General features: G+C 40.4%; 15 protein-coding genes and 1 long non-coding RNA gene across 32 annotated transcripts in view; 7 read left to right on the top strand and 9 right to left on the bottom strand.

Moving 5' to 3' along the window:
* The first annotated feature begins 7624 nt into the window (after window positions 1-7624).
* On the top strand, window positions 7625-12302 carry nr4a1 (nuclear receptor subfamily 4, group A, member 1). Its single transcript, XM_046397544.1, has 7 exons — window positions 7625-7768; window positions 8609-9407; window positions 9531-9660; window positions 9745-9908; window positions 10009-10211; window positions 10373-10551; window positions 11005-12302. The coding sequence occupies exons 2-7, from the start codon at window positions 8619-8621 to the stop codon at window positions 11259-11261; spliced, it is 1722 nt and encodes a 573-aa protein (XP_046253500.1). The 5' UTR covers window positions 7625-7768; window positions 8609-8618; the 3' UTR covers window positions 11262-12302.
* A 4823-nt stretch (window positions 12303-17125) lies between these two features.
* Window positions 17126-18394, top strand: LOC124063144. The gene is made up of 2 exons (XR_006844062.1): window positions 17126-17191; window positions 18323-18394. It is a non-coding gene; the product is annotated as an uncharacterized LOC124063144 (long non-coding RNA).
* zgc:56699 (uncharacterized protein LOC405758 homolog) lies at window positions 17427-22126 on the bottom strand. Of its 4 annotated transcripts, none has more exons than XM_046396493.1 (7): window positions 19727-19921; window positions 19539-19645; window positions 19078-19204; window positions 18910-18993; window positions 18692-18749; window positions 18525-18596; window positions 17427-17849 (listed from the first exon to the last, which is right to left on the bottom strand). In XM_046396493.1, exons 1-7 carry the CDS (start codon window positions 19809-19811, stop codon window positions 17846-17848), a joined length of 537 nt encoding a protein of 178 aa, XP_046252449.1. In that variant the 5' UTR covers window positions 19812-19921; the 3' UTR covers window positions 17427-17845. The 4 variants fall into 4 exon arrangements, with proteins under 4 accessions (XP_046252449.1, XP_046252450.1, XP_046252451.1 ...); XM_046396494.1 differs by lacking the exon at window positions 17427-17849 and adding an exon at window positions 22052-22126 and having other exon boundaries at window positions 18168-18596; window positions 19727-19817; XM_046396495.1 differs by lacking the exon at window positions 17427-17849 and adding an exon at window positions 20432-20565 and having other exon boundaries at window positions 18168-18596; window positions 19727-19813.
* letmd1 (LETM1 domain containing 1) lies at window positions 20650-26996 on the top strand. The gene is made up of 9 exons (XM_046396491.1): window positions 20650-20854; window positions 21139-21293; window positions 22930-23045; window positions 23675-23757; window positions 23969-24155; window positions 24849-24950; window positions 25066-25218; window positions 25317-25413; window positions 26240-26996. The coding sequence occupies exons 1-9, from the start codon at window positions 20739-20741 to the stop codon at window positions 26314-26316; spliced, it is 1086 nt and encodes a 361-aa protein (XP_046252447.1). The 5' UTR covers window positions 20650-20738; the 3' UTR covers window positions 26317-26996.
* Window positions 26997-27779: 783 nt separating this feature from the next.
* cd63 (CD63 molecule) lies at window positions 27780-35314 on the bottom strand. The gene is made up of 8 exons (XM_046396492.1): window positions 35171-35314; window positions 34295-34380; window positions 30307-30495; window positions 30123-30197; window positions 29927-30025; window positions 29551-29694; window positions 28541-28624; window positions 27780-28203 (listed from the first exon to the last, which is right to left on the bottom strand). The coding sequence occupies exons 2-8, from the start codon at window positions 34358-34360 to the stop codon at window positions 28138-28140; spliced, it is 723 nt and encodes a 240-aa protein (XP_046252448.1). The 5' UTR covers window positions 34361-34380; window positions 35171-35314; the 3' UTR covers window positions 27780-28137.
* Window positions 35315-38660: 3346 nt separating this feature from the next.
* nemp1 (nuclear envelope integral membrane protein 1) lies at window positions 38661-43211 on the top strand. The gene is made up of 9 exons (XM_046397793.1): window positions 38661-38809; window positions 39709-39830; window positions 40073-40289; window positions 40373-40445; window positions 40521-40614; window positions 40716-40830; window positions 41246-41471; window positions 41710-41886; window positions 42408-43211. Exons 1-9 carry the CDS (start codon window positions 38701-38703, stop codon window positions 42559-42561), a joined length of 1287 nt encoding a protein of 428 aa, XP_046253749.1. The 5' UTR covers window positions 38661-38700; the 3' UTR covers window positions 42562-43211.
* A 2493-nt stretch (window positions 43212-45704) lies between these two features.
* On the bottom strand, window positions 45705-50343 carry ormdl2 (ORMDL sphingolipid biosynthesis regulator 2). Of its 2 annotated transcripts, none has more exons than XM_046397554.1 (4): window positions 50200-50343; window positions 48427-48600; window positions 46982-47133; window positions 45705-46510 (listed from the first exon to the last, which is right to left on the bottom strand). In XM_046397554.1, the coding sequence occupies exons 2-4, from the start codon at window positions 48598-48600 to the stop codon at window positions 46375-46377; spliced, it is 462 nt and encodes a 153-aa protein (XP_046253510.1). In that variant the 5' UTR covers window positions 50200-50343; the 3' UTR covers window positions 45705-46374. The 2 variants fall into 2 exon arrangements, with proteins under 2 accessions (XP_046253510.1, XP_046253511.1); XM_046397555.1 differs by having other exon boundaries at window positions 50119-50214.
* Window positions 50344-55919: 5576 nt separating this feature from the next.
* On the top strand, window positions 55920-69316 carry pan2 (poly(A) specific ribonuclease subunit PAN2). Of its 4 annotated transcripts, none has more exons than XM_046398230.1 (26): window positions 55920-56031; window positions 56505-56817; window positions 56926-57095; window positions 57260-57380; window positions 57521-57598; window positions 57672-57942; window positions 58269-58614; window positions 60719-60815; window positions 61000-61119; window positions 61259-61378; window positions 61497-61625; window positions 61725-61924; window positions 62122-62270; window positions 62407-62513; window positions 62632-62730; window positions 62823-62911; window positions 63319-63463; window positions 63620-63757; window positions 63843-63902; window positions 63988-64078; window positions 64169-64326; window positions 64624-64767; window positions 65387-65566; window positions 65688-65781; window positions 66135-66338; window positions 66484-69316. In XM_046398230.1, the coding sequence occupies exons 2-26, from the start codon at window positions 56530-56532 to the stop codon at window positions 66516-66518; spliced, it is 3633 nt and encodes a 1210-aa protein (XP_046254186.1). In that variant the 5' UTR covers window positions 55920-56031; window positions 56505-56529; the 3' UTR covers window positions 66519-69316. The 4 variants fall into 4 exon arrangements, with proteins under 4 accessions (XP_046254186.1, XP_046254187.1, XP_046254185.1 ...); XM_046398231.1 differs by having other exon boundaries at window positions 55976-56122; XM_046398229.1 differs by having other exon boundaries at window positions 55989-56135.
* Window positions 69317-70550: 1234 nt separating this feature from the next.
* spats2 (spermatogenesis associated serine rich 2) lies at window positions 70551-87945 on the bottom strand. 3 transcript variants are annotated; one of them, XM_046398235.1, is made up of 14 exons: window positions 86115-86246; window positions 83713-83783; window positions 83312-83602; window positions 82262-82341; window positions 81050-81158; window positions 80489-80538; window positions 79938-80160; window positions 79124-79303; window positions 78829-78964; window positions 75631-75689; window positions 73595-73704; window positions 73075-73177; window positions 71899-72062; window positions 70551-71796 (listed from the first exon to the last, which is right to left on the bottom strand). In XM_046398235.1, exons 3-14 carry the CDS (start codon window positions 83334-83336, stop codon window positions 71536-71538), a joined length of 1500 nt encoding a protein of 499 aa, XP_046254191.1. In that variant the 5' UTR covers window positions 83337-83602; window positions 83713-83783; window positions 86115-86246; the 3' UTR covers window positions 70551-71535. The 3 variants fall into 3 exon arrangements, with proteins under 3 accessions (XP_046254191.1, XP_046254192.1, XP_046254190.1); XM_046398236.1 differs by lacking the exons at window positions 83713-83783; window positions 86115-86246 and adding an exon at window positions 87814-87945; XM_046398234.1 differs by lacking the exon at window positions 83713-83783 and having other exon boundaries at window positions 86115-86264.
* A 65-nt stretch (window positions 87946-88010) lies between these two features.
* pym1 (PYM homolog 1, exon junction complex associated factor) lies at window positions 88011-90958 on the top strand. Its single transcript, XM_046398239.1, has 3 exons — window positions 88011-88148; window positions 89728-89821; window positions 89949-90958. Exons 1-3 carry the CDS (start codon window positions 88118-88120, stop codon window positions 90448-90450), a joined length of 627 nt encoding a protein of 208 aa, XP_046254195.1. The 5' UTR covers window positions 88011-88117; the 3' UTR covers window positions 90451-90958.
* A 3130-nt stretch (window positions 90959-94088) lies between these two features.
* LOC124064039 (matrix metalloproteinase-19-like) lies at window positions 94089-98502 on the top strand. Of its 3 annotated transcripts, none has more exons than XR_006844206.1 (10): window positions 94089-94359; window positions 95003-95091; window positions 95246-95376; window positions 95486-95698; window positions 95848-96093; window positions 96181-96273; window positions 96474-96638; window positions 96769-96896; window positions 96989-97343; window positions 98403-98502. XR_006844206.1 is itself a non-coding variant. In XM_046398237.1 (9 exons), the coding sequence occupies exons 1-9, from the start codon at window positions 94273-94275 to the stop codon at window positions 97226-97228; spliced, it is 1392 nt and encodes a 463-aa protein (XP_046254193.1). In that variant the 5' UTR covers window positions 94090-94272; the 3' UTR covers window positions 97229-97569. The 3 variants fall into 3 exon arrangements, 1 of the variants encoding a protein (XP_046254193.1); XR_006844207.1 differs by having other exon boundaries at window positions 96989-97317; window positions 98403-98499; XM_046398237.1 differs by lacking the exon at window positions 98403-98502 and having other exon boundaries at window positions 94090-94359; window positions 96989-97569.
* Window positions 98270-103588, bottom strand: LOC124064040 (transmembrane protein 198-like). The gene is made up of 5 exons (XM_046398238.1): window positions 103298-103588; window positions 101649-101962; window positions 99962-100537; window positions 99684-99811; window positions 98270-99488 (listed from the first exon to the last, which is right to left on the bottom strand). The coding sequence occupies exons 2-5, from the start codon at window positions 101800-101802 to the stop codon at window positions 99339-99341; spliced, it is 1008 nt and encodes a 335-aa protein (XP_046254194.1). The 5' UTR covers window positions 101803-101962; window positions 103298-103588; the 3' UTR covers window positions 98270-99338.
* Window positions 103589-112035: 8447 nt separating this feature from the next.
* On the bottom strand, window positions 112036-114891 carry LOC124063403 (thyrotropin-releasing hormone receptor-like). Its single transcript, XM_046397041.1, has 2 exons — window positions 114115-114891; window positions 112036-113255 (listed from the first exon to the last, which is right to left on the bottom strand). Exons 1-2 carry the CDS (start codon window positions 114889-114891, stop codon window positions 112857-112859), a joined length of 1176 nt encoding a protein of 391 aa, XP_046252997.1. The 3' UTR covers window positions 112036-112856.
* A 2598-nt stretch (window positions 114892-117489) lies between these two features.
* Window positions 117490-120065, bottom strand: LOC124063962 (osteoclast stimulatory transmembrane protein; the record flags this gene model as incomplete). The annotated part of the gene is made up of 2 exons (XM_046398131.1): window positions 117490-118900; window positions 119001-120065. Coding segments are annotated over 2 exons (1422 nt in total), but the record flags the coding sequence as incomplete, so codon positions are not given.
* Window positions 120066-122127: 2062 nt separating this feature from the next.
* On the bottom strand, window positions 122128-131225 carry slc13a3 (solute carrier family 13 member 3). The gene is made up of 13 exons (XM_046397716.1): window positions 130944-131225; window positions 129908-130173; window positions 129508-129686; window positions 128687-128756; window positions 127984-128163; window positions 127784-127909; window positions 127513-127605; window positions 127294-127398; window positions 127076-127173; window positions 125537-125649; window positions 124797-124958; window positions 124048-124185; window positions 122128-123957 (listed from the first exon to the last, which is right to left on the bottom strand). Exons 1-13 carry the CDS (start codon window positions 131049-131051, stop codon window positions 123775-123777), a joined length of 1821 nt encoding a protein of 606 aa, XP_046253672.1. The 5' UTR covers window positions 131052-131225; the 3' UTR covers window positions 122128-123774.
* Window positions 131226-134405: 3180 nt separating this feature from the next.
* The window catches only part of LOC124063869, a 4905-nt gene continuing 922 nt past the window's right edge, over window positions 134406-138388 (bottom strand). The window contains exons 4-6 of one of the 6 annotated variants that reach the window (XM_046397955.1): window positions 137676-137755; window positions 136339-136388; window positions 134406-135819 (exon numbers count right to left, since the gene is read on the bottom strand). In XM_046397955.1, the coding sequence (XP_046253911.1) occupies window position 135819; window positions 136339-136388; window positions 137676-137755 (131 nt within the window). In that variant the 3' untranslated portion in view covers window positions 134406-135818. Of the gene's footprint in view, window positions 135820-136133; window positions 136389-136562; window positions 136653-137588; window positions 137756-138388 lie in introns of those variants that run through there. The other 5 variants (XM_046397953.1, XR_006844166.1, XR_006844165.1 and 2 more) reach the window with 5 other exon arrangements.

Here is a 138388-nt window from a genome sequence, read left to right on the forward strand (position 1 = left end):
GACCGTGTCCCTGTGGGAGCCATAAGAAAGCATTTCCCACCCTTGTCCACGCCTCAGCTCAGAGACAGCAGCAATGGTAACAACCAAGATGACATCCTCTGAAAACCAGAAGGAAAGAGACTTAAAATCAAGGCGTGAAGAAAAGCAGATGTTCCTGCTCTTACTTAAACATCTATGTTTCACAGTGGTGGAAAGTGACTAATTAGTAACGTAAATACAGTTTTATGATATTTAAACTTGACCTGCATATTTCAATTTCATGCAAATATTTTTTGATTTGACTCCATTAAATTACAGTTGACAACTATGTTAGTTCTCTACAGAAGCCCTGAGAGGCAAGTGAGAAGTCTCAGATGGAAAAACAAGTTTTGAGTCCAATAAATGTAAGGCTACACTCAGGGGCTGGTTAACTTAGAACAACATTAGCTCAACATTAGTTCCATTGCAATACGTAAAGATGGCCGAAGATCCACTTCCTCCCACTGTACATCTTGCACTGATGACATCATTTGGAGCCAGAGTCTGTGCAGAGTCTGATTTTTTATAGTTATCATTATTATCAGAAAAATAAACACTTGAACATAAATCAATGTGTTAAAAACTACCCAGTAAGGCAGAAACCATCTTTGAGATTAAATAATTTGATGTGTAATTTGAGTTTTTAGTCTGGTAACCTTGCCATCTGCTAACACAGGGCTTAGCTCAGCACAAAGACTTTAAACAGCGAGACAGCTAACCTGGATCTCTCCAGCAGTGACAAAATCCACCTACTTGCACCTCTCAGTAATTTATCATATCTTTGCTTGTATAATCCACACACCTGAAACGTAAAAACGAAAACTCCTCATATTATTTGGTTGTGTGTTGCATTATTCTATTTGTGCGCTGAGCCAGGTGCAGCTCACACACAGCTGTTTCCCTCTGTGTCCTGTCTTTGTGCTAAGCAGCTAGGCTAATTCTACCTGCAGCCTTACACAAAACCATGTGGTGAAGGCATACAGTTGTCTTCGTCTGTGCCCAAGTGACATCGGGAGGTTGTCCCTGGGAATCAACCCAGCGCTGGTTCAGCCCAGTGTGTGTGGCCCAGTGTATGTGGGCAGCCAATAAGGCAGGAATGTGAGTGTAGGAAGGCTCAAAGGGGGACATTCTTGTGACCTACAAATGGATGACAGAAATGATTTTGTCCTCCCGGGTGACAAAGACAAGCATGAAGACAGAGGTCATTATTCAAACCGGGTAGTGATGAAATGTCTCTGAGGACAGCACAGCCGCGCCTTGCGTCATATCACTTAATGTAATCTGGAAGGAAAGTCATTGTTCAACATCGGCAACCACAGAGAGAGTTTGTTATGAGTGTGTGGAGTGACGCCATTAGTTAGGATATGTGAAACTTTTGATTCCAGTCTCTTACCTACCTATAATGGTCTAATAGATTTTAACACATCCACCTACATAACATCAGATGTTTCAGTTCAGCTTTACCATAAATACCGTATTGAAACATGGTCATCCTCTCACAAATGACGTTTAAATTCAGGTTGAAAACTTGAAAACTACTTGAATTTCGTACACTGTGGCCATCGCTCTCTAATTGTGTTTATTTTGTGTTTTAGGCCCATTAAAAGCAACTCAGTATAGCTGAGAAATGCCACAGCTGTTGATAATGCAGCACTGACTTGTAAGCATAGTAAATATGAAATCTGCAGAGATGAGCTTACGCAGCCGTGTCGGGATGCTGCCCCCTAGTGGTGAAGCGGCTCATTAACGCTGGTTTCTATGCACAGTGTCAAAACACCAGTGGTGAATCGTGCTAAGTGGAACGCAGCGGGTTGTTAACTTTGATTTCGTAGACGTAGGAGATTAAACATAAAAGTGATAATTAAGAATAATAAAGCAAAGAAAAATATCACTCCGCCCCACCCCCACCCGTCACCCCACCTTCGCTGACTGGAACTGAATAACTTCATAAATGTCCAGATCCTGTGTAAAGAAATTCATTTAAGGTGTTTTGCTCAGATATTTGTGCCCAGATACGATTTTCAGGCTCAGGTATTTACAGCCTAAACAAATATAAAGTTGTGAAGTGTCAGAGGAGACTCTTACCCACCAACATTGACACCAGAGACTCAATAACCTGTGAATTACCATCAACACATTCTCACAATCCCTCAGCTGAATTTTAGCCCCAACCAAGCTGGTTAATGAGCATGTGATCAAACTGTTAGCAGCTGCTAAATCTGGAGTCTACAGTGACAGCTTTATAAATAGCTGATTTATATTTGAAGATTTCATAGCTGATAACTGATCTGATTCCTTTGGCCAGTTAGGTTTCCCATTGCAGTCAGATTCTGCTGGGGAACATTTCAGCAGCAGCTCTCAACAGAGTAATGATGAGAGAGAGTCGTGATTATATAATATATATAATGAAATGAGCTTAGAGATCTTATATTAGGTAGTAAGGGCAGTGCCCAGTCCAGGCCCTGAGACAGCCTGCTAACACAACGCGTTTCACCACACAGTTTTGTGTTTTTTCTCTTGTTAATCATCCCACAACTCCTCATGTGTAATTTGTGACTTTTTGAGGAGGCCTGAAACCGACTGAACCATCCAACTGTGGTTAAAAATGGCTCCACCTTAACGAGCTACAGCAGTAAAAGTCACTTATGTAAGCTACTGATTTTGTTGAAAATCCTTACACATGTGTTTTTGAGTAGAACTTCAGGTGCAGTACTTTTACTTGTAATGGAGTATTTTTATATAGCTGTTATGAATACTTTTTGCACCACTGGAAACAGCAGCTGACAAACCAAATCTCTTCACAAAGTCCAGTTGTAATCGATTTGGAGCTTTTGATCATATCTCACAGTCTTCCTCTACAGATGAAGCAGAACCACATGGAGAAATTAACTTTGTCATCTCAGTATGTTTTGCATTATTTGCTCCGCAGCTCCAACCTGTCCATCACTCTGTCTGGTCTAGATTTCTTCCACGTATTCAAGGTGTGAGTTCATCTTATCTGCAACATGTGTGCAGTGAAGACTGAAGAGAAGCTTCACTAACCTCCTGAGAGTTGAATCTTTAATGTCACATTTCCATGGTCCACCACCAGATGGAGCATGAACAGTATGTGATAATCCTCCTTCAGCAGAAGCTGAGAACTCTGAGGTGACCACAGACATAAAGGACAAGATTTGCGCCTGTGCTGAAGTGCCTGATAATGAACTGTCTTGCAGTACGCGGTGTTATAATCTTCCATAGCCAATTATAACATAGTGGCTCAGTTATGCTACACAATATATATTATATGCCAGACGTCACCCCATAGCCCAGTCCAATGGACTCAAGCACAACTACATCAATACCACCAACCATCAGTCTCTCCTCATGCCACCTGGTGATAGCTGAATTGCAAGTACCCCTGGTTGGGAACCACTGTCATACACAACAGTGAGTTAAACAAAGAGGATAGTGTAGGCTTTGGAGATGGAGAAGGAGGATTTAATCCATGTGACATACGTGTAAAATATGAGTGATAGAAAACTGCCTCACATGTTTGGTCAAAGAAAAAGGGAAGAGTCATCGGGAGGCCCAGTAACGCTTTCGTCATGGGGACAGCAGCTTCTCCAAATATGACAATTTCTTGGTCTGTAAAGTCTGACGTTTTGGCTTTTTTTTTTTTTTTTTGCAACAAATTCCATATTGTGGTGTTGAAGCGGACACACAGTATTATCCCTGACTGTGCATGCAAATGTTCATTCAATTTTCTGTCTCAAAAAAGAAACTGAATTGATGGGTTTGTTTTTATCTAATGATGTATTGCCTATAAATACGACAATGTGATTGAAGATACGATCATACAGATAATGGGAATTTGGTTAAAACCATCAACAACAAATGAGTGAATGTGTTTTAGAAAGACTGAATCGCATGCCAGAACATATTGTGTTTTCAGTTTTTAAAACTGTAACAGGAGCATCAGAGCCAATCCACTACTTTGATCCAGACTAAAATGTCTGAACAGTAATTGCCATTGTTATCATGGATTTTATTTCCCTCCAAACATTCACAGTCACAAGAGGATTAAGCCTACTGACTTTGGTGAGTCACTGTAGCATCAGGTCAGAGTTTTAATTTGTCCAACACTTCATTTTATAACCAAATACCTGCAAGCCTAATGACATGAACATGCACAACATGAACATGATGTGTCGAAGCACAGAACAGCTGGCACGGCTGCACTCTCTCAGCTGTATGAGACTGACATCCATCCACGCTGCTTGTTTGTTCACTGAGTGAAAATTAGGGTCCTCAGTCTTCATATGTGAAAAAAAAATCTGCCTTTGTGAAACACTTTCAACTTTAACTGTAGTTTCAGTTCTGTAGTCTGTCATATTGTTGTTTTTACCCAATTGCAGATCAGTATTATTATTATGGAAAAGTCCACCTTCAAAATGTACCACTGAATCAAGTCTAAAGCAATGTGGCCTTTACTGTGGTGGCTGTTGCATTGCACTGGGTTACAGCATACAGGTGTTATGTGACCCTTAGTGTGTAAGAACAACTCTACAAACTATAACTATTAGATCAGGTGCACGTATGATTAAATCACACAGGAAGTGTATGGATTCACACACGTCCGCAAACATCACCTCACATCAAGTTGCAGGGATCCAAACAATCCACACCCTGCACACCCCATAAAACCATCAATGTGACTCCTTAGTATGAAGAAGCCACTGGGCACCAAGTCTGAACCTGATCACCCTGAACTGGAGTCCCCAATGTTCTGCCCACTGGGCGAAGCTGATATTTTTGGTGCAGGATGTGAGCTGACGCAGATTTATCTGCAAGTCCTAAAAAAAGACTGTTAGTGGATCGAGTAAAGAGGCAGGTGTTATCAAACTGCCGTCATGTTCTCACTGTGTGTTTTCAGTCAGTGCAAAATGCAGATGTATGCATGTGAGGAGAGGTTAGGTTAACCACCAGCTTTTTTTTTGGGCCATTTTATATTTGAGGTAAGATCATTTCATTGCACTGTTTTGCAGAGTGGTGCACTGATGCCAGTCACATCACCGAGTTTGTCCATACGCTCACCTACTGTGTACAACTGGGTAGTGAATGATACCTCTCAGCAATAGAGTAACCAATCAATGTTATATTCCTAATCAGTGAATGGGGGCTGTAAAGACATGAACTAAGCAGTGGAATCCTCTACATTTTGAGAAAAGATGCAAAGCACAACTGATACCATCATCGCCACCTCATTTACATCTGCATGCAAAGGACCGGGGATCTAAAAGACAACTGACTTCGATAGCTGTAACTTTTTCCAGCTGCAACAGTTGGAGCTTAAGCCAGTGAAACACTCTGTTACCATATTGATCTGTAAATGAGATATTAAGCCGGCGAAATCTCACCAGAAAAGGACACGGACGTGCTTTTGTGACAAGTCTGGACTGAACAACTACAGGATTTCTCCACAATGGCAAACATCTTCTCAAGTCAAAAATAGCCGGACGGAGGAGCAACAGGTGCTGGGTGGAGCTTTGGCCGTGCACATGTGATAATACATAACAAGTACGTGAGGGTGCATGTGATTGGGAACAGATGCACATAAAGGTCCACATTTCTTGCACGTCCCACTTCAACATCCACACTCTAACAGCTTGTAGACAGACAAATTACAACTGATCACAACTTTGTCCTTCCACCAAATAGTCTGAAGTGGCTCTGAATCTGAATCTGGGCCCAAAAAGAAAAGATATAGCTGATGTCACAGAATGCATCGAAAACCAACATCAGATGAACAGTGACATTAGATTTTGTGCAGCAGGAAGGTCCAACCAGTGCTGGCATGATTTCACAGTTGACTGGTCATTCACAGGAAAAAAAAAAAACTCCAAAAAACTTCAGTGGGAGGGTAATCAGTTTCCACCACAGACTGCAGCTGGTGGTTCCCAAACTTGAGCCAAAACTGTGAGCCATCCAAGAATTTAGTCTTGAATCTGCTGGCAACCATTCAATGCTTTCTTACTTTAAACAGACAGCAAGAATGACAAACAGCTGAGGTCTTCATCTTACTGAAATATTCATTGTTATTTTAATCACAATGTCAATTGTGTGTGTGTGTGTGTGTGTGTGTGTGTGTGTGTGTGTGAGAGAGAGTCCTGCTTCCTCTGTTGCACGAGATTGTGAAAAGCTCTTCCTCCCATGAGGCCACCGTGATGTTATGAATGACATTCAGTGGCAGTGAACACATCATTAGTGAGAAAACAAAACTCCAGACGGAGAGAAAATCCAATTCAGTTTAATTCAAAGTACTTTATTTGTTTGACCAATTCACTGCAGGTGAGCCTCCAAACGCACACACACAGTACACACATAAAAGATATTCTAAAAATAAAAACTTTAAAAAGAGTGTAAGTGCATAAAGATTAATGGCAACGACCAGAGGTCAAAAGGGGGAAACACCGAACAACAATGTCCAACACAAAGGCACATATTATGTCAAGAAATTTAAAATGTGCAGGTGGATTTATCAGTCTTTACCAGGTAAGCTGGACAATCGTGGAAGGGCAGAAGCATCCCTGACGACTACGACCTCGTGAAGTAATAGAGGATATGTGTGAAGAGATGATACGATCTCACAGAGTACAAGTCTACAAATAAATGCAAGTGAGTGATCGTCACTCTTGTCTTCCCATCGACTCCAGGAACACACAAGATAAACATCAAAAATTACCCTTGAGATGAACTTGAATTACTGCAATTACTTACAGTGTTCTGTAACAGTGCTTTAGAAAGTTAGTTTAGATATTATAATCAAGAATACAATCACTGAACATGACTAAGCTGTGCAGGTGGTATTGTGTCTAATCCATACATGACCTACATGACCTTCTATGATACATTACTACTGGTGTTTAAACTGATTAAACACAAATTAATATGGGAATACAGGAGAAGGACAAAGATATTTCAACAAAGGGATTGGAGATATTGTGCTTTGTGATACATACAAACCATTTCACACATAGTAAACCTGGAGCCTTCAGGATCCCTGGACTTCTACAGCCCTGGGGGAGATTAACTGCTTTCCTCAGCTTTGCCCACGTAGAAAGCAGATGAAGGTACATTTGTCGCCTGTGAGAAACTCCAAAAACTTTTAGAATTTAGCTACATTTCTCTTCACTCTTAGATTTGATAAAAACGTTTTCCCCTATAAAAAGAAAACAGGCGTCAAAGTGACTGTGACTTCCTGTTTATAAATCAGAAAATCATATTTTTCCACTTTATCAGAGGAACGCACTACTATACAGCAACGAGCCGCCTGTGAAGAGTTTCTTGGTTTAATATCGACTTTGCATATCCTGCTGACCCTTTGTGCGCATCTTCCTGCTCAAAATATCACTTTATACTCAGCTTTCTCGGGTTTAATTTGGTTACATGTGTGTGTGTGTGTGTGTGTGTGTGTGTGTGTTTCAGACAATGCTGCGGTTCTTCGTTGAACGCGCGTCAACGGAATCCCGGAGTGCGTCATTGAACGTCTGGTCTCTCAAACGCGTGCTGTGATTGGTCATAGCCTGGAAATCTCCCCGCCCACCGTCCAGCCTTTAATGGAACTCTTTCTCAGACGTCATGGGTACACTAAGGCTGATATAAGACTTGTGAGCGGAGGGACTGCTCCTCAGGTGGGAAACACTGAACATGACTGATGGTCGCTTGTGGAGTATAGACAGTTTAAAACATCTGTAGACGGACCTATCAGGTAAGAGATTTTCTTTTTAAAAACACATTAGACCTGAAAGCGGAAACAGCTTCTTCTTCATATATATTACAGCTTCGGCGCACCTGGGCATTAAAATGACTTTAAATTAAGGACAAAGCCAGCGTCCCTTATCCATTTATTGAGGAGAAAATAAATAGTTTGCACTCATGTGATGTATTTTGCTATTCGTGCACAGTTTTAACAAAACGAGCAAAGTCGCAGAATAAAGTTTGGAAATCGAAGCGCTCCGGGTCGCCACACTGTTTTCCTTAGTTAACATGTGCCTCTTATGTTGGTACTGTGCCCTCCGTCTGAGAGTCAACCCCATTTGCTGCACCTTCCAGGCATGTGCATCTGCCTATATTTACCACACAGTAATATAAGACGATTTGAGGCTGCTACGATGAAGAGCAGAGCGCTTTCTAGGTTTTCTCATAAAATTAAGGATGCTATTGAATTTCTGTACAGTTCGTCCTTCTTGAGGCATGGCCGGATTACCAACTGCGCAGCTGCTCCAGTGTACCACACCCCCAGGGGTCCCTGAGAGCTTCTTTTTTCACTGTGTAGTTTATGGAAACTGACTTGTTTGCACCACTAATTCACTTAGCAAATGACATTATGAAATAGTTCTGCATTATTACCTTATTTTGAGGCTTGAACCAAACACACATCTAATAATGCTGGGTATGAATACTGTACCCAGTGCGCAGAGAAGAGGAAAATGAAAGCCCAGCCACTCATTTTTAAACTGAGCAGGTTGACCGTGGCGTGAAGGTTTAAGATAAGGATGTGAATAGCGATTTGGTTTGGCTCTAACATTTTTAATCATGTCTTTTTCAGTCTTGCAGCCATGACTTGCATCCACCCCCAACATGGATCTCAGCCCTGTGAGATCGACCTTAGCAGCTCAGAGCTTGAAAACACAGACTTTATCTCCAGGCTGGCTGTCGATATGAGCAGCCCACGGGACCACCTCTCAGCTCCATCCCTGCCAAGCATCAACTCCCTGGTGGGCACTCAGGCGGGCAACTTTGACTCATATTCGTGTCAGTTCACCGCAGCCCCTGCCCACGTCACTCCATCGTCGAGCCAGGAGACCGCCTTCAAGCTGGATGACCTCCAGGTTTACGGCTGCTATCCTGGAGCGTTTGCACTGAGTTATCCTGATGAGGCCACTTCCCCTACTGGGTCAGATTATTTTGGCAGCCCGGCATCGGCCTCATCTCCTTCAACCCCCGGGTTCCAGAGTCAGTCTGCATCCAACTGGGATTCAGCCTTCGGACCATACTCACCCAGTCCAGGATACTGGGCGACAGAGGAGACCTCAGTGCCACATGTGCCCTCTTTCTTCACTTTTGGCTCAGGGTCTGTGGAGGACATGTCTCCTTTGGGTCAGCCACACTTACGAGAACAGGATCTTTTCACTATGACCCACAATCACCCATCGGCACTGAACTTCCCTGCTATGGTGATGAAGCAAGCAAGTAGCCCTGATGGCACTGACCAGCTGGATGGGAGTTTATCGCCCAAGTTAAAAAGTCCCAGTGGAAATGAGGGATGCTGTGCTGTGTGTGGGGACAACGCCTCCTGTCAGCACTATGGGGTTCGCACCTGTGAGGGATGCAAAGGGTTTTTCAAGGTAAAAAGATCTGGCTTGTCAGTGCAGCCAGTTTATCTATTTCTGTGTAAATATGGAAAATGTGTGTCACCTAACTGGATGTTTTGTGCCAGTCTTTGAGATGAGATTCTTTTTATTTCACAGCGCACAGTACAAAAAAATTCCAAGTATGTTTGCCTTGCCAACAAGGACTGTCCCGTGGACAAGAGGAGGCGGAATCGATGCCAGTTCTGCCGTTTCCAGAAGTGTCTGGCTGTAGGCATGGTTAGGGAAGGTGAGCTGAACAGATGAATGGTTGCTGAATAAGGACAGTTATGCTGAACTGAAACTAACAGTTGATTTCACCTTTTTTTCCCAGTTGTGAGAACAGATAGCTTGAAAGGACGAAGAGGTCGCCTGCCGTCCAAGCCTAAAGTCGTCCAGGACTTGACATCCACTGTGTCTCCAGTGAGTATGATCGCTTCACTTGTGAGGGCCCACATTGACTCAAATCCAGGCATCGAGAAGCTGGATTACTCCAAGGTAAGAAACAAAAACAAACCATCTTTTTTCCCTTATTTTGGAATGTTTGATTATCCACTTTGGCATCTGCTTAAACTTCTCTGCTGTCTGCTGATTTCAGTACAACGAAACAGAAGTCAGTGGAAACCAGAAAGAGGATGCGAATGACATCCAACGGTTTTACAACTTACTCACAGCCTCCATGGAGGTCATCAGGAAGTGGGCGAAGAACATCCCAGGTTTCTCTGAGTTCTGCTCAGAAGACCAGGAACTGCTGTTGGAATCTGCGTTTGTTGAACTCTTCATCTTGCGTCTTGCATATCGGTGAGTGTCGCATCCTCCAAAATATTTCTGACAGATTTAGGCGAAAGGAATCATCTGTGACACTACACCGTTGAATTCCATTATGTGTAACATGCAACTTTAATGTAATATTTCTTATGCCTTGGATAAAATCAATAAGCTATGCTTTTTTTCTTTTGAAGGTCCAATCCTGAAACAGACATGCTCATCTTCTGCAATGGGACTGTGCTTCACAAAACGCAGTGTGTCCGAGGCTTTGGGGACTGGATCGACTCCATCTTGGAGTTTTCTCAAGCCCTCCGTCGCATGAAGCTCGACGTCTCCTCCTTCTCCTGTCTCACAGCCCTGGTCATAATCACTGGTAAGAGCTCCAGTCATCCTTTAAGACTATTTAAGGCATCATTTTAGAAAGGCAGTAGTGACGTTTAAATCCACTTTTTTTTGGCCCAACATAAATCAGAATCAGAGTTACTTTTATCCAGCAAGGACAACAGTTTGCAATGCAATGCAGTTACACAACACAGGATTGACACAACAGGTGTATGACAAAGTGTAACACGACCTCATGTACAGTACTGAGAAGATCAAATATATCACTACAGACTAAATCACAATGTCTGCTTACATTTAAAGCCAAGGAACTGTTCCAGTGCAGCCGCATGTGTGTTTCCGTTGTAGCGCTATAATGTTCCTCTTTATTGATTTTCCAAACACAACCCAGAGTTAAGGTCTTAAGGGCAAGATTAAAATCTTGATAAGTAGTTTCAAAGTTTGCAGTCTCTATCATCAGTGTGTGTCTTATTTCCTTCTGTAGACCGACATGGTCTCAAAGAGCAAGGACGTGTGGAGGACTTGCAGAACCAGCTCATCACCTGCCTTAAAGACCACGTTTCTGGCTGTGGCTCCGACTCTTTGCAGCCCAATTATCTATCCAGACTTCTCGGGAAACTGCCTGAGCTCAGAACTTTGTGCACTCAAGGTCTCCAGCGCATCCTTTACCTTAAAATAGAAGATGTTGTTCCGCCTCCGCCGATTGTGGAAAAAATCTTCATGGATACGCTTCCGTTTTGAGTGTGAGATGGGAGATTGACCATCTGTGAGATCTGGAGTTCATACAAAAAGACTGAGCACTTGTACTTCAGGTAGTGTTAAGGGAAACTGAAGAATTATAAGAAGAATTATAATCCTAAGGGATTGTGCTGTTCCAGAGCAGAAGGGCTATTTCTGAATTATAAAAAAAAATTATCAAACTTGCAGATGCAAAATGTATGTGGAGCCATCGCAAAACGTTCTTCCTGGTTTTTGTTTCCGAGGTATTGTGTACTGGAATTAGACAGGTCAGCTCATGGACCAAAATGTGACTGTTTACATACAACAAGGTGCCATGAATGGAAGCATTTCTAGTGGAGGAAAGATGATTGCAGTTACAAATTGATTAGAAAAACGTCTACGAGGTGCACAAATTTTTGTTTTTTTTTGTAACAATCTTTTGTTATGATTTGGATGACCGCAAATTGCACATAAAATATCTGACAATGCATCATATTTCTGTTTCAAAGAGATACTTTCGACACCCTACCCCCCAAATTAACGTGTGGAGAGTCCACACACATCAACATCAAATGCATGAGTCACTCAGATCTCCAGTTTGGTTGATATTTAATGTCACCATATGTATTTTCATGATTAAGGTTAAACTTACAGAAATATTCAGTAGCATCATTCATGTATCATGAATAGACATCGAGCAGCTAATACTGTGTATCATCCAGTACAGTCGTGTCCACTGATCTTGTATGTAAATTATTTTTCATCTGTTTTAAACCTGCTGGTGTTCTTGCCACGTGAACTGTATTCTGCAGTCTGGGGAAAATATGATTTTGTTTTTGGCCTGTTATTTTTACATACCAAGAACTTATATTTTACTGCAGCTATGTTTAAATAAAGTATAAATATGCATATTCTAACTGCCTTACTCTGAACATTTAGAGAAGTAAACTGAGTTACAGTTCCTGAGTTGTACTTCCTGTTGAACTTGAGTTACTATTTTAAATTGTCCTACTTGTATTTGGACAGCAGACTTTTGTTGTAGTAAAAACATAAACACATTAACAATGTTTCTTCCTTTATATAAATTAAATTAGTCTACCGTTCAGTCTTCCTATATGTGGCAGTGTTGTGCCAACAGCCTGTGAGCCTGAATCAAGTGTAACAACTTCTTTTGGCAAAAGATCAGAACATACTGCAGAAAAATTTAGCCCCGTTCACCTCCCTCCCAGTTATGCACTGGTCTCTTTTTAGAAACCAGTGGAATTCCCAGTATGGTCTCAAGTAAACCAGACAACTTCATCATTGTGCAGTGCCACACTCTCACATGCATTTGTGTGAGTCAAAACATGAAGGAACCTTTCACAGCTTGAAGTAACTGTTATGGGAAAACTGCAAGTCAAGTGCATGTAATGAAAGATTATTTTTAGATGATGGGTTGCTACCTAGTAGCAGCACGTGGATGTTCGTGATTCATTACACAGGTGCATCCAAAGAAAATCTGAATTTTTTTTTCAGAAAAGTGAAACTTTCAGTTCTAGGGTCATTATGCATAAAGTGAAATATTTCAAGTCTTCATTTGCTTTACACCATTTTGACTTTGATTATATTACTATTCATGCACAGTAAATATGATACAAGTATCAGAGTTGACTGCAGCCTTCAGAAGACTGTCAAACAAAGCCGATTCAAGGACTTGGGAGGACTTCACAGAGAGTGGACTGAAGCTGGAGTCAGTGCATTCAGAGCCACCATACGCAGATATCTTCAGGAAACGGGCTACAGCTGTCACATCCCCAGCACCACGTCACTCCTGAACCAGAGACAACGTCCGAAGCGTCTTCCCTGGGCTAAGGAGAAAAAGAACTGGACTGTTGCTCAGGGGTCCAAAATTCTCGTTTCAGGTGAAAGTAAATTTTGCATTTCATTTAAAAGTCAGCATCCCAGAGTCTGGAGGAGGAGTGCAGAGGCACAGAATCCAATTTGCTTAAGGTCCAGCATGAAGTTTCCACAGTTGGTGATGATTTGGGGTGCCATGTCATCCGCTAGTGTTTTGTCAACTGTGTTTTATCAAGTCCAAAGTCCATGTGGCTGTCTATCAGGAGATTTCAGAGTACTTCATGCCTCCTTCTGCTGACAAGCTTTATGGAGATGCCAATTTCCTGTTCCAGCAGGACTTAACACCTGCCCACAGTGCCAAAACTACTTCTAAGTGGTTTGCTGAACATCATATCACTGTGCTTGATTGGGCAGGCAACTCGCCGGGCCTGAATCTATGGAGCATTGTCAAGAGAAAGACGAGAAACACCCAAACCAGTAATACCAACAAGCTGAAGACCGCTGTGGACTTGACCTGGGCCTAAACAATACCTCAGCAGTGCCACAGGCTGATGGCCTCCATGCCAAACCACAATGATGCAAAAATTCGTGCTTAAGGAGCCCCAACCAAGTATTGATTGTATAAATGAACCTGCCTTTGAGAACTAGAACATTTATGTGTTATAAACCTTTTTTGATTGTTCATAACATTTCGAGATACTGGATTTTGTTTTTCACGACTGTAAGCCATAATCAAGGAAATTAAAACAAATAAAGGCTAGAAATATTTGACTTTATGTGTAATGAACCTCGAATATATTAAAGTCTCACATTTTAAATGAAATTATGGAAAAGAAAGAACTTGTCCATGATATTCTAATTTTTTTGAGAAGCACCTGTTGTCCAAAATGGGAAAAGATCACAAGTATTTGGCAAAACTGATCTAATCTCTGGGAAGAATTATCAAGACACAAAAAAAGTTACCAAAGTTATAACAATTGTTCTGAGTGGAACACAAAGGTCTAATTTCATGGCAATCCAACCAATAGTTGCTGAGACGTTTCACTCAAAAACAGAAAAGCCAACCCATGGTGGCACTAGAGGAAAAGCCAGGGGTCACCAAAGTCAGTAGGCATCATCCTCTGGAGACCACAATTGTATTTATTTCAGTGAAATGACCAGACATGATATGAAGTATCTGTAGCTCTGCTTTAAAAATACAACGCACTGAATACTGGATGATGTGTAGTATTCAGTACATTGAATTTTGGTGTTTATTTAACTTTGCAAATCCAATATACGTACAAAACATTACGCTCTCTGTCATATGCTGTAACACACACTGTGGTGTAGGACTACATGTGGTTCTACCAAGATGAATTACTGCAGATTAATTGCACTTGGACTGAAGCGGTTCTGATCTGATTTGATCTGATCTGATGTCGTAACACTGAGAATAGACATTGCTCTTGAATCCAGAGGTTACTTGCAGCCAGATTATCTCAAGCATCAACCAAGTGGCTCTTGCTTCTCTCGAGTTGCAGATTCTAAAATTCTCTGTCTGGTTTTGCAAAGTAACTTAATACACAAGCAAGAGGACTTCATAAGCTTGCATAAGTAAAACATATTCAGCAAGAGCATTTAGATGAGGTCATCATCACTCCAAGTACATATGTGATAAGGTGGGTAGGGAGGCTCTCTTATGATCTACCCATCATGCCTCAGTGGAAACCGGAGAAAGCGAGAGCAACTTTCATGTGGCTTGTTTGAGTGGAGTACAAAATGCCAGTGATAATAGAGGATCACAAGCTTCAGACAGAGTTACAGGACCAGAGGCCAGTTCCAGAGCACAGACTGTACACTACACACTGTGCAAGAGTCTTATGTCTGTGAGAATATGAGAATGTCACATTTATAAAACAAGATCAACAGAGAGGCTCCAGTTTCCTTTGCAGACGACAAACCAGGGGTGTGTGCCTGAAACATGCTTGCAGAGTATCCAGCAGCCAGTGTGAGCATGGTGAGAGGCACATCTCACTGAGACCACCAATGTGATTTAAACTCTCTGCTGTCGGCTGTTTAGCAGATGAAGCCAAATCTTGTTGTATCTTGTGTAAAATATCTAAGCAAGCAGCAGGTACGTGAATCATCTTTTCAGGTTAAAATGTAAGGAAGCAACCTCAGTGCCAAAACATGTCAGGATTGAAGAATACAGTTTTATTTTAGTTGGTCTGGTAAGCAGGAGTCTAGATATGGATTTATCAATAGATTCCTATGCAGAAAGGCAGTGTTACTGACCAATAGCTGCAAAAATATTGTTTAAGAGGAAAATGGTTTGGTCGTTCATCTTGAAACACTATACAGATAAAAGTATCGGGACACCTGACCGGACTTTAATGACCAAAAGGCCTGGCTCACAATCTCCGTTCCAGTTCATCCCAAAGGTGTTGGATGGGGTTGAGGTCAGGACTCCGAGTGGGCCAGTCAAGTTCTTCCACACCAAACTCATCCAACCATGTCTGCTTTGCGCTCTGGGTCAGACAGTCATGCTGGAATAGAAAAGGGAAAAAAAATGTCTTGGTATGCTGAAGCATTAAGATTTCCCTTCACTGGAAGTCAGGGGACGAGCCCAAACCCTGAGAAACAACCCCATACCAGTACTTCTGTCTATATAGTGTCTATATATGTCTTATGAAAAGTACTTAAGACTTCTGTGTAATTCAGCAAATCATCTTGGATTCCCAATGGATTCCCACAAGGAAATATCACAGATAAACACCCACAGCTTTTAAGACTCGGAGAACATCTGAAGATCTATTTATAACTCTGGCATAGTGCAGATTTTGTAAAACACTTATGCCAGACTGAATCACATTAAAATGGCAGCATTAGATCCCACTGGCTTCTTGCAGGTATGACACAAATCACATGGAGGTGTGAGTTCTGCATGTTTTTTAATGGACCATATGACATTCAAGCCTAATCAGTGGCAAGTTCAAATCTAATATGACCTTCTCCATGCCATCCAATAAATACTACATATGGGTAGTAACAGATATACGTGTAAGATCAGGCTGTGCTTCCTCGATGGGGTCGTACATGTCACAGGACCTGCACGTACTCTGCTCTGAGGGGTCATATCTCAACCTTATAGATGGTGACAGGCCAATGCAGAGCTCGTCTGGACACTTCCAGTAATAGCCACAACCAAAATAGACAGTCATCACATGAAATCAATAATGCCACTTAGATAATGACAGAGTGTGCTGGCTGGTGGATACACAATGGGATTTACCACTCATCATCAGTCACTCATCACTCTGAGCTCAGTACTACAGCACTCACATTCAACGTTTTCTCCTAAAAACTAACTTCAGCTGTCTATTTTTGTGTTATGCATCAAAAATGTCATATTAAGTATGTCCGATACCCCGAGGAACTACTTTAGTTCTCTAGTACTCTTAGAATGAGATAATCAAGGGAGTTGAGTTAACAGAAGGACTGGGAAGTACTGTCAGTTACTGAGATGAGGACTGCCATCTAGTGGCCGTGTCAGGACACACAGCTGTACGTCTTAACAGTATTCATTATGCTCTTACAACTCATGCATTTATTTTCACGGAATGGCTGTGCAGTATCTGTATCTGCTTTCTTTTACATATATATTTCTGTCACCTTCATTTTTTAAAAAATAAACTTAAGGTGCTATTTTTCTTTTTCCCCCACAACTATTTCTATTATGATATTCCAAGATATGTCTGTATGTTGTATTAACATTTGAACATACTGTAAATCAGACAATGTTATTCAATAGTTATGATGGAACCTAAATTTAGAACAGATTCAAGGATTCCCTTCAGAATTTCACAACTTCACATTTCCCCATCTCAAATATGAAAATACTGTTGTTGCCACCGAGGATAAGCAGACTTTACCTTCTGAAATAAGTAAAAGGAAAAACTAAACTATTGGCAAACTCAAAGCTGTGCACAAGTTGTGGAAAATGTTTAATATAACAAGCAATAATTCACAAAGCTCTATGAATACAGTGGATTGCGCAAGACAATACAGTGCTAATTTGAATATGCCACTCAACTGTTGCTGTAACACGCACTGAAATCTACCTGCCACATAAGGTGGCTTAAAATCTCTGTAACCTTGATGCTTCCTGTGCCTTTTGCAAGGACTGGCACAATACTTCTGAAATATTGCAAAAGTTATATAATGATTTATTTTACAATATGACTGTTTGCGAAACAGGTTTTGAATGCTGTGTTGCTTTCTCAATATTATATACTCTGTAATGGAAATAAATACCTTCAAGGTGCATTTGTTTTCCCTGTTTGAATTAAAGAGACAAAGAAATTCCATGTAATTTAAAGAGTGTTTAATAACAATAAAAACCAGCAAAACTTAAAAAAAATTGGCGTCCAAATACGATCTCAAATCTCTTAACAGAACTGCGAAAGTAGAAGAGGCCCGAATTACAGGAAACAAACATTAAAGTGGATGTTAATCTTTTCTATGAATTAGAACTTCTATGCTTATACATTCTCAAAGCAGAGACATTGTTGACCTATGAAAATAAAATCCAAAATCAGTAGAAGGGAAAATACATAGTTCTGTGCATTGTGTCCAAAGTATAAGATGAACATTAAAAGTTTCGAAATGAAGGTCCCGGTAAGTGGGGATCCAAACAGCCAACTCCCTCTCAGGTGTGAATCTGAATCACATGACTTCGTAGCCGCTACGGATGCCTCTCATCAAGACGCAGGCGAACACGACGCCCATTATCAAAACAAGAGGGAGGTGACAGAGTTTGTGAGATATTATGTGATTTTTTTAATTTTTTTTTTCCACAGGCATATAATAAAACCTACTAGAACTTTTTCAAATGCTGTGTTGAGAAGCCTTTAGAGGTCAGAGGAAAGATAAAACCACCAGGCATGACAGAAAACACCTTCATTTTTTAAAAAATAAGCTTAAGGTGCTATTTTTCTTTTTTCCCCCCCACAACTATTTCTATTATGATATTCCAAGATATGTCTGTATGTTGTATTAACATTTGAACATACTGTAAATCAGACAATGTTATTATTCAAATAATTCAAAGCTGTGCACAAGTTGTGAAAAATGTTTAATATAACAAGCAATAATTCACAAAGCTCTATGAATACAGTGGGAAAAAAAAAAAAAAAGAGGTGCTAATTTGAATATACCACTCAACTGTTGCTGTAACACGCACTGAAATCTACCTGCCACATAAGGTGACTTAAAATCTCTGTAACCTTGATGCAAAAAGGAATCATTTTTTAATTGACTCCTGTGCAAATTAAAAACTAAGCACCTTAAAACCTAAGAGCAAAGTTAAAATTAAATATCCATGCATGCATGCATACATACATACATAAAATGGGTACATTAGGCTTCTAGGACATACAGCTTCTCGGGGCACAAATTAAGGCTTACATCTGGGGCCACGGGAGGGTATTAGGCATTCTAAAACTTGGACCAAGATTGTTGGTGGGCCTCGATTCTGGTCTGCAGAGATTCACAAAAGACAACCAAGACAAAACAGTTAAAGAACAAAGAAGGTATGCAAGAACAAATGCTCAGAGCTGGAGTGGAGCACTTACATTTCCTTCACGCCTACACTTTGACCCCACACAAACGGAATAGCATTGTCATCAGCCTCTGCAAGACAAAATGTTCTGTTATTGTTATGGTCACTGCACTACAAAACAATATGTTCAGTCTGGTTCAGAAAATAATATTGCTTTAGAAACTGGGCACTGAATATTTCAAAAATAATTACAAAATTTAAAGCGCAAAAACAACAAATTGTGGTTGATACCTTTGTCCCAATCCTCAGTCATGTTTTGATTTGCCCAAGTACTGACCGGGAGCTGCCATTTACAAAAGCCATTCATGCTTCCACCTGTGAACAGAGCATAATTCAAACACTGTAAGCAGGTGCTGACTCTGCAGTGTCAACAAAGAGGCAATCAAGTGAGCATCTTACCGTCTTCAGTGTTCACATATTTTCTGTCCTCGCAGGTTTCAGTGTGGCGATTCAGCTCATGCTTGGGGACCAGGTGGCGAGCATTAAAAGGGCAGGTTTTTAGCTCTCTGGCCAGTTTTGGATGATTCTACATCAGCGAGAGATAAATCAAGCAACAGTCAAACTATGGTGAATGAAAATAACCAGACTGTGAATCGAATCACGACATGGGCGAAGGCAATACACATACACTCATTTGTAAGCAGGACATGGAGAAAAAAAGATGGACTTATTAAAGGCTACTGCATTAGGCTGTGAGTTTTAACAGGATGTATCCAATAAACTGGCAGCTGTAAAAGAATGTATGGAGAAATGAGTGGAGAAAATGTTCAGTTTAATCAAACATGATACACATATCCTGCTTTCCATGTCAATGTAAATGTCTGCTAGGGTTTGTTGCACTAAACAAGGACTGTACTCACCTTCCTGCACTTTATAAGATGGTAAGGAAAGCGGCAGGCCCGGATCTGGTGGTTCTTGTCAAAGGGGCACTGCACAAGTTTGTCTGGGTCGCAATTTCCTTTTTCATCTTTAAAAACAGAACAGATTAATGCATTTAACTAATTAAAATTTTCTGCACTAGAAGACAGTGAGGAGAGACTGTCCTTACAGGTTTCCTCCACAGCCTGTGCTTTCTCAGCACCAGCAGTCTTGTTTGGACCGCTAGTGGCTCCAAATCGAAAGATGGTTGTCATGTCTAGCTGGGAACGTAGAAGAAATACAGCAACAAATACCGACTATTAAGATGCAAATGCAACATTTAAAAGCTGCGTAACCTTGACAAACCATCAAATTCAAGTAACTCGACAGGTGTGCCAAATTATCAATCACGTGATTGCTGATTGAAGTTTTTTTTTTTTTTTTTTAAATTCGACTTATTATATTGCTTGAGAAAGCAATATAAATCTGTGCCTTCTGCCCTGGGAGCGAAGTATCTGAAGAAACGTTACCGTCATTTAAAGACTGGCAGCAGATTATCAGCATTTTAGTAGAAGTGGCACCGCCACTGGAGCTAGCTATATTTTAGTTAGCTATATTTAAAGAATATTGTAAGTCATTTTTTTCCTCGTAATACTAGTTGAGTTATAAAAAACAGACCGAAATTAAAAAATTAGGGAAAATCAAGCATGGGGTCGAGCTAACTTTTTTTGGCTCGCTGCCATATTTGCTCGCAGAACAATTAGCCAACAAAAAAAGAGTGCACAGGGGAGACCAAAGCTTAATTACGCATTTCAAAGCCGAAAGTTTTAAGAAGTGATTTAAATGCTGTCAGAAATAAATGCAGTGTTACCACGAAAAATAACACTTTATAGACCTTCAACTGCACAACGCCAGGGAAAGATTCTTGCAATTTCCTAAATCTTGCAATGTCCGATCTGTTCTGCACATGCGCAAAAGTGGTCCTCTCATTAACGATTACCGTAAATGTGCCTGTTCAAACAGTGTGCCAACACACCTTTCTTTCAAAATTTTAATCACTTGAAACGTAAAAGTTCGCAATTATGTCATACAAAATTTACTGAAGTCATATTAAACCTCATTAGACCGTACGAGGTTTATGTAGACTTTACGGTAACCAACCGGCTGTTATTAGCGTAATTACGGTAAATATCCGGTCAAACATGGCGCTGCTCTGTGCAAGCTTGCGTACTCAGATGTCTCTTTTTCGACTGTGTGGTCTCGGTACAGTTAGGATAACTAATGGTCTTTATTCTCCTTACGTGTCCTGTCAGTCCAGGTATTTATAAAACTCTTTAAAATACATTCATTCGCCATTCGTCAGTTTGTTTACCCGCATCTCACTGAAACCCTTGCTAAGCTAACTGCATATCTGATATGCTCAACCGTTTATGATTAATAAGAAAAAAATAATGATACACAGAGAGATTTATGTTTTTTATTGCTTAATGTTTGTCTATAATATTCAAACTCCACGACAGGAAGTGCGGAGATGATTTCCGGGATTTTACTCCTTTTTTATTCATTACCAAGTGATTCATGTTTACCTCTTCTGCTTCACAGGTTGCCCCTGTGCAGATACTTCTCAACGTCTAGAGACAAACGAGGTATTGGTAGATATTTGGTCTCCAGCCTCGAGAGGATAAATAGAAAATATGAAGATTTCCTCAAAAAGCGAGTTCCCCGCTTTTTTCTGCTCTACCGCACTTTTGTGGAAGGTAAGCCCACCTTAACTCGCCTTTGAGGTCGTCTGAGCTGTATTTCTAAACTTAAATTCTGTAGCTACTTCCTGTAAATGTTCGACATTATATTTGGCTTTGGAGTCCAAATTGTCTTGTTGTCCATTCTATAGCCAAAGATAATAGTCATGTGGAACAACATCATACAATTCGTTCAGCTGTATTAACTTTGCATTAGCAGCCTGCCGTAAGCTTTGCTGTTTTTTAGTGAATCCAGCAATCCCCGACCAAGTCAGTTTGAAAGCAATATCGTTGAATTTCATATATACAGTATGCATAGCATCACAAATAACCAACTATTAAGCTATGAAGTTTGAACATTTATGAGTTATACAGTGATGTAGTTATCGAAAAGTAAATATAAGGACGTCATATCTTTATGGCTCCATATTGTATTGGCCATCAGATGCCCTGTTCCCTAAATACAGCCCTTATCAGTCGGCAGTTCAATACTCCGACGTGGGGAAGGCTTAGTGTAGCATACCCTCCGAAAGATGGTAAGAGACTCGACTGATGGGTTTAAGGTTTATTGCCGATCCATAAACCAGCTCTATGAACCAACGTGAGAACTGACAAACAAACAAAAAACAAAACGATCACATCTCCGTTTCCGCCTCTGTCCACAATAAACGGTTAACAATCACAGTACTTTTCAGTCAGAGAGTTTACATATATAGTGTAATAAATAAATAATAATCATTTAATTCAGAAATAATTAAAAATCAACGCACACCAACCTTGTGCCTCCTCGGGGGGTTGCAATAATCAACTCAGATGTTGTGTCGTTTCTGTTTAGTTGTCTTAAAAAAGTTTTTCCTGTAACTTACGGTACTTTTTTTCGTTTGCCGTTAATTCCTTCCTATCTCAATGGCCTTTTGGTTTCCCCGGCAACGCAACACAAGGAGCCAGTGCGAAGTAGTGATTTTCAAAATAAAATCTCTCTGTTTACAAAACAGAACCATTAACTCCATAACGGGCGTAACATATAATTACATTTTTTACATACATTTCCTTTTTTATTATTATAAGAAACCCAACTGATGAAATTTATACATGTAAGGATATCATGTTAAAAGCATATAAAGCAAATATTTCATTTTGGGATTAACCTATCAACAATGCACACGCATTCTGGTGGACAAAACAAGAAACAGCAAATACAAAACAAGAGAAATGGGTTTGCTATACATAGCATCACAAACGACCAACTATTAAGCTATGAAATTTGAACATTTATGAGTTATACAGTGATGTAGTTATCGAAAAGTAAATATAAGGACGTCATATCTTTATGGCTCCATATTGTATTGACCATCAGATGCCCTGCTCCCTAAATACAGCCCTTATCAGTCGGCCGCTCAATACTCCAATGTGGGGAAGGGTTAGGGCTACTCTACAGTACATGTTTGTCTGGAAACATAATAGCACGCATAGTCAAAATGTAACATATATGTTAATACATGGATTTTAAAGTCATTTATTTAGAAGATAATCATCTAGCTGTTTGTACTAAGGTGTCAGATAGGTCTGGGAAGTCTGGAAATCTTTGAAAAAGTATGGAATATTAAAATGTAAAATATGTAGAAACTCTGTTTTTATCATTGGATCATTCCAGGATTCAAGATACTGTTCCGAGACATCAAAGATGTGAGGAGGATAAAAGCAAAGATGTCCTCTGAACGAGTAAAGTTTCAAGATCTGCCCTACAGGGACATGGAGAAACTCAGACAGGTGTGTGTCCTTACTGAATGTGCATCAGTCACCACATACATACACAGTGCTGTATGTACAAAGGAAGATTTTACAGCACAAATGAGAAATGGGCAGAGTTTTTCACAGTGGGAGATAGTGAAACCAGTATAAAACCTGTACCAATTAGTTTTACACAAATGAATCTAGTAAAGTCAAAGTGGATATGTGGACTGACATTTGGGAGGCTGGAATATGCATACATATCCCTTTTGAGATAATCTTGATCAGATATGTAACTTCAAATTAGAATAGAAACGGAAATGAAAAGAGAAACTGGCAAAAGCACTATTATCATTTGTTAGTACTCTCTGGAATCAGTCTGTAATAGAATGTCAAAAAGAAAAATGAGACAGGAAAAGGGAATTGGATGTTGAAAGGACAAAAGGATATTGGATATTGAAATGGTAATTTGAAAATTGAAAGTTGAGTTTACATGGAACATAATGTACTGACCAGCTCTTATGAATCAGTACTGATTTGTATTTGTTTGATTCAGATAAAATCACATGAGACTGAGTATAAGTCTTGTGTTCTGACATCTCTCTAAGTGAGCCGTATTCTCATTTAATACCTTGCTTGGCTTTACTTACTTCATATTTGTTTTGCAGTTTCGCAGAGACTTGATCAAGACTGTTCCACTGATAGTGATATCCATCCCTCCTTGTGTCAACTACCTGGTTTTTGTCTTCATGTGAGTTACTTAGAAATAACCCCTCGACTCATATTAAGAAAAACATTCCTTTATGATTGATAGCAGTTTTCATTCTTGACCCTGTGTATGCTTCACTGTGTCCTACACTGTACTGGATCTTCCTTCCTATCCGGTTCCTGGTGATACATATTTTCCCATCACTAATTGTGTCTTTCCTCTCACTGTTAGCACCCTCTCTGTTCACTGCCAGGTATTTTTTCCCCCGTCAGCTCCTGATTCCTCATTTCTGGACTCCCGGGCAGATGGTAGAGTTTCAAAAACAGTACCATTCCCTCAGGGCCCAGCATCACTGGCCAGTGCTCAAAGGGCTTGAGAATGCAAGTCGTCAGGTCAAAAACGGTCAGCTACAAAGTTTCCTCAAGGACCTGTGTGCTAAAGTAAGTGAATGCATCTGAAAAATGCCAAAGTATGTGCAGAATATTCTGTATCTCCTCTACATCTTTCACACATATTTGCCATTGGTTCTGTTACTACCAGCTATAAATTGTATTCTTGTACTGAAATATGCTTGAGCATAAGTATAGAGCATTATACTGATGCATTTGTCTTTTGTAAGGTGACTGAACAGATGAATAAGGTCTCATCTATCAACTGTGCCACCTATGCATCAGACTAAACAGTCAAATAAAACTGACAGATGCACATTTCTTCATATTTGTATGTACAACTAAAATCAGTTTAATGTGTTATTTAGCTTTTTAAAACTTCTGTGTTTGAAAGTTATGTTACACCCTTTAATGCTTCTTAACACTGGTGGTTGGTTCTGAGTGCTACAGATGTGTCTCAGCAACCAGTTTGCACGCCACTGGAGTCCTTACTAACCAAGATGCTCCTGCAAAGTAGTTTCACAGACCAGAACTTAAGCAATTAGCACACAAACCTAGTTGGTGCAATTCTGACTTTTTTTTACTTCCACCACCACTTTTAACTTTGGACTTTATGAAACTGCCTTTTCACAACTGATTCTGTCAACCTGTCAACAATATTCTGGTGTAAATAGTTAAATGCTGGTTGGCATGGTGTATTTTTTTCATGAATGTGGGATAAGCTGACTTTCTTTTCATTTTCAGGTGCAAAGTGGAAAAAACCCTCAAGTGTCAGAAGTCCTTGCCGTTCGAGGCCTGTTCTCGGGACCCCCTCTGAGCATAAAGAAGATGAGTGTGGATCAAATGGTCAGTCAAAGCCCTCACTTTTCGCCAGCATCCTGCACACTCATTTAGCTGACATATTGTTGAACCTGAACACCACTGGAACATCTGTTGTGTCTTTTTTTCACGGCCCAACCAGAGACACCTCAGCCCCCTGCTTTTCCTGACGCCTCACCTCCCGGGCTTCCTGATTGGACGTCGGTTGAACAGACATGCCCTGGAGCTGCTCCAGCTGGACCGGGCCCTCAGCAGGCTGGGCCCTCATCAGCTTAGTGAGTCTGAACTTAGACAGGTCAGTCACTCTGCAGATTTCGTATTCACTGACCAAACACGTGAACATTGTATATTCCTCACTGTGTATTTAAACACAGCATATTCTTCTCTTTTCAGGCTTGTTTTGTAAGAGGGCTCAATTCTTATAGTCTTGGCGTAAACGAGTGTCGCGAGTGGTTATCCAAGTGGCTTCAGGTGTCCTCCTCACTGAAAGGTATTTTGATGTGATGTACAGTATTTTTGAAAATTTTGTCACTTCAAACATGTCCATGTTTTTAAAGGAATGGTTTGAAGTAAGGAGAAAAATGCTTATTTCCTCTCTTGCCAAGAGTAGATCAGAGGTTTGGTACCACTCTCAGCCGTACAGACGTATTCAGCTGGGGATCCGTATGTCCGAATCTGACCCATTAACAATCTCAACCTAGCCAGCATCGGTTAGTACGAGTGGTTGGATGCAATCAAGAATCCTACACTCACGCAAGCTACTCATTTCGTGTGTTTGTTAGCCGAATCAAATGCCATCCCAAGATGTCTTACTCAATGCTTTCAAAACAAAAAAAAGTAGATTTTTAAAAACCGACACCTGTTCATCTTATCGCTGAATGAAGCAAAACCCGTGTGTTTGATCTGCATTGAAAGGGTTTCATGGTAAAAGTCTTTAATGTGAAGAAACATTTCCAGACTAAGCTGCCACTCACTGTGGATCAGACTTTCCATCAGGTTCGGTTGTCCGTCGACATTACTGGAAGCCATTAAAATTGTATTGCTTTTTGGGATCAGACAAAGGAAATGCAAATCTCTGGCCCCTTGCACGTCACTTTATTTCAAATCTGCCCCTCCTATATAAAAGTAATTAATTAGGTCTGCTGTGTGTGAAATTGGTGGAATTTTCTGTCGGTGCATTGATGTGAAAGTGGTATTGATCCTCTCTTCTAACGCTGCCAAAATGTCAAACTATTCCTTTAACCCTTCCTATTGACATATCTGCCTTTTCTAAAATCTAGTGCTATTTTTATGTCTCTTTTGTTAAAATTTTGCAGATTCAGAGCTGTCGCTGCTTTTGCACAGCATTGTGTTTCTCTCTGCCAACTACCCAAAAGATCCCAGCCGACACTGAGGGGAAGCCTGAAGCAATCTCCTCCGCTGATTATGTTCTCTTTTGTGCACTGGGCAGCACAATTTCCTGAAAGCTGTCAATGTCTTGTTTTTGTCAAGGAAAAAACACATTTCAGAATTCTTCTTGGCAAGATTTTGAGCTTTAAGAAAAAAAAGAAACTGTCTTAGCCCAAAAATCAGAGAAGGTTTGCAGTAAAGAGAAGGATCCCCTTAATTTTAGACGCCTTAGAACTGTCCTGTTTGCCAATTAAAGTTCCAGTGTCAGCTATGAACAGCAAAAAACACCATCAACAACACACTCAGATGTTTACAAAAATTCCTTTGGAAGAATCTGGTGAATCTGTTGTGTCTTTACCAAGGGTGTGTCATTTATAAGTTAGCACAATAAGACAGTTGTATTTTCATAAGCTTGCTTAAATGAGTTCTCGCGTTCTTCCCAACCTCACAAAGAACTTAAATGTATTGTGATGCACTGAACTAAATTAAGTGATGTTATGTTGTCATGATTACCTGTTGCAGACGTGGCACTTGTTTACCAAGTAAGCAAATCATTACACAAGTACAAAAACAAGCAGGGAAACAAAGAGGATATTGTTTAGTTAAAGTTCAGTAGTGTTTTGTGCATCGTCTGTGCTTTGCTTGTGAAATGGTAAAGTAGTTCGGACACATTCCATTCACGAAAATAGAGATAAGACTGCTCTCGTGCGTGCATGTTAAATATTTTTACATGTTCGGATCAAACATGTACTGTATCTTCTCATACATTTACCTCTGTGTGCTCTGATGTTATTTCTCTGAGCAGAATAATACTAATCAGGGAAAAATTATGGATGACCTGTAAAAGCCTGAATTTTTATGTGGAAGGACATCATTTTGTCAAATACAGAACAATTGATTAACACAGAAGATCACTAGATTACACAAAGGCACCTTGTTAAAGGAAAAACTTTATCCTAAATGGAGACTGAAAAAACAAAAGAAAACAGGACATTCAGGCTTGTTTGTGTGATGACAAGCTAAACTTGATATTGCAGATTACATCATAGCATTTGCAGGCTGTCTGTAGAGTTGTGATGGCACTTTATCGTTTACTTGATGTTTTTTGTTATTGTTGCTGCTCCCGAGGCTTAAAATGACATGAACTTATCCTGATCAGACCACATTTCATGAGGAGGGAATGCTGTGCACATCCTTTGTGCTGGTCTTTGGTTCTGCACAGTATAGGAATAGGAAATAGTAGGAAATGTCATTTGCTTCCTGTGCCTTTCGCAAGGACTGGCACAATACTTCTGAAATATGATTTGCAAAAGTTATATAATGATTTATTTTACAATATGACTGTTTGCTAAACAGGTTTTGAATGCTGTGTTGCTTTGCCAATATTATATACTCTGTAATGGAAATAAATACCTTCAAGGTGCATTTGTTTTCCCTGTTTGAATTAAAGAGACAAAGAAAATTCCATGTAATTTAAAGAGTGTTTAATAACGATAAAAACCAGCAAAACTTAAAAAAAATTGGCACCCAAATAGGATCTCAAATCTCTTAACAGAACTGCGAAAGTAGAAGAGGCCCGAATTACAGGAAACAAACATTAAAGTGGATGTTAATCTTTTCTATGAATTAGAACTTCTATGCTTATACATTCTCAAAGCAGAGACATTGTTGACCTATGAAAATAAAATCCAAAATCAGTAGAAGGGAAAATACATAGTTCTGTGCATTGTGTCCAAAGTATAAGATGAACATTAAAAGTTTTGAAATGAAGGTCCCGGTAAGTGGGGATCTAAACAGCCAACTCCCTCTCAGGTGTGAATCTGAATCACATGACTTCGTAGCCGCTGCGGATGCCTCTCATCAAGACGCAGGCGAACACAACGCCCATTATCTGCAAAACAAGAGGGAGGTGACAGAGTTTGTGAGATATTATGTGATTTTTTAATTTTTTTTTCCCACAGGCATATAATAAAACGTACTAGAACTTTTTCAAATGCTGTGTTGAGAAGCCTTTAGAGGTCAGAGGAAAGATAAAACCACCAGGCATGACAGACAAAATGCAATAAAACAGATCAATTCAAAAATTAATTAAAATACATTAATACAACAATAGTAACACTATGCCTCAAGTGGAACTGTTTTAGTAGGTCTCAGTATAAGACACTATAAAATGAGCTAGTTGGGAGTTCTGCACTAAGCCAGATGATGTTTCTAAAGATGTTACACACCTGCAGGAAGGCAATAACAAGAGCTGCAACAATGACCCACTGGATGTTCTTCTTCAGTAAAGCCTCCACAGCATCATGACAACCCTAAACAAGAGAAAAAGAGAGACGTGGTCATGCTAAAGTTGGAGTCATGTGTCTTATCTAAGATGCTTTAGTTTTTAGTCTCAGCTAACTGCGTCTCTTTGGCCTGTTTGTTTGACCTTTTCCTGTGCTGAACATAAAGTTGATAGTCAATTAATTTGTTTTTTTTTTCTCTGAAATTAACCTGCTGCAGTGGGAGAAAAAAAATGTTGTGAGAGCGTTAAGATTAAAAGCATAGTAGAACTGCAAAGTCAACCTCCGCCTCACACTCAAGCCTGACCAATACATCACCCTCAAACCCACATTTCCTTCTTCCGCAGCCTCACATGAGCATCATTCAACTGATTATTGTGAAGCAGTCATATAGTTACTGACTTTACATCCATGTGTGTCCAGACTCATGTAACACTCCATATGCATATGTGGGGAAGACTTTTATTTAATTAAAAGGCCAACATGGAAGTTATCACTTCAAATATGGGAGGACCAGATGGAGAACTGAAAACGTTACCCCTCTGGAAAGGACTTTTGCTTGGCATGGAGGCATAAAAATGAACTGAAGTCGCTCATTAAAAATGTGTAACAAACCTTTAACTGTGCCCTGCTGTTGTGTGGGAAAATACTCGCACTGTGTGTAGCAAGAAGTCATATCACAGCTGTTGATGACATGGTTGGCAAAAGTCTGCTTATTCTATTAAAATAACTTGAGTTTGTTTGTCTTTACCCTCTAATAGAGACAACAGTTCCTCTGCAGCATGTCAGACAAAGTAGCTGCTCAGTGAGTGTATGCTGTAGCATTAAATCACCCTGGTTGTTAGCACCAGTAATCATGGGTGTTGCCATATCAATTAGGACACAAGCTTTCTAATTTTAACCAAATCTCATGTTTGCAGTCTTCGCAATTACCACATCAGCCACTGGGAGTTTACCTTCTGGTGAACTTTGGCAGCGTCTGTCATGGTCCCGAGTCCGCAGTTTTTAGTGACATTGACACAGCATGAGTCTGGCACAGAGTTCCCTTCGGGTCTGAAGTTTCTCCAGTCGGCAGAACTGTTCACGCCACAGCATTTCAGCTGGAGGAGCAAATGAGTCAGGTGAAAAAGATTTAACATGGACATGCTAGCTACAAGACTTGGCAATGGACACATGACGAGCGTGCAGTTAAGGGACATAATGTGTCAACAGACAGTGCAAGGAAAAACAGTGTCACGCTACACGGCACCGACCAACAGGACGCAGCAGTGTTATGTGAAGGTGTTGTCAGAGTAAGTAAACAGTTAGCAAGGGAGTTTACACCAAACTCACATCCTCCTGCAGTTTGTCCACAGTGTCTTTGAATTCAGCTGTCCCGTTGTTGTAACTGGAAATCATTTCAGTGAGACTATCCTGGACCACAGTTGAGAGCTAGATGGGAGACATAACATGGGGAGCCTAGTTTTAAAAAGCGAATTCTCTGCAGGGTTTTGATGAAATACACAAAACAGTGAAATTCCACACTCACTTTGTTCCTGAAGATGTAGCCGGCGATTGCTGCAGCAATCTCAACAATGATGATCAGTGAGAGAAAGACGGCAAACTGAGAGGAAAAGACAAATTAGCCACGTATGTTTAAACAAGGTTAAGTTTAAGTTTACACACATCATTCATTAATAAAGTGTGTTTAACAGGTTCATTGCTTGAATTACCGTGGTGACCATGCAGTAGTTCTCTTTCCAGGCACCACAGCAGCCGAAGAAGGCGATGAAGAAAATCACCACACCAACTCCGATGAGGACGATGGGAGCTCCCGAGGCTGACGCATCTCGGATCATGAAGGTTTTATGCAAAGCCACTTGAACCAGGATTCCCACGACAATCAATGCTAAGCCACATAACTGCAGAAAAGAGTAAGATTATTTTAGGGTGGAACCTGTCGGATAATTTCTGCTTGTTGTGAAATAAGAGCATGTTTTATTTGGTTTGAGCATACAGCAGAAACTGTGCATGTTTTATCTGATTATCTGGTAACACAATGGTACTAAAGTACAGGCTATAATACTGTGAGTTTTATAACCAAATGAATACCTAATTTTAAAATCAAACCATTGCCAAATACTTATTCTAATGCTGAAAACTACTGAATTTATTACACTGAAATATAACTCTGATGTTGACCTGAATTCATTTGGTTCAGTGTTCAGGTCATATATGTATATGTGTGTGTGTGTGTGTGTGTGTATGTGTGTGTATACATATATTTATATTTTAGCCTGAAGAGATTTTTTATTTAAACTGGATGTCTGAATTAACTTGAGCAACTCTACTTATACTTGAATTTTCTGTCTGAATATGTGAACCCTCAAAAACAAAAATACATGAAGGGTCTACGGCCACACTAGTTCTGTCAGGGCAGTGCTAAGCTAAATGTTACGTCAGCAATCACACTCACATTGGTAATGCTAACATACTGATGTCGACCATGTTTGTTTGCCATATTCACCACCTTAGTTTCGTGTGTTAGCATGCTAACATTTGCTGGTGCTGAATTACGCTGATGGATTGTCATTAGTTTAGTATTACACAGGTACTAAATACATTGAAATTTGGACTACATGGTGGTTATAATGAAAAGTAATTGGAGGAGGATACATTTCATTTCACAGGGACCACGAAAATCTGACAATCCATCTGATAGCTGAGACAGCTGGGATATTTCAGTCCGCGGTGGAGCGACACTGCCATCCTCAGTTTTTGAAAAAGAAAAGTTAAAATGCCTACTGGAAATTTTAAAGATGTGAAATAAAAACACATAACATACATGGCTCTCTCGTTAAAATATTTCAGTTCTAACAGAGATATTCAACAATTGGATATTCACTTACTTATATGCTTTGAACATTTCTTTATTTTCTCATGAACCTCTCACTCAAACCAAATGAGTAAGCGTTAATGCTAAAAAGATGGAAGGAAGTTGCAACAGTCTTTAACGATCAGATGTTAAAACATGATATTGGTGTGTCATTGCTGCGGGTGGGCCGACAGCAGCATTTCATTAGACCTTCTGCAAACTTTGCGTGGGTGAACTGCTGGACCACGATTGGGAGTTGGGATCAACAAGCTCTAAAGCAAACATTGCAGTGAACGGCATATCCTTTATTTTGACAGGGCTATCTTGCGAGGGGAGGAGGAAGTCGACTCAAGATGGAGACAACAGTGAAGGGATTTGGTTTCACAGGGCAGGAATTAATTTAGCTACCAGAGCTAGAACAATTAGTCGATTAACCAATAAGTCCATCGGCATAAAAACAGTCAGCAAGTGACATTTTGCAATTGGTAGTTTAGTCATTTTTTTAGTCATATTGTATATATAACGTATATGATGATACATCAAGGGTGTCTGGCCAACAAGTTACATGAATATAGATTAAAGGGTGGTAAAAAAAATTAAAGTACGTTGATACTTTGGTGAGACTTTGGACTTGTTGTTATTTGTAACTTTAGTATAAAGCTGCAGTAACAGCATAATGATAAACAGAGCTAATGTTCATTAACCTTCAGATTATTTCCTGATCAAGTGTTTAGTACATAAAAGTGTGGAAAAATACCCTTCACACTTAACCATAGATGACCTATTCAACTTTCTGTTTTTTTTGTTTTGTTTGACCAACAGTCCAAATTATTAATTTTACTATCACAAAATAAAATAAAAAAAAAAAAGCAGCAAATGGTCACATTTAGAGCAACAAACGAGTCAAAAGATGTAGTTATGATGCTGTTGAAACAGTTTGTAAGTAAGTCAAAGATCATTTATTAACCTTTTTATCACCGTAACTGCAAACGTCACCGTGCAAAAACAAACACATCCTGACAGGACGTAGCACAGGATAGACGCATAAATTCACTTGAAGGTTATTATAGGAGATTAGCTGACAAGTCACTTGAAACTTCATTTCTGTCTTTATGCTATACATCTACTGAAAAAGCAGTAATCAGTTGATGCAAACAAATGGCTACAGGAACCACAGCCTTTTGGCACCAGCCAAACTGGTCTTACTACTCTGCACTGTTCTCGTACCGTGTTGAAAACTTGTAAGTAAAATGAACAGACATTCCTGTACCGGGATAAAAATCGACATTTACACTGAAGGTCTGACAGTAGCCTTTATGTCAGACAACACAATCCGCCCAGCGTGTTATGTTATCCATGTCAAGCTGGAAGACCTCTCCTTGTTGGCAGCACCAACTTAAATATTTGAGCATGAGTCAAATAGGCTTCTAATGTTTGACGTAGGAAAACACAGAGGGGTGAACAGAGCGAGAGAACGGGACAAAGGCAGTCACATCAACAGAAAAACAGAATAAGAGAGAGTACAATAGAACAGAGTGATAAAAATAAAAGTTTCTTTTATCTTTTTCCTCTTCACTGACATTACTTTTTATTAAAATGTTTACAGGTTAAACATTTATATCTAGCAATGGAATAATTATTAAATCAGTAACCATTTTCATACTCAATTATTTAAGTCTTGAGATTTTAAGTAATGTAGAGGAATATAGATTCGATTATACAGACAAATCTCATTTAGAGACTAACCAAACAATTACTTAAACCTTTCCTATTTATTAACAGTATATAAACATTTATTTAAACAATGGCTTATAACTCTCTATAATGTAGCTGTTAGCAGATATTAGGACAAGTGTTTACTAATGTCAATGATTAGATTTTTTTTTTTTTTTTTTTTAGAATTTCTCCTATGAAAAGCATTTTAATTGATTACAACTGAGTTTTATTCTATTAATATTCATTATCTGTCAGTCTCTTCTTCTGGATTCACTAATGAACACTTATGTCTGCTTACACCTACGCTATCATTTATGTGTTATCCAAATCTATCTATCAAAAATGAAAGTAACAGCTAGCTGATGTACTAAAATGTAGACAGAGTAGATACAATAGTATCTGTGTCATACAGTACTTCCTCCTGTCGTGTGGGAGGTGATCATCAGATTCGTACTGAGTACAGTCACCACTGTGTAAAGCTTTAGGTGGCAATGTGTCAGGAAAGGAGGGAGTGGGAGGGGAAAAAAAGGAAAACGTGTTGATCTGTTTGAGTCACATGATACAGTTACACTTTAAAATGTGGTCATAAGATTCACATTCCATCATCGCCGCCTCCGTTTCTAAAGCTCTCAGACACACACAGTGAAGAAAATGCCAAAAGGTTAACATCCGCATTAGTGCAGGATATCTGACCTGTCCCGTGTTTTATGTTTACGCTCCCCCACACTACAATAAATCTGATATAAAACAGACCTATGACCCAGATTACATATGAGGACCAGTAAAACATCAGGAAGATGTCGTAGGTTGTGGGTGTGTTTGCTCATCAGCTGATTTAACCCGTAATGTAAGAACAGAGTTCATGCTCAAAGTCATGCAGTAATGAATAATGCCACAAAACGGGTCCAGCAGAGGAAATATTTCAGGCAAAAAAAAAAAGAAAAGCTGATTTATCTTGATAACACAAACTACACCAGACCACATAATCAGGCATTATTTCCTGCACGCCGGCTTGTTGCTTTCAGTTTGGCTTCAACAAGCTCATTTTACTTCTTGGGAACATTGTGTTTTTAGGTGCTGATGGAGAGTTTTGTTGTAAACAAGAAAGGACATAATTAGCTGCAACTCACCCAGAAAATGAAGTTGAAAAAGAAAAGAAGGAACTTGACACATTTGGCTCCCCCCTCCACAGCCATGGCTGATGAGGATCAATTTCCTGAACCAAAAACAAAGCAAAAAAGGTTGTTAAAATCTCACTTTTTCAAGGCAAAGTTTGATCAGTTGTGTTGGGGGTTGCAGCATCGCGGGATATCCGAGCCATTTTCAGAGGGAACCCGGCTGATACGTGCCTTTACTATAAAAGGCCTTGACCGGTGGACAGGACATCTGTGACAAAGTGCGCATTTTATTTATCATCAACATCACATCCGTAAACCGAGTCAGTGAAGCACACACACGTTCCCATTGTTCAACTGGACGTAAGACCAGACGGCGACACGTATCCACAATAAAATTAACGTTAAACGACAAAACAAAGGTGCAGCCGCCAGCTACTCTGTAAACAGTAAACAGGACGCCAAAAAGTGGCAAGGGTTGTACTTTAATAAAAAATGTCGGCCTACACGACACATCGCCTGCGCCCTAAATTAGTCAAAAGTGCGGTTTTTGAGGAAAAACCGGAGGCTGTCCAGCCCTGACCCGGACCGTTAATCACCGCTAGCTTGTAACAATACCAGCTTTGTCGCAAACCAAATTACATCAACCGGAGCGCTCTCTCTTAAACTTAATTTATTAGAGTGCGACAATTAAATTAGTCTTACATAAACACAAACAGCTAAGTAGTTTCAAACGCGTTTCTCCCACGTCTGTCGACACAGACCGTCCTGTTCCTCTTGGCTACTGTTGTTGTGAACAGACGCATAGTTAACTGTGACGCGAACGTTAAGGTTCCAAAATGTGACTGATCAAACTTAAAGTTCGCCATGTTTTTCTGTGTATTCACTTACCTTTGAGAGTAACGTGCGATAAGAAGCGAAGACGACGATGTGGTGGAATTTCTTACCAACTTTTGCAGTTTATAGTCCCTCCCTCGCCTCCTCAGCTACTCCCCACCTCTTCCACCACTTCTCCTTTTAATAACTTCATATGCAGCCTTCAGGGTCACCTCGTTAAACCTACAACTCCTGCGTGTTGCAGTGTTTGAGTAAATTTACTTAGCTATATTTCACCACTGTGATTTATAAATGGAGTTTTCCTTTAATTTGAAAAATGTCGTTTTATGAGTATCTTGTTTCCCTAATTTCATACACATCTTATGTTCGGATTTGTAGTAATGTCATAGTCATGCATTTGAATTAGGTTTAAAAAATAAAAGTAGATTTTGGTGGGAGGGTTACTTTCACCCTGCAGTGGCACAGTAAAAAATCAGATGACAGGTAAGCAGTGGGTATCTGGAATATTATAACAAACAGCACTTATGACTGTAAAGCAGTTAACATTGTACTTAACCTGATTTCAGAGCGAAAGGGTCTCTCCCCCTAAATGAAAAGTAAAACTAAAACAAATACTATCAGTAATAGTGCATTTAGAATGAAAGCTGAGTCATACCATGACAGGTTTTTGAATGATTAAAGATTAAAACATCTTAACTACACTGTCCATAACAGCATACTATGCAACAGTACTGGAAGGCACGGTGAAATACAGCTCATCTCCACCTATTTGCAGTTTTTCATAATTTGAAACAGGATAATTATTGATGGTGATTCAAATTCTGTTAGAGTCATAGGAAATGAGATCCTGTGTCGAAAGTGTGTCTACAAGCAACCCAGTTTCTCAAACATTTCCTCTTAAATGCACTGAGTAACATCCTCAGACTGCTGAGTGACTTGTCTTCTTGTGCAATATTCTCAAACGACTCTCCGACCTGCTCAAGTTTTTTGTCACAATGCAGGAGACGTTTCAAATGAGCTTTCAAGTTTTAAAAAGTAAGCATCGAGAATGTTGATGTGTAAGTATGTTATGGCCTCACATTAAAGGAAAAGTAAACTATCTACACAAAGTTTTTATGGTTTATTTATGGTATGGTTTTTTCATTCCTTACCAATGATCAGTGGAGACAGATTTATACAAATTAAGAAGTGATTTTTGTTTGTTGTTGTTGTTAGCGGTGACTTTCTTGTAATCCGCGTAACATCAGTCTAACAGGCCTCTGATTCACGCTGCATTTTTTCACCCATAAATGCTGTTAAGATCAGTGCAGTAGATCAAATCATTGACCCCAGTTAATCTCACTGTAATCACTAGACTCATTGTACCACAGCTGTATCAAAAAAGAAACACCTGACTTACCCATATCCCAGAGCCTATCATAATGGACTGATAATATCAGCCTGATGTACTGTTAAAAACAAAACAAAACAAAACAAGAAAACATTCACTGTGTACTTCAAATCAAGCTCAGGAACTGAATTTGGTCATTAATAAAGAAATACCATTTTCACTTGACTGGTCGATGAGTATTATGGTTGTTTATTCTGACACCCATTTCAGGGTCTGTTTCACTTTCATCATTCTCTAATCTAACAGCACCACTGACTGCACTTCACAGTCAAATGTGAAAGCTTTCACCTTCTGTAAACTGTGCTCTCACAGCGATAACACGGCTGAAATGCAGTGTTGTGTGGTTTAGCCTAATGTTTGCCACGTAAGCCTGTGTGTCAGGGTGGTGTGCAGTGTGCACACAGTGACAACACTAGCATTCTGTTGTTTAGCAGCTGTCATTTCTCACTATGTTCACCATCTTTTGTTTTTCTTCTAGTAAATACTTTATTCTTCATTTTTTATTATTATTATTTGCTGTTTTGTATTTTGTATGGTGCACAGGAGAGAGAAAAAATCCAGAGTCAAATTGTATGGTCCTTGTATGGTCACACGTACTTAGCAAATAAAGCTGATTCTGATCTCAGTTTAACATTGCTGCCACTAATTTGCTGAGGCTGATGAGAATGTCATTAGTTTTCAGTCTTAAACTTGTTTTAATTTATTAAATTTATAGAAAAATGAATAAATCAAAATGATTTATTCATTTTTCTGATGTATACAAATATCTGTACCAGATTCCATGACAGTCCATCTTATCATTGCTGAGACATTTGAACAGAAAACAAAAATGTGATGTCAGGGGTATGGATATTTTCTACTTATGGCTCAGAGGAACCCCAAAGTTATTAGGACTCATCCTCTGGGTATCATGGAAGTGTGTATAAAATTTCATGTTAAGGCATTTAAGTCTGGAGCAAAGTTGTGGACTAACCGAGTGACCTTTAGATCTAAGTCACTAGCATGGCTGGAAAAGAAGGTGTGAGGGTTTTACATGTCTCCTTTCTAATCTCAGCATACGAATTTGAGTTAAATGGCTCGTAGCTGCCACCTTGTGGTAGCACTAATTCTTACACCCATCACCTGTGGTGGAGCAAATACTCATACCCAAAATATTTCATTTTGGTGAAAGTAGTAATGCTAGAAAATAACAACTCTCTGTTTCAAGTAAAAGTCCTGCATTCTTAAGTAAGGGTACAAAAGTATGAGTATATATGAGCTTGTGGTACTTAAAGTACCACAAGTAAAAGTAGTCAGTAAGCAGAATGGCCCATTTCAGAATGTTCTTTATGATATCCCTGGACTGTAATTACTAAGGCATAAATGTGTTCATTGTTGAAGCAAATTCCAGCTACTTGTGGGGTGGCTTAATCTTTAATGGCACATCATAATTTATTGGTTGATTTCTATTTACTTTTAATCATCTGAACCTGCAAAGTAACTAGCAACTAAAGCTCAAATAAATGTAGTGGAGTTAAAAGTCAAACATTTGCCTCCAAAATGTTGTGGAGAAGAAGTAAGGTAATATAAAATGAAAAGACTCAGATAAAGTATCCCAACTGCTTAACTGTGGTACTTTAGCAAATGTACTTATCTACTTTCCACCACTGCCCATCACTGTGTTTTCATAGGACACATCCAGGGTAAACTTTATTATGAGTATTAAGAGAGCTACGTCTCCTCATAATGACTTACTCCACCATTGACAAACTACAGGTGATCGAATTTGTGGATTTGGTTTAGCTTTCCACCTGGGCTGCACTGTCTTCACGTGAGCAATAAAAATTACAAGTACATGAAATAATTTTAAAGATAAAAATCAGGCACATTTGATGGACTAATAAGGGGATATGTAGAAGTTTAAAGAAATCCCGAAAGTAAACTTTATCTCCAGAAATGCTTTTCTTAAACCCTCTCTCTCATTTACAGGCATGTGCTGTATTTGTGGTGGAGCGCAAAAACGTCAAATCTTAAGCCGATTATTGTAAACATAGTATACACGTCGTTCTAGCAATACTCGGACGTTGAACGTACACTGGCAATGACGACACCCAGTCCGACTTTGTGATTGGCTGAACGACCTGTAACTCAAGCAAGCTGCCGCAGCAGGAAGGGGCGGGACCAAACATAAGAGGAGGGATGCGACGTTATCATCATGGCGGGATGCATGAAAATGACAAACGGCTTTATGTCTGGAAGTGCTAAATTAGTTGTTTTCACAGTGCTGCTTACTTGTTTACCTCAAACCTCACGTCAGGATACGGGTAAGAAGCAGCCACAACGGAGACTTTCGTTAATTTACGTATTTTAAACTAGCACTGCAGCCGAGGCTAACTCATGTTAGCTTGTGTTTGGTCTGTGAAACTGTAACGTTACAGAAGTTTCTTGATGCTAAGCCTTTGTGCCACTTATTCTCATAGCTCGGTCACTGCGGCCTAGTCTCAGATTCCTCCGCCGTATAAGGGAGAAATTTAGTCAAATTTTAAAATACGTTTCGTTGCTGTCGATTTGAGGTTAGCACAAACCTTAACATTGTTTGAGTTTTCAAACCCATTAATCGGTGCGTCACTAATCAGAAACTTGTTTTGCATCCTTGAAGCACACCGTGAAAGGAACACCAGCTTTAAGGCTTGTATAGTACATTTCTAACCAGTACAATCACTATTCAAAAATACGACATCTGTCAATCCTGTAATATTTGCTTGTTTAATTTGTTTTAGCTTGAATTGTCTTGAATTTCCCTCGGGATCAATAAAGTTTCTATCTAGCTATCTAGCTTATAATGTATTTTTCTTGAGATGTGATGCATCAGTTTTCTGATGTGCCCTTGAGCAAGGTACTTAACCCCCCAATATGCTCCCCGGGTGCTTGATGCTGCCCACTGCTCCTGTGTGTGTTTCACTGCATGTAATTTGCCGGGTGTTGCATGTGTGTTCAACTAAGGATGGGTCAAATGCAGAAGACGATTTCAGTGAGTGTATGTAAAAATATATATACTGTCAATAAAGTGATTCTTCTTCTTATTATTATTGACAAGCAAAATAAAATAATAAAGCCAATATTACCCTTAAAATATTTAAGTAAATCCCTTCAAGAAATGGATATTGTTCCGTTTGTTCATGTTACATGTTCTTCTTACGTACATGCTTCGTATCACACCCAGGTAAGAAACATCCAGTAACTGACCTTCAGGATGGAGAGACGTATGTCGTATCAGGGTCCAACAGGTTCTGTTATGAGAACTCCATAGTACCAAACTGGAAGCAAACATGGACGAGAATTCAGGTAAGTTAAGCCAAATCCAGAACTTTAATACACTTTCTCCATTGTAAAATAATCAGATTATGTTGAAGAAATAGTACCGTTGTTACAGTCTACCCCTGGTCAATAATCTTGGGGCGAAATTCCAACAAATCTACAAATGTGGTTTAAAGCTTACACATCTGCATGAATATATTTGCCATTCTTGCAATTTGTTTTGACAAAGCTCAGTGATCAGGTCCATAATAACTGCAGATGTCTGACAGGTCAAAGTGTGGAGTTCAAACGTTTTTAAGGTGGAAACTGTTGGAGGGGAGGAGGAGCTGCAGGAGCTGGACCGCTTCAGTTTTTGGGGCTGGTTTCAGAGCTTGTTACGTGAGCGGCACAATGAAACGACTATTAACATCAGTCTGTTCAGCAAGAAGACCTGCTTCAAGATCGATCCGAATGACAATACTCAGTACACCGTCAAGCCCTTTCGCAGTAAGTGGATGGCAGGTCGTCCTACTTAAGTGTCTGCTTATTGACAGATTACATGGCCAACACAATGTTTATTTTCTTTACAGAGTTTGATATATATCTGTTTTTGGTATTCTTCGCTGGAATGTTGTTGTTCGTCTTTGCGGACTCACTCAGCAGGTAGTTTTTCTTACTTCTGTTCCTTTGTTAAGATTTGATGGTATGTTATTAACTCTGTCTTCTCCTTACGCGAAGGAGTCAAGTTTTCTTCTACTCTGCTGGTATGAGCACCGGCATGATTGCCTCTCTCATCATCCTCTTTTTCATTTTGGCTCGCTTTTTGCCAAAGGTAAGGTATTTCATTAATCTCAAATATCCATGATTTTTCAGGTCAAATCACTTTGGTCTCACGCTTAATTACTGTAATTTTTGTGTTTGCTGTCTTTGCAGAAAAGCCCGTTTTATGTGTTGATTGTTGGTGGCTGGTCGTTTTCTGTTTACGCCATCCAGCTTGTCTGCAGGAATCTTGGCATAATTCTGCGAGAACACTGGCATGTTGCATTAGGTACAGATGCGCAGTTAACGCAAACTTTATGTAGATAGTGAAATATGTACAGTTTAACAAGTAGCTGTTTTTATACCACAGAGCGAGTGAGTCATATTTGTCACCTTGAGATTTCTAACATGAATCAGCAGATTTCTGTCAACGTTCTCAGTACAGATTATTCTCCTGACTACTGCCTCAAGAAATGCAATCAGGAGTCAGTTTCTTTGTTTTCTGTCACATGTAGTACTTAATTATGCATAGTTAATTTTACATACAGTATCCCGTCTGCCTCACAGATTCACAACTTACAGAGGCTGTAGATAAATTTGCTAATTCAGCATGAGGCTTTATGTTGCATTGCTCTGCACTGGGTTATCTTTTTTAAAAAACACTGTAAGTCAGTGGTTCCTGTCTTTGTGTTTGTGCCTGTCAGGTTATGTAGCAGTGGTGGGATTCATCAGTTTTGCTGTGTGTTACCGTTATGGTCCTCTGGTGGATGAGAAGAGCATTAACATTTTGTCGTGGACGCTGCAGCTGTGTGGCCTGCTCCTGGTTTATTTAGGGATTCAAATTCAGCAAGTTGCCTTGGCCATCATCGTGGCAGCTTTGTTCTCCAAACATCTGGAGTACCCAGTCTATCTGGTAGTTGTTGCATGGAGGTGGGTGTTTGTAATGCTGACAGAAGGGGGCGTAAGAGTACAGTACTAAATTAAATTGAAAGTCCAGTGAGCATGTGTGTGTGAGAACAAGTATGGCACTTTTTCTTCCCCCATTTGTTATTGTTGTATATAAAAACCTAATTGCCAGTCTACAATAGTGAAATTGCATTTTCCATTTAGAACCAGTAGTCAAATTCATTTCCTATAAATATTCTTTCTTTATTGTTGTATTGTGCAGGAAAAGCAGACAGTATTTCCACTGGAAGCTGGAGCCTCGTCGCCTGTTGACTGAGGAGGAATATCAGAAGGAGGGAGAAGAAGAGACTCGGCGCGCCCTGGAGGAGCTTAGGAAATACTGTAACAGCCCAGAGTTCAGCCCGTGGAAGACAGTGTCCAGGCTTCAGTCTCCAAAAAGGTGAATATTGTGATGCTCTGTTCCTCAGTATATTGTTTGCTGAAACACATGATGTCTTTGTTGTGCCTCTTAAGCTCATTCAGAAGCGTGTGTTAATGAAAATAGAACGGAATAATTTCTAATAATTATCATATCCCCAGCACTATGTGAGCATCCGTGGTTGACCCCACATCTCAATTTCTAGTACTTCAGTTTGAATAGTAGCTTTAAGGGTTACTTTGTTGCTGAAAAATAGTAATTAATGTACTAACCCCTTTTCAGTAGTGTGACTGACTAGTGAGGGCTGAGATAAGGTGAATATATCTTACTTGAGTCATCAATAAACAGGTAATATTTGATGTTCGTTCAGTGATTGATTCACTATCTCTAGCAAGCTGGACATGCTCATTTTTAATTCAAGGCATATGAAAATGTATTGGATACATCATACTTTACAACAAGGTCATATTCAAGCACAGTCGAAGTGTGTGTTTCACTTTAGTGTGGCCAAAATTTGCTGAATTTGTTGCTTCGATCCACAGGTTTGCTGATTTCGTTGAAGGGTCCCCTCACTTGATGCCAAACGAGGTGTCTGTCCACGTGCAGGAATATGGCTTTGGAGGATCTTTTTTTGAGGACGAATTCTTCGACACAGATGACGAGGAGGAAGACGATCATATGATAAAACCAGAGTGAGACGGCACAGTGTGGGAGATGCACGGATATAGAAGCAGTTGTCAGTGCCTTTCACAAAGGTGGCTGGAGAGCAGCTCTCCTCACAAACTTACAGAATGACTTGGAGTGATTCTGTGGAGGCTGGAGGCTGATTACTAACAATCACAGACATAACAGTGTTGTCAGTTGTGTTACCAGCACAAAAATGGCAAAGTGATGTTTCAACAAATGCACACTGAAGCCAGATCTATTCTCTTTCTTTGGGAACAAAGGCTTCTGTCAAAATTGTCACAAATACAGGGAAACGATTGAGGTCTTTGTGGTCAAAGCATTTGAGCATTTTCTGTGTGACTGTAGTTTGTGTTGTCTTTGTTCACATCTTAGAGAAGGTTTTACTTTTTAATTTTCAAAACATGTTCTGTTTGCAGCCTTTAGGCTCCAGATGGGCTCGCTGCAGTCAACTGCAACGGGAACATCTGGGTTGTGTACTTTTTTGTCTTTAAGTTCTCGCCTCTCTGAACAACAGCATGATGTGGGGGTGGTTGCTCAAGCTTTCTGCTCGGGGAGGAAAACGTAGGTCTAGTTTGTATTTATCTGTTTTCGTTTTAATGTATATAAATCAGTGGAAGTGTCCCAAAGTATTTTGAATAAAAAATATATTTGAGCTCTGACATGTGCTAACATCATTGTGTAGGATGAATTGGAAGCCAAATATCTGAGGTTTTACCTTTCAGTGGGTGCTAGGATTTCTTTAGTGATCATAAGTAACTGAGTACGTTTGCCAAAGTACTGCACTTAAGTTCAGTTTTGAGGTACCTGAGTTCTTCCATTTTTATGCTGCTTTTTATTACATTTCAGAGGGAAATATTGGACTTTTTACTACACTACATGTATCTGGTTACTTTTGATTATAGGGATGTTATATACAGCATATACAATCAGTTTATAGAATATAGTGTATTGTTGTAGATAAGACGACTATTGTAGTACTGCTTCTGCTGTATAATAACAATAATGCAGAAATTACTATATACTGTCACTGCTTTATTAATATTTGCAGCAATACATTTTGCTGCAAATATTTCTGTGCATCTACTTGAGCAAGCAATGTAGGACACAGTTTATATATATATATATATATATATATATATATATATATATATATATATATATATATATATATATATATATATATATATATATATATATATATATATAACTTGCTGAAGAGTTTTTGTCCAAAAAGCTGAACATGGTACAAAACAACACAGAACAAAAGGTATAAAACAAATTAAATGTTCATTAGGGCTGCAACTAATGAACTTAACTGATTCATTTATTATTCTGTGAGTTGTCAACTAACCTTTTCAGTTGACTAATCATCTAATTGTTGCAGCTCTTAATGTTCATTCTTGCACTTAAGAGGTTTTATGACAGACAATGTGTGGCACATTCATGCTCTAAATAACTGACTAACTGATGACTGATTATGCAGCTCTGGGAAATGAATCACAGTGAGTTGACAAAATGAATGGCATCTTTTGTTTTTCTTCAACTACTGAGAAGCCCAAGTGAAAGAGAATTTTACCATAAACCCCCCCCCAGTCCCCCCGATCATTTCTTTGGCTTTCCTGTCATTTGGGCCTCTGTTACATCTCTAAACCATCGAATAATTTTTCCAAGAAGTCTCAAAGCGTTCTAACATTAGCTGCAAAGTAGAAATTTCTGACCTTTCTCATATCTGCACTTGACCTCTGACATCTCTTTTGGTATATCTTCATGTTTCAAAAGTTACAAGACAGATTTTCGCACATCCAATCTTCTCAGGTGTTGGAAAGTCTAGCTTGAGTCTTGAAAAGGGAAAATCTTGCGCATTGCTCAGCATCACAAAATACCAGAAACAGTAGTGTTCAAAGTGTTTTGATAACACTTGTGATGAAGGTCCAAGGGGACTGAATTAGTGTTACCAGTAAAGTGTGATGCTGAGCAGTGTGTGGGATTTTCCTTTTCTATGTTTAAAAAGTTAATATGAAAGCAATAGGATCACTGGCATACACTGCATCTGCCACACTCTGCGTATTACCATTTCAAATATACAGCACTAACAACCCTGATTCCAAAAAGATTGGGATGCTATGGAAAATGTAAATGAGAACAGAATGCAATAATTTCCCACAGTGTTACTGTTGCTGAGCCCATGTAATAATATCCTTCTGTGTGTCACAAACCCACCCATCATGTGACCATCACCTGTTAGCAATTAATCAGTTTACCTGTGGAAACTTTAAAACAGGTGGCTTTTGAACAGTTCGAATTCCTCCCAGTCTTTTGTTGCCCCGTCCTAACTTGCTCTAAATGTGCTGCTGGCATCAAATTCAAAATTAAGCACAAATCTATCTATGGAGTTGATGGGGTGAAACATGAAATGTTTTGTCTTTCTACTGCTGTCAAAAGGATTAGTAAACCTTGTTGGAATCAGGATTGAATCTCGTGCCTCTCATCAAAGTTTACAATAAAAATGGAAGCAGAGCTCGGAAAAAGAAACTGCAGAGTATGACCAAATCTGCTGTTCACAAGATAGTGTTATCTTAAATCAGGTAGCTTTCAGTATATGTTAGAGAAAGCAAAACTATTCATCATTTCTGTCCCACTCTGCAGTTTCAGTGAGCCTATCTGATGACATTTAGCCCTTACTTTAACATTACTGTCCTCAGCATTTGAAGGCAGGAAACACCCCAATAACAAATGTGGCAAATGGTTACACCTGATTACACAACGTGTTCAAAACAGCTGATAGTGGTCGCAATATTTGCATGTTTCTTGGGCTCAGGCTGACGAAACAGTGTAATCACATTCACATGCTGCTGCATTTCCTATGTAGTACTTCCCCAAAACACACATCACTAACAGGTAAACCTCACTGCAATGCAAACGTGGCCACATCACATGCAGAAGGGGGGGAATCCCTCTGATGGATGAGCATATTGCAAACACTGTGGCAGCCACCCCAGGGCGGCTTCATGTAAAGTGTCTGGATTTCCCCGCAGCTTGCAAACTGGCCCACGTCTCACCAACTGGTTCTTACAAACCTCTGCACAAAATGATTTTGTATTTTTTCTATGTGACCGATAAAGATGATAAAAGGACCACATGTGCACACCGTGTAGCTCTCACTGCTCATTTTATAAGCAGAAAAGGAGATCCAGCGTTTAAGGCAAACACCAAATTACATCATTTTGTGTATCATAGTAAAACAAAGACTGCAGGTGTGTAAATGTTTGCTGCATGTGAATCCTTCATAGTAACTCAAGAAAAAAGCATGAAAGAAAGTGGAAACTCATGCAAGAATTATTAAAACATGAACCAAACTGCCAAAATGAATTCGTGAGGAATTCAATCATAATTCTGGCAACAGACGGACAGTTTAACAGACGTGCAGCCAGTTCAGTCGGGAACAGGAGGGCTACCTCAGAGACGCAGGGCGGTGATATTTTAAACATAATGAATAAACATTACGGTTGGAAGCAGTGCTGTTCAAATTCACTCTTTCTTGGAGCCGAAAGCAACGTGTATGGCTTTCGATAGGCATACATCAGGAATGTCAGAGAGGAAACAAAATGACTTTCATGAAACAGCAGTAGTGCAGTTACATTTCTCACCAGGATGCAAGCGGCAGCACAAACTGCAAATTTCATATATTACTCCACACAGTCTGTACAGTTAAGACAAGTCGAACTGGTTCTCTTCTCCTCAACCTCTAAGCATCAACAGTGTTCAGCAGAAACAGAAAACTACAAGTCCAGTGTTGGTGGTTGAAATCCAGTGGTCACTCTGTCAGTATTTGTTGATCCCAAATATCCGTACTCCGTGAAACTGAGGCAGCTTAGGGAGGAGGACACTCAGGAGGGATCCCGTGTTGATCAGGAAATGTATGCGGTCATATTTTGTGTAGAAACTGGCAAGAATATACCTGCAAGGAGAGAACAGTGTCAGTCAATCAACATTTGAGTTTTAACACCAAAAACATACATGAGAAACACAGAGTATCAAATACGTGAAAAGTCAAAAAGTGAACACAAGCGACACCTCACAGGTTGAAACAGTTAAACAGTTTCAACTGCTGTGAAACTTCTCTTGTTGGTGACTTTAAGAAATGCAGTAGGAGGCCTGAATGAAAGTTATCACAAAACCCTCGTCCTAACCAGCTCTCACCTTCTGGGGTTTTCTTGTAAACAAGCAAATGTTGTGATAAGATCTGTTTATTGAGTGTTTCTCACGAAAACATACTGTATGCATCACTGAGGTCCAAAGTAAGTCCAAAACAGACTCATTCCCTCTGAGCTAACTACACGCACAGTTTAGTGGCCATAATGAAAGAGAAACTGAAAACTGTCCAGCACTGCAGCCGTCTTCTTCAATGTGCGCCAAGAAACATACTTACAGAACAATTGGTGAGATAGTTAGGAATTTACGCGACGATGTGAACTGGACACCGTAGTCCATCTGTTCCCAGTGCGTGAGCAGACGAGCTTTGCCTTGGTCTGGTGTCTCAAAGGGAGTTCCCTTCACTGTGTGTAGAAACAGGTACATCACCTGCACAGGACAAACCACACAGAAGATGACTATTAGCCACAAAGACAGTAACTTACTTTTCTCAGGATAAAAATACATACTGTATTATATTGAGGTTTTCCAAATGGTAGCAGAAAGCTGAGCTAGCAAAGCAGGGTGCTGATCTGCAGGGTGGATAATTTATTAATCGATAGTGAAGTGGGAAAGTGTAGCAAAGTGAAAGTTGCTGAGTCATCTGTCCAGGTTGAACAGGATTATATACTGATAAATTTATTTTTAAATAAATTTGAAAATAAAAATGAATATAAATACAGGGGGGCAATACGGATGAAATCCTGTTGCATGGCATGCGTTGTCTTAATTCAAAGATTCAAAATTCAAAGATTTTTTATTGTACAGATCTATACAGAAGAATCCAAATACTGTTTCACTCTCACCTTAGTAATAATGCTATGCAACTAAATCAAAAAAATTAAATAAATAAATAAAAATCAGTATAAAAATAAATAACACTCAATAACGGCAGCAGTGCAAATATAGTCACAGTGAGTGTCTTTACGTGCTAAACGGCTAAGGTAAAGTCTTTGTGTAAATGGGTGTGTTACAGTCCAGGACAGAGGACAGAGGACAGGGGACGGGGGGGTAGTGGACAGAGTTCAGCATCCTGACAGCCCGGTGGGTGAAGCTGTTCAACAGTCTTACGGAGAGGGCTCAGAGGCTCCGGCACCTTTTCCCCGAGGGCAGGAGGCTGAAGAGGGAGCGTTAGGGGTGGGAGGTGTCACCAGTGATGCTGATGGCTCTGTGGGTCTTGCCGGCTGTATTCACAATGCATTGCAGAGTCTTTCAGTGGGAGGCAGCGCAGCCTCCACACCACACAGTCATGCAGCCAGTAAGGACACTCTCAGTGGTGCCCCGGTAGAATGAGCACATGATGGAGGGGGTCAGACTCGTACTCTCCTCAATTTGCGGAGGAAGTAGAGGCGTGTTTGAGTTACTATCACGATATCAGTATATACTGTGATAAAGAAGAAGCCTACCAGCACCAGGAACTGTTCATTCAAAAATGAAAATTTAGTTCAAAGTAACTGGTGAATAAAACACGACGTATGATATTTGAGTGTTGTGATTTCACTTTAATGTAGTTACAAATTTAACCGACAGATGAAAAAGTGTATCAATCTAACTATTAGAGGAAAGCGAATAAGAGCCTTTCGTAAATTGATGAATTATTCCTTTAACACACAGCAATCCTGCTCATGCCAAAAAAATAGTGAAAAGCTTCCAAAGATATTCTAGAGGACCATTTTCACTGACCAGGTTGTGGATGACATTGGTAAGAGTCCAGACGAGCGGCACAGTGAAGAACGGGATGCTGAGCAGGACGATGTGCAACACGACGGTCAGCAGAAGGTATGTGAGCCATATTCCTCTGCTGTTCATCACCCTCGTGTTGGGGTTAACCTCGCTGTGAGCTACGCCCACGTTCATCTGGAACACACACAAACAAAGTGAAAGAGTTCAAGAGGTTGTAAACAAGTTGTTCTTGTTTCAAGAGGCACCCACAGACCTCCAGCTTCTCAAACATGACACTGGAGAGCAGGTTAAAGACGACAAAACCTTCGACGTGCGGTAAATGAAGTAACGGTGAGGTTGATCTGCTAAAGTTAAATTAGAATTAACTATATAATTTCAACAAGGCAGGACTATGCCTATGGGACACAGGTTTTGCATCATCATCATCAAACAATTGAGATGATGACTGTATACAAATAAACTGCAGTTCAAATTCATGTTTATAGTCTTTCTTTTTTTAAGCCTGTAGCAGAAATTGTTATGCACACAACTTGGGCTGCAACTAACAACTATTTTTATTTTCAACCGATCTGATCATTATTTTCTTGATTATTCTATTAATCAGTGGCTTCTTCAGTGTTTTTGTTTGCTTTGACCAACGGTCCGAAGAATTTTTATAACGACAGAGAAAAGAAGCAAATCCTTACATTGGAGACGGTGGAACCAGAGCATGTTTTCTTTTTTTTCTTGATTTTCAATTGATAAATGTAGGGCTGCAACCAATTATAATATTCACATTACTGAAAAATCGACCAATTATTATCTCGATTAATCAATTCATCTGTTGATCTAAAAAATATCAGAAAATGTCTCATGTTTGTTTATTCAACACTCCAAAATCAAAATATACTCAGTTTGCTACACTACCACATTAATCGACCGATGTTGACAGTCAATTACTTTAACAATGATTAATCAATTACTTGATATGCACAAATGTAAACACTTTTACCGTCTATCTGTACATTTAATTGAATAACTGACTGTCAGAGCAGTACACGTTACCCTACAGCTGTCAAATGTTAGTGGGGCAGGGCTGAAACAATGCGAATAATCAATAATTCAACGCAAACCTGACCGATGACAACTGCTACAATCGATTAATTGGTCAAATCATCCATCAAGCAAAACCATTTACGAGTTCACTTAATATTTTGGGGCTGATTATCAAACGAAACAATCAGTTTGAAGCATCACTTTAAGCTCTGGGACCCTGAGATACACAATTATGCGCTATTTTATAGAGTAAAAGAAAAATTGAGGGGGAAAAAAGCATCTTCAGAACAACTCTGGGAAAAAAGGCTCCGCCCGACTGAATTGCTCCGGGTAACTAAACAGGACTGCCCCAACATCACTCAACTGACGTTACATCTAGCCGCAACAATCAGACATGAACCTGAGAGCAGAGCAAAAATATTAGAAAGTCACACTAACAATCAATAATGAACTTTTCTAACAGAACATGACAGTAGCGGGTCGCGCAGGACCCACAGTTATTCACTTCAGCTTCACGGCTAACGTCAGATAGCATGTAACGTATAAGCTAGCTAACAGTTGAGCTGCTATCTACAGGTTAACATGCTAACGTTGCTTCAGAGTTTATCATGATGTAAAGAGCTGCGGACAACAAGTAAACACTGAGGAGGCTTAAACCTTCTGAATTCCGATGAATATGCCTCGCCCCTGCAGTATTTCGAGATGTAAAACTTAACATTTCGCCGGAGCAAACTTTACCTTCCTGTGTTGTCGTAGCTCACCAGGAAATTCCTTGTTTTTTCTTTAACCCCGCCTTCGTTAGGTTTGCGCCGGTTCCTGTGCAGCGGCGGACAGCTGCCAAAACTCCGGCCGGTGTCCCACTGCCCTGATCACCAGACAGACAGACAGACAGGTGAGGCAGGGAGGGACTGCATGCGTTTTACCAGACTGTAGTGGTCCTGCAACAAAAGTCCCCTCCTCCCATATGTGAGCAATAGTTTAATATCTGTTAATTCCCACACATATTGCCTTTGCTTTGCTTTTGTCATACTGTAATTGGACAAAACATTAAATCTTATTAAATGTGACAGTTGTGTTATTTATGCAGCTTTAAGCACAAACAGGAACCAAATTACTTGATAGAAATTTGATTACATTTAGATTTAAACTGCTACTAAAAAAATGGACGAGAAAAATGGAAACACACAAATATGTCATGGCAACCTCTTTGGCTTGTTGTGGTTGGCAGGAAATTGGTTGTGGAAAGTACTTAAAGGGTATGTCTGGTGATATTCCGTAGTTTTTGTATACATATTATATTAATAAGTATTGTCTGTGTGTGTATAGGCAAACCCCTGATGTGACGGGGCTCCATTGTTGTCCAGAAACCATTAAGCCAAACTGTCGCACTGCATTGACATGTTTGTTCATTACAGTAAACATGGGCTTTGTCGGTTATTGTTGATCCACCCCACACACAATCAATAAATCACCAAATCCACAGCTGAAAAAAAAAATGTCCTGATCACATCTACTTTTTACTCCACTGTATTTAATGACATCTGTGGATGCTATTTTACAAATTCAGATTTGATATTCATATTGTGATGGGCTTTAAAGCAGGAGCTCTAAAGGAGTACACATATGTGGCGTTTCTGTTTTTCTTGAGTGGATTTACTACATTACACATTGATAAAAACCATCATCATAACTGTAAATGCACAAGGACCATTTTTATATAAGAATTTACTTGACTGAATAGGAGTGTGTGATATGGATAAAGTCTGCTATCATGCTATGTTCATTTTATGTCATGATGTCATGTCACGTCATGATGTCATATATCACTTTTATTGAAAACTCAATTGAAAAAGTTACCAGGTGGGAATGTCTGTTGCTTTTGGCTAATCCGGTGATACAATTTACCTGACAGGTCATGACACTTCGTCTCATTGATGCACCAGTGGAGCCAGTTTGTTGCTGTGCAGTAACAAACGAAACAACTTCGATTGCTCAGTGAGCTAATGGCAAACATGTCCTAAAGTACAACTAGGCGGGTTTTTTTCTAGTATGAAAGTTGAAGTACACTAAGTATACAGATTCATTTGATTACCCTGCAGTAGTCACTCACATTTCTCTAAATAAAAAAAACAAGCAGTTGTTCTTGTAGGGAACTGTAATAACATAGCTTAGATGGGGCAAGTGACGAATGCACTGGCAGTGAAAACCAAAACACTCAGGCTGTTACTGGCACACCGAGCAGATTGTGTCACGTGAGTGTGTGTGGTGTGTAGAGAAAGGAAGTACTGAAAACTACACGTTACACGTTTCCCATTGATTACACGTGTGGGACGTCCTGAGGAACTTTGGATTGCTGACTCACTTGTTAATTTACTGAAACAAGTTGGTTTTTTTTTTTATTATTTTTTATGTAATTGTTTTATATATGTGTGTATATTTATTTATTGGCTTTGAATTCGCTTTGTCAACTGCTGTTTCGACGGTCAAGGACGAACTGGTCATCTCTTACTCCTTATCTAATGCCATCATCATGCCAAATTCAAATTTCACACAGTCACGCATGCCACACTTATGATATCATAAAATCTGACTTACTGTAACATGTTCACATCCATGCTTGCGTCATCCACCCACAAACGAGCCATGTACAGTAATAGTGCCATGCACATCACTTTTCACTGTCAACATAATAAGCCAGAATAAATAAAGATGTTTACTCTTTCACTACCCTCTGCTTCAATGGTGCACTTCATCATGACGATGAAAAAACAAACACAGGAGCTCAACGATTTGTTCGTCTGTACAGTGAGAGTTACAGTTTCAAGGAGCCTGCTGTGCATCTTGATATTTTCTTATGTTAATAATTGCTCTTGTGCTTTTTAGTGCTGCATTGTTCCTTTCTTCTTTTTTTTTTGCTTGTTTTATTCTTTTTATTCTATCTAGGCAGTTATTTTGTTTCATTAATGCAACTTACTTGATCACCTTCTCTTGCCTTTATTGTAAAGCATGTTGGAAAGTCTGTCTTCTTTGTAGTGCTGAATGAATAATGGCTCTGAGGGCCATGACAGGTGTACAAAAGTAGGTTACGCTTTGGAGTTTTTGCCTTTAAGACAGGTTTCCTGTGGGTGGGAGGCTGATTTCTGGATAGACTACAAACTTCCTTGTTGAGCTATCCAGCAGCAGTGAGCTCACTGCTGCTTCCTCTTCCCCTTTAAAAGAGACACCTTCCTTTTTTGCTTTGAATTTCTGCTGGACTGGCATTGCGTAAGCAGAGCACGAGGGAACAAACACATCTGCTCTAACAAACACACTGAAGGGGAGGAAGTATGCAGGAAGTTATGCATCTCCAAACAGCAGCAGGAATCTTTTAGGAAAGCACAGCTTCCTCCTTATCTCAGCATATTCATTCAAAGCAAAGAGGAGTTGTCAGCGTAGGTAACGTCCTAATTTTCCTGATGAGAAAATATTCATCATGACAGGTTTTCAGAGAAATGAACAACTGCCATAAAAAAAATGACACAAAGTCATATTGTTGTGAGCATTTTGTATTTATTCTGCATGCAAATGACATGGAGATAAGCACAAAAATGTACACCGATTTCTATAAATATAAATAAATAAATACAATAAATATGACTCGCATAAATATGTTAGATAATCATTCCATTGGAAATGCACTGCATGAAAAACAAGAGTAGAAATACTGCTGCAGATACATCATCGCCCACTGAGGGCTGTACTGAAGACTAGAGATCAATGTGATCAAACAAAGGTTAATCTCAATCTTAACCCCTCGGCATTTCATGCTCTACATGCATTTCTGAGCTGAGCCTTGTGTGTGATGAACCGGATCACCGACAGCAAAGACCCGAGCGGTGAGGATGGAGAAGGAGAGGAGTCTGTCGAGGGTGTAGTGGCACAGCAGAGCCTCCTCCCAGCGATCAATGGGCTGAGTCATTTCTTCATTAACAAAGCCCTGTGGAATCAGAAAAGAAAAATAACATTGTGTTTTAAAAACCTGAGCCATGAGCCAACAACGCGCAACGTCCTGATAAATCAGATGACAATAAATCCTTCACTCCCAACGTTTGCTGGAGTTTATAAATCATTTATTTCAGTAGGCTGAGATTTACCCTCCGATCCTTCATCCCTGCAGTCGAGTTCACACATTTGCTCATGTCTTCGTGCAGTTTGTGCATCGCTGGCTTCACTTTGCTGACAAACTTTGCACAGCTGTGAAACCCAGAGATCCTCTCCACTGCAGAGCTGTAGCTCGTCAGGACGCCCAGTATCTTCTCAATACATGGCTGAAGAAAGAGAGGGAAAGGAAAAAGCAAACTTAGCACTTAGTGTTTTATGTTGTAATTAGACTGTGTTTCTCCTTTCAGTTTCCACTGTTAGGCAAATAGTGACAATAATGTCAAATTTATTGTTTAGATTCTTCTGTTGCTTACCGCAGATTTCCGGTTGAGGGACTCAGGATCACACATGTCTTTCGCCTCCATCCAGACAAGATTGGTGGAGAAATTTGTCACATCTTTGGATCCATTTCGCGCCTACAGACGTTTGAGACGAACATGCTCAATGAACTGTCACATTATTTAAGGAGCCAAGTGATAAATACTGGTATATGCAGCGAATTTAGAGGCAATATTCCTAATTACGGGTAGTGTTATAGTGGAGGTAGTTTAACAATCATGCAAAGTAAGCAAAATCTGTCCAATCAGAGCTTGTTAACTTAAAAAAAATATAGAGAGAGATGTTTTGTTGCTAATAAACAAAAATAATAATAATAAAAAGCTGCTTGGAAAAAAAAACGTATTTCCAGCGGTTTTGGTGTATCAGTAAAGCACTTACCTCCACTGCTGCGGTTCTGGTGATGTGATTAAGCGCCAGGGAGCTCCTCTGTACATCCACGCATGCATCCAGCACGCTGAGTCCGACTGGAGCGCAGGATGCAGCCGCGAAGAGCAAGAAAAGAGCAGCAAAAGTCGCGTTACAAAAATTCATCGTGGGTTTTGGAGGGATGGACGTGGTGATGGGGGGGTTTGTGTCTTCTCCTTGTCAGTGCTGTGTGTTGTGAGTCCTGTTGCTGTGACTCTGGCTCCTTTTAAACGTTTTGAATGAGCGCCACACCGGACCGGTGACTCAGTCCAGGGTTTTCCTTGGCATCCCTCAGGTGAGTTCACGTCGAGTGCAAATTTATTCCCACACAACACACATGCAGGAAGACTTCGAGTGGATGTATGAGCAATAAATGCGGTCAGAATGATCCTATTAGGTAATTGCTGGTGATCACGGAATTAAAGGAAAAAAGAAAGAAGAAGAAGAAGAGAGAAAAGAAGAAGAAGAAAAAAGACAAGGCTTGTCTTTTGTAGTCACAATATTTAAAAGTGGTTTACGTGAACGAGGTTATTTGAACATCCCTCTCCTTAACCATGGAGCAATTTTAAAGTTGTTTTTAAATAATAATAATAATAAAGTTTTATTTCATTTGTCTCTGCTCTCCAGTCATTGGTAATCTGTGGGGTTAATTGCTTTGATCACTCAATATTTTAAACTGAAATGATTTATTCACTACATATTTCACGACTGAGAGCCTTAGAATTACACACTAATTCACCTAAATGAGTTGTAATCAAGTTTCACATCAATTGCCGGGCCGAGGAAGTGAGATTAACCTTTACATTGCAGGGCGATAATGAACTGAAGCCTCCAACACAAAATGGACAAACTTTCCATCTCTGTCCACGATCTGCCCCTCTTCTCTACCAGAGAAAAACCATTGCCTTTCAGTTGAATTTTTTTTTTCGGAGAAATCAAATGATAAGGGAAGACATAACATATTTTCTGACTTCCTTTATCTTTCCCATTGATGTTCTATATTCTTTATGCACACAGCTCCCCTTCATAAGACTTTTATCATTCCAATTTAGCTTATATTTGGCGGTGCGTATACCGAACAAATTAGGGCTGCAAACAACAGTTATTTTCATTATCGATTGATTTGATTATTTCCTTGATTGTCTGATTAGTTATATAATTTCATAAAACACTGAATAATGTTTTTATAGTTTCCTAAAGCCCAGTTAAGGTGATATCTTCAAATGTCTTTTCTGACTTACCTACAGTCCAAAACTGGTGATTCTGCCTTACAAAAGACATAACTGATATAAGTTATGAATAAGTAGCATATATATAAATATGGTTAAGTAGCATATATAAGTAGCATATATATATATATACACACTGAATCACTATGACGCTGTTGAAATTGATTGTGAAAATAATAAATTTTGATTGTGAAAATAATAAATTGCGAAAAAACGCCCATCTGCAGATAGATGTATGAATTAATCCACTTTTCTAGGCTGAACAACAGCTTTAAACGGAGTTTTAAAAAGCTCCTGTTAGGTGAATTCAGGCACATTAAAAAAGAAATGCTCGAGCTGCCGTGCTGATCTTGAACGCACCCCAGTTTGCTCCGGAAATGCGTTTTTTTAGTGCGTGTTATTGTTGTGAATGAATTGAGCATGGATTCAAGTGCGCTGAATTGTATTGCAAGAATAGGTCGGTGTAAACATTATCTTGATATTTTAGGTCTCTCAGTTTTTCTTTAACGAAGTGACACACACTCATCATTACTGTGGATATCTGCGCTGTAAGGACTGACTGTATGTGCAGCGTCAACTGTCTGTCTGTGTGGGTCATGAAACTGCTAACGTTGGCTAACTTAGATAATCGTAAATGGTCACTAGCTAGTCAAGCACCAGTAGTTATTAGTCACCACTGTTGATTGTGGAGAAATGACTGCTTGTTGACACAGTTCTGTAATTAGTACTTTTGCTCAGAGGGCTTTTGCTAGCTGTTAGCTGTAACGTTAGCTAGCTAGCTGCTCTTAGCCAAGCCAAAGCTAATATTTAAGTGAGCGTGAAGAAATGGGGCCATGCTTGAGTTTAGTTCATTAAAAGCATCGTAAAAAATAGACATATTTCGTAGTTAGTGTGTCATCAGTATTCACATACGTTCTCATTCCTCTGTAGGCTGATTTAGCTGTAACAGTTACCCATGATGAACTTTGACGGTCTCGACCCTGGGATGGGTGAGTACCCACCCAGCCTTCACGGGACTCTGGACGCGGGGATGGAGCCCTCCATGGACCCCCATCTTAACCCCAGCTTACTGCAGGGTGTAGAGCTTGATCCAGAGGGGCTGGCCGTGACTGTCCCTGAGCCTGTGCATCTCATGGAGGGGATGTTTTCCGAGTTACACAGCGTAGTTTCAGAAGTTGGCATCCCAGTCACTGCAACACATTTCGATCTCCAGGAGGAAATGCTCTGGATGGGAAACCACAGAGTGAGAACATTTATTATGTTGCCTGCAGTTTGTTATTGAAAAGACACATATATATACTTTGCAGCCATGTCATTCCATCTTATTCCATTAATTATTCTGTTTTCCTAGGGTCACGTAACCTCATTCTTTGGACCTACAATGGGCCGCTATTCTTCTTTCCAAGTGCATGCAACAGATGACATCCGACACATTCAGAGTTTGGAAACAGGCGTCCTCTTCCTTTCTAAGTGTAATCTCAAATGCCACACTCGTGGGGGCCTTGTCATGTTTGACTACCCGTAAGTAGTACAAAATATTGACTGGCACATGTGTCCTTGTGCTGAGCTTGATAGCAGACAAGTTGCAGCTCTAAAATGATATATAATGAATATAAAAAATGTATCCTCTTACCGACTCACTTTAGTAAAGGCTATGATTAATTAAAAGTATTTGTGCATTCCAGGATGGAGGAAGGCGCTGATATGCACAGTCTCCTCATGACTGATAACAACACCTTGCTTTTGGGCGGATTACAAAACTATGTGGTTGAAGTTGACTTGAATACTGTTCAAGAAACTCAGAAGGTGAGATTTTGGAATTAAGTTTATCAGCATCCACAGCTGTCCACATATGCGGCATGGGATAACGTGAAGAGATCTCCAAGACTAACGTACTTAAAAGCAAGTGATTGACAGTGAACTCTCTTGTCACCTGTACTTGTCAGTTCACTGTTGAGGTACCTGGAGTGGCAATAATGCGCCAGACCAATCGTTTCTTCTTCTGTGGGCACACTTCTGGCAAGGTAAGGTAATCAGTCAGTGAAAATTGGTGTTCTGGTTTACACAACACTAACGTTCACCCTTTGTTGATTGCAGGTGACCCTTCGGGACCTGCGCACCTTCAAGATGGAGCATGAGTTTGATGCATTCTCGGGCAGCCTCTCAGACTTTGATGTTCATGGAAACCTTCTGGCTGCGTGTGGTTTCTCCAGCCGAGGTCTGAATGGGTTGTCATGTGACCGTTTCCTCATGGTGTATGACCTCCGTATGATGCGAGCTGTTACGCCACTTCAGGTGCACGTGGACCCCCTCTTTTTACGCTTCATTCCTACCTACACGTCACGACTGGCAATCATCTCACAGACAGGTATTAGTCAGTTTCCTTCATCCCAGTTCTTTAGTCGCTGTGTTTGCAAACTTATTTCTCCTGCAAAGTTTGGTCAGTGAATTTGATTCATGCTTTTTGTCAGAACATTTAAATTTGCACTTTAGCATCAAGCATAAAGATCTAAGTCACTACAGTGTATCTTGAATGGTGGTTCTTTGTTAACTAGTCAAAGCTGCGTTTACCAGTATTGAGGAACCATTTCAACTGTAGTCACTCATATGTTTATGTAGTTCATGTAGTTTATAATAATGTTAATAATGTTATATTTAATATTTAAAACAATGTTCCACCTCCTCTTTCTCCAGGTCAGTGCCAGTTCTGTGAGCCCACTGGTCTCGCCAATGTGGCAGACATTTTTCACGTCAACACCGTAGGCCAGTTGCTTATGAGTTTTGACGTGTCGTCTAGCAAACAAGCCTTGGCCTTCGGGGACTCTGGGGGATGTGTGCACCTTTGGTCCGATGCTCCCGAAGTTTCATTTAATGATTATTCCCGGGAGACAGAGTTTGCCCTGCCTTGCATTGTGGACACCCTGCCTCAGCTGGACTGGAACCACGACCTGCTGCCCCTCTCACTTATCCCCATGCCGCTGACCAGCACAGAGCCGCTGCTGTCAGACTGGCCTGCTGCATTGGCTACACCAAGCCCCAGGTAACGCAGTCACAAGTATTTTATCTTTGTTGATTCTGTGTGACTGGTAATGGCAACACTGCATGAACACAACATAATTAACTTGACCGTGATGATAAAGTTTATTCCTCTGTGACACAGAGCTGCACATGTGTGCTCTACTTTAAATTGCGTCAGCCTCAGATATGTCATCCTGTTGGTGGAAATACTCAGTAATGCCCCAGATCTTTGGCCCAACAAAGATACTCCTGTTACTCCTTTTTGTACAACCCCAAGTCTAAAAGTTGGGACGCTTTGTTAAAGATAAGTAAAACAGAAAGTGATTATGTCTTGCTGATCTTTTTTTTTGACATTTACTTGATTGAAAATAGTACAAAGACAGCATATTTAATGTTATCTCATCAACTTTATTGATAATATGTGCTTATTCTGATTGTGATGCCAACAATACGTTTGAAACAAGTTGTGATAGTGAAAACAAAATACTGGGAAAAGTGTGGAACGCCCAAAAGATATAATCTTTAGAACATGACACATATAAACAATAAGCATGTGTGATATGTTTTTTGTTTTTCCCAGCCAATACTCATGACTAATAGTTACATAGTTAGTAGTTGCTTCTCATGGCCACTCCCGATAAATAACTGATAATTTCACACTTTTGTATTTCTGAGCAGTTTGTGCACAGCTGTGGGTAAGAAAAGCCAAGATGCTGTGAGAAAAGATGGAAGAATTAATATTCCATAGCCCTAATAAGATTTGCTGTGCTAAAACTCGTAGACTTTTTCCTTCCCCTGTGAACCCCTGCACGTGAACACGTATGGCAAATTGCAGTTGTGTGTCTTCCTCTGAAACGGTGGGAAAAAAAACACGCTGACGACAACATGTTTGTCTCTACACAGCGTGGCTCTGCTGAGGTGCAGCAGTTTGACACATTGAGCACAAGAGCGTGTGGCACTTGTTCTTCTTCTCCTTCTCCTTTTTCTTCTTCTACTTCTTCTTCTACTTCTTGCCCTTCTTCCTCTTCTACTACTTCTTTTCTGTTTATTAAACTGCCCAGTTGACGCGGTCATCCAACGTTCCACAGTTCAGTAATTTATCGATATTTATCTTGTGCATCCATGGTGATCCATGGTGGTGATAGTATCGTGATGAGGTATGAAAAGGGCATCCTCGAAAGGCTCAGACATTCAGAAGCGAGGATGGGGCGATTCCATTCTGTATTCTTGTGTCCCAGCGTTTTTGGAATAGAGGTTGTAATATTTGCTTATTATCTAGCCTTAAATGAAAAATGAAACTATGTGTTTGTGGCCTGAATTACGTGTTCAGTAGGAACAAATGGACTTGGGGACAGAGTGCCACCGACAAGATAGGGAAGCTGGAAATTATTGAGAGACAGACTAACGCATTGTTGGCTTTTGTCTTTTCATGGAATTTATATGTTTTAACTAGTGTTACAACTTTGCATACTCAAACCAAAATATTCAAAACGACATGTATGATCTCACCTAATGACCTCATCTTAGTCACAGTGTGGAACTTGTTAATTTCTCTTTTCTGAAATCAGAGTTGTGCAAATTCTCCTTAAGTGACGTCAGTGTTTTGCTTTTTGAGTGACCCATCATGGGAGACTTTGCGCCCATCACACTTTATGTTATCATTTAGTGTATAAGTATCGTATCAAATCGTATAGTATCAAAGTAAAAAATCTGTCTTGAATTTTTTTTATTTTATTTTATTGAAATTTGGCAAATGTGGCCCAGATTTGCATGTGGACTGTTGGTTGAAACTTATCAGACTTTAAACAGTTTGAAAAGTGTCTCATGGCTCAGTGGGAAATTGGGGACATTGGTGAGCATGTAACGGCACCATCAGATGAAGCTTATTCATTTTGAGTGTCTCCACAAGTAGTCAACAACTCTGACGTTGATCTGGTCTTGAATAAGAAGATTTTATCGCTCACTTGTGGTTCTAATCACATCTCTCGGTTTAAGGGGGGGCCTGTCTGTGATACTACACTGCGTAAGTTTAAGATAGATAAACTGACAAAATATTGTGTATCATTGGCTTTTTTTTACGTAACTGCTGCCATTTGATAAAGATCTTATTCTGTTCTGTCCAACAGACGAGCTCCGCCTGCGGACCCGGAAATCCTACGCACAATGAAAACTGTTGGTTTCATCGGTTATGCAGTAAATCCTCGTACCCGCCCTCGTAATCAGGCATGTCAGCCCAATTTGTTGTTGTAAAGGCCATCAAAGCATTGAACAATGAAATACACGGTTAGCTTGCCTAAATATTGTCGTTTACTCTGTAAACAGATTTAGAAGACAAACATCTTTGTTCAGTGTCACGTTCACACGTAGATGTAAACAATCTTAAGTCTGTTTTCTGTGTTGGTTTCAGGTTCCTTACAAAATTAAAGACATTGAGCAAGATTATGACAGTTACAACCAGGTCCCTGAATCACCCATTGGGCGTGATGAAGAGCCACACCTCTACATGGTGCCCAAAAAATACAGAAAGGTTGGGCATACTTCATTATGTTTTTCATATGAAACAATGGCAGATTTTTATGTTATAATAATCTGTTTGCTGTTGCTGTGTATGACATGGAGTTTTGATTTCTGAAGTATGTAATAAAGACATCTTTGTGTTTCATCAGGTCACAATTAAATACTCAAAACTTGGATTGGAGGACTTTGACTTCAAACATTATAACAGAACGTTGTTTGCTGGTCTGGAGCCTCACATCCCCAATGCCTACTGTAACTGCATGATCCAGGTAAGAAACCAGGAAGCTGTTAGAGTTTTATAAAAACCAGCTTTTTAGTTAAATGTGTTTTTGTGAGAACATATTAAAGCAGAGTTGCTCTTTTCCTGTTTTTGTGTTGACACATTAGGTATTATATTTCCTGGAGCCAATCCGGTGTTTAGTGCAGAATCACTTGTGCCAGAAGGAGTTTTGTTTGGCCTGTGAGCTCGGCTTCCTCTTCCACATGTTGGATTTGTCACGAGGAGATCCATGTCAGGTAGCTATTTGTGACTGTCTCCCTCATTCCCTGTGTCAGCTCCCCACACTCCACCACATCGATTTCTCCATGCAACCTCTCCTGTCTCTTTTTCTCAAGGCCAGTAACTTCCTCCGAGCGTTTCGTACCATCCCCGAAGCGTCGGCGCTCGGGCTGATCCTTGCAGACTCAGACGAGCAAACGGGAAAAGCCAGACTCGGTCGCCTAATCCAAAGCTGGAATCGCTTCATCCTCACCCAGCTCCACCAGGAGACACAGGAGCAGGAGGGCCCACAGGCTTACAGGGGAGCCAGCAGCAGGTCAGAGCAGCCAACAGAAACAGATGTCAGTGTGACTGTTCGAGAAGTGTCAAATCATTTCCTGAAAAAAGCTTTGTGACATGCCCAGCGCTGAGTGTGAGATGTTCTAAATGCAAATCTTTTGCAGAAATGAGTTACGGGAAGATGTAATCACCTAATCATTTGTTTATTTTGTATTGATGATGCATTTGAAACAGTACTCTGGGCTCCTCTGGTGAGTCTGTCATTGGGAAACTGTTTGGATGTGAAGTTGAGAACAGCAGCCTGTGTCGTTGCGGCAAGGAGACGGTCCGCTCCTCCCTCACGCTGCTCTTCACCATGCATTACCCTGAACAGAACTCTCAGGGTGAGTTTCTACTCTGTACAGTGCTGTGCGTGAACAGTGTGGGTGTAGCTATCAGTGTACCTGAAGCCTGCCACCGAGAGTGTGGCAGTAGTTCTGCATCAGCTGACGGTGTGTTCATTTCGCTTTGACTCGTCAGAAAAAATGGTGAAGGAATATGAGTTTGCTGAGATCTTGAAGAAGAGCATCTGTCTGGAGCAGAGCACTCAGGCGTGGTGTGAAAACTGTGAGAAGTATCAGCCAACAGTGAGTTCCTGTTCCCTTCCAGAGATAAGATCAGCTCATATTGACAGACAAATACATGCGTAGTCTGATTCCACCCTGCTCTGCACCCTGACGGCATTTTGCTTTTGTGCCGCTGCAGGTGCAGACACGCAACATTCGATGCCTACCAGATGTTCTGGTCATCAACTGTGAGGTGAACAGCGCCAAAGAGGCTGAATTCTGGAAGGTTCAGGCGGAGGTACATGACATCCATCCTGGCGACCATACACGCTGGAAATGAACCCATGACCTGCTCATGACCACGTCATTGTTTTTTGGTTTTCTTCACAGTATGCGTTCAACAAGGCCATGCAGAAGGAGGCGATGGAACCTGCAAAACCTAAAGAACCCCCGCCCATGCCCACCGAATGGTGCTTGGAGTAAGATCACCTTTAATATCAAACACATGGGGTTACATGTCCATCATTAAGCCTATAAAACAATAGAAAATAGCAAAAAAAAATGCCCATTAGAGTTTCCCAAATTCAAATTACTTGTGTTACAAGCAGTTTGAAGGGAAAAAGTCTGCAACCCAACAAATTTTATTAGAGCTATGGAATATTAAATCAGCCATCTTTTCTTATTACAAGTCAACCCTTCTTACCCTCATGTAGGCATAAATTACAGTTATGAACTTCTTTTTCTATCATGTATCCCTGGAGCTTGTGTTTGGCAAACATTGATGTAAACATAATCAATTTAGTTTCAGCTCTACAGATTTCATTATTTATATCAGCTGAATGTGTCTCAACAACATCACCTCCACCTCACTGTGTGTTCCTTGTAGTGGGGAGGAGGTGTGCAGTATGGAGGGCTTCACCTTTGACACGCGGGCGGAGGATCTGCGACACGTCTGGATCCCTCTCACTCTCAAGATGTCCATCAGCAAAAGTCAGGGATTGGAGATCAGCAGCTGGCCTGAAGGAGAGGAGGTGAGGGAGAAAGATCTCCACGGATTCCTGGATTAAATCAGCAACTCTCACTTGTTTCTGGATTGTTTCTTTACGACTGTGTAGTGAAGTGAGTTTTCATCGCAACGTACAAAGACTTTGATGCGACTAACGGCTTGTTACGTGGTCTCCGATCAGTTAAGTGCTGCAGAGGAGGCGGAGGGGGCTTCTCTCTATGACCTGGTGGTCACGGTGCCTCACGTCCTGGACGCTCGCACGGGTGGAAACTTGGTAGCACACATTAAAGTGGGAGAAACTTACCATCAGAGAAAAGAGGTGAGCGAAGAACATTCAGTGTGCGAGACTCGTACCTCTGCAGAGTGAATGGTGAAAGTGACATTTCAGATTCTGTTTGTTTCAGGGGGTCACGCACCAACAGTGGTACCTCTTCAATGATTTCTTAATTGAGCCAATTGACAAGGTAGAATATTTGGCCATATTTGATTTATTTTGACACTCATGAAATTCGTCATGTGAAAGAATTGTTGTTCTTTTGTTTGCCAAAGACTGAAGCCGCTCAGTTTGACGTGAGCTGGAAAGTGCCCGCCATCCTTTACTACGCCAAGAGGAACTACCACACCAAATACGACCTCCGCAGTAAGTTTGACGTCATCGACTCTGGAAATTACAGACGTGTTAAGTCAAAGTAAGCTAATTTACCCGCCGACGCTTTGCGTGTTGTCTCAGTTAAAAATCCCATAGATGCTAGTGTGCTGCTGACGGAGGCCTCGTTGGCTCGGAAGCAGAGGAAGAGTCACGCCACCTTCATCCCCCTCATGGTCAGCGAGATGCCGCAGGCTGGTGACCTGGTGGGGCTGGACGCCGAGTTTGTCACGCTCAACCAGGTGGGTTGGGATGCTGCTGAAGACTGAGAGGCAGTGTGGTTGAAGGAGGCAATTTGGCCATTTTTACATGTTAGAAACTGATAAATTGAGCCTGTCAGGAGGTGAATCAGGGTGGTTTCTTTCTTAACACTATAAAAAACAACACGAACATACTCATATTCCAAAAATGAAACGATAAATGCCTGATGTGGGACAAACAAACAAACTGTGACTGTGTTGACATTATTCAAGTATAATTTTCTCTAGAAGGTCATTCTGTGATAATACACTTTAAACAAACCAGACTCATATTTGCAGGAAGAGGCAGAACTCCGCAGTGACGGCACCAAGTCGACCATCAAGCCCAGTCAGATGTCTGTGGCCAGGATCACCTGTGTGAGGGGTCAGGGGCCCAACGAGGGGGTGCCCTTCATCGATGACTACATCTCCACTCAGGAACAGGTGAGGCACCGCAATCCATCATGAACACTACTGTTAAATGAAGTTTTGAATGTGGAAACAGGTTATACTCAACTAAACTGTTGGGATGACACTATTTCCGATCACTGCCTGTATCATGTTGCCTTCATTGTCATCCAGCAGTGTTTCCTTTTGTTAGCACTGATAATACGCTCAGACAAATAAAAGAAAGCAGGTCAAACAAATATTTGCCTGCAGTAAATTTAAGCAATACTGGAAAGTTCTAAAATTAGTAGCACATGGCAGACAAAAATGAAGAGAGAGAAAATGTGCTCCTTGGTTTTTTATTTGCAGGTCAGTTATGTCATTTGCAGACAGTAAACATCACAGGAACAGTTTCTAGTCTTTAATGTCTTGTTTGTCTAGTCCTGACGGAGCCAGGTGGACTACTTTCTGCTGACTCCATAGAAAGTCATTGGTTATGATGTAAGCTGCAAACATTAGATAGATAGATACTTAGATACTTTATTGATCCCGAGGGAAATTCAAGATTAACCCAGAAGAATTACTGTTTTTTAATTTTTTTTTTTTTTCACCTTAATCCTGTGAAACCACTGCTCATGTGTACGCCCCTAACACTTCTGACCGTTTGTTCTTCCAGGTTGTCGACTACCTGACACAATATTCTGGCATCAAACCAGGAGACCTGGATGCAAAGATTTCTTCAAAGCATTTGACCACACTGAAGTCCACTTACTTGAAGCTGCGCTTCCTCATTGACACAGGAGTTCGCTTTGTTGGCCACGGTTTACAGAAGGACTTTCGGGTCATCAATTTATTAGTATGTTATTGCACAGTCTAAAATCAGATTTGTTTTGTTGTCGGCTGTTTTAGGTTTACAGTTGAATTTGTTGTGCGTCTGTGGTAATTATCACTACAGATTTTCCGCTTCTGTTTTTCAGGTGCTGAAGGACCAAGTGATCGACACTGTCTACCTGTTTCATTTACCCCGTAAGAGGATGATTTCTCTGAGGTTTCTTGCCTGGTACTTTCTAGGTAAGTTGAGGTGGCTGTAATTTATGTCTTTCTGTTAATAAAGGAAAAACAAAGAAAACGCCAAAACAAACTGTATGGATAAACAGCACTCGATTTTGGAGTGAACTGTCCCTTTAAACATCAGCTGGCCGATAAATCGGCTAGTTCTCGCTGGTCTTTTCTTTTGACAGCGGTGTTTGGTATTGAGGTTCGTCTACGTGAATAATTTTGATGTTTCTGTTTTGGCACTGAAGCACCAACGTCTTTGTTTCTGATGTCCACGCTGTGAAATGATGGCTAACGGTAGAAATGCCTCTGGGGGAAACATTATGACCGTTCATTCGTGATTGTCCTTTTCTTTGTGTGGTTCTCAGACCTCAACATCCAGGGGGAAACCCACGACAGCATAGAGGACGCCCGCACCGCTCTGCAGCTGTACAGGAAGTACCTGGAGCTGAGCCGTGGAGGTGGGACAGACGAAGTGAGGAAGGTCCTGAAGGGACTCTACGAAAAAGGCCGCCAGCTGGACTGGAAAGTCCCGGATTCGGACACAGGAGATGGTCAAGGTAGCCCAAAAAGTACGACGTTACTATGAATGAGACACATGCGAATAACGAAGCGACAGTGAGTTTAGAGGCGAGGGCTTCATGAGAAACAGAGTGTGTGTGGGTGTGTGTGTGTGTGTGTGAGAGTGGACTGAAAGCGCTCTCCTTCCTCCAACAGGTGCTGCTGTGTTTCCCTCTGTGATGGGGCTGTGAGCTGCACCCCGACACGTTCCCGCTGCAGAACCACGACTGATCAGTTAGTTTGCTGTTCTTCTTTTGTACTTTGCATTTAGTTTTGCATTGTGTACGGCATTTGTGAAAGTCACAGTGGCCAGTGAAGTCCACATCAGCTCAGACGCAGTTTTAGTCATGTCAACTTTTGTACTTTTTGTCTAGGAAAGATTTGCAGATAAAGGAAATGAATTTGTATTTTATGGTTTTTGGAGCCTTTTTTTAAATAAATAAATAAATAAATAAATACTGCATATTTGATGTAAATAAATAAACATCATGAGACCTAACAGACAGATTGTGTTACACACCAGGAAATGTGAGACAAGTTTTACATTAGTGCATCATCATAAAAACAGCTGACACACCACAGTGTGTACAAAGAACAATGAATTTAGGTTTGGCTGCTTCACATCTTTACACAAAGTTTGTAGTGTTATGTGCGCTTGGTTTCAGATTTCCCTCTTAATTTTCCTGACGGCTTTGATAACATTTACTGGCAGATTGGGGCCGTTCCCAGTTTGTGTAAAATCTCCACTAGCATTTAAATCCCAGGCATTCAGAGTACAAAGACAAGGCTTCACACGAGCCTCAGCCTGTGAAATGCTTTTTTGCATACATTTGTTTCAAAGATCTGAAATTAAAATAAAAAGAGGACGAGGACAAATGTGTTGGATGTGGTTTACAGGCAGGTAGTTTTTTTTTTGTTTGTTTGTTTTTTGGTGTGTTTGTGCATATCAATAAACATAGTGAGTAAAGAAAGATTAAAAAAAGCAAGTCTTTGAGCATTAATAGAAGACTGACAAAGAAATATAAAAAATGTGCAACATGTTATTTTAATGGAAAAAAATGTGCATTTTTGTGCATAAATGTTGGGCATACAATCATGTTGCAAACTCTTCACCAGTTACACAAACAGATAAACGTGTGGTTCAAAATGCACAAGTTGTACCTTCTTACTTTGACAGATTTTACTCAACACAAAACAAAAATGTGAATGTATACAGTTTATTAGAGGTAATTTGTCATATCTATGTATAAAAATTGGGGCACCTTTTTTAGGATCTACTTAATTTTTTAACACAATTTTATCCAAGTAGACTTTTTTGCAGCAGCAGGCGTGACTCATCCTTTAAAACGCACACAAAAACAAGCTGTTTTTAGAGAGTTACGTTTAGGATTAGAGTAGTCTCTGGGTTTTCTGAACAGCAGAAAATCTCACTGGCACAACAGTCAAAAACTTAAAACCTAAACAGATTTTCGAAATGCTTTTCCTTCAGCAGGATTACAAATGCAGGACTGATAAGTCAACACACACAATGCTGCTTTACTGGTTTTACTGTTACTTAAGTAAAATATCTGAATACTTCTCCCTACTCTGACCGATGAGGTCCTGTCTCGGAGTAATGGCGCCCTCTGCTGACGGTAGTCGGCGTCGTATTTCACGTTTTAGCTGCACTTTAAGCCACCAGTGTTTACCTCCGATTATTGTATTTTGTTCATTTATCTTTTTTTGTAAAAGACTATGGAACCTTTTTGGGAAGTTCGGTATTTTATACATTTATAAACATTTTTAAAACTCAATTAAAGTAAACACTACCTACAGCATATGGAGTCAAAAGCAGGAAACGTCCCCTGCAGCTGTTACACTCTGATATCCCCAAAAAACATACTTTGTTACCTGTGTGGACACACTGGAAAAGCTCATCGTCGCCTCTGTTTCAGCTCACCTGAACATAACCGCACAAGAAGCCAAACATACACAGTCAATATTGCAAACTGTTTATTCGTAGGAAATGAAAAGTGTGCAATTCAGTGAGTGGGAGAAAGAGCAGAGAGGGATGTCGGGGACGGTCAATGTCTTTGGTCCATATTTTGGTGGAGGGGATGTCGACGAATCAGTGGGAGACAAGAAAAGGCACTTGAGTTTACAGTCGTCTCAGAAAAAGGTTGTCTCGAGAAGCAACATGGGGTCTACTGGTAGAATGAACAAACTTGGTGTTTTAACCTTCATTATGACTAATATGAATATCACATACAAAATGGCCCATGTGAGCACAAAATTATATAGCTACATATACAGTATGTATATACAGTAAGAAGTCAGAAAATTAAGCGGGGCTGGGAGGAGGAAGAAGAAAGGTGGACTGTTGGGTGTACCCCCTTTGGAATTACAAACAGAGGAAAGAAATGAAAAGGCAACTTTAAACATGACAAAATTACTTCTTTGGCGACAACCGAATATTCCTACAGTTTGGAATGTCAAACTTAAAGAAGAAGCATTGAAAGTGAGACAGACGAAATCAGGTGAGAAAAACCAGTCCAGCACCTCTAAACACCAGAGACACGCTAGAATAAAAGATGACAATTCGTTTATCATCTGCAGCTTTGATCAAATAAAGGGATAAGGTTAAGATCAAGTGAATCATGAATCTTAAATTTGTCACCTCTGTAAGCATTTAAAGGGGTAGTTCGACATTTTAGGAAATGCATGGGGCCTGACTGTCCAAGACTAACAAAGTCTGCCTACCAGCACCTCTAAAGCTCAGCCTAGTGCTCTATTTTTTATTTATTTTTTTTTAAACTATTTTTACACTAAAACAAATGACAGTGAGCTTTAGGAGAGCTGGGAGGTGAATTTTGTTTTATTAGGACTGGAAACAAAAGTGTCACCCCCCCCAATTTCCTAGACCCATGAGGAAGGAATGAGTATATCAAAATGTCAAACTATCCCTTAAAGCCAAAAGGTAAGTTTGCGAATAAGTTAGCGTTTTTTTCTCTACAACATTCACCAATACAATTACTGGAGTATCTCAAAGAACAATCTGCCTATGATCAGAAGACTCTTGATGAAACAAAAAGAGGAAAGAGGAGAGAGAGAGAGAGAGAGAGAACATAACGTTTTGAATTTTTTTTCCCCAAAAGTCTGCTCAAGGGAAGACGACACATCATGAAGAAGATGCAGCAATAATGTAACAACCAGTTTCACACTACAGCCTCGCAGCTCCACAAACTGTATGTACATAACTACAAGAAGAGATGAGGAATCACCAGGGGTCCCTGTCCCTTAATAAAGAGCCCACCCGAGAGAAAACGGCTTGACATCAGGCCGCGTCAAAAGATCAGCAATGAGGTATTCGCCAGCTTTTTTTTTTGTTCACAACGTGTGGACACTGTGGTGAGACTTTAAACCCTCCTTCCCCCCAACAACAGCCTTGAAGCATCTGCTTGGCAGTCAAAGGAAAAAGAAAACAAAAAACAAAAACCTTCAAACGCATTCATCGGTTCGATCAACTTTACGTTCACAGTTGGGAGACAGTGAGTATATAAAATGGGAAGAAAAGATTGTGCATCTTATTCTTACACATGTATTTATAAATTGCACGCCTGCTCTACAAGTACCATCTGATTAGAAAGCCGCCGTTATGCATGACATCCACGTCTCTAGAAAGGCAAATGTGAAGTCTCTCCGTGACTAAAGGCAAGCGCGTCAGTAATGTATGCCGTTCAAGTGCATATGAATCAACAAAACACAAAGAACAAACGGTGCTTGTGGAAGAAAATCCATCGGAGTAAATGTTAAGACCTAACTATGATACAGCATGTGGACAGTTTCCTCTTGTGGGTTTTAACATTATTCTACAAAAGGTAATGAGCCCTCTCTTTGTTATAAAATAATGAACAGCAAGCAGAAAACAGCACACATACATGCACTCACTCACACACACACACACACACACACACACACACACACACACACACACACACACACATACATAAACCCTGTTGGTCAGTGGGATGGTGATACATCACTGTCTGAGGCAACATTTAAAGGAACAGTTCAACATTTTTGGAAAGGGGCTAATTCTCTTTTGCGCGCAGAGCTACTTGAGAGATGAATGAGAAGCTACAGCCGGAAGCTGATTAGCTTAGCTTAGCGCAAAGGCTAGAAACGGGGAAAGAGCTAGCTTTGCCCTGTGTGGAACGTAACGCCTTATAAAACCCCATTTTTCATTTCTCTCTTTTTTTTTTTTTCTTTTTTTTTTTCCATGAAATATACAAACAATCGAGAAGGCAGATTTTCTTAAACTGGGATAAGTAACAAAGCCATTTCCACCTGATTCCTATCTAAGCTAACTGGCGACAGGGGATAGCTTCATATTTAATGTACAGACATGAAAGTGGTATTGACTGTCTCAGCTAACTTGCGACAAGAAAGGGACCGAGCCAATTCTCAAATGTCAAACTATTGTCTTCAGAGGACAACCTCACAGAGTTACGCTCAATAACATCGAAATCCTAGCGTTAACAAGTTCCCTACTGTGTGTAGCAGCCATACAAAAAGGTCTGGATTACAGTTTGATATGTTCCATTTCATTTTTGACCTTGCAAAGATTAATGATAGTACGTAGTGTTGATTGCAAGTCTTCTCTCCTGATGACTAAACTCCATGTTAATACTAAAAACTACTTTTGCACTTTCACTACGCTTTTCACGGTGAAGGCATTGAAATGGTTCTGGGAGACAAAAAAAAAAGATCTGAGGTGCAAATCAGAGAGCTGACAAAAGCCACAGCAAAAACAGAAATAGCACTAAGACTTCATCTTCGATGGTGCGCAAACTGTTGCAGATAATTCTGTCAGTATGCAGCAGACCGCCTAACTGCAGACATGAATAATAGAGACTGACAATAGCATGGCAATAAGATCTCTTGGGGGGGGAGACTAAAGATAGAAGATGTTACCTCAACCAGGATACGAGTGAAACAAGAGGGAAAGCGACTAGAGAACACTGAGAGCTTGTCAGGTTTGAGGGATGAATGGACGTAGACAGGTGGCACTACAGCTCAACTGATAGAAATATGTAAACTGGTATTCTATTCTTCATTGAAAGGAGTTAGTAGGAGGGGTGGGGAGGTGGGGAGGAGGTGAGGCAGGGAGGCGGGGAGGGGAGTGCAGGGGTTAGTAGATGGGTTTGATTGAGCACAGGATTTCCTATGTCAAGGGCAATGCATCCGCGGAGGCCTTTGGGGCAGCCCGTTATGAGAGGGTCGGTCTTGGTTGTAGGAGGACGTGGAGGAGCGCGAGGGACCTCTTGAGTTGTTAGAGTGCTGTGAAGTAGGACCAGAAGAGCCACCGTCGCCCTGGTAGCGATGGTTAGCGCGACCAGCATTCCTGTCGTGGTAGGAACCGCCGTTATACCGCTGACCACCTGAGTGATACCCTTGTCCTTGGAAAGTACGCCTGTTGCCTTGGAAAATCTGAGAATTGAAGATCAGTCAGAATTATCGACAGGTAAATAAGCATCTGTGAAGTGTGAGGCTGTTTTACGGGCTGAATGTTTGACCGCTTTGGCAGCTGACCTGTTTGTTTGGTGGGGGCCGGCTTTCACTTGGGGTGCTTTGGGTTTGCGTGGAAGGAGGAGGAGGAGGAGGAGGAGGAGTTTCCTGTAGGCTTGGGCTGGCAACAGAAGAGGACGTGGAGCTACAACGAGACCGATTTGAGTAGCCTGTACGCGGATGGTAAACTGCAAAAGAAACAACAAAGCTAATCACGAGCAGTACAACCCAGCAGCGGCCTCATAAAGCCTACTTAATTATCCTGAAGTAAAACCCAGAGAAGCTCTTTCATTTTTGCTTTAGTATTTGGGATGTGAAAGAGCTCTGAGAGAGACCGAGTGAGACCGTCGCTACATTTTACAAACCACGCGTCAGAGTACAACACGAGACGAAGCAGAATACGCTGGCGAGCCAGCAAAATGCCTCAGCTAAAAAGCTAATTGGTCACAAACTCACTTTGCAAAATGAGCACGTTGCCCTCCAACCTCACACACTCCACACAAGTGCCAGCCACACAGCTTAAGTGTATTTCTTTATTTTTAACTTCACAAGGTGTTCTTCAAACCACCCGAAAAGTCTCAGAACAGACATCGTACATCCTGTGTCAGATGTGTGAGGTGAGTTTAGTAAAAGTTCCAAGTAAGACAGTTTTGTTACTGCACAGTCTTTTAAGTTAATAATCTGATTTTATGAGACTAATCCCTGCTCAAGTTCCGTTAAGTTACATGAATTGAGAATGTGTGTGTGTTCCTCAGTAACAATAGTGATGCAATGGCTTTCTCTGAAACCATGTGATGGAAACGTGTTATTTTAAAACACATTTTTGTCTGTAAATAGAAGCTGAGGAAGCTCGGCGGGACCAAAACATCCCTGAGAACCAATAATTCTGTGGATAACATTTAGTGTTGTGCCCAGGCTCAGCTTGTTTTTGAGGGGTTTTGGTGCCAAAAACAAACAGATGATGCATGTAGTTTTTGATTCTTTGAATATTTTGGCAGCTATTGGACCTCTTGCAGTCTTTTTGTGTTTTTAGTTTTGTCTATTTTCCCTCCAAGTCACTAAAATGGCTCACCTTTTGGCCTTGTTTAAACATATAATAATTACTTTATTAGCTAACAGCCTGCTGTGACTGTGGATATGACCTTACAAACCTTCTGAAACTGATCTGCATGTATTTTGTGATTGGTGGGGAAGGTGTACCTGATCCAAACCCTGAGATGCTTGTCTTCAGTGGTTCAAGATCAAATGTAAATCTTACGGCTTTCCCAAGGTCCTCATCATATTTACGCTCGCTCACAAAGTGCTGTCAGAAAAAAAGAAGAGACAACCAATTATTTTAATCACCAGCATGCTCCAAAATGCAGCAGGAAAATATTCAATTCAATTCAGTTTATTTATATAGCGCCAATTCACAACAAAAGTTATCTCATGACACTTTGCAATTAGAGCAGGTCTAGACCAAACTCTTTAATTAAACTGTAATATAGAGAACCCAACATGCCCCAATACATTTGCTCTGTACTTTCAATTATTATTTCTGCTCGTGGTTCCCCTCAGAAGAGACAACAATGCTGAGATTTTTAATTTGCTTTTGATCCTCAGCGACACCCACTTCACAGTCAGTCAGCTGTGTACTCATTGAAACGCAGACAGTCAGACAGTCAGTCAGTCAGTCAGTCAGACAGACAGACAGTCAGTCAAGGCCAAACTGCAGCAGTACCTTAATTTCTGCCCGCAGTTCAGTCAACTGCTCCTCAGACATGGACGCCGACTGGTCTGTCAGCCGTCTGAGCTCCTCCGCTCTTTTCTGCCGGGCGTCCAAAATCAACACTGAAAGACAAACAACGTGAAATGAAACTGGTGTCTGTGACTGCTGTGAAACCAACGAGACCTACGATCTTTTCTCTGTGTGGTGATTCTGATTCAGAGTGCAATAAAATTTCTGCCCAATGATTATGCCCAGTTAAAGGTCTAGAGTGTAGAATTTAGTGACATCTAGTGGTGAGACTGAAGATGGCAACCACCCGAACACCACTCGCCTCATCCTCCTCTATAGTGGCTGCTACAAAGATGAAAAAAGAATGGAGGAGGACCTGCTCCATCTATGGATGTAAAAGATTCATTTTGGAAACCAAAACTAAGAATGTGACCCATAAATTGAGCAAAACCTTAAAGATATTCAGTTTACAGTCACAACTAGAAAATCAGCAAATGCTCACAAATCAGAAGCTGCAATTACAGAATAGTTGCTATTTTTTTCAGATTGTCTAAAAAGCTGCCATTTATTATAATATTTTTGATACAATATCCTAATCAATCAGCTGTTGTTAATTTACTTTTCAGTTTTACAACTAGTACCCTGCAGTCCCAGTAAGTTTCAATTTCCTGTGAGAACTCAGCTGTGTATCTTTTGTAATAACAGTACAAAGTACAGCTGACTCAGCGTCCAACGATAAACATGGGTCAAAGATAAAGCCGAGCTCAAGATACTGCATACGTGCAGATAAGGAACTGACACGAGCACTAAACACACTTTTTTATAGCATTTAAATATGTACAGTAGCTATGCAGTTACTTCAAGAACTGTGTTACATGTCTGCTCAAAACACAATATGTGGTGCCAACTGCGCCACCTGCTGGGAAACTACAGAAAAAGATTAAGAAATGAAGCACCTTTGCTTCTCCTCTGGAACGAGGCTGAATATCCATGCAAACCGGAGAAACTGCACAGGCCTGCTTGCTTTTTCTTCCTGAGGGGCTGTCATAAACAACACGTAGCCCTGTTTTTCTGTTTTATATGACTGGAAGCTGAACATTCACATTTCCAGATGGCAACTTAAGCTTTTGGAAAATGGGATGTACAACTAACTGTTTGGATGATCGATTACCTCCTCATTTAAATATCAAAACAGTTTCTTGTCCCAGGTTCTCAGTTGTGAGCAGTTGTGTTTGCCCATTTCTGACTGTTGCGGAAAAGTCACCAGCTAATGGATTACTTTAGAAAATAATTTCCAGATTAATCAATAATTAAAATAATCTCTGCCTGGAGCACCACACACTAGCACCAGCTACAGTGCTGGTACCATGCAGTAGCACTGGTAACTTCAGCACCATAGTAAGGATCAACATAAGGATCATCCTGGGCTGGACTAAACAACACTGAGAACATCCTGTATGTCCTCATTTGGAGCATTTTAACAGTCATATCATTTCCTATAGCAGAGCAAAAGCTGGTGAGGGAAACCATCTATTAACAAGTGTACCACAGAAAGCAGACTAGTAGAAGGTTCTGAGTAAACCTGCCTCTTGTAATGTCGAAGAAATACTAGAGTTTCTTCGCTTTCCTCTCAATTCCCCACACACACTGTGCACAAAGACAGCATTGACTCTCCCTTGACACCTGACACTATTCAGTATTTCCAGGCCTGGAACACACAACACTCCACACTGAGAGGGCAGAATAAGAGCGAATGGCCTACTTATACAAATATGCAGTCTTGCTCTGTCATGTTACATACTCAAACACACAGCGGTATGCACTAGGTATATTAGGACCCCTAGGGAACCACTGCAGTTTTGAAGAAACTGGGACTTGATGTTCAACAATCTCTTTGACTACCTCTCAGGAAGTGATTTAGGTCAGATGCTCCAAGCCCTCGAGTGAGGCGATCACGTTATGTGAAGAAAGCTAACAGCTCCCGGGCACCAATGTGACAAGCAGGTTGTGGTTCAGTCTACATACTTGAAAATACTTACTGGCCTCTGCTTTGACTTTGTCCATTTCTCCCAGTAGAGTCACTTCTCTGTCCATTAAACTGGAACAAAAACGAGAGAGGAGGGGATCATTTTTCTCTTGTCACTTCAAGATAAGAGGAAATGTTGTGTATGCTGACTCACTCAGGGATCAGCTGCATCGCTGAATAACCGTGTCTAACAGGAAGGGCAACACAACTAGCATAACTGCATCTGAGTCGTGTAGTTACATCATCCCAAATGTTTCCGACAATGTTCAAACCCAGAGAAGTGCACGAACATGACTGAAACTAAAACATCACCTCGCCCGAGTCGCGTTCGCCAGATTTTAATCGCCATTAGTGGCTGTTTAATAATGATGACAACAACTCCCATGATTCCACGCCGCCACATCATCAAAGTTCCCCTCTTTTTTTTTTTTTTTTTTTTTTTGCCAATACAAGTGCATGTGCACTGTTCTGTCCGAGCTGGTTGAGACCAGGCGTGAAAAGGCATGAAAATAGTTTGCTGATAAAGCATTTTGAGATATTTTATTAGGCTTAATGGATCATATTCTGATAATAAAAAGGAATGATTTCAAGACATTATGCTGAAAAAACAAAAACAGAAAAATAAGCACTCCACTTCGTAACAACTGGGAAAGTATTTAACACGATCCTGCTTCCGACTGTGGCCACCTCCTCCACCACCAAAATCACCTCCCTGCACAGCGTTGTTCTTGGACGGTTGGCCTGAACACTTCTGCCTTTAGATGGTTGGATGCCGTATTGTTCGAGCTAGTTCAAGCGTGCTGAGCGCCTTACAGTCACGATCTAGCTCTCTCTCCAGTGAATTATTAAAAAGCCTTTGAACGGTAAATACCAACAAGTTATGTGGGTAACTGGCTGACTGCAATTGGCTTGAATTAAGCAACACCCACGACATACTTGGGATTTGTCATTAAATGCTATCCGTGGCTGTTTGATCATTACTCGGATCAGATACTGATATGATCTATTTTTTTTTCCCCCAGCAGAAAATCAAATACTGCTCTTTAAGGTTGTGTATCTTAGCTGGTGGCTGTTTCTGGGCTACAAGTCTGAATTTCTCACACAAGTTTTCCTCCATTTGTCTTTTTAAAAGGCTACAACATGACATACTGGAGTTTTCTTTCCATTTTAGACGCGAGTATCTACCTCAGAAGTGCTGTCAGAGCCTCATGGGAGCGATAGGTGTCGAACACCGACAGAACAAACTGCCTTTTATCTTTGCTAAAATGAAAGCGTGCGAAGCTAACACAGCAGTGATGGGGAGCTATGAGTGGAGCTAAATGGATATCCTTTTCAACCACTGTATAGTGTTTCATCTTTTCAGAGAGAACAATGAAGGACATCTCTACGAGAAATACAACACATCCTAACAATACTTTAAAACCTCTGTATTTACATTAAAAATACTGCATATTATATATATATAAATATATATATATATATATATATATGATGAATACATACTATCAGGACGCAGACTTCTCTCTTTACGCTCATGTTGTTCTGAGTCACATTAGGTTGAAGAGTTTTGGGGTTGAGTATGCTTATCTTCAACACACATAAATACTTACTGCTCAGTAGAGCTGAACCTGGATTTTGTCTTGCATATGCTAGTCGCATCTGTGAAAGCCTGTACACTAAACGCTGAACAAGCTAAAGCAAATGGACCTTGTCAAATGCGCCGTGCTGAGTTAGAAGTGACAGCAATGCATACATACAAAATGATCACAGTATTACTTTGGTTTGTATTAATCGTTATATGTGTAATACACCAATACCTTTAGCCTGTAACGGGCTCTGTCAAAGCTACCAGAGTTTCAACACATGTATTAGTCTGCAATCTACTATGCAGAAGTGCTGTCTCAGTGTCATCAAAAAGGACAAAGGTAAGACAGATGCCCTTTGGCTCACTGATAGTAAAAAGAAATCTAGAAAAATGCAATAACACCAATAATGCTTTAGTAATCACGCAACCTGAATTAAAGACACAAAGTCAAGGAACATAAACAATCTTTTCTGACCAAATGGTTCAGAGAAATACAGACCTAGAGGAACTAACCTCAGTCCACTTCCACCATTCAAGGAAATGATGACTCAATACATTAGCTTTATTTATTTATTTATTTATTTATTATAGAAACGTCTCCAATGAAACTAGGAAACTTATATTTGTGTTAGTTAACCATTTTGGACAAAGCAGGATTAACCTCCAAACAAAAGCTCAAGGACGCCAACCTCAAACTTGGTATCTTTAAATTTTGCCATTTTTTATGTGGCCTTCCTGTTTATTTTACAGGTTAGCCTGTTTGACTTGGCAGTAGCACATTTTACAACCAGACCCACACACTGGAACAATGCATAACAGGCCAGGTTCATGTGAGGCCAGAAAAATAACCAGAGTAATAGGTGGATTTGGGAAACTGTTCATACACGTTAAACGTCACACTGCAGTGCAAGCTCAGCTGGCTTTGCTCTAACAGGAAAACCGCTCTGCTGGGTGACCCACGCTGCTATGTGTGAGCATATGATGCTGCCACATGTAACTGTACTTGATAGACTTGGCCTGTGGTGCGTTGACTAGGGTATTAACATAATATACTTTAGGCGTTCTGTTAAATAAAGGCAGTTAAGATGCTCAATCCTACCCCTCATCTAACTCTAAGAATCAATAGCGTTATATTTACTAATAAACTTCCATTACAGGGCAGGCTACTCCTCCCAAAGACACATGGAGGCCAATACCCAATAGTCAGTGCTATTTAAAGCCAATAAACACATCAGTTTGTGCAAGAATTTTACTTTCTTATGATATGTTTCCACTGAGAGCAGCATTTGAAATAATGCATGACTCTGATGTTTGAGTTGAATGTAAAGACCAATTGAAATGGCTGCCCCTTGTCATATTGGTATTAAAGTGTCAAGTTGTGGTTGCTGCAGTGTCTGGTTATATATTGAACAACACTACCCCCGGAACAATCATACAGGAACTAAATTCAGTCCCCGAGTTCCTCAAATGGTGCTTGGTCCCCTGGGAAAGCTCCTGCAGTGAAAACAACCTGCAGTGTTTTGCTGTACCTCACTTTTCAACATGCTCAAATATTTTACCACCTTCCTTAAGATTTCGCTACAGCCACCGTGACCAGAGGCAGACTTTAAACAGAAATTTACACACCAGCTCTGGAGCTCAGAAAACGTCTGCTTCATCCTCTTGATTGAGGAATCCATCTCCTCCTTGACCACCATCCTGTATCGAGTCAGCGAGGCGGTGCATCTCTGCAGGTCCTTCACGGAGCGGTCAATGTTGGAAGCTGAGAGGCAGACATTGTACATGACTTAGGCAAAGGTGCTACGGTACAGGTTTTACGTTCACTTAGTGACAGCTTAATTCATAATCCAACAATGCATTCTGACAATAAACTACAAGCAGGACAAGATCATTTGGGAGGTAACGGGTGTTTTTGACTAACCTATCTTCTTGACTCCTGACGATACTTGATCATCAGTGGTGGGCGCTAATGAGGAAGTTGGTGGATGTGAATTTGAGCCCGGCCTGTGTCGGGTCTTGTTCCCTCTGGGACCCTGGTGATTCCTCCCTCCTTGTTGTAAGGCAGGACTTGGAGCACTACCTTGACTTTCTGCTTCTGCGACTGTGAGAATTCAATTCAGTTCAATTCGGTTTATGAGAGAGAGAGAGAGAGAGAGAGAGAGAGAGAGAGAGAGAGAGAGAGAGAAAGAGAGAGAGAGAGAGAGAGAGAGAGAGAGAGAGAGAGATAGCAGACAAGCAGAGATGCATAGCAGCAGTAATAATACCAGGAGTATTACTTTACAGTAAATGAAGTACGTATGTCTCAAACTTTACCCAAAACTGTTTAAAACAGAGATGCCAGAAGACCCAAAATAGTCGACAAGTCAGTCAGCAGCAGAGCGGATTATAGCCAGACTTGAAATAAATGAATTTCTCAATTTTCCCCTATTACAGTCCAAGATTTCACTAATCATGGTTCTTTTGTGGCACAAGCTTCTCACTGGCCATGCTGCAAGCTATAAGTGACTTTGCCTTATTTATATACAAGACCAAAGGTAGAGCCATGTGACCTATGTCGTCCAATCAGCATCAGCATCTTGTTTTCAGTCACTCTATCAGTTTGTTCATGTAACATGGATCTGCTGGTCAGTCAAAAACCATCTTTAATGGTCTCTCTGTACTTCATGATGCACCTTCTACGAGATGCTAAGCGTATTTTTTTTAATTTCCCTGTATTTGGACCTTCTGCTGCTTACCGGTAGCTTCGGATGTAGCAGGTTCAGAGTCCAGCTCTGCTGCATCCAGGGAGGCAGAGTCCAACTGTTCACTCAGAGAATCAAGTGACTCTCCATCCATTACTGATCCGTTGGCATGAAAGCCGTTCATCTCATCCTTGGCCTCCTCGGGCAACGTGGCCTCAGGCGGAGCAGGTTCTGCTGAGACCTCTGGCTGAGGCTTGGGCTTCTTTTTCTTCTTGGGCTGGACATAGAGATATCAATGTCAAACTTCTTTGTTCAGATTCCCTTTGTTCGTTATCTCTGTCCTAATCAGCACTGACTTGGATCAATTCAGCACACACACACACAAACACAGGAAGAGATGTGTTTTGACGTAAGCTGAAGCTGAAATAAAAGTTTTGGCACTCAGATTCAGATGCCACTCCCTTGCCTTAATCCATTGTTCAACGAAGGGTACTTTGAAATCTAATTTTAGCAAGTACAGCAATTACTTTCAAAAACTGAGATACTGACATAAAAATGATAACTCAACAAAGGGATATTCTAGATGCACACTTTGTGATTCTCACCTTCTTTTTACCAGTGACATTCCACTCCTTCAGGATCTCAACTGCACTCCCTGAAAGGCGCAAAGCAAACAATGATGACGAAGGTACACGGCATAGCATGAAAGGTTCAAAATGTTGAAATACCCATCCCAATAAATGAATGCCCCGAGGCGGTGTTAAGCCAAAGCTAAAATAAGGAACAAAGCAGAGTGACGTAAGGGGACAACCTCCTTGGTCTATAATTAAACTTGTCGAAGTAAAGGCATGTAAATGACATTCAGACCTCTGACTGCAAAGTATGGCATGCATGAAAAAAATGTTTTCAAGGTCAGGTCTAGCATAAGCAATGGATGGCATCACGCCAGGACAAAAGCTCTAAATAAAAAAGATCATCAAAGTATTTGCAGGCAATAAACCAGCATACATAACATTCCTTTTCTTTACGTGGTCTGAGTATCACTGTCATCAAGGAATAACTGCTGTAGATAAGCAATACTAATACTACCAGTTTTATGGTATGTAACTACAGTAACTTCTTGTAAGGGAAGTGTCAGCAATTTCTTATTCCTGACGTTCTCATACCTTCTAAGAAAGCTTGAACGGCCTTGTCAACACAGTTCTCAAAATGTTGTAACACCAGCACAATCTCATTGTTACTTTTGTTGGGGACAACTGCTCTGACAGCACTGATCTGTAAAATAAAAACACAACGTATGAGAGGAACAGGTTTTTCATATCATCTCACACTGACTCAGTATGTACTGTGAAAGTGAAGGAGATGAATGATACAGAAATGTACTCTAGTTCTTATTCATGTACTACAAATAGCGACATACATAAATGTTTCAGGAGTCTGTTTTATTTGGTGCAAACAGAGAATGATGCGTAAACAACCCGGAAGCTTCAATGCAAATATTCACAGTTTTAACTTATTTTGTAGCGTCAATCTGTCCAATAATCTTCTTTATTGTCACTATTAAGCAACCCTTCAGCAATAAGCTTGACTGGTAGTAATGAATCTTCTGACCAGGTAACTGTGTTCAAAAATCTTTACTTAAATAAGCAAAAACAAAGCTACAAGATTCAATCATGAACGGACCGTCAAGAAACTATGTTGCTCCTTAGGCTGCGTAATCATAACTGACGCCCAAGTGGCTGCGACATCACAAACAATCAACTCAAAAAAGGGGCATAACAACATTTTTCAGTTAACTACTGAACACTGTCATTACGGCTCCTACATATTTATTTATTCTTATTTTTGGCCAGGTATCCATAACTCACATTATAAAGAACCAGAATATCTTTTAGCAGTTTTGACTTCCACTAATGAAACTCGAAATGTGTCTTAAAACTTGGCGAAAAAAAGTAGAAACCAAAACCCCAAAAAATCTGCCATGAAAACTGAAAATTGAAACTGTGCCGTTTCATTTTTCTCAAGTTGAGTCCATTACAGATTAACAGCTTTCAAGATCCTATCATGAAAGTGCTTGACTTGTTCACCAGCTGCTCATGCTCTGAAAACTTGCCCTCTCATGTTTACTGTTGCCAAAAAACAACTCACTGAGAAACTGCTGCATCGAGCCCAAAACTAATGAACTGAATGTCAACACTAACGAGTGGATTCACCGACACCGAGTGGAAATATTTTACTTAAAGAGCACATTAGAAGCTCGGTGAAATTAAACTAGAACTGTGACGTGAAATGTGATTTTGTGTTTCAAATGTAACCATTCAGCGAAAAACCTGCAGGCTCTTCGTGTCAGTCGTGTTCATTGTGTGTACACGTCTTACCTTCTCCTTCATCCTCTCGGCTGTTCCTCCCTGGGACATGACCATTTTTGAGCGAGTGTCAAACACCACCCCAGACGTATCTGGACAAATATGTCAAACACCAAACTCACATTGTTTACTCAGGACTTTGCAAACCACTGTAGGGCATCATTTGCAAAACAAAGCAGCCACCAGACATCTTCAGAGATTTCCTAGAAAGGCTTTTCATTTATGAATACCAATCACTTTGCAAAGGCAGACTCAGATAGTTTGATTATAGGTTTGATTCGTTTAATGTACGAGAGTGAGAATCTGTTGAATCCAGCATCACCGCACATTGTACTGTGGAGGTGGAAGGACGTGTTATTTAGACATTAAAGCAGAGCCACTTCAGCTATCAGCCTGAGGAAAATAAAAAGGGACAAAAGCTCACATCACATCTGTGCCTGAATAGTCTGGAATTTGTGTCAGACTTAAAAGACTGAAAACCTCCTGGGAGGAAAAAAAATCCAGCATTCTTTGGAGAAGAAGTTAAGGGTTTTGGTTATCAGACAAAGAGTGAAAATGGTCCAATCAAGAAGAGGTGGCTTTAAGATAAAAAACGAATTTTCAACAAAAGGTCTGAGGACACTTCTTCTTGAGACTGATGAGCAAAAGCTGAGTGTGAAGGTTCTGGGTAAAGTCCAAAGTTAATCTATGGCCACTTAAAGACAAGACAGAAAGACAGGGCCCTTGTAAAAGTTGTTTTTCTCATGCACAAAAGTAGGTTAATGTCACTGTAAACGTCTACAGCGTTTCTCTTCATAACTATTCAAATGCACTGTTAAAGTATTGCCATCTGTTAGACTGCCTTTGCACTTTTAGGGCTACTCCATTAGATTCCATGCGAAAACAATTACGCACACATTTATTTGTTAAATAATTTACAGCCAAACTTAAACATTCATCTAGACAATGCAAAACACAACTGAGAAATTGTTGATGTGTATGTTTTACACACTGAACACATACTATCAAATACACATTTTTATTTTACCATTTTGTGCTAAGTGCTAATGAAGAAACACATACCCTTTTGGCTGTTTTTCTTTGCCATGCTGTCGCACCGAAGTATCCGAGAGACTCTTGGTTGTACAGCTCCACAAGACGGTAATAACCCTTCAAATATTGTTTAAGCTGGTGTTCAAATCAGGATTTCAAGTGTGGTAACTTTCACTTTGAGAATTTTTCTCTTGTTAAAGAAGATTCCAACAAGGCTCACAACTGGCAGGACGGTTGGAATAACAAGGTTCAGATCAGGCCGCAGCCATTTAGGCAAAGATTCGGGTTTTCCTTGTGTTTCTCCTCCAAGTTGATCCAAATCTGCAGGCCGAAAAAGGGAGGGGGGGAAGAAAAAAACAGCTGTGTTATAGAAACCACTGATCGAAAATGGCTTTGCACCATGGTCTAGAATGAAGGAAAACAAAACTTACATTCAAATTAACTGTGGTCTTGCTTTATGAAGCAAAAATGCACAGGTACTAAGTCTCCACTTCTGTAAGATCTGAAAATGTGAATGCAAATCAAATGAAATCCAAATCCTCTGGCTATAAAACGTGAATGAAAAACAGATTTTGGTAAGTTACTGTCTGTCTGGCAGAGCATTCGCCAAAAAAATCTGCAGTTAATATTGTCCTTGGCAGAAATGCAGCATTTAGTTACAAGGGGGAAAAAAGTTAGCAAGAGAAACACATCTTTGAAGGGTATTTCCTTTTTCTCCATGCTCTGCAGGAGCGCTGGGTGATGATGTTATAAGGGTTACAGAGACTATTCACTATGCGTTTAGTCGGGGCCATTTCAATCCCAAACTTAAACACATTTTCATACAGCCAAACTCATAAACCAGCTGCCACAAGAGTTGCTGGATGTCACCATTGTCACTACGATAAAAGCTTTTCAGGTTTCCCCTCCTGTCACGGGAAAACTTGCAATGTGCTTTAACTTTTCTTGACTCATTTTTGTTACTGTCAACGAAACTGTGAATTAGCAACCGAGAAGCTGACTAGGCAGTCACGCTGATAATACAGAAAGAAATGGCTCATATTACACAAAATCTGTCAAGGCATATCATCCTCAGCTCCCAAATAAAGTTTGCCATTTGTTGTTTGTTAAGCATGTTTGCTGTGAAATTCGTAAGATCAAAAGAGACACATTGGAAGATAAAAAGAGGGAAAAAGGAACATCTGTGTGTCTCTAAAACAATCTCTGGAAACGATTCCATCATCCTGCTGAGCAATCCATCAACACTACAGATAGCTTAAGCTCTTTTACAGACTACAGCCAAGTCTGAGCTACATTAATTATGTCCCAAGTCTTAAAAATGCTTCAACCAGACCTGCAGCAATGTGGACCCATTTTATGAGCCAGCTGTCCGTCCACCAACACCGCCCCCTTTCAGGTTTCTCTTTCTGACCCTAATTTTCTAGAAAATGAAACTTAAAAACTGTTCAAACCCACACCCTCTTGAGTAGGACTTGACGTGCGACGGTCCAGGTTCCCTGCACCACCACACCTTTGCAGACGTCAAACTCTCACAAGCACAATCAACAAGTGACACTGCGGCGGCCACTCACGCAAACACAAGGATGCATTATGTTTATCAAGAGGGATGGTGCTTGAATCCTCGAGTGAGCCAGGTGCACTTGAGTCGAGTGATGTAACTCGGCGGAGGCGCTGGCTCAGCACTCAAATAAAACCGGGAATTGAAAAGTTTGTTTAAATACACATCTTAGAAAAAGAGGGTGTGTGTGTGCGTGTGTGTGTGTGTGTGTGTGTGTGTGTGTGTGTGTGTGTTATATATCTAAGATCAAACCCAAGAGGAGCTTCTGTCACGGTGGTGAGACACATACAGTAAATCTCACCACTGGCTGCAGTTAGCGACGGTTCTCACAGAGCTCAAATAAGAGTCTGATTAAGAATATTTTTCATCAACACTGGCAAATCAAATCAAAATCGTTTCAGGTATGGAGCACTTCTTGATCTGGACTAGACAACCAAATATCCTTAAACGGCGAATGTGTTAAAGTGACAGCAGTAAATGCGAAGTTGTAGCTTATGTTACCTTATCAATTAAAGATCCCTGGCACCACTAGCCGCAGTTTATCCGGCATCTTGGATGATATATTCATTCGTGCAATTTGGTTTGAGGAAGTTAAATTAGCCTTCGCCTTATTGTAAAATAGACGTAAAAACGTATCCAAATGAACAGGGCTAAATCTAATGTCAGGATAAAAAAAAATAGCCTTAAAGATTTTGCGTCAAAAGCTGCCCAACCATTAACCATTAAATAACGTTAGCCAATTTAGCTAACTGCCCCGGTCTGTTGAACGCTGTAAAACAAAATTCTAATAACACAAGACTGTTAGCTTATTCCAGCTGTGCATACTCTTCTCAATTGCTAGCTAAATTTTACTTGCACAACAGCGTCTCTCGTTCAGTGTTTCATTTCAAATCCGCTCATTTCAAATATTTGGATGAAATCCGGAGATTACGTTTACGTTAGCTTGCTAACATCACCTTGTGTGATTAGATTTGCAGGGCTCTGCGTTACTGACCGCAGTAACTTGCTATTGACGTTAAATTCTCAAAAAACACTAAAAACGACTTAATACAGCACAAAGTATCAACGCCTTCTTTATGGATGGACCTTTGAATGCACCCTTAGCTAGCGCGCAGCTAGCAGGCTGCTCGGCTTTTATTATTCACTGCTCTACTGCAAGGCTAGCCATCCTTTAGCTACTAAACTAACAGCAAACGCTGAGCTACTACTAAAGCATTGCTTCTTAAATCGGTGATTAGTTCACTGTGCTAGCAGCTAAAAATATTAAATACGTACTTGGTTGTCTGCAAGAAAGCTGAAGAGTAGATTCTGGAAAAAGGTTACCGCAGCTCCTGTCGCCAGCCGTCTTAAGTGCCAAGTAGTCTGCTGTGGGCAATATTTTCCTAGACCAAGCGCCTTCGCGGTTGCCAGGTTGGACTCAAAAAGCGCCCTTTTTAATACGTTGAAGCAGTAAAAGTCTGTAATTCGGTTCACTCTTCAGCTTGGTCATTGAAAAACCTACTCCTTGTACTAAGTATTCCTGTTAATAGCTTATATTATTATTGTTGTTATTATTTACATCCATATTACCACTATAATTCAATTTACCTCTACCACTTTTTAGGTTTACCCACTTAATCCTAGCTATTTATTTATCTTCTCACTTTTTTGTTTTTATACTGCTATATTTTTTTATCTTTTTCACATTTTTTTTATTTAATTGCATGGCATTAGCACTAAGGTGAGAGAGAAACAGTACTTCAATTTGCCTGTAAATCCAGCATGTGTTGACAATAAAAAAATCGTTGAATCTTGCATCTCGTCACACATATGCCCACATTGCCCTGTGATCGCTGTTTCATTCCTTAAACGCATTTATACCACTGTAAAAGTTCTTTTTGACTCCAGCCACTGTTATTTTTTATGCCACCTACAAGTCTACAGCTTTAACTCTACAAAGTAAGAAAAGAAATAAAGAAAAGAAAATAAGCCAGAGAGTAAATAGGAAAGCATAGCATAAGCATACAAAACTCAAAGACAATAATTCATACAATGTAGCTGTAAGAATAAGAATAACATTCTGCTTAGTTTTTAAAAGAGGATTCATAAAAGGGAAAACATTAGATCATATAGTAGCTTTTTCCTTTGAGGATCAAAGAGAGTGAATAAGGCCAATTTATGAGCTACTCAGTAAGCTGGTATCTTTACAGAGAATCCAGATGCTCCCAGTTAATAGGCATGTCAGCAATATGAGGTGCATACCATAAATAAGATATTAAAATGCTATCAAATCAACATATAATCACTGAAGATTCTGTCTGTCTGTCTTCTTGACAAATCAGATGTTCAGTGATTATCAGATTAGCAACCACAACCCAAAGTTTTCTGACAATCATCTCATCCTTAAAATGAGATAAGGTGAGGTAGCACAGCAGCACAGGGATAGCAAAATAAGATATGGATGAATTAAATTACACAAAAGTAAATAAAATCAAGAAAGTAAAAACATACTAAATAATTAAGTATATATATATATATATATTAAGTTGCAAAAAAATAAGGGGTATTTACAAATTCATATCCTCAGTGCAGTAGCATATATACATAGGAATATTCCAATAATGTAGGTGTGCACCTCTGCAGTCTTCTTCTAGACAAAGCAAACAATACATCTGTTTTCAGAGACTACCTCCCATACTGGTAAATGTACTTTGATGTGTAAAATAAGTGTAGTATCCCTGGTGAATTTTACTGTTGTTGCATTGTCCATCACTGCATTGTTGCATTTTATACGTATATTCATTTCAAAAGCAGCATATCATGTAACCAGAAATCTATTAAAAATGTTAACCCTGTTAATCATTAAAAATAATAATATCCATAATTGTGCATAATGAATAATGGGAATGCTGACTTCTACATGTGACCTGTGAAAAGACCTGGCGATGCTGTCCATTTTTTCAGAACAGTTAAAACACTGATTACGTGTCCGAACCTGGCAACACACGATCCACGTCGTCATTTCCGAAGTTGAAGAACAAGGTTCGCATGGTTTGGTGCCTTGTATCGCCCGATTGCACACACAACTCAGAGGTCGGTGCTTGGTATTAGCTGTCCCACGCCACAGACTTCATCCAGATAGCCGTCCATAAATGCTGCCATGACACCTCTCACCTCGAAGGAAGCACAAGTTGAAAAAGTTGAAGTTTGTTGCTGTGCGTGATCGAAGTGAGCGAGGGGACGTTTGGGGACGCAGTCACGGACCAACTGAGGGGAGCGGAGCTAGACGTTAGACCAAAATGGCAACCCCCTATGTGACAGATGAATCCGGTAAGGCTAATGCATGTGCCAGACCTTTGTCTGACTGACACAAGATCCACTCCATTTAACACGGCAACAACAATATTTTTAAGTCTTTCTTTTTTATCTGCACTATTGGTTGTCAACAATAACGCGTTTAACTACGTCTCTGATTCAGATGTTTTGTTTTGCAGCTACCTAATGCTAGTCCTAGCTGAAACGGCTAACGTATTCTAAACTACTGGTAGTTAGCGTGTAGCTAGCTGTGGCTGCTGTCGTTATCTTTGTTAAAATAGTGTGCGTAACGTACTTCTCTCAGGATCATGCTCTCTTCGTTACTTGCTAACTTTAGGATTACCATTGTTCAAATTAACAAAATTACCTTTTTATGGAACCACCTCACCGTTGCCATGTATTAGCTAACGTTACTTAGCTAGTTGTGCTGTAATTGTGCCATTGAAAAAATGATGTAACAGAAGTGGCTATGTTCACGACACCAGTTCTTGTTAACGCAACAACATTTTCTATGCGAAAATTGGAGTTTTCATATAACTAACGTCGGTAACTAATGTAAGTTATTAGGTCGACCATGTACAGACGTTTAAGATAAGTTCAGAAAATATCACACCCCCCTGTGACAGACAGAAATGAAACCCTGCATCATAGTATATTTAATTTTATATCACGATATTGATGTGGATCATGGTATACCATATTTTCTGAAAAATCAGTTGAGACTGATTGGATATAATAACCTGACATGCATGGTTGTTCTAATACCAATCCTTCAAATTAAATATTTGACAAATGAAGTTACTTCCTCACACTGATGCAGAAATGTAATGTTGTCCCAAAGCAGATTTGCTTATTTGTTTTAAATATTGCCTAAAATGGTCTAATATACTGCTTCCCTACCTTAATGCTTAAGATCCCTAAAAAATGAGACTATATTTATTTGGCCGCTTCAGTCACATGTCGGTGACAGTGGTGAGTGATTTTCTTCTCCCTGTTTGTGTAGAGGACTAAATAAGTAAAACTATGCAGTATGTCACAAGAAAAAAAAGCAAAGTTTTTTAAAAAAAATATTGCATACTCATCTCATGATCTCTCAGATTTCTCTTGTGACATGTGCAGGGGGTTGACAGCCAGGCTGGGAACCACTGGTCTAATAAAATAATACAAGTTTTGGGGCTTTAAGCTAAACATTCACAGTGACATCTGGTGGTTTTAAAAATTATAGCAGCCCTTCAATACTGAGGTCCAAGTACTCCAAAACATCTTACTGATTTATAGTTTCAGTTCCATGTGTGCAATAAACGTCCAAGAAGCTGTTTTAGTATTTATTAAATCTGTAATAGTCGTGCTCAGGAGTACTGCAGTAAATGCACATAAAATTGTGCAGTAAGTTATAGTAAAATAATTATGCTCTTATGAATGATTAATGTCTTGTGGTGGTATGATGTCAGCCTGTGTGACTTCTTGGTCAGTGTGTATATATGTGACATTTCATTAAGCTGCAATACATTAAAGTCCACTGGCTTAAGATCTGCAGATGTTTTATGCGAATGTTTTCAACACTCTCTAAAATGTTGTACCTCTTGCTCCTCAGGAAAATACATTGCTGCCACTCAGCGACCTGATGGAACATGGAGGAAGCCGAGGCGGGTGAAGGATGGTTACGTCCCCCAGGAGGAAGTACCAGTGTATGTGCAGTTCTTCTTTGAATACTGTTGTACATACAGTATATATCATAAACTTACTGTGAAACTAGTCGGGATGCTTTTCTGTTGCTTCAGTTTCATCCTGGGTTTCTGTTTCTTTCTGTTGTAGCTATGAAAACAAGTATGTGAAATTTTTCAAGAGCAAACCAGACCTGCCACCTGGGATGCAGCCGTCTGAGGCAGCTCCTGCAAAGCAGCAGCAAAAGATCCCCGGCTGCGGGGACAGCGAGGCAGCCGGTCTCTCAAAGTCTGCCAAACGCAACATGAAACGCAAAGAAAAACGGAAACAGCAGCAGCAGCAGGGCCAGGATGGAGATGCGGACGTGGACTCGGTGAGCGACGCAGTTGAGAATGTTTCCATTTCAGAGGCCGGCGAGTCTTCAAATAAGATGGCGGCGGTTTCTGTCTCGTCTCCCAGTGATTCATCAGCGGCAGCAGCTGAAAAGGCCAAGAAGATAAAAAACCTGAAAAAGAAGCTACGACAAGTTGAGGAGTTGCAGCAGAAAGTGGACTCGGGGGAAATAAAAGAGCCAACAAAGGATCAGTTGGAAAAATTGGGTCGGGCACAGGCCTTACAAGATGAATTACAGCAGCTTGAGCGTGATTCTTGAAGCAGTAGAAGAGTCAGACTAAACATACAGAGTACATACTGAAAGACTGGGAAGGGACCTTTTCAGCTTTGTGATCATGGCTTCCATTAAACATAGTTTACCTATTTGATATTCATCATGAACTTTGGAAGTGAACGGCGCCTTTCAAGCAGAGTGACAGGACGTCTGCATAGCAGGAATCACACCTTCAGAACTGACGAGCCTGTTTTCTAGATTCAGATATCTACGTAACGTTACACCTCCTGCTCATGGACTTGTACTGGCCAGGCCACTCATTTCTAAATATCTTTTAAAGGCATCGTTGTGAATTGTTTTGTTCATGTATTTCATGGCAGCAGGTGTTACTTACACGTTACATAGAAGAAATCTTTTCTGTTAACTCGTGCATACTGTTCATATTCTAAAGCCTTCACAGTGTGGTTCAAGTATCTGTACCACATTTTGGACCACAGGTCTGCTCATAATGTATAAATATCCTACCTGACATTAAAAAAAAAAAAAATAATAATAATCCTTCATTTTTCAGGAAGCAAGGAGGTTGTATTTTTCTTTAGTTTTTACACCTCTAGGGTATTACATAATATCAAGTCCTATTTCTTCATGATTTAAATATATTTCACTGAAACTGAAAATGACTAACATTCTGCAACTGCTCGGTTTATTATATAGACATTTACAGCAAGTACAACCATCAAAACTGTCCTCACCGAACTCATGTAATAATAATCCCTAAGTGTAAACTAGTCTCATCCCAGGCAGTGGCGGATCCAGGCTGTCTGAGTGCAGGGGCGAAAAGAAAGAAAAAGGGCACCAGCACGCAGGAATTCCTGGTGGATTCACATAAAGGCCAGCAATTTTTCTAGCATGGTGGGCGGTTTATACAGCACTGCATCACATTTTCTCCATTTAGAGGGCACCCACACCTTGACTTCACCATTGACCCAGATACCTTTTTATGGTCTTATGACCCAACCCCAAATCCCTTTTTTGATCTCTCTTGGTTAGCTGGAAATAAAAGGATTTTTTTTGTTTGTTTTTTGATGGTTGTTTTCTGAGATCTTGTGACACTGTCAAAGTACCCTATGACCTGTTCCAAAAGTTTATAGAGATATATACAGTTTCACGGGTTCCCTAAATCACCATTTTGTTCTTGATTTGACTCACATTGATGGAATCAGTTGTCAGGTTAAAAGAATGCCATTTAGGACGTCTTCACGGCTGTCCAACGTCAAAGAGGATTAAACCCGTTTGAGCCAAACAGTAAATAAGGGTTTGCTGGCCCGTCTGCTTTAAGACTTAACATGTTTTCGTCAGTGATTGGATGGCAGGCACACTGAGACACTGTCTATAGAGTGATCACATTAATTAAAACTACATGCTGCATAAAATGTTTATCTCAATTGTTTTTTTAGTCACAGAGTGAACAAGTGTTCTGAGTAAAATGAATAACTGGGAAATTATTTTGGAAGATGGCAGGATGTAAATTCTCAGAAAAATAAAACTAATATATGTTTAAATGTCAGACATTTTAGAAAGTTTACCATGGGAGGATACTGTATATTTTTCTAACTGTCAGCAAGACCCAAGAACTGATCCTACCGACAAGTACCATCTGTGTAGCTAAAGCCTGATATGTCTTATTCCTCTGTGCCACAAAGCTCCGTTGTTGTCCAGGAACTATTAAAAACACATTAATGAGCCACACGGTTGCACTGGGTGACATGTTGCTTTGTTATGATGAACATGAATACTGTAATGACATTGACTTGATCCCACAGGTACTCTCCTTCTGCTGTGAATACTCACTCGAGGAATAAGTGTGTATTAATCTGCAGCTGAAAATAATCCACATACATACGCTGTTTTCTCCTGTTTAAGGGCCAGCTCAAGGTAAGCTCAGGCTATTTGTGAAAAACTACAGCATGTGGCTGTTAGAGACAATGACCTTTTTAACTACGTTATACAGACAAAAGTATCCAGACACGCCTCTTTAAGGGGGTGTTTCTCAGGGTTTGGACTCTTAATGCTTCAGCATACCAAGACATTTTGGACAATGCTGTGCTTCCAACTTTGAGGCAACAGTTTGTTGAAGGCCCTTTTCTATTCCAGCATGACTGAGCCCCAGTGCACAAAGCAAAGCTCCATAAAGACATGGTTGGATGAGTTTGGTGTGGAAGAACTTGACTGGCCCACACAGAGTCCTGACCTCAACCCCATCCAACACCTTTGGGATGAACTGGAACGGAGATTGTGAGTCAGGCCTTATCATCCAACATCAGTGTGTGACCTCACAAATGCTCTACTGCATGAATGGGCAAAAATTCCCAGAGAAACACTCCAAAAACTGGTGGAAAGCCTTCACAGAAGAGTGGAAGCTGTTATAAGTGCAAAGAGGGGACCAACTCCATATTAATGTTTGTGTATTTAGAATGTGATGTGATGATCAGGTGGCCCAATACTTTTGTCCATGCAGTGCAGTATACAAGGCATCACTACACTCTACTGTTTTATACAAATGGAAATGATTCAATGTGTTCACCGTCTGGCATTATTTAGGATTCAAGCTTTTCCAAATATTTAGTCTTTTGTTTGTTTGTTTGTTTGCTTGTTTGTTTTCTACGATCTGTCAGGATCTGTTCACCAACATGTACAGCCTACTGAAATTTAAATGTTAAGCACATCCCTATTTTTTGTATTGTTAAAATCAGTTAAAATCAACAGCATATGAAAAAAATCAAGCTTATTTTAGTTTTCTAACAGTTTTCGGGTGTAGACACAATAAAAGAGCAAAGCTTGTTTATAATCAGTTTGTATTCTGGATTTTGTACGTATCTTACTTTGATAGAAAAGATGCCCTTTCGTGATGACAAATCAAGGACTGTCCAGTGTTTTGGCATTAAATTTGAACCAGCGATTAAATTTAGCAGCCTAACTTGTTTTAGCCATGTGTGAGGGAAGTCTCTTTTCCATCTGTCTGCTCGCTGTTTATGAGCTTTATTCCACAGCGTTAGAGCAGAAAAGGAGGCGTCCTCTGTCTCCGTTCAGGAGACGATTTGCAGCGATGGTTACACGGGGGCGTCATTGTTTTCCCTTGAATGGGCTCCTACTTTGTGAACAATATAATGAGCTGTTGTCTCGTGGAGGAAGTGCGGTCGGTTGTTTTCTTCATAGAGCTGCAGCCATGACGTGAAGGAATGTTGAGATTAATGTGAAATATTGTTTGACAAATATAAATCACAAATGAGCAACACCAGCAGTACATCTGTCACACATTGTCTGGAAAGTAAATTACCTTCAACATATTGCAACTTAATTAAACATCAAGAAAGTGGGCTTTTTTTTCCACCACAATGACATAAGTTGTTTAATAGATGGTGGGCACATAATCCCCACTTTTTTAACAGAATTAATAATGAATTTACTTGCTTCCTTTGACGTAAACAAAGTTACTCGAAAGTTATTCTTGAACACTTCAGGACAAATGGCTCTAAATGGTGGTGTAAGAAGGCGTGATCGTGCTGTTGGTGTCTGAAATATGTCCTGCTTTTTATCATCCACACATCACATTCCTTGTAAAGGTTTATTCTGCGGCTTTCAGGCATTTCCCAAACAGACACTTGATGGTATAAAAACTGAATCCCTGAACTGAAACACCAGCCTCAGCTGCGACACGGGGAACCCAGACGGACTGATGCACGGCGGGCAGATGTGACTCGGGTGACAGAAGTCTTCAGTGATGCTTAGAAAGATCCAGGACTTGTTCACCAGTTGAAAAGGTCCACTTACCGTGTTGGGTCAGGTTGGGAAAACCCAAACCAAAAAATGGAATATAGGCTGGAGTTAATGGTGGTTCTCGTTTTTCTGACAACAACTTCATCTGTTGCACTGAAGGAATATACAGAAGCGGTGGTAAGAAATGCAGAAAAGTAGAGATACTGAGACGTTTATCCTGCAAAGCTGCGAAAACAAAAGAAAAGAAAAGTATTAATTGTGCTGTATATGAGCAATGTGAGTCCTTATCCCTTTTTCATATTGGATTGTGCCTGAATTTCTTTCCAGTTCAAAGCTGCCTCATAATATTGACTTTTTTTTATTATTATGAAAGATTAGTATCTAGTAAAACAGCTATGGTGCGTTTAATGTCTGATAACAAAAGCTGAGGGTTGCTGTGGAAAGAGGTATTGTAGGTGGGATAAGCTGGACTGAGGTGCACCAACCATTCACTCTGATTCTATCAGTGCTGCCCAGGTGGTTAAGTGTTTTATTCAGAGCACCAAACCAACCCTGTGATATTCTTTACAAAGGTTTGTATCCTGGAAAATAAATCTGCTGTCTTTGAGTAGATAGCAATAAAGCACCCTTTTACACTCCTCTTCTCATATGCTGCATTTCATTGAGACATAGTAAATAGTTGCTTCACAAATTAAGATTTTGTGAGCAAAATGTGCAATCATTTCACAAGATAAGTTGCATTATTGTTTATTGTATGCATACTGTATACGTTACATTGCTGTAAAATACAGTAATAATACAATAAGTGCTCTTTCTTTAGGCGTATTTAAGGAAGTATGGCTATCTACACATCCCACTGCACAGTAAAGGTCAAAACCATCCACCTGAGGAGATAGTGGAAGCCTTAAGGTGACCACATTTCTTCCATATCAACAATTTGTTGTGGTAGCCTAACAACTTTACATCTTTTTTCACTTTAACCCCAAAATCATCTGTTGTTCGGTTTGTTGTTCTTTGATACAGTACGAACGTCCTAACCTTCTGTCTTTTCTTTCTTTGTCAGAGTCTTCCAGAAAGTGACAAACCTGCAAATATCAGGAAAACTAGATTCAGCCACACTGGCGATGATGAACAAACCTCGGTGTGGCGTAGAAGACTCTTTCAACAACAGATCTCTCAAATATCGAGTCATGGGTGGGTGGGTGACTGTGTTCACGTTTAAAATCCAGAATCTGATGCTGCAGCGTTTGACAAATGTGTGTAAAGATATCTCATAGAAAGTAAACATTTCCTAATTGAACAGGTCATTGGCGCAAGAAGATGTTGACCTATCGCATCTATAATTACACCCCTGACTTGGGTCAGGCCAAGACCCGTTTGGCCATCCAGAATGCGTTTCAGTACTGGAGTGACGTGTCACCTTTAAGGTTCAAGGAGTTGCAGCGAGGAAGAGCAGACATCAAAATCTCCTTTCACAGAAAAGACAGGACGTGTCCGGTGCCCTTCGATGGACGAGGTAGGAGCGATAACATCTGATTATCAAAGATGTGACAATCCCTGGATGCCTCAAAGAAATAAGCTTTTGATGTTAGCTGACACTTGAAGGGATGGCAGGAGTGAATGAGGCGTTCAGGTGTTTGGTAAGAATTCTTGCTTTGTCTTCAGGACATGTTTTGGCCCACGCCGACGCCCCTGAGTCAGGCATTGTGCATTTCGACGACGATGAATTGTGGACCGAAGGGAAGAGCTATGGCTCCAACCTGAGGATTGTTGCAGCCCATGAAATCGGCCACGCTCTTGGTCTGGGCCACTCACAGTACAACGGTGCCCTGATGGGTCCTGTGTACAGCGGGTACCGCTCTGACTTCAAGCTGCATCCAGATGACATACAAGGGATCCAGGCTTTATATGGTGATGTCAGAAAAGTAGAACGGTGTTAGGACGTGTGAGATCTTTAAGAAGTACTTTTTTATTATATGCAGTGTTGTTCCTTTTCAGGGAAACCAGAGAAGACCCCTCCGTCAAATCCGTTTGGGCCAGCAGGCGCTGTTCCAGATCCTTGCAAGGCCACTCTGGATGCAGTAATGCTGGGTAAAGACACTCTGATGCTGTCAGACTGCACCCAACATGGAAAATTCCTCCATATAGACGAGACAAGATATTCCTTTAGATAAGATGTAAAAGGAGTATCTTTGTATGTAAAGGAGTATCTCACCTTGTGAATTTCCCCTTTGGGGATCAGTGAAGGAGTATGTCATGTACATGTTTCCTCCTGCATTGTGTCCCTGTAGGTCCTTTGCGTAAGACTTATTTTTTCAGAGGTCAGTACGTGTGGACGGTGTCCAGCTCTGACTACAACACTCCCGTCCTGATCTCTGCTCTGTGGAAAGAGCTGCCAGGGAGCCTGAATGCAGCTGTTCACTCTCAGCGGACTGGCAAGTCCTACTTTCTGAAAGGCGGGTTCATTTTATAGTTCTTGTAAAATTCTCACGAGGGTTTGGTGAACAGTGCTGGCAGGGTTTTAACATTTTGAAGTGTTAGAGTTTGTGTTTAAAGAACGCCTTTCTTCTCTCTACGTTTTCACAGAAGACAAAGTATGGCGATACACCAGCTTCAAACTAGACCCCGGCTTCCCCAAACGCTTGTCCAATATCCCTGCTAATATTGATTCAGCCTTGTACTTCAATAACAACAAAAAACTTATCTTTTTCAAAGTAAGTGCAAAGGATAATATTTGCCTGGATTCATTTCGTTTTTGTCGAACATCTCTTTCATTTTCCAGAAAATAATTTACTTGCCATTTCAGGGCTCTGGATACTGGCAGTGGGATGAAATTGGCCCGACAGACTTCAGCTCATATCCCAAAGCCACTGACCAGCTCTTCCACGGGTTACCCAGTAACGCCGATGCTGCATTTACATGGACAAATGGTCACACATACTTCTTTAAAGGCACCCAGTACTGGCGCGTAAAGCAGCACCACCAAGCAGTGGAGAAGGGATACCCTCTGAGCACCGCTGCACACTGGATGCACTGTGACGACTGAGCCACCAGAGGCCGCCAGAGAGTCAACACACGCCACCAAGCCTGCTCATTGAGGGATGTTTATTTATTTGGACCCTGACATAAGAAAATGTGGGCATCACGTGGAAATCTCTTGTGTGAGGAATTAGAGCAAGATTATTTTATCAAAGTTTGCATCAACAACAGTATAAATATTCGCATGATGTGATGTATTTTATGTTAGTACAATATTACAAATTAAAAAAAGGGCCTTTAATGTACAAACTTTGTATTGTTACCTGCTGATACTACAGTATGAAATATCGCTGAAATGATCACAGCTGCATAACTTTATTTTATCAAAAAACCTTTTTTTAGCAGACATTTCAACTTGTCATAGTTGGAAAAGCACTCGTGTTATTAACAGCATTAACGGTGGCTTGTTTATACGTCCCAGTAAGTCATGACAGAGTGACAGTGTGGTTGTTGACACTGAATCTGCTAAACGGCCGTCATTAACTTTAATGTTTACACCTGTTCTGTTGCACCTGTTAAGTGTGGAACAAGTCAGATCTTTGTCACTCTTGTTGCTACATGCTCTAAAAGCTTTTACGGCTGTCAAATCTTCAATAAACCAAAACTCCCGAGCTGATAAAAATTATGCTCATCTTTGCCTTGTTTTGACAGTTTTGTTAGTGTGTTAGAATGTGTTAGAAACAAAATCCAGTCAGTCAAAAGATGCTGAACTGAGCTCTTGGATGCTGAGACAGTCAAAGCTCAGCCTCGCTGATATCCACACTTGCGAGTCCTTCGATTTTCCTTTCCATTCAGTTTTCCCACGTGTAGATGGTAGATAACTGGCCTGTGTTGCTGTAGGAGTATGTGCTGGTGGATGTGTACTGCACTATTTTGTGCGTATTTATGATGTTTCATGATGTGACAGCTTTTCATGCCTCCACGCCAACAAAGGAATTTCTTCAGATTTGGCACAATTGTTCGAACACAAACACAAACGATGAGTAAAGGAAAAAGTGATGTAGTGATTACCTTTGAGTTACAAAAGGGTCAAAGATCAGCCTCATTCTCACATCATAATGTTCTTTAAAAACACATTTCTGGTCATTGATACAAACTCAGGGACAGAAGGGCAGATTATGAACATATTTCACATTTGGGCAGATGCTGAATACCTTCCTCCATTTGTCGCTTCCTTGCAGAAACGTCCACATCTGAAGCACTGTAGTCCACCATAAGTTAATTGGTTTTGCTGATACTGAACTTCAAGTGACTGCCGCTGCATCATGTGATGAAGCTCTCCGTCTGTCACTGCACGCATCATGAGAGTCTGGACAGACTCTGACAAACTCAGACTCAACCTGTGCACGGAGGCACACAACCTCAAGGAGGTGAATCTAGTTCTCTTATTTCTAGGGTGCATTTTCAGCATCTGGCCAGTGACATCAGATGAAAATGAACCATCCAATTATAAATAAACTAAGAAAATAAAATGAAATAAATCCATAAATGAGTGTGTGGACTTGTGTGCGACCTTTGTTCAACTTCGGCTTCTGGAGGCGTCTAACCAGCCTGGGCCTTTAAAGCGTGTTTGTATCAGGTAAAGCTGAAATAATACAGCGTCTCTCTTCCACAAATAAAAAGTAAACAATAAGACAGGCCATCGATTGGTGCAGCACACTTAGTGGTTTTGCTGGTCTGGTCATGTCATCTCACGTTATCAGACTATATGTGGGTGCTGCTGTGTGACTGCTGTAACTGGCTCTGCCCCGGCCTGTTAAATCAGCGGTTTATTGATTCGTTGTCCTGATATACTGTATATGCTTACTCTAATCTAACTTCAACAAAATTAAAACCCAAACTGATCTAGACACACGGCACACAGTATTTGGAGGATAAAAGTTATGTAAAACAGAACCAGTCAGCTGTGAAACACAAAAGCTGTGTATGTTGTGTTTTTCTTTGTCCTCATCACTCAGAGGATGATCTCCAAGCATCTCGAATCGTGATTACCTGACATAGCCTGTTTCAAAGTAGATTCACATCAGAGATGGTTGAGTTGTTCCTGTTTAAATGAAATACATGTCAAATGGATGTTTATTTGTCAGTTTAGCAGGTATTTGTTGCTGCGTGTTCCTTCAGACTGTAAAGACTGGAGAGGCAGCAGTCAGAGGCACCATGGAGCCCGTCTCAAAGTCAAAGTCAATCAGAGTATGTGTGACGGTGCTGATGCTGCTGGTGGATGATCCTGTTCCCATCTGGTGCTCCTGGAGTCTCTGGAGATAACTCTGAAAGGTAAACAGGAAGAAGACACGTTGTTACGGAACCGACTATCTGCTGGTACATGGTGATAACAAGAACAAAAAATTATCTATACATATATTGTATGTATTATATTTATCATATGACAAGCCTAAAATCAGAGGAAAGTGAAAACATTTATTGTCAGAATCTCATGCTGGACTTTGATGTCAGGTACTGACTGGTGCCAGGACGTCCCCAGCGTAGCGTTTCAGCGGTGGAGGTCTGCGCCGACGATGCGTTTGGGGTCTTCTCCTTGACTCTCTATATCTATGCTTCTTGGCATATTTCTTCTGTTTTTTGTGAACAGCTGGGAAGCATTCAAATGGGAGGAAAAAAAATAAATGAAATAATGAGTACATACTGACACAGAAGGAGGTTTTGAGCTTTGGGGGAATCTTTAGCAGATGAACAGCCTGAGTTTGAATGCATCAGTAGGTGCTGATTGAATTAAACTCACCTTGTCTGTGTGATACTCCCTTGGCAGTAAGTCTCCACTGCACCAGCACACCTATTAGACTCATAACAGGCCATATTCCAGTGATCACCCAGTTAATCCAGCAGAGTGGACGTGGGGCAACTTGGCAAAGCATATCATACACCTGATGTGGCAGCACAAACGGACCCAGCACATAATCCACACACAGCGTCAGAGTGGCTGCTCCAAACACAGACGTGTAGATGACAGTGAACAGTTTCTGCCACTGAAGCGTGAAGACGGCAGCCACGACGCTGGCGGCCAGGACGGCGCTGAGCGGCACCCACACCGGAGTCAGGCTGTGAAACTGTCCGATAACCACCAGGATGGCGAGGGAGAGCAGGCTCCCCAGCTGCAGGCCGCTGAGGAGAAGCCCCATGGTGGACACCAACATGGTCATCAGCCCACAGAGCACACCCACGCCAAGGCCGATCCCTGCCTTTGTCTCTGTCCCCAGGTGGGCGTCCAACACAGGCTCCTGATGGTACAGCAGCAGTATGGCTGCAGTGCTGAACATGAAGCCAGAGAAGAACATGACCATCTTGAAGCAGCGGTACCCTGGGAACGTGGAGAATTAGACTCTTACAACTGCTTTGAATGGGAGCATCACAACTTGTAATGCAAAGAGCCAAACAGACTTACTAATTCTTGTTTTTAAGCATAAAATACAATGCAGCGTCACACACCAGCAAAACAGTGCAACAACGTTTGCAGGTATTTCTCCTTATCTTAACTACATGATCTTTATTTGTAGTGAAACAGAATATTCAATCAATAAAACAATTCAAGTCAGTTGTATTTAAACCATGTAAACAAACGGCATGAGCTACACTTTCTTGCACAATAAATGAACATGCGGACCCTCAGTTTATGAGAAGCAGTTGTGGTTTTTTTTTTTTGGCTGATGGTCACACATTTCTGAAATGCATTTTCTAAGTGCATTTGTTCCAGCATTTGTGTCCAGCTCCAACATCTGTCATTTTTTTTGAGTTTGCTCACTTGATTTTTTTTTTCTTCTTCAAATGATTAATTATTTACATCTTCACTGGCAACATTAAGACTCTGTGAGAGCTGAACAGACTTTGGCAGCGTGTGTGTTTGCATAATGTCACATGTTTTAGGTCCATAGGACACACTCACAGTTTGTGTTTATTGGATTTGTGTCCACATATTTTCACAGTGAAAACAGAGACAGAAATGAAGCTGTGCTGATCCTCTTTTACTTCATATTATTTTTTTTGAGGTGGGGGGGGGGGGGGGGGTGAATATCCCTCACGTACCTCAAACTGCTGTTACCTGGAAGGAGGTAGTTCTAAAAATACGAAATAGCTGTCTGAGTTCGCACAAGCTTTTGTCAGGTTTAAAGCTGTGAAACAAGTGAGACGTCAGACAGGGCAACAGGTGGCACTTCATTACTGCTGCCTGTGTCAAATTCAGACGCAGGACTACCCATCTGCCTCCTCCAGCTTTGTGCTCATCCACCCTAAACCCCTGGCAGCCTCCAGGCACCTGCCACTGCCGGTCTAAGCCTTCAGGTGAGCTAATGAAACATTTAGAGTAAGAAAACACTGACAGCAACAGACAAGTTGACATAGTGACTTTAAGTCCTCTAAAATCTGTCACAATTGCAATCATATTTAATCTTATCTCTGCCATCATGAGTACATACCGATGAAGCAGTAGGTGAGGCCCAGTGAGAAGCAAACAGAGCAGACAATAGATGGGATGACTTCATACTTGATATTAATCTCAAGTGTACATATGTCCACCTCAGCTAAGCCAGCTCCTGGCTCCTCAGTAACATAGAGTGACGTGACTGCCATCTTGGAGGATTATTGCCTCTGTTGTCGTGTGGTTGCTCTGGACGTGAATCCTCCTTTGTTCATTCAGTGGGGGGAAACTAGAACGTTCTGCGTGGGGTGTCCAGAGAAGGAGGAAGCTCCTGAGCGAAGAACTTGTACCAAACTGTTTCCTGTTGTGCACCTGCGAAAAGAGGAGAGTGTTTTCAGCCTCTCTGGCAACTTAAAGTCAGCTCTAGTTTTTCCTCCTCCCTCAGCCTGTTAACTTGAGTGTTATTAATCATCAAGTGTTGCGAACATCATGGGAAGTAATCCCTCAAAACATTACTTTTATCGGAACATCATTATGCTTTCAGAGGCTGTTGTTTAGGTGGATATATGAGAGGATATGGCTCTTTCCCACATGCAGATTCCTGTTCAGGAACCAGAAAAGGAAACTGGGGATCCCCTCTGAGTTTAGCCTCTCTCTTTCCTGCTTGTTTTGTTCAAGAACAGGATACAGATGAGGAAATGACCTGGTGGCTCTTGGCCGTCATCATGCAGGCTTATTGTTCTGAGCATGTGGTAACTGAAACAAACAGCTCAACAATAATGCAAGATATCTTAACACCCAGTAAAGACACTAAGACGCATTCAGACCATTTAGTGAGGTAAGAGTAGCAACACGACAGTGTAGACATACTCTGCTACAAGTAAAAGCATCTAAATATTTCAAGTGCCAAAAGTATAAGTACCCATGCAAAATGACCCAGGATATTGAATATTATATTGTCTTATTTATCCGAGTCTGAAAAGTAAGTGAATTACCAAATAGATGTAGACATGCCGTAAACAACAACAATATTTGCCTCTGAATTGTAAAGTAAAAATAGAATAGAAAATAAATAGAAATATAAAGTAGCAGAAATTTGAAGGTATTGAAGTAAAGAAGAAGAACCTCAAAATTGTTCAGTACAAGTACTTAAATAAAGTACTTTCCAACTCTGGAAACAGCTTATTTCTCTTAAAAACTGAAATAAACCAGCATAAATTGTTGATTTTGTGACTCAAGCAGACTCAAGGCTAACTGTGTGAAGACATGGATCATGTTTACACACTCCTCTCATATTGGCTTGACTGTCTAACAACGGTGTGTATGACTGTGAGGACCTTTTAATCCGTTCAGGCAGATCCCACAGTCAGCAAATGGAATTAAAGGGACATTAGCAGGTGAGTGATCCTCCTGTCTGCTCGTGTCCTCTTGTAAAGGTGAGTGTAAAACACAAAAACACTTACACTTTCTGACACGTCCCTGCTTAAATAAGAAGTTAAAGCTCTGTGGAAGATGAAAAAGTACTGAAATAGCTTAAACTTTTAGTTTGACATGTTTTTGGTGAAATTCAACTTGATGAAAAACTTCATTCTGCAATATCATCATAACATCATCTACAAGGTCAAAGAGTTTAACAACAAAATATCAGCGATAAATCTGTAATGAAATGAAAACAGGAAACGAAGAAATAATATTCCTGTGGCTTACCTGGAATGAGGCACATCTTCACAGAGAGCAAACAAGGCCACAGAGAAACAAACAAACAACCAAAAACCAAATCCTCAGTTGCAGTTTGTCAAATCCCAGAAAAGCCAACAGGGAGCGAGCAAACAGGAGTTGGTCAGGACTCCGTGCGGTTTCCTCTGTGAACCGTGGCTCAGGCTCAGTCCGACCTGTGCTCATGCGAACAGCTGACGCCTGACTCTGAGAGGGAGACCATCTGCTGCCAAGTCCAAGGCCGAGCCAGCTGAGCTCAGCTCTCACTACCCATGATCCTACAGGAGCCTCCAGTCCCTGCATCATCACTGCAGAGCTTTATTTCACTCAATGTGACACTTTTAATTAAGCTTAAATTTGCAGAGCCCGTCCTGACCTTTAAAGTGCTTTTCCCAAAGAATCTTGTTTAATCTCTCTGTTATTCAGTTGTTATTGATTATTCTAGGAATTATTAAGCACTAAGGGTGCAAAGTGATGCTGAGTATTCAGAAATCAGGAACAGCTGGTCTCATTCACCTGGCTGGTCTTACAAAGGTGTACCAAAGGGAGTTAAGAAGCAGCACACATTTCCTTATGAGTCTACGAGGACAGAGTTAATTAATCATTTCCTGTGGGAGAAGAGTAATTAACAGAAATTAATTCAAGTAAACAGGGTGCCATACTTGTCAAATCTGATGATCATTTATTTCTCCATGCCAAGTTTGCCCACAAGCGACACGTAGCTGCGCAGTTTTATACTTATAATCAAATCCACTTACAGAAAGATTAAGTTGGAAATGAACACCCAGTCAAAGGGAAGATGATCTGGGCAGTTGGTACAGAATATTAATATTGTAAGCTGCCGAGATAAACTCTTATTTATAGACACCTCGCTGACACGAGTGTGGAGCTCAGCAGCTCCACACAGTCCTACACTACATGTGTTTTCAGCAGAGCATGAAGGCTGAACTATGGCACAAACACAACAGCGAATGTCAGGGGGGGAAGGAGCAGATTAATAATGACAGCAGAGATTGTCATAACTGCGGGGACACTGAGCTGCAATAAGGTTGACATATCCAGTGAAATGGAGCTGTCAGGCTGAGTTAAGTTCCTCTTGTGAGAAGAGTAATAAAAACAGTAGCTTGTAGGCCTTTCATCAGTCGAATATGAGCTCCTATTGTCTGCTCGATCAAAGGAGAACATGCTTTTCAAGAGCTGAGAGTTCAGGTAAAAGCAGGAGAAAAGTACTTTGCGAGAAAAGGTGGAGGGATGATTTAATTTGTTTTTATTTTTAGCCGTGCTGGCGGCTCTTGAGATGCCAGTATTGTTCTGTCAAACAGCTCCACCACTCTGGGCCAGACTCAAATATTTTACTGTCCGTTTCACCGTTTGACATTTTGGACAGACATTCATCGTCCTCACATGATGAATCCTACTGTGTGAAATATCTCAACAACCACTGCACTGATCCACATTCACCTGCAGCATGAAAACGTCTGACGTGAACATTTAGCTCAGTGTGGCCTCAGAGAGCTCACAAGTTTAAATTATCATGTATAAACTGTTTTCAGTTTCTTGAAGCAGAGCGATTCTTATGTGCTTGTGTTGTTTTGTTGTTATTGATTAATTTCCAAAATTGTTTCTCTCGTTGTAATTCAAGCTGCTTCTCTGTATGTATCATCCACATTCATCTCTTCAGCAGAAGTCACTAAATAATAAACATTTAGAGAAACATCTTCTCCTCCAAGGATGCATAAAATATGAATTTACGACACACCGCTGACGCCCTGTCGCTCCCTGAAATGTCAAAACACACGACCAATCGATTCATGAGACCTTCTCTGTGTGCAATTTTTTATGACATTTTTGATTGCAGAGTGCGGAGTATTGATCACAGCTGACCATTTCAGCTCCGTACACGAAATGTCTTTTTCACCTGAACGGCTTAAAGAGCCACGCAAATGAGGCTATTTTGACTCTATGAAATAGGAAAGAGAGAGAATAAATCAAGCTGGAGGATTTTTATGTCTTCACCCAAAATGTTTAGCTTGGTGTGTTGGGAGGGCTACTTGTACTTCGACGTGATATGTTGTAGAGAAGCCATAATTTTGTCAAAGCCTGAGTTTAAACACTGATCAGGAATGTTTTTCAGCTCCATATAAGTAATGTTTTATATTCAACAGGAAACAACAACACAGCCATTGCAGGGTACTGATCAGACACGGTATTTCCTGATTTGGCTGACTTGAGGCTTTTGTATGAGATGAATCATTTGGTGTATGAAGTGCTGCTGTTGCTGAGTGTTCCAGGTTTGTATGTGCCCTGGAAAAAAGGGAAGACACTGAAATATTAGGGAAACTCTTCCTGATTTGTCGTACCAGCACAAGTTTGCCTAAAGGTAAACTATGCAGGATTTAGAAAGCAAATTTATACACTTATCTAAAAATAAACCCTCTCAGTCGTCACTTATGACGCATTAAAACTGTATCTGCAGAGCGCATAAGTATTTATTTTTTTAATTTTCTTCTGTTTACAGGACATTTCTGAGTCAACAGTTCTGTAGAAAGATAATTGTTTGCAGAGTCTCGTTTCCACGTCAGGACTCAACAGCAGGTCTTTTTCACTTACTGAGCAACACAGGATTCATTTGACTTTTTGGATTAAATTTAAAAGTTGATAGACACGCTAGATAATGAAATAACACAGCTCCCCTCCCCCAATCTGGTGGGCAACACTATCAGACATTATGAGTTAGATATATGGACAGTCAGGTTGTGCCTTAACATGCAAGAATTATGCATGATCACTCTTTTACAAGATCAGTCTTGTCACAGAAATGATCCCATATTCCTCTGCTTCACATTATGCAGTGACATTATTGAATACTCTTACATGCAGGTAATTATGGCAACTTATGCAGCACGTGTATCTCACCATAGCTGCATCTTTAACTTACACAGGTTTATTGATACCTCACACATACCTGTTTTTTTTTTCTTTTTTTCTGAGCACTTTGTTGTGTTAAAGACTGCAAATTTAACATCTCAGGCATTAATACTGAATACTTAATACTAAAAACAAACATGTGAGAAAGGTTCAGAAAGGTTCAAAGTACACTGATAACCATAATCGATATCACAGTGTTTACCACGGCTGTAGAGAGTAATGATAAAAGCTTTGCACATCCACTGAGGCATTGATTCACATGTGTGCTTTATCATGAGACACTTTTGCTACAGGCCACATGCACATTTATAAACTAACACGAATCTTCTGACGTCTTTAAAACATCACATTTAACAATCAGTTTAGGTTTTAAGGTCAGTTACAGTTACAGTCCAACTGCCTCTGTGGTCTGTTTATCAAGATCTGGTGAAATGAGGAAACGTGGCTTCTTTTAAAGCCGTCTAGACTGTAAAAAAGGAGCAGAATAAAAGGAAATCTGAAGGTGATGCTACCAGAGCAGTTTATTAGACCCCCGGCGCCAAAATTCTTCATAATGACCACTAAAATCTCCACAAGATTAATAGAACTGAGAAAAGGTGCCACAGTGTCAAAAAATTACAAACAAAAGTCCTGTTTTCAAAATTTTACTTTGGTGACCAAACATTCTCATTACGCACGGTTAGACGGTTATTTCTAATGACCTTCATGTGGAAGCAACCCTACTGTTATCACAAGAACTTCAACAAATCTTGTGTCGTGGCGAAACTGAAAACTCACTTGTCTTTATGAACTCGTGAAAAGCTGCTCTTTTGGAGACATGTGGGTTAGTTTGACATTTTTGGAAATGACCTCTCATGCACTCACAAGGCTGTCTTGGTCCAAAGGTCACACTTTCTGCCTGCCAGCACTCATAAAGCTCACTAATTAATGTACAATATCCCTGTTTGCTTAATCTATACAAAAATAGAGGTGTAACAATGACAACTGGTTGTTTTACAGAGATCATGTGACAGGCAGCGACCTGAGACTCCTGGAGGTTACTGCTTGGAGACACGAAAAAGTCTGGCACGTAACCTCTGCGGCAAGTTGATTTTTGCACAGGTTAAACAAACGAGATGCAGAAGATTAGAAGTTAAGTTAAGCTAACAGGCTGCCGGCTGGAGAATAATATTTAAAGGCTAAACATGAGAGTGGCATCAGTCCTCTTTGAATCCTCTCAGCTGAATAAACGCACTCACTTATTTCCCATCACTGGCTTGTTTCTAAAGCAAAAATCTAAGTATCTATCGCCAGGTGTTTTAGACAGAAGCAGCTTTCAGTGTTCCATCTAAAACATCTCAAGCCTGCACACATCTTCGCCACAGTCACTTTAATCTACAGCACAGGATAAAAGCTCACGCCGTCTCATAGCAACCTCGCCTTAATGTCCACGCCGAAGGAGGCCTCTGATGCTAATAATCCCCTGATTCTGAATGACTGTATATGAGAGGCTCTGGACAGAAAACTCAGTACATCAATGGCATATTGTTTCGGTGTATGCATTCATACAACGTGACGCTTGTATGTGGTACCGAGATGAGGAGGCTCCCTTTAGGATTTAAGCCTGGATGTTTCATAAGTCACATTTTATGATGTGTACCATCAATAAATTCAGGGTAATAAATGGAGGATTTGCTATGCCAGCACTTGCTGGTGCATAAACTCACATGTGGGTATGCAGGGTGTTCAGACTGACACAAAGATTTAAAAAAAATAAATGAAACGAAATGTTTGTCTCTACTACATTGTGTCCTGTAATGAGGGATTTTTGTACTTAAGTGTCCCAGCATGTCCTGCTGTGTCTGCCTTTAGTCTCCTTAACTTCAACAAACAGCCTCTGTTACCTCTCTGTCGTCACACAACAAGGTTTGCTCGGACTAAGTCAGTTGGCTTTGACTGTCTGCTGTGCGGCGCAGGGGCTTTTCTGCTGCATCGCTATGGTGATTAATTAGCTGCTTAATGAGTTCACTGCCGGAGCCTTTTAAACAGTGTCCTTCACGGAGTTAACGTCAGTGATACTTTATTAGACAGGTTGCTTGTAACCGTGTATGTCCTCGCAGCTGTATATCATCTGACACAGTAATGCTCCATCCGTCTGTACGAATTTCAATATGATTCAGAAAAATTTGTTAACAGAGTAATACATAAATCCCACATTTAGGGCCCTAATAAGTTCAACAAATATCTGTCTTGAAGTTAATTAGTAAGATGGAAATGTTCTGCTAAGAAAAAGCAGACAATACACTGATTAGATTTATTCTCAGAGGGTCACATTGAACTCAGCACAAGCCCAGTATTTCTGCTGCAACTGGATGTGACAGCTCACCTTCATTTGGGGGCACAGCGGTTCAGTGCACTTCAGAGACTGTGGTCTGATGAAAGCAGAGTGAGAGTAAAGTAAAAGTGAAATCCCAAAGGCACCACTGTGGATGCTCTGCACTGCCTCGAGCTGAGATATTTCAGTCTGCACCAAAGTGGTGGATCAACACCAACATCGACATTAGCTAATAAAAATGATCTTTTCCAGGAACTGACTGTTTGTCCTCCAAAGAGCATTCAAACGCTGTAAACCTTATTCGCCTTATAGATAAGCTGCCTTTAGGCATCTCACTCAAATAACATGCTGAATAACAGCTGAAACATGCAAAGAAGTTCCGTTTCCACTTCTGTCCTCTGCGTCATAAATCAAACCTACAGCTCACTATAACAAACCACAGTCAGCTTCTGATACAACAAGCTTTTCCCTCAGGTGCTCCACGTCATCTACAATATTTACATTTTCATCTGAACTTCCTTTTCTGATGAGTTTGTTCCTTGTTGATAAAAGGTAGAACATCTCATATCTATTTGATTGTCTGCATCACATGCTGCAGGTGTCAGTGGGTTTACTTCTGTTTTTATTTTATTTTATTTTATTTATTTATTTGTTTTTTAATTTGTCAGCTTACCAATAAAGCTCCAGATGTACGCTGTGATTGTCAGGGTGGGAACCACTGCTGTCGTTCAAGATCTGAACAACACTGGTATACAATTGTAAATATGCCCAATTAAACATATAGTCACACCTTTTGAAAGCAAACCAATCGACAAATCAGGTTTATACACTTTTAAAGTATTATTCGGATTAAAAAACAAGTTTTATATTTAATGAAACGAATGAAGACATATGAAACTGAATGACTTTTGCTTTGGCTTTGAGAGCTCTGAAATAAATGATTAGACGTTCTAAAACCTTCTAAAATCTCCTGTCTCACTTTTTGTGTCTTAACAAAATCTGCTCTCTGCATTATGTAGTTTCAGAGAAGCTTTTGAAACAGACATATTCATTCAAACACCGCAGGATTAATGCACCAGAAATAATAAACAGCCTCTTAATGCAGCGTAATGGGTTCCCTGAAACAACACGGAGCACTCTGGTTGGCCTTTGATTATTTGTGTTGCTGCTAAGACGACAAGAGTTCTTGACAGACTGGACAGAGTGGAGTGGATGAATTTTACATCCCCACACAAGAGCGGCTCTTTGTTTTGTCTTCTATCAACAGGGATTGTAATATGTTATAGGAGCTGCTACGTCTCCTGCACTAGCTGTTCAACTCATTGATTTATTCATGATCTATGAATTCAGTGGTGTAGCGGCTTTGATACACATTCAGAAGTGTTTATCAAAGATATCTAAATGATCAGATCAGATTATGTTTGCCATTAAAGTTGGGTTTGAAGATAAGAGGGCGTTCGGTATCAGAGAGAATCAAAAATAGAAATTAACATGAATATCACAACATTAAAAAGTTGTTGGAAATGTTTCGCACTGATAAGGATGACACTGTCAAAAACTTTTCTAAGAGGGTCTATATATACCCAATATATTGATCCACCTTTCAGTGATAGTGATGGAAAGTGGCCAAAATGAGTTCATACTGTGTCCTGAGTGTCTGTCCGGACATTTTAATTTGGGTTGGTTGTTACCAAATTTGAATCACTAAGTGGCGAGTGTTGTTTGAAGGCTGTGATTAAAGCTTTAGCTTTAGCTTTGGAAAGAAATAACCTTACAAGAATTAAAGGAAGCGACCTGATTTTCTGAAGGAAGTCTCAGGAAAAAGTTGAATTTTGTACGAAATGACTGACGAAAGAAGTCATAAAGAATAATAGACAGCCAGCACAAGCTGTCCTCCATTTAAATCTGGAGGTAGTATTGTTCTAGTTCCCTCTAATCACAAAAAAATCCTTCTATTATTGTCTCAGATGAAATATAAATGGCAGCTGGCAGCAAGAGAGCCACTAGCAACATTTTGTTGGGTATTTATTCCTTCATTCATCCTTTTCTCCAGATCGTCTTGACATCTCATTCATCATTAAAACTTTAATGACTAACAGCCTGCGCCGTAACCAGAGGGTCTTAAATTGTTATAAATATTCTCTACGTGACAGAGATTATGGCTCCCATGTTGGAAACAATCACAGGTTTCATTACTGACAGCTACATCTAATTTACCCAAACTGGTGTGACACTCGTGTGAAGCTTCAAATAAAGTCATGTGTTTTCATAATTATTTATTAATGTTATGTGCATGCTAAGGTGTGTGGTCTTTTTTAGTTATAGTTCAGAGCTGCAACAGGAGAGTGTAGCTTCAAACAAAAGTGTGACATTAAACACAACATTAATTCATGCATAGCAAAACAAAAGAGAATTTTACGTGTGTCCCTGAAACGATCCATCTGCTGTCCTTATTCAGGGCCACTGCTGAAGATGCATGCAAATGCGCGTCATAGCTACAGTTTCACTTAAGTTTATGGGAACCTAAATTAAATCTACATTTACCAAATAAAATACTAGATGAATATTGTCAGGATTTATTTTAACTCGACACACAAAATGTATACACCTTTTTAGGGTTGTAAAAGGATTTATTTGTTAATCCCAGAGGAAACCACAAGCATGTTCACAAAACACAAGACCAACATCCGACTCAAACGTGTACAATATAGAGAACAGATAAAAACACTGAACAGACTGTGAAAGGAGTTTATACATGAGTCACAAGTGCTGATATGCCGAGAAGCAGAGACGTGCAGCAACGCGGCTGACAGCACAAGACGAGGGAGACAGCAAACCTGTTGGCAACAATTAACATCACAACATTTTTCCCATAATGCACTCGCTGTCAGATTTGTTGCACGTCTCCAGTGGCTACAAAAAGAGACAACTTTATCTTCTTGCTCAGGCTGATGTCTTGAATTGGAATTGATTTGCTTGTTTTCAGAGCTTCAGTGGATTAGCAGAGTGGAAGTTTAATGAAATGCAAACTTTTTCTACTTGCAGAGTTTGGAGTCAGAAATAATCTCAGCTGACGGGCTGAGGGACTTTTTGATTGTTTTTCCTTTTGGTTAGTAGCCACAAATAAAAAGAGGAGGTAGTAGTCGGTAAATGAAGAAAAACATTCGTGCTGCTACTGATGCTTAACACTGAACAGGAAGGGCCTGCACACCCACACAGGTTTTCAGTAACTCTGACTAATGAGACCTCCAGTCCGGCTGAAATGGAGCTATTGTGCACAATGCCACCAAAGTCTGTTCACTAATAAGTGATCATGGTGTGAATGTTGCTAAGCCAACAGGTGTATTAAATCTAAAAGCAGAGTGAGGGGGCTGTCAGGCAATCTCTGTCTGAGCAGGCCTGCAGGTCTGAGAGGTGAAAACACCTGTGGAGGTGGGCCATGGCTGTTAAGAGACTTTAAGTTAGGACGTTTAAGTAGTTTCTCCAGCTGACCTTCCAATGTAAAGCCATGTGAGCCTACAGCTATCAATAGAAGCTGGTTGGCTGTTGACATATGACCGTGAGGGTGTATTAGTAAGTCTAATTTTGCATTCATGTGCTCCTCAGACGGCCACAGGAGCACATGGATCAAAGTTATTCTGAAGTTGGGATGTGGAAACAACTTGGACACCATTAAGATGTGTTGTCTTTATTAAGATTAAGATTTCCTTTAATGTCCCACCATGGGGACATTCACAGATTCAGGGTTCATGTTATTTTCTTACTGATCTAAGTGACTCTGCTTGGACAAAAAAATAAAAAAATCACCAGCCAAATATTTTTTTTGTCCACCATGTTTCTGTGCATATGATGCCAAAGTCAGCAGGTCGTGTATCAAGATTTTCCAAGTTGTTCCAACTTGAGGAGGCATACGCATGAATTTTCCAAGTTGGGAAGTAATTTTTCTGATTATTCTGATGCCACATGAATGTGAATCTCCTAAATACTCACTACCACTCAATTTTGTGTGCTGCTGACGCACGTGATGTGACACTGTTATGTCCCACTAAGCAGTGTGAAGTACACCAAAGTCCTGTCTCACATACTGCATTTACAACACCGTTACAATACTGATACAAAAGTACCACAGATACAACCTGTGTCACCGCGAACAAGAAGAACATCTACAGATCTTGGTGTCAGTAAACTCTTTTTTCTTTTGACACGGAGAAACAGCAATATTAAACATTAAAATTAAGTTTTTTCACAAACGATTCATCATACACCAAATCTGTCCTAATGAATCGAACAAACTCATCAAAGCTTTTATTAAGAAATGCTGAAAGTGCTTGTGCTGTCGTCCGTTTCGTTGAACCTCTTTGTGGCTTGACCACTCACGTCCTCTTGCTCTGTGACAGGCTCATTGCTCTCATGGGACGAATCCTTCATGGCGCTGTAATACATCGGCACGTTGTACTCTACCGCCTTCTCTTTGTGTCGCCTGTTGCACTTGCAGAGCTTTTTGAAGGCGACACGAAACTTCTGAGACATGAGGTTGTAAATGATGGGGTTGATGGCGCTGTTGGTGTAGATGCACATCCGACAGAAGAGCAGGAACCACGTGTTGTGGTAGGGTGGATCGATGAAGGAGTTGACCACCACCAGTGTTCGGTAAGGCATCCAAAGCAAGGCGAAGAGGACCACCACCACAGCCAGCATCTTTGTTATCTGTTGATACAGAGGAAAATGACAAAGAGGAAAGAAAACAAGGGTCGATGAAAGGGTTGACAAAAATGAGGAAGAGTACAGCTGTAATCTTTTAACAGCCACGCTGTATAACTGGATTCATGATGGTGTTGAAGATGTTTATAGAGTTAAACACTTGAGCTCAGTTTCCTCTGGTAGGCATTCACAATGTTGCACCTGTTGTAAAGAATAAAAACAGAGCACTTGAGAAACTCTTTTTTCTCACCTATGCACAGCTGGTCAATCACAGCATGATGTGACAGTAATCATGTCATAAAGTGTAAATGATTCCAAACTGTAAGAGTTTGTTCACCAGCTGCTCCATATCTAAAGTCTTATGAGATAACTTTGTGAATTTACTTCACTTGAAAGTACAACTGAAGCCAATGGAAATGTCATTAGTTTTGCAGGTATTTGGTCATGAACCAAACTTTTGGATCAAATTATGGCGGTCATCAGGAGGATCACAGTTATTGCAGTTCATGAATTTCTGAACCAGATTTCATGGCAATCCATCCAATAGTTGTCAAGACATTTCACTCATAATCACAAAGGTCAGCCTTATGATGGCGCGACAGAAAAAGCCAGAGGATCAACATATTCAGTGGGATTTATCCTCTGGGAACCATAAATATCTGTACAATTTCTTTTCATGGCAAGCTGTCCTGAACAAAGTGATGGATCAACGGACTCACATTTCCATCCATAGAGCCACACTGCACACAGGAGAGGTAAAACAAGATCTTAACAATTTTTAAGATCCAGTGAGGTCTGGCTACTAAAGAAATTTCTTAATGATCCCCTTATCATTCTCTAAACTTTATGTCACTCTTTCCAGTACCTGTTTCCTTGCAAAGACGGCACCCTTGTTGGCCTTGTTGGTGCTGTTGGAGTGACCCTGGTGGACCGAGCCTCCTCCGTCTCTGTCGTTCAGATGGGAGGGCAGCGGGCTCATGAACAAAATCCTCGCGATGAGCCCGTACAGCACAGTGGCCACAGTGAGGGGGATCACGTAGAACAGAGTAAAGTCCAGGAAATAGATTGGCATGTAGAGGCTCCTGGAGACACGGTAGCCGCAAGTGACCACCACCCCATTGGTGTAGACGGTTTCATCCGTGTCCACTAAGAAGAACCACATAATGCAGTAGAGGGAGGTGAAGACCCAGACTCCAGCTATGATCCTCTTGGCCCGGGAAACGGTGCATATGAATTGTGCCTTAATGGAGTGACAAATAGCAATATATCGTTCAATGGTGAAGGCCGTGATGGAGCAGGATGACACGTTGATTCCCAGATACTGCAGATAAGTTATGCACAAACATCCAGTGTATCCGTATATCCAGAAGGCGACGACATCAGAGATGTTAGGCAGCCCTGCAGCCAGGAGCACAATGAGGTCTGCAGCAGCCAGACTGACGAGGTAACAGTTGGTCGGGGTCACCATGTGTTTAGTGCGCAGCACAACCAGCACCACCATGATATTCCCAGCAATCCCAACTACACAGATGAACAACGTCAGAAATATTGTTATGACCTGCTCTTCGAGGGGGTTCACAGGCATGTCTGTCAGGTTTACAATGCGAGTCACATCCTGAAAGATGGTTGTGTTGTTCTCCATTGTGTTCAAGTCCTGTGGTCACAATTCAATTGATCTCCAGGAGCATAAGACAAGAATCTTAAAGACACGAACAGAAACCATAATTAGGGACTGTATGAAGATTATTGGGGTTAGAAAGGCATTTGAATGTTATATTTCATTTTCTGAAAAGCAGAACACTCCCCAGTATTATTAATTACATATGTATATAATTTCCTTCAGACTCTTCAGTAAATATTTCACTTGACAATGGACTTCAGTTGGACAGAAAATATGACTTCAAATGAATGATAATGTTGCTCAGTAACTGCTGGGTGAGTAAATAAGCAACAGCTATCAAGTTAACTTGTTTCTGCTGCCCCCTAGTGGCCCAAAAAATGCACTTTTTGCTTTAAAGTTATGATTATTCCAGCCATTCTCCACTCTAGAATAAAGAGATATTGAAAAATAGGCTAAACACAAATCTTGGTGTTAGCAAGGGAAGACTAAAATATAAATCTGGTGTAGGTAAATGACCTAAAAGACTGTCTAAAAGACAGACTATCATCCCTATGGAAAAAATTAAAAAATACATGACACTGCACTCTTTCTCCAGCCCCCCAATATATTTTATTATGCAACAAGTATTTTAAAGAGAAGAAAATGGACAGCTTACCATCGCTTGCAAAAAGCGGCGCTGGTACTCTGGCGAGGTAGCAGCGCTCAGGTGCAAACAACCAAGAAACACAGATGACTGCTTGTGCTTATCCAGAGCCACTCCTGCCATCCACATCTCCCTCTTCTCTCTCTTTCTCTCTCTCTCTCTCTCTCTCTTCCTTCCTCTTGTTCTCCCTCAGTATTTTCCCAGTGCACCCCTCCCTCTCTTTCACATCACACACCATTATATGCACACTGTATTGCACAGCCACTAACCTTAAAATCAATTCCACCTCCTCATCCAAGCTCAGAGTGTCATGTCAGCCGCTGTGGCCATGTGGCTGTAACCATAAACCCTGTAATTATTCAAAGAATAGAGGTGGTAGCCTGCAATTCAGCACATTGACACAGCAGTTATTGGCCATTGAAATGAAACGGTACTAATTACGAAGTAAACCTTTTTTCTTGGCCCCTAGCAGATGTAATGTGGTCAACTCTTCATCTTGTGTGGCAGGGCAAATTAACAGCTTTGGATCCTTTGGTTTTTCACCGATTAGGGACTGTGGAACTCAAACAGTTTCTTGTCTCAAACAGGAACAAACATCATAATATTCAGATTCTAGCTATTCCTGTGCCATCTGGAAAAACTCTTGGCACTCTGATGCTGACACTCCTGCTCCCAACAGCTGAAAACATTAATTTACTCTAAAATGTGTTTCTCAAAGTAGCGAAAACAGATTCTAGCAAACCACTTAGAGCCAGTAAAGCTCTTTACAGCTCTATATGCCGATAGGACTGTCTGTATGAATGCTAATGCATGACACATTCTTGCATTTTCGCAGAAGATTTTTCATTATTCAGTTGCAGTTCAGCTCAATCCACCAGGCTTCCTTTAATGAATAGCAGCTTCACGAAAGAAAAAGGAAATCCTGCCAAGCCAAGTTTTTGTCCAGGTAATTAATTACTTGATTGATCCGCTGCATGCTAAGAAGTCTGCGCTGAAACGTGTTTGAACAAATATAAAACATTAATTGTGCCTGCTCGCAGCCTGCTGGTGCGCAGCTGGTTACTAAATCACTCTGTAAATTTGTTCACACTCACAGACATTTAATTCAAGCACTAGCGGAGGCCAATCATGCCAGGCTGAAAGGGAAATAAAATGAGAGATATCTAGAATATTTCTTATTAAGCCTTGAATTTTAATATTTCACGCTTCAATGCAAAGTTTTAACAAGCTGATACAGAACATATACAGTCCAGTGTAGAGTCAGTTTCAAACCTGCTAAAAGGGAAAGAAAATTGTATGTTAATTTACATTTAAACAACAATAAGTCTTTCTACTGACTGCATTTCAAGAAAAAGCAAGCTCAGACAGAGCAGTCACGCACACAGTGAGCCACACACCGATGTGAAAATTCATAGTTCCCAAAAATACTTGAAAAGTTATCATTTCTAGATCAACAACAGTGTATTATCTTTATACAGACTGCTGCATTTTGAGACGGCCATGAAGTGGACAAAAAGTCAGGATCAAAAATAGACGATGAAGAGGAGTTCTATTATTATTCTGACGACTCTGTGATCTTAAAATAAACTAAAGCAGGAGCAAACTGATGACATGGAAAGGACTTTTTTTTTTTTTTTTTTTCTTTTTTGTAGAGTCCCAGTGATTAAAATAGGCTGGTGAATTATTAGATTTACACATGAAAAAGACTCATTTAATCTATAAAAGTTATCTAGGCCAATAAAATATTCATTAAACTGTAAGAGTCAGTCTATTGCTGTTCATTTCCTGGACAGGAGGCACAGCCTGATCTGTCCAAGGCACCATAGTGGCATCTAGTGGGGCTGACAACACATAACACACAGATTTATACTGACTTAGACAAGCATGCAAACACTCACACACACAGCGAAGAAAAATACAATAAAACACTGCGAGTTCTGCGTGTGTCAGTCAAACAAACAATATACATGCAATGAGCCGATGTGTTGGTACATCTTCAACCACACACGTTTGAGTGTAAGCGCCTAAAAAGATGCTGTCAATTTGTGGTACACGTGCAAAGGAAAAGGTGTTGTGACACTTACTCATACACAGGATGCTCAGTTTCACTTAATATTTTGCATAAACAGAAGCTCGGCGTATGTCATACGCCTGACTGATGAGCTGCAAACCTCAAAGATACAGTTAGCAGTTAGCAGCTCTGTGAGGGGGTGGTTGCACACCCCCTTGGTGTCAGTGTGTCAGAATCCTGGCCTTGTTCGCCATCTTAGTTTAGCATGCAGGCATGCAAATATCTGCTGATGAGCACGAAACACAAGGTATAACTGAAGCCACTGGGAATGCCTGTAGTTGAATAATAATTTTGATGATGGTGCAAAGATATCACAAAGTCATTTCAGTTCATCTTCCCTCCTTCTGTTACCTTCATTTAAGCTGTTAATGTATTTGCATTGCCATGCCAGCTTGGATGATGCTTGAATATTATCTTGCTGTTTTTTGACAATGACAATAAAGTAAAGTAAGTGAGTAAGGGGAACATGAAAGTTTGTACCTAATTTGATGGCAGTCAGTTTGGTATTTGTAGAAACATTTTACTTGTCAATCTCAGCACTGGAGGAAAAGTCATGGAATCACTGAAGTCATCATGCTGCTGGAGCACACATAAATGAGAAATAAAAACGTTGACCTGCTGGTGGAGCTACAAGTCAGAGTATCACCAAAGGCATGAAGATTCATTTTCTTGGCACCTTGAATGCTCCCATCAAATTTCATGGCAAGGGTTAGTCAGTAGTTCTAAAGACATGTCACTACAAAAGTGTAAACCCACGGTGGCACCAGAAGGAAAGCCACCAAAGCCACATGGGAACCATGAATGTTTATCTAAAATGTCATGCCAATCCATCTAAATGTTGTTGAAGTATTTTATTCTGGACCAAAGTGTTGGAGAAATAGACTCTTGTAGATACACACTGCTAGCATGGCTAAAAATATCAGAAAAATGAGGCGATCATTGCACTGTAGAGTGAAACCTCACCCACAGCCAACCTCAACAGAATCAACAGTCTCTTTTTGCTTGTTTTTGTTCAGCTTCACTTGTGTTTTCTTCAGCAGGTAAGCCGTTCTTCTCTCCTCCTGCTCTCTGAAAAAGGATGCAGAGATCTTCCTGCGCAGCCGCCGGGCGTAAACGTCGAGGAACACCAGGCAGTAGCTCATCAGCCAGAGGCACCCCAGCAGCAGCGTGACCCCCCAGTTCGGAGCTGAAGTTGTCGCATCACAGAGTGACGGCTCGGGGTTGAAGGTCCACTTGTAATCTCTGTGGAAGTTTGTGAGCTCCCTTGTGACGCAGGACTGCGGGATAATACAAAAAGCAGGGGGGGACCACAGAACCTATCAGGAGAGCAAATACATGATAAAGTGAGGAGGCAAATGCTGAGATACAATGTGAGGAGCTGCAGTGTGAATGTGAACAGACTGTGTGACTTCTCACCTTGTAGTTGATGCTTATGCTGGCAGATGTCGGTGGAAAATCCAGCAACCACGGCACGATCACCTGAACTATATGATAAACAACATAATCCAAAGCTACTATCAACGTTATTGCAATAAAATATAGTGTTACCACAACCAGCGCTATAAAACAGGAGGTGCATTCCTGACTCGTTATTTTACAGCTTGTGGCACAAGTTTGGTTTTTAGGTGTCCTTGTGTTGCCAGCATGAGTCGCTTTTTGCAGGAGATCTTTGGAGATGTGTCCATTATCAAACTGGACTTTTGTCAGATAAGATTTCAAGTAGCGTGCAGATTCAAAGATCAATAAAGCGACAAAAACTGCTGCAAGGATCCGGTTTGACAGCAGTTTGTATTCTTTTAGCAGATTCCTGGCATGTGAGAAGTTGACCTCAATTTGTCCAATCATCTTACTGAACCTGGTTTTGACTTCTGATACGTCAACATGCGTGAAATGATCCAACTTTCTCAAGTTTGTGACGAGGCTCAAGTCTTCCCTCTTCAGTTTGATCGTTTCCTCAACAAGGTCTCGCTTTGCTTCATTCAGAGAGTCAGATGAGTTTAGTAAAGTCTTGGTGAAGCCCTCGGCGGTGCACTTGAGGATGCGGGCAACTGCCCCAACGTTCATCGTGATGTTGGGGACGACGTTCAAAACCAGAATCATGACTGAGGCCGAGATGAGGAGTTTGCGTCCCTGTTTGGTGCAGACGGTGGGCAGAGTCATGGTCAGCACGCAGCGCAGGGGGTGACACAGGAACGAGACCAGGAACATGGCCACGCTGTAGATGCACGAGGTCTGAATGGACGCTTCATGGTTGTATTTCAGAGTCTTTGACAGCCAGTGATAAAGGAGGCCACCAGTGACGACGGCAAGTGTGAAACAGAGAGACAGAAGAGCCAGGATGTCTCTGCCAGCAGCCGTGGGTGCAGAGTAAACATCCCAGAGGTAAAGCAGGATGGATTTTAGAGCCTGTCGGCGAGATCCTGTTCTGTTTCTGAGGAGAAACAGGTTGGGAAATGCTCTTATTTCTCGCAAAGAATTAACAGTGAAAATTATAACCCGTCAATGTGAGGCTACAAAAAAATTAACCTGGCTCTTTCCAAAGGTACATCTCCATGACATGTCAACAAATTTTGTTGTACGGATTACACAAAAGAAATATGATCTATTAATTAGAGAGCGTAAAGGTGCTGGTAGGTAATTTTTTCTTGTTTTCAGTCTTTATGCTAAGCTTAACTGCTGCTGGCTTCACCCTCACACTGACAGACATGAGAGGTACTGATGTGATCACGTAACTCTCAGCAAGACAGCAAAGGAGCAAAATTTTCCAAATAAAACAAAAAAGCAAACAAACAAAAAAACCCCACAAACAAATTATTTCCCAAATTGTCAAACAATTTCCTCCACTCCACAAAAAGAAAATCATATGATTACTGTGAACTGGTGGGATCTCAGCTTTTCACTTCACAATTATCATGGCCATGTAAATTCATGTTTAATCTGTTTAATGTGGGTTTTCTCTGTTTTTCAGCAAATGAATTAGAGTCACAATATGGTTGTGTGGAGGTGAAGAGTCTGTGACCACAACTGTACAAAAGTGACAAGACAACCAGATAAACTGATGAACAAACGATCCACAAGTGCTGGATTATTTACACAGCATAACATGTGTGTATTATTATTTATAATGATATCAATATTTAATTTTTAAGGTGAAAATAACAGTTCTTACCTGAGACGTGCAATAAAATTTTCTGTGATGAGCTTCATTCTTTTCATGAAAATATGAATATGAGGAATATCAGGACTGGGAAGTGTTGGAGGACTGTGAAGATTGAAAGGGGAACTTCTCTGAACAGTCACTGTCATGTTGTGGGTCGCCTACAAGTTCCCACGAGGGAAATGATAAGACCATACATGACACAAAATCATATGGAGAAGCCTGATGCAATCACACACACACACACCCACACACACACAGACACAGTGTGACACTGGTCACACTAACCCAACTTCAGTTTCATGATGACCATAATTTGGAAATTCATTATAATTTGTAGTCAGCCTGCCTTGTTTCACGCTGTGTCACGTTGACGCCATTAGAAAGATTTTTTCTACTGAACAGGCAAAGTGTGGCTGTCTGGCTGCATTTAGACTCATTACTGAACTGTTTCCTGTTGTCTACACTTTGGGTTTGGAACATGAATATAAAGCCGTTGACACATTTTCTGCCTAAAATAAAAGTGAAACGACACAGTTGCCTCAGATTTCAGTGACCGTGGCACAAGTGGGAAAATTGGTCCTTTATCAGGAATCAATGGCCTCCAGGTCGTCCGTTAATTTCCGATAACTGTCACCTCTTTGTCCCTCACTTCTGTCACCAGGAGGCAAGTTGTTGCAGTTGAAACTTCTTTCAATCAAATGTCTTTTAGCCTTGTTGGAGCTTTAAGTGCAGGTTTTCCTGTCTGCTGTGTATTTTAACCTCTTTTACGTTTACTCTTTGGTTCACGTATTAGATTAATTTGTACAGGAACTCGATGCTTACTTCATACTTTTGTGGATTTGGTGTTCTTATTAGCTTTTCCAATCCAATTTTTAGATTTAAAACGCAGAGGCAGAGTTAGGATTGATGCAAAAAAAAAATGTCCGTTATACTTACTGTAAGTAAGAATTAAAATGTGCAAAATGTTTCTAATCTGCTGTTGGATCCTCATAAAGCGAAGACATAAAACAGCTTTGAAATCTGTGTTGTCACACTGTGTTTGTGTTGTGCAGATAGCCGCGTACATCCTGTCCTGGTCTGCAGGTTTTGGGTGAGTATTTTATAGTTTTGCATTTAAACACCACAGGACCTTTTGCGCTGACCCTGCTAACACTCAGTAACCATCACAGCCTTGCACAAGTTAACGATTGTTGTCAGGCTTGTGACTTTCGACAGTTTACTACACCAAACAAACACTGTGGGAATTTACAGCTGTCACTCTCTCTGGCTCCGTTTGGGTGTGCAGAGGCCAAAATGTGTTGAATACATGTGAAGCCTGCAGCAGCGCAGCTCAGGATGAAGGTTCATATTTTGTTATTGGCTTCAATTAAATCCAAAACACGATTTAGCAGTTGCAAATATTCTGATAACAAGGTCCTTTAATAAACTCTGCTATGTGAAGTCACTACAGGGAATACAGAGATCACATGCAAAAGTTATCATAATACAGATTTTATTTGTAACAGCAGTTACACTTATTTGAATCACATTGGTAACCGAATGTCAGTGGTGGAGGAAGCATTCAGATCTTTTCTCTAAGTAAAAGTACTGATGCCACATTGTAAAAATACTCTAAGTTAAAGGCCTGCCTTAAAATATTGCTTAGGTAAAAGCATTTAAGTATCATCAGGAAAATGTAGTTGAAGTTTTAAAAGGAAAAAAAATGCCCCCTGTGATGTTTATTACTCGAGTGTTAATATAAAAGCAGGATTTTACTGTTGTAGTTGGCTGAGGTGAAGCACATTTTCAACTGTTTTGTAGAGGACTGCAATTAGTGATTATGGATTGAGGTGCTGATTGTTTTCAACATTCATTAAGTGATTGTTTGCTTTGTAAAAATTCTGAAAGTGGTGACAAATGTTGTCACAATTAGCCAGTGACACCTTCACAGCATCTGGTCTGTCCAACCAAACTTCAAAATTGTTAAAGCTACATTAAAATGATTAAATTAATTGAAAGGAAAAGCGGGAAATCTTCACAAGTCTTGAAGCCGTAATCATTAAATGTTTTACACGAAAATTACTTAAAGCATCATCAAAATAGTTGCCAATTTCCTTTCTGTCAATCAACTAATTCATTAATCAGCCAGCAATTTCAGTTGTACTTGTATAAACTGTTAGGCAGCTTTTAATTTTGAACAAAACATGCTATCTTTCAAACTCCTTCAAATGTTTTGGTGTAAAAAACTTACTTTCTAAAATAACTAAACTGCTAACTAAAGCTGTCAGATAAATGTAGTGAACAACAAGTACAATATTTCCCTACATTTCCCTGATGTAGTGGAGTAGAAGAAAGTGGTGTGAGAAGAAAGTAGTCAAGTGAAGTATGAGTAAGTCAAATTTGTACTTAAGCGCAGTACTTCATTAAATGCACTTACTCGGTTTCCACCACTGCAAAATGTACACATTCATTAGTAAGCATTCCTACTCTATGTAGAAAAGATTTAAAATAGAGTTCATGCACTACAACTTTGGCCACTAAACATGCACCATGTAGTCCATAAACAGGTAACATAATCTCTTTGTGATTTAGACCAAAAATATATACTTTAAAAGAATTATTCACAGAGATCTCTTTCATTCCTCTGGCAGAGGTGAGCCAAGTAGCATCAACAAACAACACACACATCTGCAGGAGTTTCACAAATAAAAACTCTGTCTGGTGTTAATTTTGAGGTTAAATTTCTCTCCTGTCCAGTTTCAACAAGGCAGAGAGTAAAATAATGCAGCTTGTTTTTAACTTAAAACTCGCAGTGTGCCAAACCTAACAGTTCACAGCATGAAATCCTGACTCTTGAGATCCCACAAAGACACTTTAGCATATTATTATTTTCATCTTAACAGGTAACAACTGAAGTTCCCAGAGAGTTGTGACGTCTCAGTGACACAAAGCAGACATCTGCAGACGGACTTTTGTCCCTGTTTGGTGTTAAATCTCTATACGATCCTCTGAAACTTCTTCTGTGCTTATATGCTGAGACTGAGTGAGCGATCAGAGCGTAGTGTTCGCTGACTGGACAGAAGACAAGCGCACATCACTAGGAAAAGCAGATGCGTTGATGGGCTCAGCCCAGTCTGGATACGTGTTCAAGTTAAACATGGGAATGCCCCACGTGTTCATGGCCAGAGAGACCGAGAGGACGCCCAGAATGTTCATGACCAGGCCAGTTTTCACCTGAGAAAACAGGGACAGGAAACACGAAGATGAAAGTGCTGAAGGGTTACTAAAGGTTTAAGCAAGCAGGTGCTGATTTGATCATCTTACCATGTCTTTGACCATGAGATGTCCTGATGCAAAGGCGATGGAGTTGGGTGGTGTGGACACTGGCAGCATGAAGGCGTATGAACATCCTATTGTCGCAGGTATCATAAAGTACAGAGGGTTGATCGACACACGAATAGCCTACAGAGCCGAAGACAAAACAAAGACCAGCGGATGTAAATCATTTCTCTGCACTGCACGGCTTTATTCCATAGTCTCCCACCACTACTGCAAACGTATTTTTATATGGACACACATTTTAGAAACCCACAACATGAAAACGGCTCAAATCTGATCATTTCAAAACCTTGGACTTGTCCCCTTCTGCGCTGTTAGGGTTCAGTGACTTTTTAACATAAATGAGACACTAAACCTGCTATACGTTCTGTAATTGATTCTCTGAACGGGTCGTCGAAGTTGAGACACTTCAAAGTACAAAAGCCCAAGATAATGATTACTGACAACGGTGGTTAATTTCCAGCGGGCTACAGGCTAAAGAACATCCATTGCAAGAGTTTAACAATCCTGCTAAGCCTCTGACTAACGCAAATTACGAGCAACACACACACTGTTTCCTATCAAGTTCATGAGCGTAACTGAGTCTCCCAGTTTGTGTATTGTATTAGTTTGTATTATTCAACTCATAAAATTCACCCTTTAGCCAAAATATGCAACAGTGGAACAGAAGGTCTCGTTCTCATTCTTTGTGACGCATCTGAAGCCTCAGAGGGAAGCTCGATGAGTCCTCTTACCAGTTCAGCAATGACGGGTAGAAATATGATAATTGTGGCCGTGTTGCTGGCAAACTCAGTGAAACAGGCCAGGAAAGCAGTGATCAACATCACAGCTGCAGCGGGAGGGACCTCAGCCAAAGGCTGGAGGTGGCCTCCGAGCCAGGAGGCGAGTCCAGATTCCTGCCGAAGGTCAAAGGTCAAATTACAACATAATAAAACAAATCAGAACCGAAGGCAGCAGAGCAGCACAGAGCCAGCAGGAAAGAGCAGAGACACATTTACTGCACAATCGTGACATACAATCATTCTAAACTCTTAAAGGAACGGTTTGGCTTTTGTTGAGAGATTATTATTTAAGATTTTATATATGTTTTTTAACCTGAGCAAAACCTCAAGTGTAAAAACATGTTGTGTCTTAGCTCTGAAATTGCCAGACAACCAGATGAAACAGAATAAAACATAAATGAAATGCATGCAGATGGATTTGCTTCCATTTCGATAGAGCCTGGCTAACTGTTTCCCTGTGTTTCCAGTCTTTATGCTAAGCTAAGCTAATCGTCTGCGGGCTGCAGCTTCCTATTTCTCAGGCCGACATGACACTGGTTTGATCTTCTCATCCAACTTGGGGCAAGAAAGGAAATAATTGCATTTACCCCAGTGTTAAAGTTTGGAAACAAGAGAGCATAAACACTTGATTGTGTTAGCTAAACCGAAATGCATACCCTAACACTGAAGTGCATGCCCCCTAACATACTTACCTCACAAGCTTTAGCCATAGCAAATCCGCCTCCGAGCAGCAGGATGATGTTCCAGGGAACAGAATCCTGGGCTTTCTTCCACGATAAGAGGGGGACATATGGAGTATTTGAAGCTGAAGGAAAACATGGGAAAACATTTTGTTATTATACAGTAAAACGGGATTTAACATAAGGCTGTGGTCTTTCAGCACACAGAAATATTCATCATGATTTATTAATCGTAGGAAAAGTCATGTTTCATGAGCACAATCTTTTCCACAGCATTACTGGTGTGTGCTGATGCAGTATAAAATTAATGGAATTTAATTAAACTTCTAATTGATTTAACATCAGTTTCAAAATATTTGGGATGTGTGGTTTCATGAGGTGTTCCCAAGCCCACATAGTAAGATCTTTTCTACAGTCATGTTTTTCATAAACCTGACCCTGTCCTTGCTTGTACCAATGAGTCTGTTTACCTGTAGAATATCCCAAACAAGTTTTTTAACATTCCAAAACTCTGCGCCTTTTATCAACTTTTTCCCAACTTGTTTGAATCATATTGTTGGAATTAAATTCAGAATGAGCATATATGTGTACAAATCAAAGATTTGATGAGGTAAAACATGAAATGTACTGTCTTTGTACTGTTTTCATTTGATTTTGTGTCGAAAAATCTTTTCTTGGAAAGTGTAAACATGTCTTGCTTACTTTCTGCATATACATCCCGTACGTTTCACGGCTCAGAAATCTTTCACTAATGGCGTATTTCATTTCCCAAACCTCTGTTTTCTTTCATGTTTGTACAATTTATGCTTTCTTTGAAGTATTTTATTTGTATTTTTATTTGTATCTCTTCAAATTTGTACTTTATCCTATGTTGGGGTTTTATGTTTCTTGTTTTAGTTTGTTTTTTGACAGATTTTAATCTTTTGGTGAGATAAATACATTTTCACTCTGGCAGATACTAAAGTCAAAGCAAAATTTGGCCTACATTGAGAGGAAGAAATGAACCCCCAGTGACTTCCTCTCTTTTTTTGTGCTTGCGTGCAGTGGTTTATTTGACCAGCTGAGCATAACATACACAGTCTCACACACACGTGTCTATAACACACACAAAACTTGTGCATTCACTTTGTGCGCATGCTCTCTCTCTCTCTCTCTCTCTCTCACACACACACACAAAACCAAAGAACCCAAAGTGTGACAACATAGTTTTGAGAGATTATTCTAATCACAGAAACAGAGAAACTGTAGTTTCAGCTCCAGACTGGAAATTTACTCAGACTCTCTAATCTACATTATTAACATTCCTCAGCTTATTTACAGCTTCTTGCACTAGCTGGTAGATACACAGAACGAGTATCAACATTAACTAATGATTTCTGTCCTTATGCTAACCCGCTAACTGGTTCCGTTTGTTAGATCTCTCTGACAGATGCTCACTTTGTTCCTTATTATGGCTTTTCTTTGATACCAATTTAATGAACTTGTTTACAATAAATTGGTTTAAATTGTATTATCACAGCCATTAGAACAGCGGCTTAGGAGCTCACTGACCTTTAGGGTCAAACCACCAGCTCAGAGAAGGTTTCTGCGACGGGAAGAAGAACAATATGGACACAATGATCACCCCGGTGACTGCGTCTGAGACGTACCTGTAGGACAACAGGTGGGGGAAATGATTAACCGACACGGGGAGTCGACAGTTCACAACATGTGAAGGGGTGTCGCAACAAGCAGACGACTTTTGGTTTCATCAAACCTGCCTTTCTTACCCTTTTTTGAAAAGCACAGACCAGCCAGTGACAAATTTGGGATCTCTTGTGAAAAGGAGAACGGCAAACAGTACAAAGAAGAAAGAGATCGCTCCTTCTGCAAAACTGAAATTGAGCATGCAAAGTATAAAGTCAGCAAAAAAAGCTCTGTGATAAGAAATAAAAAGCACTCATTCAACCTGTATTGCATGAGATTTGAAGACATACACGAGTCCTCACTTTATGGGCCCTAGTTTTCTGTAATCTTCCTTTATTAGAGCCTTTGCTCTGGCCTCTGCTTGGGCTCGCTGGTCATGTTTCTTGAAACACAATCTGCATAAAATAAAACACACCATGTGACATACATTTCAAGAAAAGGAAAACTTGAGAAGAACGTTACTTCACATTTACAAAGAGAAGCAAAAATCATGAGGAGGATGTAAGGACACAAGTGCAAATGTCATTTTAAAAGATGAATTTCATAATTTGCAGTAAGAAAATGTCACATTACCGTGTAGTCAATCCCCCATAGAGAAATGCGATCCAAATCCATCCCAAAAACAGGAAGAGAAGCATGAGCGGGAAAGCAAACGCAAACCAGGAACCAAAATTGACGAGGTCGCAGTCTGGAAAGTAGCTGCAAAGCAAAGGAACTGCTGTCAGCAGGATTGTTTTTAATGATACAAAGTTTTCACTGTTCAAATACTGTACCTTTTCAGCTGTCCAATCAGGATGAGGTTGGGCGCTGTGCCCGTCAGCGTAGCGGTCCCTCCGATACTGGCCGCATAAGGAATACAGATCAGGAACCCTTTCCACACCTTCAGCTGATACTGGGCCTCTGAACGGGTCTCCTCGGATGTCCTTGTGTCGCTCGGCTCATTTCCATCCATCCTATGGAAGTTTTAAGAGACATTATGACCTTAAATTAATTATTGTTGATTATTGTCACGAGCAGTTTAACATGACAGTGTGCTTTTGAAAACGTGTCGGAGCAGAAGACCGATTCCATTCCCATGTCTGCGATGTAAACGTTGCAGCCTTCAGGCGGCTTAGCACAAAGACTAATCTGCTTGCCAGTAAAACTCATGTTACATCTCACTTAACAAGTTACAACTCATTTGTTTAATTCAAACAAACTAAAAAAAGGACAAGTCGTAATTTTATGAGCAGTTATGTGCTAACTGTTTGGATTTGTCACCTTCGGACAGAACCGAGCTGCTTCCAACCTTAATGGCGAGCTGTCGGCCTCTTGGCTGTAGCTTCACTTATCATGCAGACATGAGAGTCGTATCAGTCCTCGCATCCTCATTTTCTCATCTAACTCTTGGTAGGAAAGCGAGTAAGCATTTGCCAAATCACTGTTTGAGTAGGATGTATGGGAGTGTGTCAGACAATCTCAATGTGTTTTTCATACCCGTCTATTGATAGTATTTGTTTTTCCGTGGGCACTGAGGGCAGTGAATGCAGCTTTACAGTAGACTGACCTGAAAGAAAAATGAAGCAGAGTTTGTGTCATGTTCAAATGCAAACGTGGTATAAGCACGAGTCAAATCATCATTAATCACTTACCACTTGAATATTGAATAACTTTGACTGTGTTTTGGGAAAACTGTACAAAGTTCGCATCTTTGATTACATATTACACGCGCTTGAGGAAAAGGTTAAAATAATACAACTTGCGGTGTTGTATTGCCGAAGGTTTGGACACTTGACAAGAAATTTAAGCAGGCAGTAATGGATCATTTAGATATTTGCGGAGAGCAGGAAGCGCTACAAACATAACACTGACATATTCAAATTCAGGTGCTTAACTAAGCATCCAGCAGAGATGTGTTTCTAGCCTCATAATGAGTGCTAGTCCACTATTTACTCCCCTTCAAGTCTCATTTGGTTTCCACAGAAAGCTTCCATAGAAAAATATCTGGCTGATTCTGTCTGCTGGTGCTAAACAGGCAACAGTGTACAGTGGCTTTATAGAGATTTTTCTTTTTAAAGGTTGAAGAGAGCAGTGAGTTTGAAAACATTCAAGTTGCAGTAAAATCTGAAAGATATTAGAACGCATTACAGCACCGACGGGTACTTCAGAGTGTGTGATAACTCTCTGTGGCTTCATCACCTTTCACGTTACACCCAGGTCATCTCACATTTTAATCATCGCTAAAATAAAAATCTCAATCACAGCAGCTTTGAATAATTACACTGCGCTCTGCGTCAGGTATGCAACTTACAACGTACCATTTAATATATCACCTTCAGGATCGTCTGTGGACTTGCACTTCTCTTTCAGTGTCTCCAGGTCCCCAAACAGACTCTCCAGGATGGCATTAGCAATAGGCAGCATCATGGCAGTTGTGGCCGTGTTGCTAAGCCACATGGACAGGAAGGACGAGGTCAGCATCATTCCCAGTATGAGCCTAGGAAAAGATCAGATCAGTAACACTAATTAAGATGATTGCTACTGATTTGGAGGCTGTTGTGTACAGGATGGAGGGTTTGAAATGTTCTGTATTTTCCTATGGTCAGTAAACTTCACGAAAAGGCCCGAACCAGCATTCTGTTACTCGAGGCTGTTTGTATTCCCTGCACTGTCTGTGGGGCTCAGTTCCAAACAGAAAAGGGAAAAAAGTTTTCTCACCATGCTGGCTGCACCCCGACAATACTAAGAACCTTCAGGGCTATTCGGCGGTGCAGGCCCCACTCCTCGATGGACGAGGCCATCACAAGGCCGCTCAGGAAGAGAAAATTGGTTTCGAGGAAGTACTGAGGGCATAGCTTCTTGGATGGAAGAATGCCCAGCGTTGGGAAGAGGCAGACTGGAAGCATGGCAGTGACAGCCAGAGGAAGGGCCTCTGTGCACCAAAACATGGCCATCAGCACCACCACATACAGACATTTTCCCTCCTACGAAACAAAAAATAAAGAGGAAATGGAAGCATATTAACTACATAAGTGTGTGTGATTGGTGATTGATTATACAGTATGCTTTTGGGGAACATCAGTGATACAACACGTTAGTTTCTTAAAAAATTAAAATAAAAATGCACAATGAGTAGTGGACTGTAGTGGTGGTGGTGGTGGTGGACTAGTAGACTGCTGTGGGCCATAAATTACTCCAATATAATCATATATAATTATTAGAATATATAATATAATAATTATTATTAATAAATGAATGACCGCAGATTATATCTGATATTATTATTAATCTTTTAGATATAGGTTACTTATGATTGCAATTAATCTGCCTTTTTTATTCTGTGGGAGGTAACTGACAATAACAGTCAATAAATAAACAAATAAATGAGAGATATTTCGTTAACACTGACATACGGGGGAAAACAGCAAATCCTCTGATTTGAGATTATTTTTCTGTTGATTTTTTTGTTTCGTTTTGGCCTGCTTTGGTTTGTTTTTTTTATTTGTTTAGTTAAATCTTGGAAAATTCCGGCACTTCTCAATGAAAACTAATGCTGATGTACTAGTATTGATGGTGACTTATTTAAGCAAATAACTGACACTACAATAAACTGAGAACTAGTCTAATTCTAGACTCACGAAGCTCTTGCGTGTGCACTCTTCGTACATCCATAACGAACAGGACTGTCAGACTGCGAGGAATTAATCCGCTGGAAAGACGCACACCTGAAATCACGCAGTGTAAAGTCACTTACCTTTTCCGGTAGGGTAAAAAGCAAAGGTAGAAACACCAGTGGAGTGAGCACAAGAACCAGCTGTTTGTGGACGCACCACAGCTTCTTGGACACAACAGAGATTTTCATCTCCAGAGAGGAGTTTTGCTTCGTTTGGGGAAAAGCAGCTCCGGACTGGAGCCAGTGAAAACGTGCTTTGAAGTGCAGAGGAGATTAACTACAAGATTTCAGTTTAAACTCCTTGGAGGGCGGTGGCAAAGTTAAGAGCCGTCTGTCTGTTCCCACAAGTAGGCCTCCTCGACAAGGACAAGTGGAGTGACGTGTCTTGAGAAAACACTGCGCTCATAGGCGGTGCTATGATGTCAGGAGTGAGATTTAACCGTGTGTGAGGGGGTTTGTGGGGTTGGGGGGGGCTTATGAATAGTACAGTTTTCACCTTGATGAATTCAATAAATCTAATTCAGCTGTGAGCACTTGAATGCAGTAAAAAAAACTCCACAATGACATAATTATACGCTGACACCTAGAGCACCTGAGGCTAAGGTGCAGTAAGGTTTAGTTCGCATCTCTGAGTGGGTTTGTTTTCAGTGTATAATTTGCATGTTGGAACAACCTGTACGAAACAGTCAGTGATGCACAGCCACCACACTGATGTCCTGGTGTGTCACCTGCGTCATGGTCTCCCTCATGTAGCTGCTGTCATCTCGCAAGGTCAGCAGTGCAGCAGGAATGATGAGCCTACACTGGAAGGTCTTTGTCCCAGTCATATGTATTCATGAAGGACAACGGATGGAAACTATCCATGCTCCACACATAGCGTGCAAAACGTTGACATGCACACACACCTGCAAAACATTCTTTTTATATTTACATTTTATGTTTGGCAATAATTCCTCTCTGAGCCAGCCAGTGTGCATGAGCAACCGTCTAACTTGTCATTGTGGTCCCAGAACCGTGCCAAGCTGTCACTCCTTGCTTCAGTACTAATGACAGTTTTCATCGAGAGAGGCATGCGTTTCAAGGTATGACTTTAACTTTACGATTCAGCTCCTCCACGTTGCTTGGACTTGGCTTTTTCACGTAATGGTTTTTCACTTTGTTTGAGTCAGGTTTCATGCCCTCTGTACTAATGATATGGCCAAAGAACTGTACATCCGACTTGCCTGCCAAAATGACACTTTGCTTTGCTCAGCTGCAAGCCACTGTCACTTATGACACAAAACAGCATTTAAACAACTGTCCTGCTCCTCCTCTGTGACCTTTCAGCAGTGTTGACATCTGTTTTTGGAGCTGGCATGATTATGAATGACAGCTTTTGATGGCACAATCTACCTAAAAAGTTTAGAAACATTGTCAGTTTGTCTGCAGCGTGTACCTCTCACACTTTACTGCTTTGTTCAGATGTTTGAGATCGACACAAACCTGCACTTGGTCTTTTCCTCTTGAATTCTGTTTGACAGGCTGCCTCAGAATTTCCCTTTGAACCTTTTGTTCCCTGCTGGACAGTGATGTGTTTTCCCATGTTGTCTGTTACAGTGAGAACAGGAAGCAGGGCATTTTGACTCATTGTATCCCTGCTCTCTCTGCAGTTGTCCATCGTTGCTGGTCTTTTTTTATCTCAGAGCCGTCATCCCTCTTGTTACACCGAGTCCCTTGCACAGTCCGCATGCAGACTCAAGTTCGGCTGCTCAATTTGTCCGCTCTGCTGGGCTCGGTGAATATCCCTTGCCAAGCAGAAGGTCTGTCTAGAACTGTAACTTTTGGAAACTGTTTGCTGGAAAACTGTTTCTTCTCAGAGTCACAGCCTGATTGGTCCTCAGCATTACTGTTCACAAAAGAATCCTGCTTCTGCATCTTTTCCCATGGCAACGAGAAGCGTGTCAACCTGCTTCCCCACTGTCCTTGTCTCGCTTTGATGCCACTCGAAAGCAGTCAAAGTGATGGCACAGCAATGGGCATTCAGCCAGATTGGGGAAGTCAAACAGTTCTGGTGGTCCGAGCTTTTCCATTCCTTACTTTGCAGGAGTCCAGTCCCCTGAGGCAGAAGAGCAGACGATGTTAGCATCTTTGCACACTTGAGTGCTTACCTGTGCAGGAAGCTCAAAGGGTGCATTTCATTGTGCCTTATCGATGTCTACAGAAGACTTAGACTTTTACACTTAGCTTCAGCCAGAGAAAATGTTGGCTTTAGCTTTTGTTTGCTATGTAAAAGAAATGATGCAGGTAGTCTAGGTTACCATACATTCTAATTAAAATTATACATGAATTATTAGTGAGTTTATGGAGCCAGAAAGGTGACAGTGGATCTTGGCACCGTAAAATAAAAACTGCCACTGGAAACGTAGCATGACCTGAGAAAGGTGATACTGAAACTGGAACATTTGATGATGAGACTAATGACAAACGTCAGTCCTACTCAGGTTCTATTTTGATCTGTTTTTCAATGACAATCTTCTGATTTTTTTTCTACATGTTACTATTATTATTATTATTATTTATTACCAATCAGCCACAACATTAGGACTTGCCTTCTTATATTGAAGAGGTCCCAGTTTTGCCACCAAAACTGAAGCCCTGAAGCATCAAGGCGTGGACTCCATCAGACCTCTGAAGGTGTGCTGTGGTATCCGGCACCAAGCTGTCAGTAGAAGATCATTTAAGTTCAGTAAGTTGCAAGGTGGGGCCTTCATGGATCTTACATGTTTTTTCCGCACATCCCACAGATGCTCGAGTGGATTGAGTTCTGGAGAATTCGGAGGCCAAACAACACCTCGAAAAAGGTTTGAGGAACACCACACTGGTTGTGGTGTTCCTCAAACCTTTTTTTGCAGTGCAGAAATCTGCACATATGAGAAAACGTCACTCACTCCTCTGCTCTGCAGCTATAGACAGACTGTTTTTCAGTCTCAGATGCGCAAAGCGGCGCACAGTACAGACCGAGTTTCCTACCACTGTTGTCATCTTCACACCCAGCACCCACATTGTGTAAGCAGGAAATGAAACTCAAGTTGTTAGACACCAGTGATCCATACATGGACCCTCAATAAGAATCTGCCCTGAGTGGCTTCGGTCATTTTAAGCGTGTCCGTGTGCACAGTAATGTCACTGTAGCACACACCATGGGTTATATAATCATCTGAACTGTGCGTGTGACATTTGGGATGAGAAGAAGAAGCCAGAATATTAATTAAGCCCAGATCCTCAGCAATTATGTATGCATGTCGGGAGGTTAAAATAATGCTTGAAGTTAAGCTGCTGTGCCTTCAGTGCTTTCTTGAATTTCTTTCTTGTTGTTTCCAAAAATCCTACAGATTTAAATTCTTTAAATCCAGTTTTTCTTTTCTGGCTGTGGTTTTGTTGTCTGAGGACGAGCCAGCAGGTGGTGACCTGTTCACATTTTTCCTTCACTCTGCACCCGCTGAGCTGCTCTCAGTGAGGCGTGTCACCTCACATATGTTCTCATATCGCTACTTTCAAAAGTGATCCAGCAGTGATTCATCTAATGGGGGGATGTTTAAACTTTTTCCAAAGAGGGACAGATTTGATAAAGCAAAAATGCCCTGGGGTCAATAGTTCCTTCTGACATTTTTTTAAACCACAAGAGTTACGTGTAAATATACACTGTTATAAAATAATTTTCATTGTCACAATTGACTATGTAACCAAATATAAGCCACTCAGACAGATGTGAACAACTCTAAAAACACAATTCTGCCTTTCATTCATATCTGGAGAGTCAGATAACATTGAACAAACTGTATGGAATACCTTAAAATTTCATGAGTTTGATAAATATCTTGGCCTCATGACCATTTTAAACAGGGGTGATAAGTAATGCAAAGTTGTCTGTTATCATTAAAGTTTAAAGCAAGTGAATTTTAATCATCTTTAACAAGATCTTTTAGAAAGTAATAGTGTGTGTCACATCTGCATGTACATAACATCAACAGTTATAATTAAATCTTATTCAAGAGTTTAATAAAATAAGTGGCATAAGTCCAAGTGCACAAGTGTGCTTTTGGCTTTTCACTGTTAATAATGACAAATGTTACCGTTCAAAACACTCAATTTCAGATTGAAAGAAGGGTGATACTGAGATCTAGATAAAGAGGCCAGGTGTGGTTTGAGGGCAGTGGCTGCTCCACAAACAGAAACAAATAAATTTGTTCCTCTGGTTTGGCCTTTGAGACGTTGGAGGTCAACCAGCTCCTCTGTTACGTTCATGTTGTCGTCAACTCTTAAGAAAATCAGTAGCTGTGCAGTGTGAGATACATCGATGCTTTCATCGCAGATTAATGAGAAACAATCAAAAGCCACTTCACTGTCCCCCAGTTGTCTTTGAATATCTGACAATATGTTCTCAACTCTCCACAGCGTTACCAGGCAAACATTCATAAACTCCTGCAAATGTTCTCCACCATTTTCATGACACAGGCTTTGACAAATGCACTTTCAGTAAAAGGTTTGTGATGTTTAGCTATTAAAATGGCCACTTCGTAGCTTGCCTTGGTGGTATTTTCCTTCGACTCACAGAATCGTTGTTGTGATGCCAGAGCAGCTTGGAGTTGCTTCACCTTTTCTGCGCGGTCACTCCCCGTAGGTGTTAGCATGTTTAGTCTCTTTACGTTGAAAGCCTCAAACAAGGCAACCGTCTCTTCACAAATTAAGCAAACACAATTGTCTTTTCAGTGATTGGCCCCCAGGCCGGTCTCGTGGAAGTCAGTACAGACTGAGGAGAATGAAAGCAACCTCCTGACATGGTTGTAGTTTCACTTCTTCAAACAGAACCACACTCAGCTAGAGAGGTCATAGTTACAAAACATGTCTAAGTTTGTTGAAATAATTTTTATTGGTGTCTGTGGTGTCAGGATGTTAGCATTTTCTGTGAGCGGTTGATCTATGACAGGAAGTGAGGGGTGCAGCATATGGTTAGTAAACACCACAAGCTGAGCGACAGTAGATCATTTTGCACAAATGGTTAATTAATTTAAATAATTAACTTCATAATTTACACTCTGTTGGTAAATGTTAGCATATCAGTTAAAGTTAAATCACTGTATGATGTAAATACATAAATTCAATGAAACAGTATATCAGTTATCACAACATACAACAGGTATTAAACAACATTACGTGCTATTTACATGTGTTATTTTGTACCACCAGGTGATTTTTGTTCCTCTAAAGAGACCTTCCATCTGCTAATGTCTGTTTCTATTTCCTGTTTGACTTTCATGCGAATAAAAAAGGAAATAAGTGGTTTGGTTCAGCATAGTGACACATTTTCACAACATGAGGATATTTTAATGGAAAAATACATGAAAATCTCTGAAAATTAGTGAAGTACAATAAATAAGAAATGTAAGATCACGTGTGATTGCTGATTTGGAGGATTTGTGTGAAGGTGCAGCTTCACCAGTATTGCTGCCGCCGTCTTGAAGACCTGACACGAACAGCTCGAATAACCTGAACAAACACAGAAAGAGACAAAACAGTGAAGAATAAAACCAGTTCTGAGATTTACTCAACTGGGAAGAAGATCATTTCTTCTGCGTCTGTTAAAAAAAAAAAAAATCAGTGGTGGGATGCACACATTGTGACATGAGAGGAAATTACATCTCAGAGCTGGGGGTTGCTCACCTACGCTCTGGCTACGAACATGAATAATCAACTGCCTTCATTTTGTTGAAAGTGTCAGATTCCCACAGTGAGACAAACACCATCTCCCATCTACAGAATAGAAAGATTTCACGCTACATATAAATAAATATCTATGACACACTTATCTTTGATCATTTACAAAATTGAAAAAAGGTGTAAAAAACACTTCCAATAAAAGACTTTCTGTCGGGTTTGTTTTTGTTTGTTTTAATTTATATCTCTGCTTTACTGTTCTATCAACTTTCTCAGACACATGGTTGGTGAATAAAGGCAGTAAGTCTATTTCGGTGTTCCTCAAGGCTCCATTTTCGGCTCTAGCAAATTTTAAATTTTTGAAGTTTACCCAAGAAGAACAACAACATCCATCGTTTCAGTGAGTGCCCCGAAAATGACCTATATCTATCTATTTTCAAGTCAAAGTAAGTTGTTAGTTTGCTAACAAGTAAAGCTATCAGTCCATCAGGAAACTGTAAAGCAGACAGTGCTGAGGCACAGCAGCAGGAGGACATCAGAGGGAAATATGGTCCAGTTTCACACAAATCAGTTTTTAAAGTTGAATTTTTGCACTTTATAAAGTAATGTTTGAGCACAGTAATCACTGAGTACCAGACCCAAGAAACACTTGCATTTCACTGGATTAAAAAAATAAAAATAAAATTAGCATATGCCCCCGATTGCAAAATGAATCATCAACATTTTCTTAAAGTCATTTGCCAACAAATTACAAGCTCTGTTAAAACAACTTTTTTGTCATTGTTTGGCTACATGGCGCCATATCGATGACAATCAGAGTAAGACATAAGTGATTTGAAAAGAAAAATCTACTTTGATTTCATGAGGACTTTAAAAGTCTTTTGACATATTCCTCTTCCACGTTTTATTCTAATTTTCATTTACCGCTCATCTATCTATAAAGCGCTTTGATCATGTGCTCAGTAAATTAAATATCTTGACTTGATCATATTTCCTGTGTTCATACAGTGTGTGCAGACAGAGTTTATTTACCCAAATGCTGAACAGAGATAAAATGATTTTGATGAGGCCCACTGCAGCATAACCCATAATGCTCCACAAGACTGGCAAGTTCTCAACCTGTTTGTCACAGTGCAGGTTGGAGTGTGTTGTGTTCACTGGGTTTGTGGTTGTCGTCAGGTGTGTCTGGGTCGCACACGCTGCATTTAGACAAAAGACAGAAATAGAAGAAATCAATGCAGACGTGAAGAATAAGCCATAAATCGCAACAATAACTGTTGAAATTCCACAAAATTCCCTTGCTGAAATGATATTTTTAACCTGGAATAATTTTACCATACAGAGGTATGTTTGGGTGTTGGAAGATGACTGAGTTTGAACGCATGGTTGAATGTGTATGGAAAATGGATAAATGTCACAGTGGAAGGGAGGATGTTGTGTGTGTCTGAGCTCTTGGATGAAAGCGTGTTTCCTGCTTTTTGATGTGGCTCCGCACCTTCTGTGACTGTTTGTGGAAATGAGGTTAGACGGGGCAAATATATGTGAAACTCTTTTAGTCAAATGCGATTAAAACTATTTTACACTGACGAGGTTCTCAGTTTTGATGCACCTTCAAAAACTGTAACAAACCTATGTTAACCTACCAAGCCTTAATTTCTGAACATTTGTCATGTCACGTTAAACCCTTTATTCCTGTCAGACTGTGGTAGTTGGTTAAAACAGCATATAACTGTTCAACAGAATTTAATTCCAATCTTGTGAGTCTTTGTTTTCTTATTTACAGTTCCTGAAGATCTTTGAAATTGTAAAATGTGATGACACACTAAGAAAAA

The sequence above is a fragment of the Scatophagus argus genome, chromosome 8, assembly GCF_020382885.2.
Source record: "Scatophagus argus isolate fScaArg1 chromosome 8, fScaArg1.pri, whole genome shotgun sequence".
NCBI lineage: Eukaryota > Metazoa > Chordata > Actinopteri > Scatophagidae > Scatophagus > Scatophagus argus.

Bases quoted from the DNA above. Each gene is read 5' to 3' on its own strand.
- ormdl2 (XM_046397554.1), bottom strand. From the start codon at position 48,600: ATGAACGTGGGCGTAGCTCACAGCGAGGTTAACCCCAACACGAGGGTG. The intron at 47,134-48,426 runs GTCAGTGAAAAT...TGTCCTGTGCAG, and splicing joins CCAATGTCATCCACAACCTG to GTGATGTACCTGTTTCTACA. The intron at 46,511-46,981 runs GTAAGTATGTTT...CTCTCCTTGCAG, and splicing joins ACTATCTCACCAATTGTTCT to GTATATTCTTGCCAGTTTCT.
- nemp1 (XM_046397793.1), top strand. From the start codon at position 38,701: ATGGCGGGATGCATGAAAATGACAAACGGCTTTATGTCTGGAAGTGCT. The intron at 40,290-40,372 runs GTAAGTGGATGG...TTTTCTTTACAG, and splicing joins CACCGTCAAGCCCTTTCGCA to AGTTTGATATATATCTGTTT. The intron at 41,472-41,709 runs GTGGGTGTTTGT...TGTATTGTGCAG, and splicing joins CTGGTAGTTGTTGCATGGAG to GAAAAGCAGACAGTATTTCC.
- pym1 (XM_046398239.1), top strand. From the start codon at position 88,118: ATGGCAACCCCCTATGTGACAGATGAATCCG. The intron at 88,149-89,727 runs GTAAGGCTAATG...CTTGCTCCTCAG, and splicing joins CTATGTGACAGATGAATCCG to GAAAATACATTGCTGCCACT. The intron at 89,822-89,948 runs GTATGTGCAGTT...TTTCTGTTGTAG, and splicing joins CCCCAGGAGGAAGTACCAGT to CTATGAAAACAAGTATGTGA.
- LOC124063403 (XM_046397041.1), bottom strand. From the start codon at position 114,891: ATGGAGAACAACACAACCATCTTTCAGGATGTGACTCGCATTGTAAAC. The intron at 113,256-114,114 runs GTACTGGAAAGA...CTGTATCAACAG, and splicing joins CCGTCTTTGCAAGGAAACAG to ATAACAAAGATGCTGGCTGT.
- LOC124064039 (XM_046398237.1), top strand. From the start codon at position 94,273: ATGGAATATAGGCTGGAGTTAATGGTGGTTCTCGTTTTTCTGACAACA. The intron at 94,360-95,002 runs GTAAGAAATGCA...CTCTTTCTTTAG, and splicing joins AGGAATATACAGAAGCGGTG to GCGTATTTAAGGAAGTATGG. The intron at 96,639-96,768 runs GCGGGTTCATTT...ACGTTTTCACAG, and splicing joins CAAGTCCTACTTTCTGAAAG to AAGACAAAGTATGGCGATAC.
- cd63 (XM_046396492.1), bottom strand. From the start codon at position 34,360: ATGGCTGTGGAGGGGGGAGCCAAATGTGTCAAGTTCCTTCTTTTCTTT. The intron at 29,695-29,926 runs GTGAGTTTGGTG...TTGCTCCTCCAG, and splicing joins TGGACAAACTGCAGGAGGAT to CTGAAATGCTGTGGCGTGAA. The intron at 28,204-28,540 runs GTGTGTAACATC...CTTGTTTTGCAG, and splicing joins TTGTTATTGCCTTCCTGCAG to ATAATGGGCGTTGTGTTCGC.
- zgc:56699 (XM_046396493.1), bottom strand. From the start codon at position 19,811: ATGACAACCATCTTTCGATTTGGAGCCACTAGCGGTCCAAACAAGACT. The intron at 19,646-19,726 runs GTAAGGACAGTC...CTGTTTTTAAAG, and splicing joins ACAGGCTGTGGAGGAAACCT to ATGAAAAAGGAAATTGCGAC. The intron at 19,205-19,538 runs GTGAGTACAGTC...TCGCTGATGTAG, and splicing joins ATCTTATAAAGTGCAGGAAG to AATCATCCAAAACTGGCCAG.
- spats2 (XM_046398236.1), bottom strand. From the start codon at position 83,336: ATGGCAAAGAAAAACAGCCAAAAGG. The intron at 75,690-78,828 runs GTGTGTAAATTT...TTTTTGTTCCAG, and splicing joins TTTTCTGAGCTCCAGAGCTG to TTTAATGGACAGAGAAGTGA. The intron at 72,063-73,074 runs GTACACCTTCCC...TTTCTTTTGCAG, and splicing joins CATCTCAGGGTTTGGATCAG to TTTACCATCCGCGTACAGGC.
- letmd1 (XM_046396491.1), top strand. From the start codon at position 20,739: ATGGCGCTGCTCTGTGCAAGCTTGCGTACTCAGATGTCTCTTTTTCGA. The intron at 20,855-21,138 runs GTATTTATAAAA...TCTGCTTCACAG, and splicing joins TACGTGTCCTGTCAGTCCAG to GTTGCCCCTGTGCAGATACT. The intron at 21,294-22,929 runs GTAAGCCCACCT...GGATCATTCCAG, and splicing joins CTACCGCACTTTTGTGGAAG to GATTCAAGATACTGTTCCGA.
- slc13a3 (XM_046397716.1), bottom strand. From the start codon at position 131,051: ATGAAAATCTCTGTTGTGTCCAAGAAGCTGTGGTGCGTCCACAAACAG. The intron at 130,174-130,943 runs GTAAGTGACTTT...TTTGTTTCGTAG, and splicing joins TTTTTACCCTACCGGAAAAG to GAGGGAAAATGTCTGTATGT. The intron at 129,687-129,907 runs GTGAGAAAACTT...ATCTTTTCCTAG, and splicing joins GTCGGGGTGCAGCCAGCATG to GCTCATACTGGGAATGATGC.
- pan2 (XM_046398230.1), top strand. From the start codon at position 56,530: ATGATGAACTTTGACGGTCTCGACCCTGGGATGGGTGAGTACCCACCC. The intron at 57,381-57,520 runs GTGAGATTTTGG...TGTACTTGTCAG, and splicing joins CTGTTCAAGAAACTCAGAAG to TTCACTGTTGAGGTACCTGG. The intron at 60,816-60,999 runs GCATGTCAGCCC...TGTTGGTTTCAG, and splicing joins GTACCCGCCCTCGTAATCAG to GTTCCTTACAAAATTAAAGA.
- LOC124064040 (XM_046398238.1), bottom strand. From the start codon at position 101,802: ATGGCAGTCACGTCACTCTATGTTACTGAGGAGCCAGGAGCTGGCTTA. The intron at 100,538-101,648 runs GTATGTACTCAT...CCACGTTCCCAG, and splicing joins CCTCACCTACTGCTTCATCG to GGTACCGCTGCTTCAAGATG. The intron at 99,812-99,961 runs GTGAGTTTAATT...AATGCTTCCCAG, and splicing joins GGGAGTATCACACAGACAAG to CTGTTCACAAAAAACAGAAG.
- nr4a1 (XM_046397544.1), top strand. From the start codon at position 8,619: ATGACTTGCATCCACCCCCAACATGGATCTCAGCCCTGTGAGATCGAC. The intron at 9,661-9,744 runs GTGAGCTGAACA...TTTTTTTCCCAG, and splicing joins TGTAGGCATGGTTAGGGAAG to TTGTGAGAACAGATAGCTTG. The intron at 10,552-11,004 runs GTAAGAGCTCCA...TTCCTTCTGTAG, and splicing joins AGCCCTGGTCATAATCACTG to ACCGACATGGTCTCAAAGAG.